We start from the raw sequence: 127,809 nt of genomic DNA, 5'->3' as shown, positions 1-127,809 counted from the left end.
AGCTGCAGCACTCATGCAAGTCCCATTCATATCAAATAGCAACCATATGTGTGGGGCCAGAGGTTACACTGCTGTGGTATATTTGATGGGATGCAGGATGATGTGCTAATCCATCAGTAAATGTCAGCATGCTGTCTGCAGTGGAAATCAAATCACATCCAGGGAGAAAACTGCTCCAAGTATGAAAGTGATTTGTGTTATTATGAGTTGCTTCTTTACAATAATTTTGATAATGGCAGTTTCTCTCTATAGGACTGAAGCATATTATTCTCTCACTTTATGAGTGGAAAGGAGTGATCCTCTTAGGGATTTGAATGTATCTGGAAGATCTTTTCATTATATACTCTTTTTAAATTCAAGCCAGATGGGTCATATCCTCCTGATTCATACTGCTGTAAGTAGGGATTTATCTCACCCACCTGGCTGACTCTTGTCAGTATCTGTCCAGTATTTTTCAACAGATTTTCAGTTTAAACTGAGCCAGGAAGACTACTCTTGCTCGTGAACTGAGCAAGATTTACACTTCAGATATCAGACTTATTCCTTCAACTCATTTGTAAAAAGCTTTCTAACCATCTTGAGCCAATCAGAATGAAAATAAAGCACAAAATATTACCCTTGTAACATATGGCTGCTGTCCTGTATTGTAGCAGTGACTGCTATATTGCAACCTGCATCCTGGTTCCCATTATAATTTCTTACTTGTTTTTGAGATTAATTTGTTACCAAATTAAACAAGCACAAGGCTATTCCTATGCTGCGTGGTAGCTTGCAGGGCACCTTTCAATGCAACTTGTCATCTAGAAGGAGCAGGACACAGAAGAAGGAGGTGCTGGTGATAGCAGAGGTCATTCAGTGACACCAAGAGATTTGGAAGGGACATTTCAACTAGAAGCAGAATCTGTATTTCCATCTGCTTCTCTCACTAAATTCAAAGTGTTTCTGAAACTCAGAAATACAGCCTTTTCAAACAGTGATAACAAGGCAAAGCTACCAGCAGAAGATGAAGTATTATACCATTAAAAAAACACACAGGTTTAACCATTAATATAATGAATGGTGAAGGGACAGCCAGCCTGCCTCTAACAGGTGATTCTGAGTTATCTGTGGAGGAAATTCTTTTTTATCTCTGCAGCTGATGAGTCATGTCACTGGGGAACAGAAAAATCTGTGTTCAGGAAAAAAAAAAAAGCATCTCTGGTTGGAAGGACTGACAAGAAGAAAAAGGAACTACAAAATCACTTTTTTTCTCCCCTCAAATGAACAATATGCCAATTAAAATACTCTTGTCATCATTCAGTTAGTTTGGGAAGAAAGTCAAAAGTCATCAATGTTGTCTTGAGATCCACTTCTTGGGTGTTCTTTCTTTTAAGACAATGTGAGCCTCCTGCACCTGGGTCAGGACAATCCTGAGCACGGGTAGAGTCTGGGTGATGAATGGATTGAGAGCAACCCTGGGAAGAAGGGCTTGAGGGTATCGGTGGATGAGAAGCTAGGCCTGCACTGGCAATGTGTTTGCAGCCCAGAAAGCTGGTCAGATCCTGGGCTGCATCACAAGGAGCGTGGCCAGCAGGTCAAGGGAGCTCTTGTAAGACCCTACCTGGAGTATTGTGTCCAGTTCTGGGGTTCTCAACAGAGAAAGGACATAGAACTGTTGGAGCAAGTCCAGAAGAGGCCATGAAGACGATCAGAGGGCTGGAGCAGCTCTGCTATGAAGACAGGCTGAGAGAGTTGGGGCTGTTCACCCCAAAGAAGAGAAGGCTCCAGGGAGACTGTAGAGCACCTTCCAGTACCTGAAGGGGCTACAGGAAAGCTGGGGAGGGACATTTTATCAGGGAGTGTAGTGATAGGACAAGGGGTAATGGATTAAAACTGGAAGAGAGTAGATTTAGATGAGATGTTAGGAAGAAATTCTTTACTGTGAGGGTGCTGAGACACTGGCACGGGCTGCCCAGGGAAGTTGGGGCTGCCCCCTCCTTGGAAGAGTTCAAGGCCAGGTTGGATGGGGCTCTAAGCAACCTGGTCTAGTGGGAGGTGTCCTTGCCCATGGCAGGGGGGTTGGAACTAGGTGATCTTTAAGGTCCCTTCCAACCCAAACCAGTCTGTGACTCTCTCATTCTGTTATTCTGTGAGCAAGAGGAAGCATGTGCATTCAGCATCTGAGAAAAATATCAGCCCTCAGGACTCCCAGCGTGTAAATACTTAAGGATATTCTTACCTTCTGTCGTGGCTGCTTCTAGGAATTTACATCAGGAACATACATGTTGGGAGCCAATGCTATACAAGTTTTTAACTGCTATTTGTGTATTTAGGACCCTTTTCAGAATGCCTGAAAGCCATGGAGTCATAGAATATAAAAAGCCAGAATTTGGAGTCCTTGCACAAGTATTATGAATCCCTTTTACCCTTTGCTTTGCAAATTCCTGTGGAGAAATATTATCTCCTATGTCTCAGACAGCTATGGCAAACACTCCTACGATTAGAAAGCCTAGCAACTCCTAACTCTTTCAGAAAAAAAAACAACCAAAAACCAACACAACCAACCTTTTCTGGTTACATATATGAAAACATCTAGAAAAATGTCCAGACTGAATGCATGGTTGAAAGAATGTCAATTTTAACATCCTCCCTTTCAGGTATTTCATAGCAACTCAGCCCTCTTGAGAAGAAAGCTTTTAATAATTCTCGTAGCCCTGTATTGTGTATTAGACATCACATGCAGTTGTGAAGAGTAAACTGAAAAATATGGAGACAAGTCAAGAGAAGTACATTTTCATTGACAGTAAATACTTAAGTTTTTCATTCAATAAAAGAACAAATCAATACTGTTGATATATCCACAGTGATGTGGCTGAAAACAGTGATTTAATTGTTGTTTGGGTTGTTGGGCTTTTTATGCTTTTCTGTACTGTGCCTTTCATCTCAGAGCTGTTTGCTGCCTGCTGTGGCAGCAGCTGTGAGTCAGGCCAGTGAGTCTTTCAGGTCTGGTGCAGGATGCTGCACACTGAGTCCTGGCTTTTTTTCCTCTGTCTTTCCCTTTCTAATGATGATTTGGCCATAGAAGCCCTTTTAATTGACATTAGAGGGGATCTTGCATTTTATATCCTGCTCTTCCAGGCTGATGGAATTGAGCTCTAAGACAGTGTTCATTGTTAGCAAGAAAGTCAGACTCTGGCATTAAAAAGTACATTTCAGGTGCTGCTTTCCGATGTGCTCCAAACTCAGCTCTAAGTTGTTTCCTAAATGTGAAGCTGCTCATGTGTGAAGACAAGGTTGAGATACAGCAAAGGCCTCTAGTAAAGATCATACCTAGATCCAGTGTTCTTCCAGATTTGGTAGCAAGGGATTTGGATGTGGACCTCTGTCTAAACTTAGTAGAAGATTTTTTCCCTGAGTGCTGTGTGAAGTCATGTGAAGTCCCTCTTGCTCTTTGACCTTCATGGACTCTGCCAGTCAAGTTCAATTTTTTTTCTGTGCAGCTGTTTTTTATCCTCTCAGTATGTAATGGCTCCATTATGTGTACAAGAGCTGGGGGAGATGTGAATATAGCACTGAAGAAGTGACAAAAGCATGATGCGTTTTCACAGAAATAATTTCTATGCAACTTCATTAAATTGGTCAGTGTCAAAATATTGGAGAGAGAATTAACTTCTTGCTAAGTTAACAAAAAATGTGTATTTTGTGCTTTGGCAATAGGAAAAAAGTGAGTCAAGATCTGATGTGTTTATCACAAGGAGAAAAAAAACAACCCTGAAAAAAATTTCACCAACAGCCCAGCAGCCTATATGAGAGACAGACAGATTTCTTCACAAATCTATCTGTTCTGTATTTGCTCATTGCAGGTAATGATTGCCTTTGGATTTGAAGAGCTCTGTGCAAATTAATTTTGTCCTGCATCTGTATATAATCCCTGACTACTGTAATACATGGAAGGAAGTGTGGTGTAGTGGTAGGGAGCAGGGAGCTGTCTTTTTACTTCACTGCTGTGGTGCTGCTTAACCCTGCATGAAGTACTTGTGCCTTTTCCTGGGCAAAAATTAGAGCTGCTCAATTTTCAGTTCACCTTTTATAAAAAAAAGAGGCTCTTCTCTAAAAATGTTGTTGATAAAACTATTATTGGTAACAATATTTGGATTTGATCCTCCCCCCCAAAAAAAAAGTTTATGCTCTATTTTCAGTAAGAAAATGCTGAACAAAAATATCCTTTTAAAATAATGTGTTATTATTATCCTTTCTCTAAGAAGGAAAAGTCTGAGCTGTTTTTTTAAAATACATCAGCCTCTGGGACATCATCTGTAACCCAGCTGTTCTCATGGTGTGACCTTCCAGTTTGGGCTCCTATACAGGTCTTTATAGTTTTGTAGCATAGTTACAGCCCAGATAAGTTCCACTCAAAGGTGCAAGATCAGTTTTAAATGCCAGTCCAAGCACTGTTGTATTCTCGTGTGTTTCAGTACTCTCATCATTGTGACCCTGGCAGGTTTTACATTTCTCAGATAAAAAGAACATTATTTACTGTCTCAAAATCTCATGAAATTTGATTAGCATTGATCCAACATCCCAAACCTACGTAGTTAGCAAACATTTTTATTAATTTCTTTCTTGAATTTGAAATTTCCTCTTTAATTTTGCCTTCTAATGTGGCCACTTAGTGATTATTGCCAGTCTGAGATCTTGTTCAGGGCTGAATGACACGTGGGTTACTGTGCAGAGTATGTGTGTCTGTTCAGCCATTTGCCCATTGCAATTTGGGAGCCACAGTCCTCCTTAGAACATGGGAGGCTGGAGAAGAGCTTCTTTACCTCTGGCTGTCTTTGCATCTGAGTTTCAAAAGTAAAAAACTTCCCTGTGGCAGAGACAGGACAAAAATAATAGATGAAGGAGTAGGTGAGTGACAGAATCCAGCTTGAATCCTGACCCAGCATGCTGACCTGGATCTCAGCCTACCTGCTGGACAACTTGGACACCAGGGCTGTGGCTCCCTGGTATGATTCTTAGTTCTTCCTGTGAGATCTTTAGCACTGTGTCTAGTTAATAACAGAATCTTTGCATCAGTCAGAGGTTTTTCTGCCTTGGAAGTAGCTGGTTTCAAGGTGATTCAGATTCAGAGGTACATTCCCCCAGCCCAAGTGAATACATTTAGTACAAGGTTCTTGTCTATCCAATGTGTTTGGTTTTTTTTCCTCTACCTTTTCACAAATGAGCTTGCTCAACAGTGCAGAAAGCAAGCTGACAATAGACCCCAAATGTCACATGATGGAAAAAATATTTATGGTATTTTTTTCTTGTGATTAGCATAGAATATGATGATGATGACGATGACTTAAATATATCTGATGGCTAATGCTTTTCATAGGACCTGAGATTTTGGATCAGTATGGACATCCATGTGGCTCAGCATCCTGCCCCCAGGATGTCTGCACAGCTGCATCTGAAATCTCATGCAAGCAGATGAGGAAAAAAACAGCTCCAGCAATGACCTCACCAAGAAAGACCTACTCTGGGTTTTGGCCTGTTGTGAGTGAATATCCTCAATATCTGTAACTGCTGAATCTCTTCCCTCAACATCAGTGCGTGGATACCAGAGTTCTGTTTATTTCCAGGGGCTCTGCACATTAGTGATTAAGGATGAAACATCTGTTGCTGTTACAACTGCTTCCATAGATTCAAAGTATCAAAGCCAAGACCAGAACCCCTGGTGTGACCCACCACACAAAGAAAGAATAAAAAGATGGTTCTGCTCCAAGCAGTTTACAATCTGTTTATCAGAGAAGAGGTGGCAGGGGGATCTGAATCAACAGATGGAGGAATGATATGGAACAGGGAGCGTGGTCAGCAGGATCAGCAGCAATTTCAGTCTCCCAGGTGCCTTTTCCCATTTGTTTGGAGACACCACTCCTGCACGTGCTGGGAACTGAGGGACTGCTGAGGTGGGGAAGATTTGTCTGCATTACTCACAGAAACAAATGGTATTTTTATAGGTGAAGCTTTATTTATCATTTTGAGCTAAACCATGTTGTTAAAAAACAAGATTTGACCTTTGCTCTCACTTTATTAGCATCCACAGTTCCAGCCTATTGTTTATGATCATTACCTGAAATTCATATTTGTTGAGCCAGCTGCTGTTTGCTTTGGCTCTTGTTTGATCTTTTTCTGTTATAGTTTCAGTGGAGGATTTATTGACTCCCCGTTTCCAGAGTGCTCAGAGAGAGGGACAGAGAGTAAGCATTTCTTGACTTAGAAAGTGGATGCAGAAAACCAGTCACCATGAAACACAGTATCCAGTGTGCTGAAAGGAACTTTTGCTGTCAGGTTTCTTTTTCTTTCTATCAAACCTTCCACTTCTGGAAGAGTGAATGCTGTGGTGAGTATAATCTGCTCAGTGAGAATGTATTAATAGGTTTTTGAGACCCCATGTGCCTATTGGTAGTGGTATCATTTTGCATTCACACCTACTTTAAGCAGAAGTGTCACAGAATCAGGTTTTAGCTACAGGGGTCCATTGTTGCCTCTAACTTAGCTCTTGCATAGCACAAACCTTCAAGTTCTTAGGAATTTCTGCATGGAGTGAGAAATTCCATTTCAGCTGTAGCAGACCTTTCAGAATAATATCTGCCCATTATTTAAAGATTTATGGTAAGATACAGCCTACACAACCCTACACATGTTGTTCCATGACTCACCTTTTCTGTCACCTTTCTATGCCTTATCTTATTTTCTAATGTGAATTTATTTAGCTTCCAGCTGGAGCTGATTCTCATTATGATTTTATTTGGTGAAGGAACAATGCAGAATCCAAATTACATTTCTCCTATAGGCTGAGAACAAGACACCTGTGAACAAAACACCTTTTAACCTTCTTTGAATAAATGGAGGAAAAAGGGATATCTTTTCCCTCTTGCTGTGAGCCATGATTTCCATGATTTATTTATATTAATTGTCTATTTTTTTTTTTTTCAATTATAGACAAGATAGGGGTCTTAAGTGCCCACATTTTGGCTCCACCATTTCACAACCTCAGAAAATATCTGTATATGTCTGTCTCATCCTATAAATACTCTGTAAAGGTACAAACCATTGCACATACATCTTTTATAACTATGAAGAATTGAGGACACTCAGCACTGCAGCTCCCATGCGTTGAATGAAATGGTTATCAGGTTGATTAAGGAGGTAATCTTCATGCTGAATCAGAATTAATTTGAAGTGTTGTGATTTCAGGAGCTGCAGAAAGCCACTCCTTTTTTATTAGAGTTCTCTTAATTGTCAGTGGAGAAATCAATCTTATCAGGAGAATCCTTGCTAGAATGTAATTGCACATTTCTGTTTCCTTTGACAGATCTGAAGAGACCTGCAGGAACTCTTTTTGCTCCAAGCAGCCCATGATTTGACTTAGGATCATAAAAGACCTTCCTCTGAGATGCAGATTTTCTGGAACATGTTAAGACAATACATTTCTCAAGTGAACAAATAGTTAATAGTGAGTAGTTTGATGTGCTGAAAATGTAGGCTTTTAGAAAAACATTAAGTAGTCAACAAAAAGAAGTGGGAAAGAAGCACTTGAAAAGCCTTTTTATTGCTTTGCCTGCACCTTGCTAATTTCTGTCCTTACAACCTGTTTCTATTTCCAGGGCACATATCTGGAAAGGGATTTCTTTAAAAAAAATCTGAGTCTGTTTTGTGAATACAGCCTCTGTCCATCATATTTGAGGTCCCATTGGTCTGGTGAGGTTCTCACTGATTGGAAAAAAGATAACATAGTCCTTATTTGTAAAAAGGGGAAAAAGGAAAACCCAGGGAACAGTCAGCCTCACCTCTGTACCTGGCAAGTTTGTGGAGCAGATCCTTTTAGGAACTTTGCCAAGGCACATAGAAAATAAGGAGGTGATTGGTGACATGGCTTCACTAAGGGCAAATCATGCCTGACCAATTTGGTGGCCTTCTATGATGGGGCTACAGAGATGGTGGATAGTTGAAAATCATCTATCTGGATTTGTGCAAGGCATTTGACACTGTTCCACACAACATCTCTCCTCTCCTCTCCTCTCCTCTCCTCTCCTCTCCTCTCCTCTCCTCTCCTCTCCTCTCCTCTCCTCTCCTCTCCTCTCCTCTCTCCTCTCTCCTCTCTCCTCTCCCCTCTCCCCTCTCCTCTCCACAGTGGTTTTGGTAGCTACTATTCTACCAGACACTGCAGACCACCCAGGTGCAGGCAGCAGTGCTCTACTGGTGCCACTACAGAAACAGCTACTTTCTTTTCTAGGAAGATAATTTTCTGTTTACTCCATCTTTAGCCTCTGGGACTGACACACAAACAAACCAGCTCCACAAAGACTAAAAGAGGCATCGTTCCAGGGTGGACTTTGGGGAGAGTCTCCTGCTGAATCAGTGGCCTGAGCTTCATGTGGCTTCAGGCTGGGTGGGGCAGAGCTGGGTTCAGAGGGAGGGAAATGGGGTCAGTCCACAGCCAAAATGGCTGGATTGTCACTCCATTGGTAGGAGACAAAATAGCTTAATTCTCTGGCAAACCCTGAAGTGAACCCTCACATTCAGGTGTTTATATCCTAGAGTATTAGTGATTTAAAAGAAAATAAAGGAAGGAAAAGGGGGAGGAAATGCAAAGGAAAGGAAAAGGCAGCTTTGTGTTTGAACCTGACCCATGAATACAAACCATCTGAATCTCGTAAAGCCCTGACATACTCAGAGGGGCAATACTGGTTAAATGTAAGAAAACTCACTCACTACTTTTGTTTAATTTCCATGGGCATTTTAATGCCCTTGATATGTTATATGGGGTCAAAATATTAATAAAATCTCAGTATCTTGCCTGCAGAAAATCACAGACAACCTAACCTGACAGGAAAAGCCCTGTGATAATTCAGCTCTGTAAAAGGAGACCTGAGATTTAAAAATCAGCCCCGAATAAAAGGACATGTGCTTCTTTTACCATTGCATTATTTTAATTTTTAATGAGGATGTTTTTTGGTATAGTAAATGTAATTACACTTAAATAAGACTACAAAAGAACAAGATGGGATCAGGTGAGGTTCTTCAGGGTGGTTGCACCAAGGGATAATTTTCAGTGTTGTGCATCTCCACAAACTTCAGTAGAACTGCAGCAGAGCTGGCCTCGAGGAAGCTGTAGATTATCTACAGACCCAGCACCCCACCATAGATCTCAACTGCAAAGGACTGAATCACCCACCTCACATCATCAAGAGCTGGGCAGAATCGCTTTTTGAACAGATGCTCCCTCTGCTTTCTTACCAAACAGAAATTTCATGCCTGGTGTGTAGCTATTTCAAGCCTAGTGTCAGGTTTGTTCTTTGTTCCCAGAGGAGAAAACGGCTCAGGTTTTATTTTGCCAAATGGGGCAAAGCTTACATAGCCAGGAGCACCAGAGTGACACACGAAAAGGCCAGAGATGACAGTTCAGCTCTGCCTGCTCCCAAACTTCTCTTGCATTGATTTTTGTGGACATCCAAAGGGAAAGATAGAAATGAGGAGCTGAAGAGGGAATTCCCTTCTAACTTTTTCTCCCACTCCTTTCAAAGCTTTCACCTGCCTCGTTCTTAGCAATGTGGTCTACATGCTTTGAGTTTCACTACTTGACAATGCTCTTCTGAATTCCTGTGAGCAATTTCAACAAGTGCCTTGAAGATGTGTGATTATTAAAATGAAAAGGCCAGGTTGGATGGGGCTTTGAGCAACCTGGTCTAGTGGGAGGTGTCCCTGCCCATGCCAGGGGTGTTGAAACTAGATGATCTTCAAGGTCCCTTCCAACCCAAACCATTCTGTGATTATATGAAAAAGTAACAGGTTATTTCTCTGCAAACTTTGCCAGGAATTGACCATCCTGCAAATTATAATTGCAAACCACCACCATGAATATTCACCTATTAAAAAAAAAAAAAAAAAAAAAGTTATGTGAATTATTTATTAGATTCTAGGCAGATTCAGAAACGATTCTGCAGCCAGCACAAATGAAACCAGTGAGTTTGTCTTCATGAGGCTACAGTCATGTAGTCGTGCAGTCATTCCATCACAGACTGAAATAACCTCAGCTTTTTCTATTTGTTCCCTGAGGCTTTTACAAAAAGATATTCAGTGTATTGGGAACCCCAAAGTTATATTTCACAGGAGTTAAAGACAACGTTCTTAAAAATGTCCTCATGATTACATCTGATCAGCTTATTTGTCTTAGGAAGTTTACAGGCTGGTTCACTGCAGGCACCTGGGTTCACTGATACACCTTGTGTTATTTTCCTGCACAACCTGGCTGCAAAGTAGGCAGAACTGAGAGAGTGCCAAAGTAAATGGGAAGGACAGAAAGAATTGGAATAAACCTCATCTGGTCTGATCTGTGATATTTTGTGTCTGACTTTCTGAGTGTTTTGTAACTGCCCTAGCAGCTGGATGGTTCAAAGCCTGTTTGGTTTTTTGGGTTTTGCTAGCTTATGAGCATCACAATAATGACTATGACTGTATTTGGGGTGGAAATGGTACTGGAGCAGAGATTTGAAGGTAGGAGCTTGACATCTTATTTCCATTGTCATCTAAAGGAGTGACCATTTCTTCCTCAACACGTACATGATGGATAGGTGAGAGGGCAGGATTGTGAGTATTTTAGAAGATTTTAAATGTACTCATATCCACATGCTTTTAAAAGAACATAGCCTGAATAAAAGCCATGTGATTTAAATTATTGCTTAATATAGGTTAACAAATCCTAGGGAAAACCATATGGTATTTGCTTTTCACTGCAACTCATCTAAAAAATGAATTTAGTTTAGCTTTTCCTTAACTGGGTAAAGGGAATAAATGGTATTAACTGCTCTTTTCTGTTGAAAGGTTTCTTTGTCCCAGAGTTGGGTAGGACACAAATGTTTGTTTTTAACTCCTTATTTTCCAGACAAAACCAGAACAATATATGAAATCTGAAAGTTAAAGTTTTGGGCACTTGGGATTTTAGTAATTTAGAATATGTTTCCTGAAGCCCTTCTGAATTTCAGATAATAAAGACTGATATAGCCAGAATTTACATAATTTACTGGAGAAAAAAACCTGTTCACAACAATGATGAAAAAAATTAATTGTTTTTACAGAAAGACACAGGAACTTTGCCAGCTTCTACATTACAGTACAGTTTTTGATATGTTTTGATGTATACTGGGAAACAGCTGAACACATACAAATCTTGCAGGTTTTAGTGAGTATTTTTAACAGGGCACAAATGTAACTTGTCAGTAGATTTGAGATAAACAAAATTACAAGAAATGTGTGTCATGACTTGCTCTGAAATACTTTTTGGTGTTTTGCAATCTTGTTAGATTTTTGGTCCTTTGTACCTCATTTATTTTTGGAGTACAAGTGATGGATTTTATCACTGCTTTATCTCTTATTTCCTTAGGAATCCTAGGGAATAGCAAACATTTCTGCCATAATGCATACCCAAAGTCAAATCCATCCATACTACCAGGAAGAAGCTAGAGAAACCAGCAGTCCCAAATGTCATAGCCCTTGGCCCCTCCAGGAATGGGCTGTCTCCACCCACTGGTCTCTGAAGCTGCTTCACTCCTAGTTCAGCTCGTTCATGGTGGCCTGCCTCACCCTCCTGCATCTGGTAGAGTCCTCTTTCTGCTTCCTGAGTTAATCCTGAGGGTGTCTAGAGTCCTGACCCAACTTAGAACACCACCAGATTTTGTCCTCAATTCCCCTGGCCATGTCCTACTACAGTCAAAGGAATCCCTGCAAGGTCACAGTGGTGCCTCTGCAGTCAGGCATGGCCATTTATTGTTAAGTGCATGAAATTGGATCTGAGGTTCCTAAGCTTTTTTGGGGGCTCAGAGGGGCATCTTTCTGTCATTTTAACTTTCTATTCCATCTTCATTTTGTGGGGTATGAATTTTGCAGTCCTGCTATGCTGGGATTTTAAATTCCCATCTACAGTCTATAGGAAGAGACTGTTAAACGCTCCTTAAATAGATGAGTCAGAGACATTTTGCTCAGTCTGACCTAAATCTGATGCTTATAACTGTGTATGCTCTGAGTACACATCAGGGTTTTCTTCTCTGCTTGTAACAAACTCATCAAATTTGTGGGGAAGTCTTTTTTTATTGTTCTCAAAGAATGAAATATTGTTTTTTCTTTCTTGGTCGCCATGGGAAAGAGCTGAGAAGTGATTTTGGAGCTGACAACTTTTTGCAAGGCTGATCTGGAATACTAATTTGAAACTCTTAAAGTCACATTAAACATCTGATCTCAGTGTTTCGGGTTCCATTATCACGGATTTCTTAAATAGAAGCAGATGGTATTTTACTGTGTGAAAGCACTGAGATTTCTTTCAGTTTTACCAAGGAGGAATACTATTCATATGAATTCTTATATCATTCCTAAAAAAAAAAAAAGCAACACAGAGAAATAAAAAACTAGCTTCATTCACAGAGCTCCTCCTACTGAGCTAACTTGTCCATCTCTGTGTCACTATTTCACCTTCCAGAACAGAATCTGGAAGCCCCTGATGCCCCATGGTTAAAACACTAGCATGTCAATAGGTTTTGTGTGATTTATATCTTTTGGTTCACCAATATTCCCCTCACCATAACATTTGAGCAGGAAATCATGACTGTTCTGAATCATCTCTATGGGCAGGGCTTAGCTAGGAAGCAAATCCCAGTTAGCAGGGTCAAACTGAAGTCCTTTCTCTTATAGTTTTAATAATAACCTGCAACTATGTGTTAGCTGAATTTTCCCATGAAAATGATGGTGGGGCTCTACCAAAATTTAAAGCTTTTCCCATATAATGAGCTGGCTGGGAAGGGGCCTAAGATCAATGTTTCTGGATTTTTCTCCTGAAAAACACTCTCCTTTATTAAACCAACACAGGTAGGACATTTCTCCCTCCCCTTCATCTTTGCTTCTGCTTTATTTATTCTTTGCCCCAGAGTTACAATTCAATAACTGTGTAATTCTGCAGGTTTGCCTCTATTTTATTTTATGAAGAAATGTTGTTATTACGGTCCAGGGTTAAAATTAAGGCTAAGAGATCAATTTATGCTATTTCCTGTCCAAAGCTGCTCTCTGAGGCAATCCAGGGCAGTTCTACATTATGGCACATCTGAGAGGTGATTCTCCTAAGGACATGATTAAAAGTAGAACTTCTTTGAGTGACAGAAGTGGATTCTCAGGGGATGATTTTATGATTTAAGCAGGCAGGACTGGTTCTGTAAACCAGGATTTGTCCTCTTTGTTCTAAATCACAATGAAAGCTGAATATATACATTTTCTTTGCTGTATGGAACAATAAGAATTTCAGGAGATCCAGACTATCACCATGACTGATACACAGCGAATCCTGGCTCTCAGTGCTTTTTGTTTCTATGAATTTTGCATAGAGGTTAAGAAAGATAATGATCTTCATAAAAGCAGCTCTCAGAGTTGCTGCATGAGGCTGGGAGTTTCAGTGTCTGGAATGTGGATGAGGTATCCACTGCCCTGGAGATTGCTTCCAGACCTGCATTTCTAAGATTAGCAAGGGCTCTGCTTTTGGTTATCCTGCATAATGGTATCATGTCAATGGGTCATGTTAGTTTAGTATAAATTGTATATGATAGCTTTGCATTTCTGCTCAAAAAAATGGACTCTTTTTCCTGGCCAAAAACCAAAGCACTGTTAAAACTTGTAAAGCATTTAAAATGCAGTTTTGTTGTGGGGAAAGCTGCAGGTTTTTACAGTTTTGGACAATGAGGAATTCCACCTGGAGCTGGACCTGGGGCAGTTCATCTTCTCCCGTGTTATCCTGCTGTGACTTGTAGATCCTGGCTTGGAGAAATAACCTTGTGTTTGGACACAATCTTAGTGAAAACAACAGTCTTGATATGGGCTCAATTATTTAAATACTTCTTAGGAGCTTTGTAGGGTTACATTTAATCCTTACTCATAGAATCGTAGAATGGTTTGAGTTGGAAGGGACCTTGAAGATCATCTACTTCCAACCCCTTGCATGGGCAGGGACACCTCCCACTAGACCAGGTTGCTCCAAGCCCCATCCAGCCTGACCTTGAACACTTGCAGGGATGGGGCTTCCACAGCTTCCCTGGGCAACTTGTGCCAGTGTCTCACCACCCTCATACGTTTCTTCCTAATATCTAACCTAAATTTCTTCTCTTCCAATTTGAAACCAATACCCCTTGTCCCCTCATTACAAGCCTTTGTAAAACATCCTTCCCCAGCTTTCCTGTAGCCCCTTCAGATACTGGAAGTTCTCCCCGGAGCCTTCCCTTCTCCAGGTTGAACAACCTCAACACTATCAACCTGTTTTCCTAGGATAGATGCTCCAGCCCTCTGATCATCTTTGAGGCCCTCCTCTGGATCTTCTCCAACAGCTCCATGTCTTACCTGTGCTGAGGGCTCCAGATCTATACACAGTGCTCCAGGTGTAGTCTCACCAGAGCAGAGCAGAGCAGAGCAGAGCAGAGCAGAGCAGAGTAGAGTAGAGTAGAGCAGAGGGGGAGAATCACCTCCCTTGATCTTCTTTTGATGCAGCCAAGAACACAGTTGACTCTCTTACTGTGACAAGTGGAAATATCCTTATCAATGTCAGTGATTTTTAATTATCTTCTGAAACTAGAACTAGTTTAGGATGACTCTGAGCAAGTGTATATCTACAGCACAGACACCTGCATTTCAACGAGCTGCCTGGTCCATTCTAGCCAGTGGAGAAAAATAGTTATCTGTTGGATGTCATTCATTCTATTTCAGAGCAGATGTCCAAAATGAGCCATGTGAATTCAAATGTGCAGCAGATGGCTCTGAAATGTTTGATAGTCTGGTTGCTCCACCTTAAAAATCAGAGAGAGCTTTAGTCTATTTTTAGCAAATCAATGTGATGGGACAAAATCCTTCAATAACTCAACAGAACAATCATCCCACAATCTTTTTTCAGTCAAAGCTGCGGTTGGTACAAAACATTCCTATTCTTAGCTCACTTAATAAATATGTGTTATAAACTCAGTGCTATGTTTGCATGGAGACCCCACAGTCTGTCCCCTCACAGCCTTGCTGAATATGACAGCAGCTGTGGTTAATGCCTATTGGGGAGAGTCCCCTTTTGATAAGCTCAGTTGCCAGCTTCACAGCAGCTCCACAGTTGCCAGCTTTGGGGACTCCTGACACCACTTTGGGATGTTTGGCACAGCAAGTTGGCTTTGTTTTAAATATTGCTTTTCCTTGGGTGACACTCTGCCAGAATGTTTCCAAACACCTGTAATGATTAAGGAAACTTTAAGGTAAGAATAAAATGAGCATCACTTGATAAGATGCAAAATAAGAAATCAGTTACTAGATTTGGAGTGACATGTCAAAAGATAAACAATAATATACCTTATGGTTTCCTCTGCACTGGTGATGGGATGTCTGAAAATTAGGTGCTGAATGTATTACAGATGGAGGAGGTCCTGGTCAGCTGGTCTGATTCAGGCTTACAGCCCATTAGCACAAAAATCCAAGCATGCTGGGTGATAAAAATTGCAGTCAGACTTTGTAGTGTCTGGGAGCTGTTTGTGCTATGTTAAATCTTCAGGATTTGGGGGGGTTTTGACCTGTTGTACTTCCACTGCCTGCAGATGACTAGCTTTTGGTTGACACTTTATTCATTAATCCCCACTCACCTCTTTTCTGGAGTTTGAGGGAGAAACAAAAAAGGGGTACCCATGAAGAGCAGACTTTTGGGAAGCTGGATCTTCTGTAGGTGCCCATGTAGGGAGCACAGCTGCAACAGGATGAAGCACCCAGTTCATCCTACAAAAGTGCCAACAAAACACCTTATTTTGCCTCAGTGTCAAGGACACATGCATATGGTTGGTTTTCTTTGTTTTCTTCCAAAAGGAGGTTGAATGCTTTCCTGTGATTTCCTGAGAAGTAAAGTACTTGGCAGTCTAATCCAGATGCATTGAATAGACAGGGAAGTGTATTTGGAAAGAAAGTATAGTTTACTTCTTTGGTATTTTTGACATAGGACTTCTTTGTGTGTCAAAAAAGGGCACCAAAACTGGTTTTATGAGGAGTGGCTGTGGGAACTGGGGTTATTTAGCCTGGAGAAAAGGATGCTGTGGGGAGACCTTCTCACTCTCTGCAACTACCTGAAAGGAGGTTGTTGTGAGGTGAGGGTTGGTCTGTTCTGCCAAGTAGAAAGGGATAGGACAAGAGGAAATGGCCTCAAGTTGTGCCGTAGATTTAGGTTGGATATTAGGAACAATTTCTTCACCAAAAGAGTTGTCAGGCACTGGAGCAGGCTGCCCAGGGAACTGGTTGAGTCCTCATCCTTGGAGGTATTTAAAAGCCATATAGATGTGGTGCTGAGAGACATGGTTTAGTGGTGGACTTGGCAGTGCTGGGTTAACGGTTTGACTTAATGAAATTAAAGGTCTTTTCCAAACGAAATGATTCTACAATTCTATGATTATTTGTGGTTTGGTTTAATAAGTTTTTGCCTTCTCTGTTTGTACTATGCTCAGAAAAGAATTAAAGACCTGTTGTCATTGGCCTCAGACATTAACGGCTTACTTACACACCAGCAGCCTGCACATTCAGCTGGCCAGCTCATTGACTGTGCTCCTGCTTGTGGAGGTGACATCAGTCTGCTCAGTCACTTATGATGCAGTGGGAAGAGGGCTGAGTCACCTCTATTATCCCTGCTGCTTAGAGCATCTTTGCCTGCAGGGTCATCTGGAGCATTTGGGAGTCAGCTGGGTTACCTCTGTTTGGCCACTTTGGTCATCAAATATATTTATAGGTATATGTTATATATTACATATAAATGCTTTCATTAAATATAAATACAAAATAAACATATATATATTTAATTAACAGCAAAGTTTAGGAGAAATATGATAGGAAATAAGAATAATCAGTCTGCAGGATTTGCCTCTGCATGTGGGAAAGTGATAGAGAAGTGATTTGTGTAGTTATGGCAGAAACAGCCAGTTGTTAGGATGGGTTAGCTGAGTATGACCTCACATCAGCTTCTTAAAAGACCTGTAGTATTTTCATTACCTTGATAAATATCAGGGGTCACTCTGAGTCTTAAAACAGAGATTGGTTGGACAAAGCTTTTGACTTCAGGCTGACATTTTACCTCACCTCCACAGTAAAGTACGTGTTTCAGAGATTAATTCGAACACACTCTTCCCTTTGCAAGGTTAATTTCGAATTTGTTCGGTCTGATTGCTTGGAGGTCTGTAGGTTTCTAATGACCTTAATGTTTGTATTTTTTAAAGCCAGAGGCACTAAAGATTCCCCTTGCCCTCACCTTCACTATTCTCAGAAATAGCTAGGGATGAATTAGTACACAGCCTCACAAGGGTTTTAAAAAAAATGAAATGCAGGTAAAACAGAGGCATAGCTCTACCACCTTTTCAGTATGGGATGGTGATGTGTTGCCTGTTTTGGTCCCATCCTGAGGTGCCTGGCCAAGCTCTGGAGTCCTGTGGAGCTTATGCCAGGACCAGGCTCCTCATGGGTCATCCTGTTGCTCTCTTTGGGCATGTCTAAGCTGTGATGATCATTCACATAACAAGGACAAGCAAAAAAATGCTCCAGCATGAGCATTTGTGGTCCTACAGGAGCTTGAATCAAGATTTGCACTCCAACTTGACTTGCAAGATACTACACATTTTTTGGCCATAATCAGCTAGCAGATAAACCCCTCCTTGTCCTGCCATAAGTCCTTATTATCTAAGCATCTTAAAGGCTGAGTAAATATTAATTTACAGAGAAAGACATTGAAATAAAGGAGTGTAAATTAACTTCCCTGAGAGAGCAGAAGCCACAGTTCATTCTGGGGAGGAAGACTCATAAAAGCATCATTCATAGCAGTGGACCTGGTGAAGTTAATGGTTGGACTCAATGATGTTAAAGGTCTTTTCCAACCTAAAGGATTCTATGATTCTGTGATTTGATATCTTGGATTTATTGAATTCCCACCCTGAGCCTTAAGCTAGAGCCTAAATAAGGTGCAAGTTTTGGGCTGATGTTCTGCAAAATAATAAATTTTACCCCAAATTAGTTGGTGGCAGTGATGTGAGCAGAAAACATGCCCCTGGAGTGCTTATTTTACCTATCAGATGCAGCTCTCTTGCTGGGACTCGTCCTCACTGTGCTGCTCTACATCTTCATAGCCAGTGAGGCTGGCACATGAGCTGAATTTCTATTCATAAAGCAGGTTTTGAAATGAACTGGAGTGCCTCACAGATTTTTTTGTTCAAAATATTTTCTTTCAAGTGAATTTGTTGGGAATGGGGCATTGGGATTGATGTTGGGGAAAACACATCTTTTGGTAAGGTAATAAGTTCAGCAACAGTTTAAAGAGAGGGAAAAATCAGACACCAACAAAAGTGGTGAAGAGGAAAGCAAATCCATGTGGGAACAATTAATAAAGCATCAAAATTACATTTACAAGTATTCTACTTAGCCTAGTTCCACTTGAGCACTAGTATGTTAATGTGGTAGGCTATTTATAGAGCAATAAATCACTTCACCCCTGAAATTGCAAATTTACTTTTGTGTATTTTGAAGGCTGTGGTGTGCTGCCAAATTGAAAGGTGCTGACAGAGCAATCAGCGTTTTGTGGAGCAAATCAAACTGAGACTTTGTGTCAAAACAACATCATCCTGAGGGAGCTGGAGAAGTAAACATGTGTAGCCAAAGATCTCTGCCAAATTCTCTAAAAGTGAATACAGCTTATCCTCCTACAGACACTGTAATACTCTTTAAACCATAGCTTACGAGACAATTCACCCCAAAACCACATATGGAGCACCCAAGGCTGAGTCTAGGGCATTTGCTGAAGGTGGGAATGGGGCTGCTGTGGTACATACATGCCTGCTCCTTCCTCCTGTGGAAAACTGTGCAAAGCCCAGCCATCCTCCAGATGGTGCATCCTTCCCCATAGATGAGTGGTCCTCCCTCTTGGAAAGGCGTGAAAGCCCCCAAGCTGAGGGCCTTCTCCTCAGCTGGGTTTGGCCCCAAAACTCCCACTTTTCCTGAGGATCAATAGAGAGATCTGGGTTTAATGGATATAAAACATGGGAGTTTCAGGAGATGAAGTCTGGAAACTCAGCAAGGCAGACAAAGAGTTTATGCAATCTTTATTTGTGAGCACACAGAGATGCCTGCAGCACCTGAACAGCTGCAGAAATTGTTTTCAGAAATTAAACATAACTGGGCTCAATGTGCTGGGTAAATACTCAGTGACTCACACAGAGCTGAACTACAGAAACCCAAACAGCAACTGTTGCAGTGTTAGAACAAAATAACTTCTCTAATACGTGATGCATGTGACACCGAGATGTGCTGATCTAGTTGCAATAGCTGACAGACAGAGAGAAGAGGAGGTCATTAAGAAAGTTTTGCATTAGTACATATGTTCTGTGGTATTTATTGCTTCCAGGGCTGGGGATGATGGAGGTGAAAGCCTTGCAGATGTGCTAAAAGCACTGTGCATTTTGAGCTTTCCCTGTTTAAGCTGCAAAACCATCTAGCACCTCATGCTCTGTGTTAACTTACGTAGATTCTTATCCACAAGAGCACTTTTGCAGGATTAGGAGTCAGGGACAACGTGCATGGCTGGAGCCTCCTTCCAGCTGAAGCCCCACAAATATAGTTGGGACTTCAGACTGACTTGTCAGGTCCACCTATCAGGGTAGATCAGGCATTTTGGTCATGACATCACCTTGGATTCACCTTGAAAAGACCTTCTTCAGCCACTCTCTATTGCAGGGTGATTGCAATTTCATACCCAGGTATGTGAGATCAGAATAAGTCTTCTCACATTATAAATTTTATCTCTGCCTTTTACTAACATGACTTTGTTACACTCTCTGACATTTAGTTGGGTGCTTTTTATTTTAAAAAATTGGAGTTTTAAAGTTTACAGAAGCTCTCCTGGGAGCAAAAAATAGATATAAATAACACTGAGTTACAGTCATTTGCTGCCATTGTGTGTGTCAACACTATGAGCAGTGTCAGCTCAATTAATTTTACTGCCAACTATAGCAACCATATGGTAATAAAATATGTCATATCTACAGCAGTTCCTGTTTATCAACCAGGTGAGACTTTCTAAGCATTTTAATGTTGGCTCAATATGGCTCCCACCAGTTTCCCTGGGAGAGCCTGGCATGGGTTTCTTTGAAGCTTTTGAAGACCAAGGTGTTGGCATTGATTCTTGGGAAGCAGAAAGGCTTTTTAGAAGACCCCTGAAAATGCACCCTTTTAATCACAAAAGCCTTCATAAAGATCAAGCTGGTCAATAGAAATTACAACCCCCTTTTCCTTCCAGGGGTAACTATCACAGAATATAGAATAGTTTGGGTTGGAAGGAACCTTTAAAGGTCATCTAGTCCGACTATCTGAAAGTCTTGTGACATTTGGATTTTTTTATTTTTCTGGAGAAGAAAGATACTTCTGGTGGGGTGGGAGGGAGACGGAGTTTCCTCCACCACACCATGAGATAGTGGCCCCTGACACTTTGGTGGTGGCTTGAGATATTGAGTGATGTGGGGACCCTTTGGGCAGAGCTACATCACTGTGTGGAGGACTCTTTGCCTTCTGCTCTTTCCCAGAGCCAAGGATGTGCATCTTCAGAGCCCTTGCTAACCTACAGTGAATATGATCAACCTCAATATTCCTGGCATCACTATAGAAATGGATATAGGATTACCCAAATAGCCTCTCTTGCCTGCAGAAAGCTATTTATTCAGTGTCCTTCACCCTGACATAGTTCACACCACCAAATCCAACACAGCCAGAGCATGTAGATTTTAGCTTTCTAGTAGTTTGCACTTAGTGCTCTATAAATAGAGCTGTGTTACTTTTCAGATTGCTCACCCAACCACCCCCAGACGGCGTGTCCTCTTTGGACGTAACCATGTCACAATGGGTCCCTGAGAGTCTTCTAATGAGGCTCAGCTTTGCACGCAGAGTCAAGAAGATCATCATTACTCACCACACTCCTGCTACCTGATAGCAGATAAATAGGTCTGCTGGGAAAAGGTGTCTGTGGATGAATGGCTAAGAAACTCTAATAGCAACAGTAAAAGGCTTTGGCTGCTGGTCCTGCTGTCTATCATCAGTTATCTTGCAAATATTTACCACTGTTGTTCCTTCTTACCCAAAACAAACATGCTGGTTTTAATGGAGTGATCACCACTTTCTATTCTATATGCACTGGAGGGGGATGAAGCAGGCAGAAATCAGCTAACCTAAACATGTTAAAATGGAACATGAGTATTTTGCCTTTAGTCTGGAAAGCAAAGAAGGAGCTGTCACATCATGTGGCTATCTCAAAAGCACAGAAATTCTTCTCTTATGGCAGAATTTCTTGTGATTCAAATTCAAGCAAGTCAGCTTAGCTCTCTGACCTCTCTTTTCCAGGTCTGTAGATTTAACTGGTGCAGGAATGCTTTGGGTCTTTCATGTCTAACCTTTGCACAGCCAATATTCAATTGTATGCATTCAAGGAGCTTTTCTAGTACCAAGCCATGAGCAAGATTTACAGGAAAATTCAACTAAAGTCACAGTGAGAGAAAGGATGAACAAAGAGATCTCAACTGGAAGGCTCCCAGAGGTTTAATAGGGATCAAAAAGATTAAGTTTGCTAGAAAAGCAAAATACAGGCACTCTGAACATCTCCAGTGTGAAGAGGCAAAAATACAGCACTCAGAAACAAAGGTACTGAAAAGGAATAAAAGGAATAAATGCTGAGTGTTAAATACAGGAGTGAGAATTCTGAAAGGGCAGTACAAGCTGATCCTGACTTTCCTGTAGCCAGAAAGCCTTTTTCCAGGGTTTTTGTGGGTGTGCAGTTACATAAGGAGGCTGCAGCTACATGATGAAGCCTGCACAGTCCAGCAACCACTGTGCCAGGTCCATTTTACTGAGCTGTAACTCTGGCTTGGATGCAAATGGAGCTGCAGACTGTAGTGCATAGACCAATCAGACATATACCACTTAATTCACACCTAAACCTGGAGGACATGAACCTTGTTAAAAAGGCTGGGCTTCATTTGACCATGTGTAGGTGTCCACATCTGAGCTACTTATGCAGTTGATGGAAAGAAAAGGCATTTAGTTCCTCATAAAACAGGTGACTAAAACATGTTTGATGAGTGCTACCATCACTTTCAGCTCTGGACACATTTGGGTACCTTTAAAACATGTATTTGACATGTTTATAACTTCTTTTTTAGGGTAGGGTGAATGGTACTCCAAAGGTACCCCAAGGTATGGGTGACAAAGTTAAGTGAGATGAATCCCATTTAGAGCATTTGGCTCTTCCATGGGCTGAAAAAAGATCTCAGAGACCCCACAGTAAATGTTACTCATTTTATAGTTACTGTGACTGCTTGGCTACTGTGACAATTTATTTCAGCATGCTTCTCCAGACTATCCTAGGATGGACTCACAATGGTCCTTGAATGACTTGAAAGTAAAACTGATGTCTAAGTAGGTCAGAGCAGAACCAGAGGCACAGGTAAAAAACATTTGTTAACTACTACTGTGTATCTCGAATTCCCAAAGAGCTTGAAGAGTTTGGGAATCGAAAAGTAAGAACATGTAATATTAAGACTATCTTGAGCTGCACTTAGCAAAGAGCCAGCAGGACACAACATCTTGAAAGAACGTTCATTTTTATCTTGCGTAAAATACACCCTCATTGAGAATGGACAGATAACCAGGTTATATGGGAAACTATACGGTTCATAAGAAAAAGGAGATGTCTGAGCAAAACACTTTGTGGTAGAGCCCACAGATGGATGTGCCAGCAAATCAAAAGAACGTGTTACCTTCTGTGGGAAAGCCAGTTACCCACCTAGGGGGATCATGTCATTTAACCATGTGGAGAGTCACCACTGCTGGAAAATGGGTCTCACCAAAGAAACTCCATTAAAATGCTTCGTTGCCTTTTCTGAAAGCTAGAGTGAAATGCAAGTGTAGGCAAGGTCTCTAAACAGAAGCAGGCAGAGTGAAAAAGGGTTAATAGTTTCATTTACCCTGTGATGTATGCCCACACAAGCTGGTGTCAGCCTGCAGGCCTGACTAATCCTGAGTGTAGTTACTAATTGCTGTCATCCAAACAGTAGCTGGCAGCCATTAGATTTTCCCTTTCACTTGGTGTCATTAACATTAGTGACATACGGCTGCTTCCCTGCCACGGCTCAGTGGCTACTGGAGCAACCTATGACCTGAGCTCTGCAAGCATGAATGTTCATTATTAGCTTTAAACACCTCACTGATGGCAAGAAGTGTTTACAGACCTGGATCCTAAATGCTTAAAAGCTGTTGGGTTTTTCTGGGCACGGCTTCTAACAACAGTACAAAGGTACTCTTTTAAGAGCATCTTTAACTTACACCAGACAAATGGAGAGGCACAATAAAACACAGGAAACCTTGGAGATGTAGCTTGAAACACTTCTCAGCGTTGTTGCTGTATAAATTATTACTTACTTTCTAGCTTTCTTCCTTTCCTTTTCTTTTGTACTTTAATGCAGTAGAGCAGGGCAATTGTTTTCAACTCAGATCGCATGATTCTTCTGAATTACTTTTCTGTCTTTTCACTCGAATCAAAATATTTGGTCAAGATTTCAGATACAGGTCTCAAACCTCCCAGGTTCTCTGACTGCTATCTGCTTTTACTAGATTTAAAAATTATTTAACTCTGCTGCCTTATATATAGGTGTTACCTCCTTTTATGTGTTACAGTACATGATGCTTCTCAGATCCTGTGCTGCTTTTCTCTCCCTCATTTGCTCATGTCTGTCTAAGCTGATTAATTTTTTAAACAGTACACTTTTTTTTTTTTTTTTTTTTTTTTTTTTTCTGCTGGCCTCATGCTTACTATGCACTGCAGAATTTTTGCCATGCTTCAGGTAAGATTTGCAGGATTTAACATCACAGGCATTTCAGATCCTGTTCAAATAGCACGACAACCAAAGTGACAACATTGCTTTTAAAGCTCAAGAAATTTCTGGACTTTGTGTCAGTTAGAAACATAAAGCAAGGAAAAAAATAATTTAAAAAGATCCCAGATCTTAGTGATTTGTCTTGCTAGGAAGTCCCACAGGACAGTAAATAATTTTTGGCCATATGTAGCAAGTACTGAAGATGAGTATCTAGCTTTTTAATTTTTTTCAATTGAGTTCTTCTCATTCTGAGTTTTAAAACTAAATAATTTAATGAAAAAAAAAGGGTGAGGGACCAGCTGACTAAGTGCATTCTGGTATGTGCTTTCCCCACCCAATCAGGGTGATCTGCTCACTAGAACTGACTGCTGCTGTTGCTGTATTAGTGGCTCCATGTCCTTCTAATGGTCCCTGAGAATCAGCAGGAGGCTGGGGGCAGTAACCCTCATGCTACAGAGAACAATTCTGCAAGTCGCTCCCACCAGGTCTGCTCCCCACCTTGAATTTTTATTAAAGGCCAACAACTGCAGCAAGAAGTGCACTTTTTTGGAAGCTGACCTTATATCCATTTTCCTTGTACAAAAGACATGCAGGATCCAGCCAACAGGGTTTTCTTCTCTATATTTTCAGGGACACTCCCTTGCTACATGCCTAGGAACAACTGCAGCTTTTTTGTGTTTTATTTTAGCAAATGTAAAGAGAACTAAGCTGCTCCAGCTGAAATCAGTGTTCCTCAAACATTGGATTTTATCTCACAGTTAAGGTAAGCAATGAATCCCTGGGGCTGACTTTGTGATCTGCCTAGTCCAGGAGCACAAAACATAAAGCAGCATCACAGTTTTTATCCTGTTCTCCATTTTTTCTGGAAAGAAAATTTAACTTCTTTGTGTAACAGTTTACAGAGGCTGCTTCATTTGGCACCTTGGAGAGGGATGGGTACCATCAGTGGAAGAAACAGTAACCCATTTTTCTTCCTCCAACTAGATCTAAAAGCAGAGCAAGGCTCGCTATGAGAACGGAGGCACATTTCAAAATTGTCTCTGTTAGCAGAGTGCCACAGAGCTCCCTCCAGACTGCTCCAGTAAGGTCCACAAATTACATAAAATGAGCAAACGAGCACATTTTTGTGCTAGCAGACAGTCCCAGCAATAGCACCAGCCAGGCATGGTGAGAGGGGTTACATGACGCAGCCAAAGATTTGACTGTACCCTTCCAGTCCTCATCTCTTTTCAAGAGATGAATAAAAGCTGAGTCAAACCTGGATCGCAGTGAGTAGGAATTGCAGTAAAATGCCAGAAAAAAAAGTCACTCGACAAATTAGAAGTAAAAAAAAAAAAAAAAAGAAAAAAAAAAAGAAAGAAAGAAAAAAAAAAGGGCTGTGTATTTGCGTTTGAAAAGGTAGATCAATAAGGACTGGAACATAATGTGCCAGCCATGAGGAGCGCTGTGTCTGTGCTGGGCTTTGCTGGTTAAGTAAGAGGAGGCAGAAAGGAGGGAAGAGACTGGAGACAGCAGGAAAGTGAGCAGGCTTGGCAGGGATGCCAGGGAGGCAGAGGCACGTCAGTGCCTGAGGCAGTAAAACACGAAATTAGGAAAGAGTAGCTGGACATTGCTGAGGAACGGGAGACAAAATCCCGACTGGAAGGCAACCACGGAGGAAGAGGTCTGCGTAATTCTAGCGATAATAATAGAGTCAGGCCACGAATAAGCTGCTGCTCTCCCATCCCAGAAAGGAGGGTCGCTCTCATAGTCGGGCGAGGAGGCGAGTGGTCCAGCGCACATTCCACCGGGGGGAACCCCACCTTAAGAGGGGACACGGCCATCCTTAGCACCGGGGGAGCAGGGAGATGGGCGCTGCCATGCACAGGGATGGGGAGCGGAGGTACCAGCTGCCAAGCGAGGGATGCCGGGGATTGCGGGCCGGCATCCCGCAGGAGGGCCAGGGCAGGGGGATTTCACCCCTCCAGCGCCGCTCCCACCCCGGAGGCCGGGGAGGTCCCACCGGGGATGCTCCCCGGTAGAGCCGGGCGGTGCCTGCGGGGCTTCATCCCGGTGCCGCTCCCACCCTTTGGGGCTGGGGAGATACAACCGGGTGGGTGCTGCCGCGCTCCCGCTCGCCACGCCGGGGCTGGACGAGCCTTGGCAACATGCGCCTGCGCTGCCTGCCTTCCTCCCTCCTCCTCCTCCCCCTCCCGGCCCCTCCTCCCGGCTCTGGCGGTGCCGGCGGGGCCGGTGGGGCCGCTGCCGTCCGTGCCAGCCCCGGGGTTATGCCCTGCGCAGGGCCAGGGGCAGCCCGACCCGCCGGCCGCGGCCGGAGCAGGGAGGTCTCCAGCAGGAGCAGGGGGTGGTGAACCACCCCTTTCCGCCCTCTTTTCCCCCCATCCCTCTGGTGAAGGGGTGCGCGGTGGCTCCGCGGCGGGGGGGCGGAGGATGAGGATGCGGCGGGCCGGAGCGGAGCGGGGATACCCGGGCAGCGCCTGGGTGTGCTGCTGGCTGCTGGGCTGGCAGGCAGCCGCCCTGCAGCTGCCACCCTGCCAAGAGGTGAGATTTTCCCATTTTCCTCTTCCTCTGGGGTTTTGCCCATCCATAGAAAAGCGGAGGAAGGGGGGGGGGGGGAGGCGGGGAGGAGGGATGCACCGGTTCGGGTGAAGGGTGGCACCCCAGGAAGGGGGCTATTTCTGGTCGTTGCGGCTCCCCAGGGGCTGTTCGTGGGACGATAGAGGGGTTCGGACCCGCGGAAAGGACCCTTGGCTGCGGTGCTGCCGGGGGCTCTGCGGGGTGGCTGAGCTCCCCCGGACCGCGCGTGGAGAGGCCCCCTCAGCCGTCGGCCGCCAAGCCCCCATCTCCCGGTTTGTCACTGCTCCCTCCCGGTGCTAGCGGAGCCCTCCCCGCCAAACGAAGGGGTCTCGGCTGACCTCGCTGCTTTTCTAAAAACCGCGTTAAATCAGTGCAAAAGGGGGAAGAGTAAAGAGGGGGTTGGTGAAGCTGTCCCGGCTCCCCCGTCTCAGCCCGGGATATATCTAGGATGAGCTGAGTGTGTGACACGGGGAGAGAAAGTTTCTCCTACTGTCAAAAACCCGAAAGAGGAGGGAGCCGGTGTCCTGGGAGCAGGATCGCTCTGCAGGGCTGTGCGGGTGCGGGAGCTGGGGCTGCCGGACTGGGATTCCCGGCCCTGAGCCGCCGCCGGGTGGCCCAGAAGGAGCCCCGATGGAGAGGACCAAGGCGGAACCTCTGCTCTAGGCTTTCCATCCTCACTTCTCCATGGAGGTAGATCCTCTGTTACTTTTTTTTTAGGAGCAATTGGGTCTTTCCTGTTTTTTAAACGGAGCTGTAAGGGTGAGGAGGCTAGGTACCGCCTTCCCAAATGGATCTCTGTCGCTCGGGAACTGCTCTAGCAAGCAGAAACCTGCAAGTGTGTTGACAGCAGTCAGTTCTCTTTCTCCAACCCCTCCGAGGATGATCCAGGAACAGAGCTTCCTCACCTGTCTTACTGCAGGTGTACTGCTTAGCAAGAAATACTTTGTGTATATCCTCAGACTGGATTGGGGATGCACTGGTGAAGGGTCCTTTTCCATGCCTGGGGGTGGTTGCAGTGTGGGACTTCCTCGGCTGGGGGTGCAGAAACCCATGTGGGTTACCCTATAGTAAAAGAGGGCATTCCTGAGCTGGGGGATATTTCCTCTTTGCCTGTTGAATCTACTTTCTGTCTTCCAAGTAGCAGAGGCTCAGAGGGAGAGCTCAGTATTGCACTAGGGGCCATGTGGGATACCCAGATTGGTGACTGTTTCTCCTAAACGTTGGTCATCCTCAGAGTGTGGGATTTATGTAGCCACCTGCTTTGAATTAGCTATCTCCCTTTTCAGCTAGTGAAGGGAAACAGGACCTTCTAGAGCTGCTCTCATCCTAAAGTCTTTGCTTAAAATGATGAACCTCTGCAGGTGGTTAAAGGTGTCAGCTGAATCTCAGCAGAGGTGCCAAAGACATAGAGCTGGTATTTTGAACATTACATGCCAGACTTTAGGTGTGCAAATTTTTTTCCTGAGCCCCACTTCTCTGGCCCTTTGCATCTGGACATGAGTGCTTTTACTTTTTTTTCAGAGGGACGGACAATGTTCTTTTAAATTTGTTTCACTTGAATACTCTTTGAGACAGAGACAACCCTCACATGGTTAAAAAGCTGTGTGTTACTTGTACTGATGGGTGTTTGCAGCCATGCAACCATATGTTCCAGGGAATATAATTACAAACATGATTGGATAGAGAGGGGGGGGGGGGGAAAAAGCTTGTGAAGAATGAGGGTAGCAGATCAGCTGATTTACAGAAGGGAAGAACAAGTTAACAGTTGTAAAACATGGCTAATAATTGACTGTGATGTGTCAGGCTCAAAACTTTGCCATTTGCCCTAATTCAGCCTAATTTGAGTGATCTGGGTACGTTGCCATTGAAATCACAACAATGCCTGTTGTGATTGACCCTGGTTTGGACAGACTGAGGCAGGGATGAAGTCACAGCCTGTTAGAGGGTGTTGCAGTCCTTTGAAGACTTGGTAAAGGTTTTATTGTTTTATACCCAAAAGGACTGAGAAGCACAAGGTTTAAAGCACCGGCAGGTTGTTCATTTTGAAATCTATAGGGAATCTTTCCTTTAGCTGCAGTGTTGGTTTTTTTCCTCCTTCCTTGACAGTTTGCTTTTCTGTTTCATCACTGTTAAGGACAATATGGATATCTGCCTGTTTGTGAGATTTCTGTGCTGGTACAGCAGTTGGAGCAGTGGGATCTCTGGCTATGCCTGAGGCTGTGTGCTGCTCTGGTAACTCAGATAGTAAAAATAATAATGTATAGCAATGTCACTTCCCAGAAACCTTTTAGTCATTGTGTTCTTTCACTGGGGACTTGAGTAGTTCAAGCACAATGGATTTAGGAAAGGTGTGTTTGTGCTGCAAAGCAAATGTGCAAACAGCTTGAATGAATGTTCCCTTGAGTTTTTTGAGAAAATTGATACAGCCAAAAGCTTCTGACATCATAGTGTTTGCTCCAGGCTGTGATGTCCATTCACATATTGAGCTTTTGCTGAGCTATGTAATGCCAGCAGCTAGTTTGAAGGTGAGTGAGATGCAGTCAGGCTCTTGGCTTGGCTGGCCAGTGTACCTCTGGGGTGCAGAAGCTGGGGAGACCCACTGCTGTGTCCTGTTCTTCTGGTGACTTGGCAGCTTGAATTAAGAAAGTGGTAGAAGAATAACTGCTTGGTGAACACTTTCTGCTTATGCCAGTGGTGAACAGGGCATTCATACACATTTTTCATGCGTTGCATAAATTATGACTTTGAGTGGAGTTGATGACACCCATATTTCTCACTGTTATTAAATGCACATTCAGTTATTATGATGCAAATGATGAGATATTTGTGCCCACCCCCCTGCTTCTGCAGAGAGCATCTTTGCTACATCTTGCTTACCAGTGTTTGGTGCTTTTTCTAAACTTTCCAACTGAATGGGTCTTCTTTGGCTTCCCTTTAGAGATTTGTCCAAATCCAAACAAATTTTGATTTTAGGACATGTTTTAACTGATACTCAATCTAAATAGGTCTTTTCTTAATTTTGTTATGTCACTCTGTTGTTTTTGCAGCCATAAAAAATATCAGAATGACTCTTCTCTCACTTCCCATTCAGGTAAATTGTTTGCAAAGAGAGACATGGGTTATCTCAGCTGCTGGCAAAAATGTTGTCTTTGTTATACCTTGTTTGGCTCTCAGTTACTATGCAGGTTGAGAGCAAGGCCATATGTTTTTGATACAGATAATAAATGGGATTCTGCCATTTCTGTAGGCAGGTAAACCAGATATTGAATTATAAAGAGACTAAGTGAACAGAAAGGGTGATGCTAAATGCCTTCTATAAGGGAAAATGTTTTTTGTATTAGTCTGCTGGAATATTTCTATGTAAGATAAAAATTATAGAAGAAATTTATTTGGACAATGAAAAAAATCTTACATAGAATCACTTGCAAGACAAAGCCAAGGAAGTGTTAAGGAGGGAGGGGAAGCATGAGCTTGAAACTGGGCCAAGTCCAGTGGATTAAGTATGTTGAAATAACATCAGTTTTCATTATGAGAAAAGGTTAAAAAATGAGATGTGTCTAACTTAAGTGTGAAGTATTTTAATTATATTAGTATATTAAATCAGGATGCTTAGTACTAAGCTAAGCAGCCTGGGAAGCAAGGTGATGTTCTGTCTTTCCGTGTAAAGGATGGAGAGGAGAGATGTGTCAGTCTTGGAAGGACATTATGTAAGTCAGTGTGCCTGTCACCACATACACATGGCAGGAGTAACAGGGATGTCTGCCAGAAGGAATCTGAGTTTCTGAAACACTCCAGTCTTGTAAGTGAACTGTGTCTGCTTGGGAAAAGGGTTGGGGTCTTTGTGGATGGCTCTGTAGACACAGCCCAAGTGCTCATGGTGAAATAAGTATGATAGAAAAAAAAGAATAAAACACATAACAGTGTTTTTGTGCCTTATCATTAGTGCTGGGGAATCGTGAATGTAAGTTGTTTAACTGGTTAATAGGCATCCAGTGATCAGAGCAGAGGGTGGTGCTGTCAAAGTAAGAAGGGAATAACTTGAGGGAGGAAGAGAAGTAAGAAAATGCATTAATGCTCAGGGTAGAGGAAATTAATGAAATGCAAATCTTTAGGACAAGGTAGAAATAAAAAGGTTTTATGTGCACTTGAAAGGCTAAGTGTTAACACTGTTAAAAGATAATACTTCTTTATTTTCATGTAACTGTAAACAGCCCCTAGGACTTCTTGATCTATGGTATTAATTTAGTCTCTCTTGGTCTTAAAATCTCTGAAGGGTTTTGCTCATTGCTTAACATTTAGGAAGGAATTCTCCTTCTAAGTAGGTTCGCTCACTGTCCCTTATTGGTACCTTTGTTTCTTTCTCTGAAGCATCTGCACTGGCTATTTTGGCAACAAAGCAGGAGCTATCTATAAGAGCTACTGGTGTGATCCAGTGCTGCATTCCCTGATTTCTAAACACCCTGAAAGATCTTAGACTCTTAGTTTATGAACAGTTCATAGTCAGCAGAAGAGGCTGTGGAAAGATTCCTAAACCATATCAATTTTATCCCCTCTTGCTACGCAGACTTATGTCTGTGGGGTGAAAAGAGAAATGTACACCTCCCATTTGCCATGGTAATGGAGGGTCATAAAGATGAGGAAAGAGGAGCAAACCCCATGATGTAAAACTCCTGACACTAAAGTCGATAGAGTGGAAACAAGTGCACAGAAGGTGAGAAGATAGATGCTGACACACAGGTACTGCAGTAGAAAGCATCTCCACCATGGCACGGAGGCCGACCAAGGTGGAAAGTGGGGAGAAGCAGAGGAGAAAGTGGGGAGCAGTCAGAATTTGAAACCTGAGAGGGAAGACAAGTGCTGATGTAAAAACTTGAAAGTCAGCCATGGTCTTAATGATACAAGAATAAGAAAAATGAGGCACAGTGGAAACTGCTAAACAGACCATACATTTGAAAGAGTAGTAGACATTAAGCCTACACAAGATTGCATTTCTTCCACCATCAAACACCACTTGATACTTCAGGATGAGTATTTATCCTCTGTAAAAGAGCCTGTTATTTTATTTTATTTATTTTATTTTTTTTATTGTCTTATTTCCCTTCCCTCCCCTCCCTTCTTCTCCCCTCTCCTCTTCATTTTCCCCCTGCTTTGTTCCTCGTAGCTTGTGTAGATTTAGAGAGGGTGGGTGAGGACAGGAGCTCTGCTGGGATTCCTGGCACATCCATGCATGGTGCCAGTGAGGGCCATCAGTGACCTGGGTGCTGAGATGGGTGTACAAAGTGATTTGGGTTGTCAGATGCCTCCTCCAGGCCACATTTCCCACCTGGTGTTGGCTGGGAAAGCTTTAGCAGCATTACTGTGCATTAGTTTATGCTGGCTGATTACCTGGGTCGTAGATGCTGGAATTGCTTGAAGGGAAAGGGAAAGCCTTGCCTGCAAGTCTGACCCCATGCCCAGTGAAACTCTTGGCAGGGCTCACACCAGCTGCAGCAACCATGGGGCAGGGTTATCTGGACTTGAGGGGCTCACACACTGGGCAAGGGGGACAGGCCAGCAGACAAGGCTTTCCCTGTGTCATATGTGCAAGTTGCTATCAATGCTGGCTGAGGGAAGTAGCAAGTACCAGTTAAGTGCTAAAACATTAAAACTAAAAAAAAAAAAGTGGAGAGCAGGTAAGGGTTGGCAACAAGAAAGGCAGCCTTGAACCCATCATGCTGAAGATAGGAAAGAAACAGTGCTCAGGAACAGGTCAGGGAATAGGTCCCATGTGTCATAGAATCCCAGAATTGTTTGGAAGGGACCTTAAATATTACCTAGTTCAACACCTCCCCTGTTTGGGCAGGGACATCTTCCACTAGACCAGGTTTCTCCAAGCCCCATCCAACCTGCCTTTGAACACTGCCAGAGAGAGGGACATCCACAGCTTCTCTGGGCAACCTGTTCCAGTGTCTCACCACCCTCACAATGAAGAATTTCTTCCTAATGTCTAACCTAAATCTCCCCTCTTCCAGCTTAAAACCACTGCCCCTTGTCCTGTCACTACACACACTGGTAGAAAGTCCCTCCTCGGATTTCTTATAGCCCCTTCAGGTACTGGAAGGCCTCTGTAAGGTCTCCCTGGAGCCTTCTCCAGGCTGAACAGCCCCAGCTCTCTCAGCCTGTCTCCCAGACATTGCCAAGATCTTTCTAGGGGCTGCTACTCCAGAGGTCCCATGCTATTATCCAGCATGTCTGTGTCTTTCCTAACTCTCACATCTACTTGAAAGACATTGTCCCTCCCACTCCCCTTGGTAATATTTGAGCTGTTAATGTCAGACCTGAAAATCTGTTTAAGGTTTGGTTGCCGGTAGTGAAAGCATTTTGATTGTCAGTTTTTTGAAAGAGAAAATCTCAGATTTTGAAGAAAAGGAATAGTTAAAGCCTCCATTTTTTACAATCTCCTTTTTATTATTTATTTTTTTACAACCTCCTTTTAAAAAAATATGAAACAAAGCAAAACCCCAACAACTTTCACTTACAAAACTGTCTTATAATGACCGTGTTTCAGAAGTGTAGTGATGCTCTCTTTCATACAGGGCTAGACAGTAATAGCTCTATTCTTGGCCCAAGGGCTCACAGATGATTTAAGATGATCCAGGAGGACACGTGCAGCTGAGCTGCCAGTTCCCCTGTGCTGGTGCTGGCAATCTTGTCACCGTGTGCTGAGTCACAGCAAATGCTGATTCAGCTGAAAACTAACCTGCTAAGAAAAAAAAAAAAAAAAGGAAACAAAAAGGAAAAGGGTGAGTGTTCAGCTGGGTGACTTGTGCTTAGTCTTTGTGGGGGTAGAAGTAGTGCAGGAGGCTTTGGGACCCACCAAGCACAAGGCTGGTCTCCTCTTGGTTTAGCTGTAGAACATGAAATGATGGTTAGATGGAGCTAGCCTGGGTTTACACTGAGACAGGAGCAAATAGATTGTATTTCCTGATGTAGAAAGAAGAAAATGAGAGGTGTGTGTGTGTTGAAGGAGTGAAAGAACTGGGTTGTTGCTCTCCATTGTGGAGGTCTCTGCTCTGGCTTCAGAGATGCAAGTGCCCTCTGTGCCAGGAAAGGGGTATTTGCTGGCTGTAAGATATGTTTTCAATGAAAAAAACCACAACGTGATTTCAGATGACAGACTATTCCCAACTAGAAAATATATTTGACAGAGAATTTTTATTGCTACAAAGAGAGGGCAAATCACTCATCCCATTTTCCCTTGCTGGTATGGCATTAACCTCTCATATTTGTTAGTGTTTTATGGTAAAGAAATGCAACACATAACAGAGGTGGTTTGTGGTGATACTTGGAGATTATTGGAAAGTACCTACAAAAAATGACAGGAGCTTTATTATTTGGTGGTGAAAATGCTGGGAAGCTCAATTTTCTTTTAGATTTCATTCTACCTTAAAGGTACAAATATTTTCCAGAGATAATCCATAGAAAAGCAGCTCAGGGTTTTTGGGATAATTTAAAAGGGTATGCCCATCCTTCTGAGTAGAGGAGCATCAGGAGAAGAGATTCATGTAAGCAGGGGGAGGTGGTCCATGACACTGGACAGATCCCTGTCCCCTAGTTACCAGGGTAGACACAGCCAAAGGAGCTTTTTTTCTGTATAATAGTTGCCAATGTGAGTTACTGATATTAATCTTATAATCCAATATGATGAAAAAACCCCTGCTTTGAGGAAAGGGTAAGCTTTCCCTCTGAGGTTGGAACTGACCTAAACATGTAATGAATATGGGCATAAAATTGAAATTCATGAGATAACCAAGTTAGAGGAAGAAGCTATGGGGAGTGCAAAACCTGAAGATGCCATTAACATAATTGCTGCTGGCTTGATATTGATAAAGTACAGTATACATCAAGTAGTAGATGAATCAGTGTCTGAATTGATCGTACTGTCCCAGAAAACTGAAATGCACTGAGGTGTCAGCTTCTAGCAGCAAACCCAAGGATAAAGGCAATTCCGATCTCAGCTGTTGACTCTTTCAGTGTTAATTTCCCACAGTGTTTCTTGTGGTGTGTGAAATCCTTCTGGTTTTGTTCTTGCTCTCTGAAGTTTCTCAAAGGAGGGTTTGCACACAGGCCAGCCATGTTTTATACACGTGTAGGGTTGGTGCTGCATCTTTGAGAGACACGTCAGAAATGGGTGACTGCTGATTTTTCCAAGGCTTTTATATCCATTGCTCCCTCCTGCTGGTAGGTCAACAATGCTGATCAAATGCTGCTTGTTTCTGGTTGGCTGCTTTTTATCTTCAGCTTTGTGGTTCCTTAAAAGCAAATGGAGAAAGAGAAAGATTTCCCAAGACAGTTCTTTTCTACTCTCTTTTGTTTGGTCTTATTTAATCCAATTTTTTAAAAAATCAGACTTCTCTTGAAAGGAAAGAAACAGAGGCCCTAACCAGACTCCTTCACAGCAGGGTTTATGCTTGCATGGAGGGAATAGGAGCTGATGTGCATGACAGGGGTGCTGGGGAGAAGCTGCTCAGTAGAATTGGAGAGGAGAAACAATTGAGCTCTTCATGCTGCACCCTTCTTGGCAGGCACCTGCCCTGCAGACCTGCTGATGAGCAGCTTGTCTTGCCTTGTGATGCAGGTCAACTGTCCTGGTTAGTAAGGTAGTGACTGTTTCCCTTAGAGCTGCTCAGGTAGCAGCTGAGCCCTGGCAAACTGTCTCCTCTTCTAGAAGACCAGGCAGGGTGACTGTCAATTAAGGCCTGTTTTTGATGCTGAATATTCACCAGGACTCTGAATAGCTGTGATGGATGATCAGATTCCCATTCACCCTAGCTAAGAGGAGCCATAATGTAAAAAAGAATCAATTCCCATATCTTTTTAATTGGAGGTATTTTTAACTGCACTTAAAGCCAACCTACTTAAATGTTTGCTGGCTTTTCTGAAGAGTCATTGCTTTTTGGTTACACCTTTTAAATAAAAAAAAAAGAACCTGGATTGTGTTATTGCCCGTTGTGATACTGTCCTGCTAGTGTTTTGAGCTGTCTTGCTAAACCAGGGAAAATTGCCTTAAAGCCTCATGATGGGGTTATGCAGCAATCACAGCTTTCATTGAAAAAAGGGGAAAAGAAAAGGTAAGTGACCTCCTCAGTATAGCAGAGAAGAGTTGGAAAATGTGAACCTTGAAAAGCAAGAATCTGGAAAGTTAAATTAACCGGAGCTAAGTTGCATAGTGTTTTCAGGTCCTGTGGCACTTAAATGAGTCATATGAGTTTGATGGACTGGAAGCAATGATGCCTCATTCAAGTTTTTGGGGGGCTGTGCTTTGAAAGCACAGTTTGGTTAACAAACTTTACCATTATTCCACTTTAGCACTTACACTGTAGATAGTCTGATGGGGAGACCCAGTGGCACCTCATTGGGCACCACAAATGCTGGAAATAAAGGCAAATGACTGGGGCAATATCCTGCTTTCATAGGCAGTCTCTAGCCTGCTAAACATGACAAGCCCAAAGACTTCTGGTGCTTGAACTGTCCAAACAACCCCCAGGTTTGTCAGTGTGCTCCCTGGCGTGGATTTGCCCATGAAAGCCAACCCAGGGTGGGACATGATAGCTGAAGCTGTGAATGAACTCCCACAGTAGTTGTCCAGTTAGACAATAAAAAGGCAGTTTAGTCATGGGGTGGCTATAGCTGAGTGCAGTTTTTTGAATACTGTAAGGCATGTAGGAAGGCACGTAGTACACTTGTAGTTCCTCAGGACAGCAGAAAATCAGTGTGAACAGAAAACTTGCCCCAGTGAGCCATGTGTAGTCCAAGCATGAGATCCTGGTGTTGTGGAAGTGGCTGAGCACTGGGTAGAATCAACATTTCATACCATGAAAAGGACTTATCCCACTTTTAACTGTACAAGTTAGGCTTCTAGTTGAGTTGTCAAGATGGAGACAATCACCCTTCAAGACTAATGTTTCCCATCCCAAAAGGGTGTTGTGATTTTTCTGCTGAATGTGCCCATTTTCTTCCATTGACTACAGCAGGACTCTGGCTTATGTCAGGTCAACTATGCTCAACTTTTAGTTCTCTGAAGTAAAAGAAAATTAATCTGGACCCATGAATGGAATTAATCTCCACTACAATTGAGTTGCATTAAGCTGTTACACGAGCTATAAGGTTGCTTTGCAGTGCTCTGTGAGCTGCAGTGGTGAAGGTGTTTTGCCAAGGCTGGGACATGGCAGTGGTGGAGCAAGGCCTCTGCAATGACCTAATTACACTGGAGAAGGGACCTAAATCTTTGCCTCTGAGCTTGCTGAATTTAAATGGAAACACAGCAGGAACTCAGCCTTGGCCCTTAGTTCTGGAGAGCTATCTGTGAATAAAGGGTTTTATTGTTTTGCTTTGTAGCAGCTTCCTACCAAAGGTGCGTTATCTCACTGCACAGTCCCTTCCTATCCAGGGAATAATTAACATCAAGCTCATGCCAGTATAAATTTCTGTCTATGATACATGCAGGATGAAACCTTACATGTGAGCTTGCATGTAATGATCAGCTTGTAATTTATTGTAACTGTTTGTCAAATGGGCTAGACCTTGTATTTGGGTTTAATTTCCTTGTGCAAAAAGGCAGGTGGCTGCTTACAATGTGCACAATTGCAGGCTGAGTTCATTACCTGGGCAGGAAAACCAGCTAAAAATGCATTTCTTTCTTCATGTCATTGACTGGATCATATCTCACGGGCGTAATCAATAGCAGGCAACAGCTCAGGAACCCTGGCTGAGCAAAACTCTCTACTCTGTCTTGTTCTGCCTTTCCTGAGGGCTGATAAGTCACTGCTGATTGATCTGGCTGATCCAGCCCCCGTGATCACCATACCCTGCCCTTTGAGGAGGGTAAATGGTGCTGCAGCCAAAGCTCTGCTGTCACACCCAGGCTCCTACTTATACATCTACCCAGCCTTGGTCCTATGTGAGAGGGAAGCTTGTAGATCCAGGCACCAGGTGGCTGCTGGAAATGCTAACAAATTTGGATTTGTAGCTGCCTAAAAAGCTGCCTTAGCCTGATGGGGAAATCTAGACTTCAGAAGAAGTATGCACTAAGCAGGGCTTGGCTAGACTCTGCTACTGGAGATAATTTTGTCTGGGATTAGAAGAGTCTATAAGATGAACAGAGGTGATGGCTGAGTTAAATCCAAGATGCGTTTTCTCCATCGTTTTTTTAGCTCAGGTTGCTTTGGGCTGCTAGCTTGTCCTTGGTTTTATTTATTAGTTATTCTTGCAGTGAAAATGGACTCTGTGGGCTTGGAGGCAACCCAAGAGGGCAATGTTGGATGAAGCTTCCTCATAAGAATCTACGGTTACATATTTTTCTTGTCAGGTTGTGATTTAAGGTCTGGCTTTGTTCAATGAACAGGGTTATTTCAGACACATAATAGAGTTAAGCACTCAAAAAGGGCATGGTCTCTCTTGACACAAGTGATTACAAGTCAGGCACAAGTTCCTGAGCTAAATCTCCCAAATGTGACCTCCCTCTGATGTTATAGATGTCATCAGTCTCTTTTTTTTTTTTTTTTTTTTTTCTTCCTGTTTTCCAAAATATTGAATGTTCATAAAAAAACATGCATCACTCCCAAAGTTCAGTATCGATGAAGATTCAGCTAAAAAAATGCAAAAATGTCTTATTTGCTATGGGTTGTTTCCCCCCCCGGTTTGAAAATATTCAGCCATCTGGTCAGCAAACAAATAGAATGCTGCATGATATTGGCAACAAAGTGTACACTGAAAAACAACTAATGTGAGAAAGAAAATGTTCACAGTCTTTCTGTAGTCTGGTGGGTTTTGGTTTTGCAATTTTTTCCCCACACAGAAAACTCCTGAGTTAAATTTGTATTTGTAAAAAGCAGAATCTGGTCATAATCTTCACAGAAGTAAATGCTTTGGTAAAGCCTAAAGTCAATAAAATATTTCTATTTTTACTTCCCTCCAAGGATTAATTAGGCTCAGTGAAAGAAGTACACCTTTCCTCATTATCAGAATCCTTACTTTGTAATCTATGTGAGGGTAACCAAGTCCTGGTTATAAACATATTTTCTGTCAGTGTGACATCTTTGGTTAAAATTCTATTGTGAGGAAATTAAGCAAGTTCTAGTGTAAATCATTTGTATTGACAGAGAAATTACTAATACCTGTTGCTGTTGTCACTCTTCTTTTGGGAACTATACATGCTGGTAGAGGAGCCTTTGTGTTGGGGTTATTCCATTCTACTTTGAAGGTTTATTTCACTGTATCTCTCTTCATCTGTACCTAAACCTCAGCATCCAAGGGAGTCAGGCTCTGAAAGGGAAAAGCTGAGCTCAGAATTGAGCCAGATTCATCCATCCCCATGGCTGGAGTGAGGAACACACCCAAAGCATGCAGACCTGGATCAACAAGTGCTGAGGAAATGAGGGTTGGGCTTTTCCCAGCTGTACCCTGCTCTGCCCTGTCCGAGCCAAATAGCCAGGGGATATTTTTTTGGGTAGTAACACCTCTTGGAAGAGAAAGGGAAATGTGGAGCAAATGCCTTTGGTAGGAAATTGTAGAGGAGGTGATAGGGCAAAAAAATTATACAAGATCAGACGAGCAAGCACCACCCAGACTTCCCTTTAATAGCAGTGTTGTTCCTTTTCTAATGTTTTTCTGCTGCCTAGAGCCATATGAAACACTCACACACCTAATGGAAACTGATAACTGACAGCAGAGGGGCAGGAGGAAAACTGCAAAATGCTCGTGCATGTGCCTAGCTTTAAGCCTATGAATAATTCCACTGAAGGTTGAAAAACGATGCCTTATTTAAGATGAAGTTCATGCTTAAATACCATGCTGGATTAAGGTCAGGGAATTCTGTGGATTGCCAAGGGTGAGTACTCTGATATAAGGGAGATATGTTATTGAATTTAAACCTTTTTCTTCCAGGAAACAAGATTTTCCATTAGGTGCAGTGTTGAAAATGCTGCATTGACTGTTGTTCTTTAAAAATACTTTAATGTTAAGTCAGTTTGATGCTGATTTCACGCTGTCTTTTGTGGGTTTTCATAAAAATACCTCTTTCATTCTATATACAGTCAGCAGACTTTTTAAGACTAACTGATGATGTCTTTTTATATGCTTTAAAAAATTTAATTGGCATAGCAGATTGGACAGGGTGCTGCTGTGGGACTCTGCTACTGGAGAGGAAATGCTATGGAATGAGCCACATTGATTCCTCAGATGGTTAAATTTGGCCATAGTTCAGGTCCTCACTGGATTAAAGTGGACAACTTGTAAAATCGTATTACCTTTATATTGCTCCACATTAACCTGCTGGGAGCCCAGTGGGGATGAGACAGGTGGTTTGGTGATAGTTTGTGATCTGAATCCTTGAAGATGTATTTTTTCCTGTGGACTCTGTAACTGCAGAAGTTAAATTTGGTTCAGAGCAGTGGCTTGGTGAGGTAGTGGCTGTATGAAAGGAGAAGCACAGGCTCTGTGATGCCCTTGCACATGCCCAAAAATGTTTATGTTGCTCTAAATGGTTCACTCAGATTGGAGGAGCCTTGTAGATAAATACACTATAATATTTATCCTAATGTTTGCTCCGTCTCATTTTTCTCAAGTACATGGAGATATTTTTCCCACTGAAATTATCAACTCAGGTCCTCATCTAAAGTAAGCTATTTTACCCTATGCAGCTGCTTTATGCCTAATGTAGTTCTAGTTTTTGGACTTTACACTGTCTCAAAAGCACCTGAAGTGAGGTTTTTGCTGTGTCCTTTATTTTGAGAATATAAAAAAGGACCAAATTTATCATCTTGTCTTGCATCTGATACAGAAAGGACATGACAAGGCATGACAAGAAGTGGGTTCACTTGGCTAGTGCTTGAGGAACTGCTGAAATTGGGCAGAGAGTTGGTGTAGGTGTTCAGAAGAAGGGCAAAAGACAGAAATAAAAAGCAAGAAGTTATTCTGGGGCATGGAAAGCTGAATACCCAAGGGAAGCCTTTGGAAAGCTTGTACCTCAGTTGAGTGGAGGCTGCCTGAGGCCGAGATCTGTTCATTGGGCATGAAGCACCAACCATATGGTTGCTGTCCATCTAAGGTCTGGAACCTCCTGCTGGCCTTGACTCCTTCACAAACAAAAGCTCAGCAGTTTTCCATGTGGCTTTAATGCATCTGTTGGGATGCTGCAGCTACCTTAGGTAATTGCCTACTTGCTTCTGGGCTATTAAACAGGTGTACCCTGAACTCTTTTTGTGCGGATTGCCTTCTTAATAGGCAACAGTCAGCAATATCTGTGCTCAAAAAAATAGTGTCTCTGCTTTTCATTTGCAAGTCTTAAGCCTTGAATAGCTGGGAATAAAACATCAAGGTTGAAAAGGAGGAGGAATGAATAAAATCCAGCATATTAAAGGTTATAATTAGAACTCTGATCAACTTCGATATTGTCAGGCCTTCTCAACTGTAATAAATGTGTAGCTCTGAATAAAAAGCCTAACCATATTTGCAGTGAAACATGAATCTTGTTCTTGGAGAATGCTTTGGCTTATTACTCAGTGTGTGTGAATTAGAGGATGCTGTGCTGAGATCCTGTGGGTGGCTTTATCTAGTGTCCATATGCACGCGGTGTTTGCATAAGAGATACTGTATAGTTGATGTTTGTGAATAACAGGCACTAAAATTTACTTTCCTGAAAACAAAGGTTGGTTTGTGTGTATGGAAGTGACCTTGTGCAAACAGTTCTCTGCTGGTGTGTTAGTGCTACTCTGTTAAGTGTGGTATAGGGCAGGCAAGGGGCACCTGTCCAGCTGGGGACCATCCATCCTGATGGCACCACAGCACACAGGCTATGCCTGAGCACCTGCCATCTCCAAGCACTTTGAGGAACATCTTCCATCACTACCCAAAGCTTTCCTTGCTGCAGGGAAGGCAGGTGAGTGTCATGATGTGGGTGGTCTTGGAAGACCCTTCAGTAGCCAGCATGGACATCACCTCTTGGCTGAAGTGAGATGTGGAAACTCCTGGTAAATGTAGCATGTTTAATCAATGTGTCCTTGTTTCCTCTGCAAGGCTGCTTCTTTGCTTTGTTTTCTGACTGCTGAACACCAAACAACAAAACATGAGGATTTAGTGAGCTTTCTCCTTTATGGCTCTGTATGCAGAAATTTATGGCAGTGGGGGAGGGAAAATGCTATCAAATCAAAAGTGTGAGGCACTACAGCTCTTTTTTTATTGATATATGAGTGGATATGGAATAGATTCGCAGTAGTTAACAAAGCAAATCCTTCAGCTGTGGTTAGGGTGCTTAAATATTGATAGTTAAAAAGCTGTAGCCCATTAATTCTGGTTTTTATGGGCCTGCATAGGATTGTGAATATTGGCATTAAACCTGACATTTTTTCCTTAAGCCTAACTTCTCTGTTAATGCTTCATCTTTCAAGCTAGTTAGCTTTGATATTGCAGATTGAAACCCTGAGAGCCTGCTTCAGGACTGGTCTTTCTGGGTTGAGGTGAAGATGTGCTCGTTACCACTGTGACCCTGTTCTCTGTCACAAACTGAAGACCTGAAGACCTCTTGTCACAAACAAAAACAAGTGAAAAAAAGCATGTTATTTTAAAACATTTACATTGAATTTTGAGATAGGGCTTCATGCTTTGGAAGAGGCAAGAAAAGGCATTAGCTTTGAAAAGGCTGGAAACGGTGGGAACTGGTAACTCCTCGAGAAGTTGATTTTTGCTGGGCAGAAGCAAAGTGAAATGAGGCCGTGGGGTGAATAGTAGCAGGGTAGTGTGGAATAATCACAGATGTGCTGCTAGAGATCACAGAATCACACGGAATCACAGAATCCTAGGGGTTGGAAGTGACCTCGAAAGATCATCTAGTCCAACCCCCCTGCCAGAGCAGGGTCACCCAGAGCACATCACACAGGAACGTGTCCAGGTGGGTTTTGAATGTCTCCAGAGAAGGAGACTCCACAACCTCTCTGGGCAGCCTGTTCCAGGTCTCTGACAGTGAGATAGTGAAAGTATCAAGGAAGAAGTTTAACCATGTATCAAGTTGTGTGTCTATTAAGCTTAGAATATTACCTGGGCATTTAACTGCTTGTATTGAGTGAGACTTATAACAAGGAAAAGGACCCCACAACATAACAAACAAACCACAAAAACAACCCTTCATGAATAACCCTCATGAATAAACTAAAATTTTCTTGTCATGAATGGTAAAAAACTATTGGAATGAAAAAAGAAGTCATTCTCCGTTTGACAAACTATTTTGCTGTAAATATAAGAATTATGAAAGCTCATCTAAAGTTTATTGCAGTTAGTAGAAAAATATCAATTCTATTGAACTGCTTAAACCTGTCCAAATGTTACTGGTGGGTGACTAAAAAACTGGATGACTCAATAACATTAGGACAATGAAGACAGATATATTTATAAACAACCTTTTCCACTAAGATTTTTCAGTTTTATCTTTAATCTGACCATTTTTTTCAGAAGATGCAGGATCTCACTGAAAAAAATATGACTTCCTGATCACCCTTGTCTGAAATCTTTTGAGAAACAGCCAAGATTGGCAGGTCAATTTGTTAGGTTTTGAGACTGAAAGGTTAAAAACCCCACAGCCCAAATCCTGAGTTTCTCGATTTGTCAGAAATGTCCTCCTGATCACTGGGAGAGCCTGGCAGTTTGGAGGGACACCTGGAATCAAAGCAGGGTTCTCCACCTTTCTGCTGACACTTGCCTTGATTTAAATCTTTATTTCTGTATTAGACCTCTAAGTCTGTGCTACAGGCCTTGCAGGAAATTTGGGTGTCATAGGAGGGAAACACTGAGGAGCAGGGAAGTCTTGAGTCCTTCTCCCAAGCTGTGGAGCCTGACTAGATGGGGGTTCCTCACCACAGCCCTTTCTTCTGAAGGCTCGACCTAGGTGTGAACATGGATGTAATGTCATGTTCAAACTTGCCCACTTTGTGGGCTCAGTTGTAACTTGCCAGTGGGAACTGTGGGTCCTTATACAGTGTGGCTCTTCAGGTTTCATTACCTCACTCAGCAGGTCCCACATCCCTTCTGCTCTTGTGAGAAAGGAACGTGATGGCTGCACTGCAGAAAGGGAAGTGATGTGATCAGAAGAATCATTAGGATTTTTTCTTTGGTTGTGGAGTTGACTTCAGCTTGTGTAAATTACCTCAAAGAACTCTCTGAGAAGAAAGGCTTGTGAATTGAGATGGAGGCACTGTTATTAAGGTGTAAAGCAAGCTTTCAAAGCAGTGTTTGAAAGGTCAGCCACTTCTGCCTGTTCAGAATTAAATGGTCAGGTTTTATCTTAAAGAAAACCCCAATCTGAATGAACATGTGCCAACAGCATGGTTTTTAAGAATCTGAGTTATTTGGCTTCTTTAATGTGTGAAATGCAGTGAGATTCATCTCTCTGAGTGGTGCTTCTCCAATGGGCAACACTGCCATCTCCAACCTGTATCCCACCCTGTCCCATACTAAGTCCACCTTCTGCATGTGCTTGTTGACCACACAAGAAGTCCCACCACGTAGATGGCTGAAATTGGATGAAGTGGATCCATTCCTCTTCTGCTGGTGTTCGTCCAGCAATGATGTTGGACAGTGGCAGAGTGAGAGAGCTGAGAAGTGGTGTCTTAGAGCTGTATGAAGGCTGTGATATGTGGGCACTGTGTGAACGCATTCAAGAGCATGCTTTGACTCCTGGAGAGCCAAAACTGGGGCTGTGTGAACAGACTTGAGGCTTGTCCCCTGGCTCTGTCCTTTCACTGGGTGGTGGTGTTGCCATGCTGTGCTGAAGGATTTAATATTTGCTTTCCAAGATCCCTTCTGTTAGGGACCTTCACTGACACACTTCTGGGGAGAAAACTGGGAAGTGAGAGGAGCTGGGCCAGAGCAAATTCATTTCCATAGAGGTTAATTTTCAAAAGGGAAGGCACTGAACTCTCCTTTGGGGTCTTTTAATATTTGTAGAGCTTTATGAGGATGAAAGGCTGTGTAAGTGCTTGGTGTTACAGTTCATAGAGACAGCAGATGAGATGCTTCTGCTACCCTGTAGTGAGCTGATGTGCTGCTGACAAGTCTATCATGACTAAAGTCTGGCTGGGGCTTACTGCATTCAGCATCTTTTGACAAAGGGTGTGGAGTTTTAAAGAGTTTTGTGGGACAGTTGTGACAAAATGATCAGACCAATTTCTTTGCTCCACACCAAAGATGATGCTGTAGCTGACCTCCAAAGCAGTTGCTATTTAAAGCTAAAACTGGTAAAATCTGGCTTTACAATCAAGTCCAATGTGGCATTTAGACTGCAAAACCCTTAGAGAAAGGTCCTCAGGATCAGGAAGATCCAGACCCTCAGTGGTTTAAGCATTATAACTGGATGAGTGTGTGTCAGAAATACACAGGGTTGGAGCTGGCAATCCTGAAAGGCAACTTCAGGTTAGCAAAGGTTAGCAAAATATTACATGTGTTCCACGGACTGGAAAGAAAAAGAATTAAATGTGTGGTGAAACACTGATAGGTGAGAATTGGGTACATGTCCTGGCAGAGGCAGGGGTTGAAGAGTAGAATGAGGTGGGGATGAGTAATGCAGCCCATTGCAGCAGCTGAACTGGTCCCTCATCCTGGAGACTGGCCGGACTGTTTCCCCCCCCCCCATTATATAAATTTATATAATGTACTAACTTATGATATATATAACAAATAAATCAAGTTACACGAATAGGCTCATGCATAGTAGGTTCATGCACTTCTCCTAACTAGGCAGCTCCTTATGTTTTCCTGCTCATAAAATTTCCTTGTATTAATGCAATGAATCTTGTTGGACACAGCCAACAACTCAGGATGGGAGCATTCTTGGCATCTTTGATTTGGCTTGATTATTGTGGATTTTTAATGATGGGACAAAATGACATCTTCAGTCCTGGGGACAGGAGGGGGAAGGCTCTTACAAAGGATTTGATGTTGGTCTGGTTTAGTTTCCCTTGAAATGGGTGGAATTCTTGCTACTGATGGGTGGACTTAGACTGGTGTCTGAAAGTCTTATCCTTGTTTTTTCATCTGTTGTTGTGACATATCCTGAAGGTTTCTGAAACTTTAGTGTGAAAGTCTGCAGCCAGGTGAGAGCCTGGGTTGGAGCCATGAAATGGGGCCTTAGAGATGGGGTTGTCTGGTGGTGATGTGACTGAGCACTGTTTCCCAATGGACTGGAGCTGCTTGCAGTCAACAGGCCAATGTACCAAGGGGTACAAGCAAAGATGGTCAATTTTTGGCCTGTAGGTCTAAACCAAGTATCTTATGGCAAGTTTGTAATTTCACAAGATGCTTGACTCCTCTTATAATATTACCATGTTATTTTTCATTTGAACAGAACCCTGAACTACTTATATCCCAGTCCTGACAGCTTTTAGGACAAATTCTGAATTCTTTCAGAGTGTATCTATAAGTCAAATAGATTTCCACTTTTGCCTTCAGAGTGAGGAAAATAAACCTGACTGGAGTTCCTAGGGAAATCCTGAATGACTGTCTTCAAAGCTTTGATTTTGGTTACATTTCATTGCATGGTTGAGTTTAGCTTCAGCCATGCAAATGTCCCCATGATTAACATTAACCTCTGTTCTGGGCCCTGATTGATGGCATCTTCTCACTGCTCTCCTACCACCTTTGTGCTGTGCCATGTTTTTTCTGTGCCTGGAGATGTGCTGTGCCCTATGTACCATTGACAGCTTTGACACATGGATTAGCAGTTTAGTGCCAGTCCTCCCTGAGGTTTGATCAGCCCCATCATCTTGTGGGAGTGATTAAGCAAAGTATGTGACGGTTTATGTGCTTGGGGGCTACATAAAGAGCTTGCTTGGATGGAAAGATGTTTGGAAAAATCTCCTGTAAAATAATCCTAATGTTTCCTGAGTCCTCCAGCTAAGGGAAGAGGCAGTAACTTTGTACCTTGCACCTCCTCATTACAGGATTAATTAGTTGTGGTTTTAAGGATATGTTGACAGTCTTGAGGGCTTAATCTCTAATTATTATGACCTTGCTGTTTTATCTCAAATGTTTCACCTGTAAAATTGGGCAGCGTTTTCCTGCCTTTGGGCAATTTCAGTGTCAAAGCTGTTATTTTCACTCAGTGTTATGGCCTGATATAATTTCTTCCTCCAATTCTACAAAAGAGGAAAATTGACATCTCAGTTTCTCAGCCTCCTACGCAGGGTAGCACAGTACTTGCTTTTTATTCCCAGAGTAGCAGAGTTCGTTAACAGTGGTAAAATCTGGTCCTGTTTTCTGTTACTGGAGAAGTAATAAAAATAAAATTTTAGAAGAAATTGTTTGCTCTTTTGTTGTTGTTTTGCCTTTAGGATTAAGTGGCATGCTGCTGAAACTGGAGGCTTACCAACGGCTCATTCTCTCTCTGTTATTGGATGTTACCCTTTGAATCAATCTCTAGGTCTTTGAGCTAATTATTTTGAGGAGATATGATGGTACCTGGGTGTCCCCTCCCTTCCCCCATGCTGGCATGGCCTATAGTGAGGGAAAGGACTTTACACAAAGTCCGGTATGAACAGTGACCCTGTCTGAGTAAGTTAAGAAGGAGCTGGAGTTACTGATAAGAGTGTTGGACTCCATAACGTGAACAGGAATTAACATTAAGGTAAATGCTTTGGATACTTCAATTCACTATGAATTCATAGTGAAATTTTAATTATGCCCTTTTGTGACAAAGCCTAAATTACTGTCTTAACAACTTTCCAATCAGTAAGGCTAAATGAAATTGTGTTAAGTAATGTTAGCAATTTACTGCTAACATTTCTTAGGAGCAAGGCTGCTCTCTCTCAGCTTCCCTGGAAGTGCACTGTGTTGTTTCCCACTTTGCTCCAGCTCCCTCTCATTCTGCTGGGAAGGTGCTTGTCCTCTGGAGCAGGAGCTGAGTCAGTGCAGTGGCCAGGCAGCTGCAGCAGAAGAAAGCTGGGGAGTGACTTTTTAGAAGGGCATGCAGTGAGGAGAGAAGGGATAATGGCTTAAAACTGGATGAGGGAAGATTTAGGTTAGACAATGAGAGGAAATTCTTCACTACGAGGGTGGTCAGACACTGGCCCAGGTTGCCCAGAGAAGCTGTGGCTGCCCCATCCCTGGAAGCGTTCAAGGTCAGGCTGGATGGGACTTGGAGCAACCTGGTCTAGTGGGAGGTGTCCCTGCCCATGCAGGGGGGTTGGAACTAGATTATCTTTAAAGTCCCTTCCAGCCCAAAGCATTCTGTGATTCTTTAATTCTATGATCATGATTTCCAGAACAGCAGAGCTGATTCAGACCATTAGGTGCCCAGGGGAACTCGAGGTCCCAGCATGCATGGGGCAAATGTGGTCTGCATCTGAATTTTCTTATATAATGGGTATATGGTTTAGGTTTTGCAGCTATTTGTTGTCTCTGACTGTGCAGGATAACAGATGGGGATGGAACCTGTATTATTGCCTGGAAGTTAAGCAGCCTGTACATAACTGTGCCTTGCTTCTGAGTTTTCCATGTCTCCAACAGTGAGACATAACACAATATGTTGCAGCCCTTAACCATTAGTATATTAGGACATTGACAAACTTAGGCATGCATGTGTACTTAAATCCTGTAATACCTGTGTCCTGTAAAAAAGAGCTTCAAAAGAGGATGGTTTGAAGCTATTAGAGACAGAAAAAATGAAGTATGAGGCCCAGTGATTGTCTCCAAGCCACACAACATCTCAAGCTGGTGTCAGACGGTGGATGAGGAGCTCTGAGCCCTATTCCCAGTGCTTGCTGTGAACACTAATTAACGTGCCTTTTCCTAATACAAAGATGAAGCCTAATGGCTGTATTGTGAAATCTCTGAGAGAGTGAAACTCAGGATGTTTCTAAGCCAGTTATCTGCAGCCCTCCCAGACATTTATTACAGAGCCACAGTCCTGAGTCACACTTCTGTACCATTATGAGTAATCAAGCTGGTGAAATGATGGAAGTGTCTCTGATCACTTAGGGCAGCTTCTTGTGTTTAGGGGAAAACATACAACTAATGTGTAGCTTAAGGTGACTGCCAAAGCTACCTACTGCCCAAAGAACAGCAATATTCATTCTTAGATGTACATTTTGAACGTACTTACTCATGACAGGAATCCTCAGGAAGAAAATTAAAACTGGATTAGATGGGATATTGGAGAAAAGTGGGTGGAAAATGAGTCAGTGAATTTTTAGTTGTTATGGTACCCAGATGTGCATGTTGTGGACAGGTCTAGTAGTTTCATTTGGATACATACTCATGAGTAATACCCTACTCCCTTCTGCTGTGCAGAAAAGAGCATCTGCACTCTCATTTATTATTTATCTCTGAGCAGTGTTTTTCATTTTATTAGAAATGTCAAGGTAGAATGATCTTTTCTGGGAATAGAAATGGCTCTTGTACTTAAAGGGTAATGTGTACTTAGAAAATGTTAATACATTTTAATTAGGGAAAATCATGTTTAGTGTGCTGCACCAAACTTCATAGAAATAATGTTTTGGAGGAGATGATCCAATTTGCAACCCGTTATTTTTGGATGACCTAAGTGGTGATTTATTGGTAATTAAAACACATTCTTTTTATATATAATATATATGTATAATGCCATCCCTGTATGTTATAAAGCTCTTTGATTGTGGATGCACATGAAATGTAATGCGTAGGAAGAGACTCACTGCTGTGTTGTGCCTATGCTTTGCCTTTCCCCATTTCACATTTGATCACTTCACAGTTTGCTATGTTGATTGTATCCATTATTAACTTAGCAGCAGCAAATTCAATTTCTGAATGGCTGTGAGGTTGAACACGTTCCTCCTGTGTCTTCTTGCATTGGTGTTGCAGAGGAAAGCAAGGGAGCATAAAAAAATGCCAGACGTTTAGTAGGGGGAGTTGAAGAGGGAAGCATGGAATGGATAAGGAGTCCTGCCAGTGGGTAAGGAGTCCCGCCAGCCCTACAGACCTCAAGAAAAAGCCCTTCAGACACTCCTGAATTAATGGAAAAGGTATCTGTCTCTTTGGGATTTGGTTTCCATTCCCTTTCTCCAGGGAGCAGGGCTCTGGGAGGGTGGATGCTCTTGATGCCAAATCTTTAGTTTCATGACACAAGCACTGGGGCAGGGCACTAAGAAAACACATGCTATTTTTTTGTTTTAAATTTCATCTGGGGACCAGATGGAAAGGGTCTAACCATTCATATTAACCTGGGCATGCCCAGACCCACTTGTGCAATATACAGGCCTCACCACATGGCTTCCCATTCTTTCCCTTGGCCAAAGGGGACTCCACAGCTGGAGGTTGTCAATCTTTGCTGGGTAACCCAGCTTCACCTTTAGTAAATCTTTTAACATTTTTTAAAATGAAGCAGCTGTAGTAAGATTAATATGCTTGAAAGTGTCAGTTGATGAGAAATGGTGTTTTTCAGCAACACTGGCTCACAGGGGTAATTTCTCTGAAGTCAGTGGGATGACTTGCTTGAGTTGAGGCCATTAGTCATTACATCTGGCTCTGCTTTTATTGTTTTATTGTTTACTGCTTTTTCTCTGCTGATCTAATTCAATGGACTTTTTGATATAGGGTTTTGCAACATGCAGCTGATAGCACTGAAAGGATGCTTTCCTACTAGCTGTGTATGCAGCAAGCCTTGGAAATTCTTCTTAAACAACAACAAAAAGCAACAAACAGACAAAACCACAAAAGAAAACCCCAAAACAAACAACAACAGCAAAAAAAGATTGACTAGATTTCAGATCCTGATCTGCTGATGATCCTGGTCATGATTTTGGTGAGACCTAAGCATGGCTGGAGTGCTCTGCTAGGTTGGCAGCTCCTGCTGCAAATGTCCAGTGTTCTGCAGTCAGTGGTACTGAGGGTAGAGCATCAGGGAATTCTATACAGCATGCCTGTGCTCCCATTGGAACTGGGAGTACTGGAGAATAGCTGAAAAAATCCAGTGGTAGTAAAGGATGTAAGGTTTTTTTGAACGTTTTATGGACGGGCTAATCCGAGCTCTTCAAAAAAAGAAATAAAAGCAGTGGTGTTATTGAAACACTGGGGATAAAAATAGATGGACTGGGAAAGGTAATCAACCAGATGAAGATATAAAGAGGCTTCTTTGAGTAATAGGGGAAAAATAGTGAACAAAAATGAGGAATTATATGTATTATATAATATAGGTGATGTTAGCTGATTATGTCGGCCAAGATATATCAAGGAAATGGAGAGAGCTTTTAGAGACTCCTAGAGAAGAGAGAAAGCTTACTTTGCAGTAACTCTGTTACTGATAATGTCTTTTGTGTTTTATGATGAAGGGATACTCACCTGTGAAATAACTTTATGGAAAATAATTAGAAAGTGGTGAAGCACTTGTAATTGGAAGGATGATTTGAATGTAGAAAATAAATATAGACATAAAAGATAAATAGATATAAAATAAATATATAATGTATATAGAGTTTGGTAACATAATGAGTAATGGAAAAATCTGAGAAATGGGAAAAAATAATGCTGTACTGTTGTTTAAAAGAAAAGCAGTCTTGGCTGTCACTGGCCCATCAACCTGGCTAAAACAGTGTAACAAATATTGGAGGAGAGAAAATCATTATCTACCAAATAGCGAAATTAAGGATTTCACTGGAACAAATGTCAGACAAATTTCATTGCTTTTCCTGATAGAGACAAACCAGTAGATGGGGGTGACTGCAGCTCATGTTATTTATGTCTGGCCTGTGATAAAGCACTTGCTATCAGATTGCACTGAAACCTGCTCATAAAACAACTTCAGCCTCTGCTTGGAATCCTGTCCCAGGGTCTGATAAGTGGCCAAGGATCTATAAACACAGCAGTGACACATCCAGACAGAGATTCATAGCAGGCTAGTAGTTCACAGAGCAAAAAAGCATTTCTACTTAACATTTCCAGTTTCAGCTACCCTCAGAAACTGTGTAGGCGGTATAAACTGGTAGGTATGGGAAAAATCTGAGGAAAACAGAATAATTCATGATATGGAGATATTTGATTGTTAAATGTGTAACTTAGTGACAGAGCATCCAAGAAATTATTTTTACAACCTCAATGGTCTTCCTTGTTTCTATGCAAGAGAAAGAGCCAAATGCAGTGAATTGACTGGAGGTGTTTTAACAGCCGAATTGAATTGCTTTAATCAGGAGACTGAGCCAAATTCGCAATGAAAATCCAATTCTTTCTTACATCCCTTTCACAAGCTGTCCCTGGACATGTATACAGCCTTTTGTCCACATGCATGTTTAATAATTTTAATTTTAAAAGTTCTGTCTTTCCTATAAAGGATCTGATACAGCAGGTACCAGGGAATGCAATTGGTAAGAGAGTCTACAGATCTTCGCCCCAATCCATCAGCCCCTTCAGATACATCCATAGTTCTGAGGTTGGGCTGGATACTAGGAGAATACTCTTTGTTTTAGGTTTCAATGGGGAATATGGAAATGTTGACACATGCTGGAGTGTTCTATAATGTGATAATGCTCTCCCAAATGACTCCGTTCCTGCATGCTAGCTAATGTCTACCAATAATAATAAAAAATTACTTTCTAATGACTTCTTAGAGAATGGAGGATTATATTATCCAGAAAAAAATGACTTCCAGTGAATAATTCAAGTGTCTGTAGTAAAAATAATCTAAAAGATGTGTTCAGTGGAAAGCAGAAACCTGGAAATAAGGAATATTTAAAGAGATCCAGGGATACAAGGTGAAAAATAAAAGACTAGATTTGTCAAGAAACATAGTGAAAAAGATCAGTTTGGTGTCAGTCTGTCTCCTGATGGCTTTTCCTGAAGAAACAATAAAAGATACAAGTGAAAAAGGGTGTAAATAAATAGCTTAGGGAAAAAATAAATTAAAATTTAAATTTTATTCACACCCAATTCAAATTAAATTTGAAAATTCAGTTAAAATTCAAATAAGTTGCAAGTGGCTGTAATGGAGAGGAGAAACACAACATCATTTTTGTTCTGCAGTTTATGGCCCCTTAAACACTGAGTTGAAGCTGAACATCCTGAAATGCTTCTAACTGGGTGACAGGGACTGATTCCTGGACTCCTGGGTCACAGAATCACAGACTCGTTGGAGTTGAGGGACCTCTAGAGATCATCTAGTCCTAAGCCCTGCTAAAGCAGGACTGCCTAGAGCACATGACTCAGGACTGCATCCAGGTGGGTTTTCAATATCTCCAGAGAAGGAGACTCCACAACCCCATGGGCAGCCTGTCCCTGGGCTCTGTTACCCTCACTGTAAAGTTTTCCCTCACGTTCAGATGGAACTTCCTGTGTTCTAGTTTAAGCTTGTTGCCCCTTGTCCTATTGCTGGGCACTATTAAAAAGAGCCTGACTGCATCCTCCTTACGCTTGCCCTTTAGTTATTTATAGATTTTAATAAGGTCTCCCCTCAGCCTTCTCTTCTCCAGGCTAGAGTCCCATCTCTCTCACTCTTTCCTCCTAAGGGAGATGCTCCAATCCCCCAGTCATCTTTGTTGCCCTCCACTGGACTCTCTCCAGCAGTTCCCTGTATGTCTTGAACTGGGGAGCCCAGAATTTAATACAGTAGTCCAAATGTGGCCTCACTAAGGCTAAATAAAGGGGGAGGGTGACCTGCCTTGACATACTGGCAACATTTGTCATAATGCATTCCAAGATACCATTGACCTTCTTGGCCACAAGGGCACGATGCTGGCTCATTGTTAACTTATTGTCTACCATGACTCCAAGATACTTCTCAGAGCTGCTTGCCAGCAGGTCAGCCCCTAACCTATACTGATGCATGGGGCTGTTCTGCCCCAGCTGCAGGACCTTACCTTTGGTCGTATTAAATCTCATTACCTTCCTCTCTGCCCTCTCTGGTTTGATCTCTGCATCTGTGATGGGAATGATGGTAGCCCTCCAAGGCCTTTTATCTTCCCTGGGGAGCAAAGTTGTGGCATAAAAAAGTATTTTCCTAGAAAGCTGGGGTGGATTTAGACTTTCTAAATCTAATAAGGGTGTCCTCAGGGACACTGCTGATGGACTGCTATCTTCTAAAAGCTCTTGCAAATGCAGGTAAGACAATTACTGAAACAATCTTTACACTGCTTTTAATTCTCTTTTTTTCCTCATAAAAGCACCTGTACGCACCGTGATGGATGCAGGGAGCCAGCAGCTTGTTGTGGTTAATATTTAGTGAGCTGCTATTTTGGTTCAGCTCTGACCTGCACCCCATGTTCTGCAGCTGAGGTTGAAAGCTTTGTCCCTTCCTGACATGCCACTCCCACCAGTGTCTGAGACCATAAAGGCTTTAATGAGTCTGCCTCTCACAATAGTTGAGGTGAAGGGCCAATTAGAGGTGGAGTTTAGGTTTTAGAATCATTAAATTCATCAGGAAAATGCACCCAGGCTCCCGTGAGGATGCTGTGTTTTGCAGCTGAAGAGTGTGTTCTACCTCTGCCTTTGTTTGCTGCCCAGAAACAGCAAGGAAAGTTAAAAAAAAAAAAAAAAAAAGGAAAAAAAATCCTGTTGGAGGAACACCAGCTCAATGTAAAATTCAGTATTGTAAGATGAGGCCAATCATAAATGTGAGCTGTCCTGTTGACTTAATGTAACCATGCTGCAATATTACCTGCCTGTGCCTAGTTTAATCTGTGAATGTATAATATGATAGCTAATACATTTATCTTTCTTTCCCATGTATTCCTTACAGTTAAAACAAACTCCTACCTCCTTTTTGGCAGCTATGACCTTGCCTTCTGCCTCCATCTTAGTTCTCATTTCTTCCTTCTTATAATTCTTCCATTTATCTCCTTTCTCTGCTAGCCTTGTGCTTTCTCCCCTGCCGTAGCACAGTCGGGTTTAGAAATGATTTTGTGAGCTGAACTTTACAGAGATAAAGAGCCAGCTCCTGCAAGTCATCTGTACATAAAAGACCAATTAACCTTCAGAATCAATCCTGAAGGAAGCTGGGGAAGATTTCTGCTATTCATAAGCCTATGGAATTTCTCCCCTCTCCCCCTCTTTTCTTTGAAATGTGCCATTGGATCAAGCTGTAAGGAAACTCCATTGATTTCAGTGGTGCAAATGAAATTGCATTTTGCTACTGAGTTTGACTCAGTAGCTTCCTTTGAAGAATGCATGTTCTGGGAATAAAAGCACTGTGACAAGTTGTAGCTTCAGTGAAGATGTAGCAGGGTGACTTTGGACCAAAGAAATGTCTTTTAATCAGGAAAGTTGTAGAATCTTTCTGATTTAACATTTTTCACTGCTTGTTCTTTGGAGCAGAAATTTAGTTTTGTGAAGTTGGATGTAAATGCACCAGGGTTCATTTAACAGACTGTTATTGTAGATAGGAATTATCAAATCAGAGCAAGGCATTTGTTTAGAGAACAAGAGCACAGGCAACAAAGACAGAGAAAGACAAATATTGGCAACCAAATTCTGTTCTGTTGGAAGGATAACTTGGTGATAATACCAAGGATTTAAATGAGAAGTGGTTTTTAGATGTGGGGTGAAACTTTTACATTTGTACTCAAGCTATGAAATACATTAAGAGGTCTCTTTGCTTTCTTAGAGCATTACATTTACAGACCATTTGCTTTTTCTTTTAATGTACAAATGTGCTATATATAGATACCCTTATTTTCAGTAAACAATCAACTCTTGTTTTAGAGAGCACTTTCACTAGTCTAAATAAGATCTCAAGTCTGACATGCTACAAGCTGGGAATTGTATTGAATTTATAATTTTCTCTCCTTTTAACTTTTAAAAGACTTTATTATAGTCATGCTAAAGGAACAGAATTCTCATTTGCTTATTGAGTCATACTTTGGAGTTTAAAAAAAAAAATGGCATTAGGGAAATCCAAGGAAGGAAACTCTCACTACTAACAGGAAACTGATAAGAAACCACAAGTGAAGCCAAGTTGGACTAGGAGCCTGGAAATTCATAGATGTTTGCAAATTGCAGTGTGGCAATCCTGAAAAGCATTTGAGTTGTCTTTGAAGCCTATAGGAAATGAGAAAATTTCTCTCTTCAGCTGAACACCAGGACAGTTTTGGGCTCTCAAGCTAGTATTGTTAGGTTTTTATTGAAAAAAATAATATGAAATGTGAATCATCCTCAACTTACACTGAAGGAGGATGGATTCAAAGTGTGCTGAAGTTTTTCCACTGCATTCAAGGGTTTCTGGAGCTACTCTGTCTCCTCCCCTTCCTCCATCTCTCACATCCTGTGCTCTCATTCCTGTAACTGTGTTGTAGCTTCTTTATGATGAAAACACAGAACTGCTCTTTTTACAGCTGGCTTTGCAACATAAGATGTTTTAAGACTAAAATACATTAAAATGATGAGGTTGTTGAGCAGTTCCAGGCTATAATAAACCTTGTCTTCAGTCTGTCCTTTTGTGTCTAGTCATGCTGTGTATTTCCAGCTGGACAAAGGAGTAAGGGTGACTGATGGACCTGAAGACTTTTATAATTTGTATAGCATAAAAATACAGTGATATCATCAAAGATCATGTTGCTATTTGCCCTTTTCACTACAGCATTTCAGAAATGATGAATGAGGATGGAGCTTTCCCCCCTCTTCACCCCTCTTGCCCTAGTTGTGTGATTCCTCTTGAAACTGGCTTCTGCCCCAGAGAGATCTCTCTTAGTGGGGTGAATTCAGGAGAGACAGGTCCCACCAATCCCTTTTTTTACACCCTCCATGGGTGTGGACACCCCTCTCCCAGACAACAACAACAACAACAACAATAATGTCTTGGAGATCATGTTCCTCTTGTCCCTTACTAATGCCATATACACAAGATCTTTGCTCCATGTTTCAGTTGGAAGGAAGTTGCTGAAGACTGTGGGAAGGAGGCTGTGGTGGGGCAAGACTTCTGGTTTCTTGGTGGGTGCTGGGTGTGCTCAGCATCTCATAGAGTTACAGATGATCTGTCCCTTTCCCTTTTGCAAGGGGAACCCTGAAGCTGGTTCCATATAGATGCTAGTGCTGGGGGCTGCTATAAATGTTTGGACAACCTTCCCCAGGCTTGTCACTTTACAGCTGATGATTATTGCAGCCATCCTGTGGTCCTCATATGTTCACATAAACTTCTGCTGACATTAGTAGCAACATGTGTTGACCAAGGGGCTCTTAAGAAATTACATTTCTGGGACGTGGGAGTGGGCACAAGCCCCTCTTCTGGTATGATGCTGTAACCTTTGTCTCTGCCCCAGGTTGCTGGGATACAGAGCACCAAAGTGACAGATACAGCCAGCAGTTAATTACTGATTTCCCCACCAGCAGACTAAGACTGCCAATTTTCAATGCAAGCTACTCTGCTCTTCTCTGTAGCTCAAGCTCTGTTGAAAGCCCATCTGAAATCTGGGCTGGGTGGTTTGTCCTGTTCCGACCTACTTTTAAAACAGTTTTGCTGTGTGGACAACCTTCCTTTTAAAAGAGACTTTTCCTTCTCTCATTTAATTTATTTGTTCACATTAGATGTATAGTTTGACAGAGCAGGGGTACTGCTGCCAGCTTTGCTTTGCTCACTTTGGCTTACTTACAACTCCAGAAATGTGGCAGATGCAGGCAAACAGAAAATAGCAAAGCATGAGCTGCTTCTCCAGCAGAGCAGAGGACTCTTCCTGCCACTGGAGAATCAGATAACACAGGTTTTACCAAACACTGTTTTTCTGTTGAGAGATGGTATGACATTTTTTTCTTACTAATTGATGGGAGTGCCAAATCCCCACTGGCAAGAGCAACCTGTGGATCAGTTCCCGGGTGTCTTTTCAGAGGTTCATCCTTTAAATGTTGCAGCTTTCTTTCATTGTGGAAGTGAAGAGTGTGGTGTATTGTATGGTTTGGTGCTGAGTGAGATATTTTTTTTTGTTGACATGCTGAAAATAGGTTGAAAGATAGTTACTGACTTAGTGAATTTGGATGGTGGCCCTTTTCTGTGTCAGCTAAAAGCTGAGCTTCCCAGGATCCAGATGTTTCCCTGCTCATCAAAAGCACTGGAAGCTCAGAAGAAGAGCACTCCAGTTCATTATGGAAGTTTAACTTCATTTTCTAAGTCAAAAGTGACAAAGAAATCTGGAAATGACAAGACTTAAAGATGCTAAGAGTTTGTCTGCCTGGATGTTAAAGTATTCTGTAACTTTTGAGTGAAAAAATGGATAATCAATATATAAAATGACTAGAGAGGACATTTGGACTATACAGGTTTTTGAAAATAGTTCAGTTAGAGAAGTTTACCAAAATGTGGTCATTTCCCCAAAAAATGTATTTTAGGGAACTGATGCTTTTCCAAACAGCATTTTTTTATCCTAGAACTCCCATCCAGTTCCTGTCTATACCTGCTGACCTTTCCAGAGCTTCAGCTGTGGTGAAAAGCCAGATGAGGTCCTTCTGGGTAAGAAGCTTGCCCCACTGTGGTCTGGAGCATCTCAGCAGCAGGAGCCCTGGGGGTGCATCATCCTGAGCCCTGCCATCTCTGGATTCCTAATTTTGGTAGGACAGGAGAGAGTTTGTGTACCCTTGATGAATTTATGGGGTAAGATGATGTTCTTTGAGGAGTGATCATTATCTCTGGTAAACACAAAACACCTCCTTTCCTGAGTTTAAAACAATTTTTTTCCTCCTATAGTTCTCCTCCTGTTCCTATTCCCAGAGTAATTTATTTTCTGCCTTTTCATGTATAGCCTAATAGCATTAATCTTACAAATGTGCAGTGTTTGTGCTGAATATAATATATTTAACAGAAAGTGATTGCCTGAGGCTAGAGATCTTAAGCAAGCATTAAACTGACCTAATTCAGCCATGATGCCTACTGGCCTGCAAAAGCCAGGGTTTTGTTGTTTGTTTGTGGTTTTTTTTTTTAAATTTATTTTCTATTTCCTGGCTGCATAAATCTTCAGAGGATCCTTAATCATGTGTTAAAGCTTGCTTGGCCTGAGGAGTTAATCCTTTCTAAGACAAGCCTTTTCTCTCTCACATGCAGGGGTATTCATGAAGGCATGGTCTAAATCCAGGAGGGTTTTCTTTAGAAACTCATGGGCGTCTGCTAAGGAAAGTACATTATTCACCTAAAGAAGAGACCACCAAAGCTGCTGTCTTTAACATTTTCCTCATACATCATAACCTTAGTTTAGACTTGTCTCTGTCTTTGCGTTGGAAAATTGAATTAATTGCTGGAAATTTGATTCTCTCTCTAAAACAGGGGACACAGACTCCCTTGCCTGATCTTCCTGCATCTACCCCCTGACCTGAGCCCCAGTGGTTAAGAATAATTATTCATTCCCTGACTTTTAGCAGGGTTTCATGTGCCAATAAATCTCTGTCTCTTTTCTGTCTGAAGTTCTGCTCATGAAAAAGAATTTTTAAGCTTATATTAATTTCCAAGAATTCACTCTGGTTCATCAGGACTTCAGGGAGAGGCAGTTTAAATGTGACTGAACGTGCTTATAAAAGAACATTTTTTTTTTCCTTGGGATGAAAGGATTATGGTTATGTGAACTCCAAAATTGAATAATGAAACCATTTGTTACAGGAAGAATTATATATGAGATCCTTCTAGGTAAAAGGACAAGCTTTGCTTGCATGCAAGTATTAGAAAATCTTTGTACTTTTAAGATTACCCAATTAGATCAGAATTTTTCCTCTCTGAGCCACCCAGTTAGGGTTGTATTAAATCCATGAGCTCCAGACACAAATAATTACATGGCAAACATCCCAATTGCATGCACAAATGTGCCATCAGCCTTTCTATAGAGAGCTTATGTAGCCCTACAGTCCTTTTTGTTACCCCAAATCCAGCTCTGTTGGCAATTTCTCCCCGTTCAACTCTGCAAACAGCTGCAGAGTTCACCTTCCCCAGTCCCACATGTGTCTCCAAGCCTTCAAACCATCCCACCCACTACGTCCAGGCACAACCCACAACTAAGTTTTGTCTGCTTTTCACAAGCATGAGGTTCAACAAGGGCAAGTGTAGGGTCCTGCACCTGGGAAGGAAGAACCCCATGCACCAATATAGGTTAGGGGTGGACCTGCTGGAAAGCTGTCCTGAGGAGAAGGACCTGGGAGTCCTGGTAGATAGTAAATGATCCATAAGCCAGCAAAGTGCCCTTGTCACCAAGAAGGCCAATGAATTCCTGGGATGCATAAGGAAGAGTGTGGCCAGTAGGTCAAGAGAGGTCATTCTTCCCCTCTTCTCTGCCCTGGCAAGGCCACATCTGGAGAATTGTGTCCAGTTCTGGGCTCCCCAGGTGAAGAGAGACAGGGAGCTACTAGAAAGAGTCCAGCGGAGGGCAACGAAGATGATTTGGGGATTGGAGCATCTACCTTATGGGGAAAGGCTGAGAGAGCTGGGACTCTTTAGCCTGGAGATGAGAATGCTGAGGGGAGACCTTATTAATGCCTGTAAGTATCTAAAGGGTGGGTGCAAGGAGAAAGGAGCCAGACTCTTTCAAAAATTCCAAGTGTCAGGATGAGGGGCAACGGGCACAAGCTGGAACACAGGAAGTTCCTTTTAAATATGAGGGAAACCTTCTTTATGGTGAGGGTGACAGAGCACTGGGACAGGCTGCTCAGGGAGGTTGTGGAGTCCCCTTCTCTGGAGATATTCAAGACCCACCTGGATGCAGTCCTGTGTCATGTGCTCTGGGTGATCCTGCTTTAGCAGGGGGGTTGGACTGGATGAACTCTAGAGGTCCCTTCTGATTCTGACAATTCTGTGATTCTGTGGAATGTCCTAAATCAGCTGGGTGGTTGGCTGTGCCTTGCAGGCTGTGGGTTTCTCACCAGTAACCCAAAGATGGGACCTTGCTTGGCAAGAGTTTCCTATGGGCAAGAAAAGACTGAAAAGCTGCTGTCTGCTTTTGTCTGCCACTTTCTAACATGATAGAACTTATGACTTAGGGAGCATAGGGTTGGAGAAGAGAAAAATAAAACTTGATTATGTGCCTGGTAGCATCACTTGCACCATTTTTTCCTTCCTTAAAAACTTTCCTGAGTGTGTAATTGCAGTGGCCCTGTGCAAATGACTGTTAGACTACTATACTACTGCTGTTTCAAAGTACAGAGGCTTGTTCTCTGTGCAGGATGGGGGAGGAGTGGCATTTAATGGTCTAGTTACACTCACCTCTGTCTACAAAATTCAGGTCCTGGCTCTTGAGAGCATTTCCCTGTTTGGGACTACTTGTGGGAGCCAGGGTGTAGGTGTGTGGCTCCTGGCAGCTGAGGGGCTGTGGGCAGGACTGAGCCCCTGGCACTTGTACATTGCCTCTGGGCAAGGGGTGATGAAGATGGGAATTGTCTGTCAGAGGCCAGTGTACCCTTATCTCCACCATGAGGTAATGATGGAGATTATCTGTGTCCTGTCTGTGAGCAGGACAAGGCCATTTCTCGCTCTGTCACGACACTATTTGGTGAGGAGGCACCTCCCACACCCAAGAGTGGTGGATTTGGTTGTGTCTCCATGGTGTGCACTGTCAGTATGTGGCTCTTCAACAGGTACATTTTTCAAAGCAATTCCCTGCTTTAAATCCAGACATAATCCTGGGAATACATGCCCTCCCTCTGCTCTACATCACCCACCATTGCTATCACACAGCCCCTTCGTCTTCAGAAGGAGGAGGTGGCCTCCTTCAGGAGGAGGACCAGACCATCCCCAGGGGTTGGTTGTGCCTCTCCATTTCCAAACCCAGCTGCATCTGCTCTCTCTGCATCTGCTCTGCTCTCTGGCCGTGGCTTTTACATGAAACAGCAGTGTTGGTTTGACAGCAAGGGGAAAACACCTTAACTCCTCCTCTGCTCTCCGCTGGCCTGACTTCTGGGTGTGCCACTGCTTGCTGATGGCCCTGCCATTCCTCATATGTGTTTTTATCTGCAAGGGTCAATTAAATCACTAATACCATCATCTGTCTGGCCAGGATGACTCCTGAGCAGTTAACATTTTGCTGTGTAATAACACAGAGGCACTTAGTTCTTTGAGGCTGTCTCCTTGAATCACTGTAATGTATTTGCAGAGCAAAAGGAATTCAGAATGAATGTAGCCCAAATCATGGCTATTGATCTAGCCCTGCTTTCTATTTGATGCTGTCTATGTTTTTAACGAGGACAGGTCAGCTGCACAGTTCACATTGCGCTGAATCATCGTTCATAATTCACCAGGTCAGTTGGTTTTTTGTTTTAATCTCCCTGTCTGGCAGGATGGGGATAATGGTGCTCCTGGGGCAGCTCAGCCCCAAAGGGATCCGTTGCTTCTGAGTTTAATTTCGTAGTGATTTACTGCAGCATCACAGAGTTGGTGTGGTTTGTTTTTGTGTGTGTGTGTGTTGTGTTTTTTTTTTAAAAAAAGGAAAAAAAAAAGAAGAAAAAGCAAAGCAAAGCACGCCCCCAGGCTGGGGCAGATGGCCTGTGCTGGTAATCCATCATCCTAATGGCTCCTGACAGAGCAGCTGTGATTCTCTGCTAGTCAGGGTTTTCCATCAGAGACAACAGTTTTCCTGGGATATGAAGCCTGGCTGTAGCAATTTGCTTCTCTTGAGCATCTCTCATCCAGAAGAACACCACAGAAGGGGGAATTCCTCTTTTGGCAAGGGAAGCAACCACATTCCTATTGAGATAACCTGCTGGCACCTGATATTTGCTCTCTGCCCTGATCTATTTTTAAAAAAATGATGTATGTTTATGTGTTTTTTTAAAACATTTCTCAACCTTTAAATTGTGGTGATGGAAAAATTTTTGTAGCAGCTGGAGGTGAAAGCCTACAAACACAAAAGAGCTTCACATGGTCACAGATCTTCATAAAAGACCAGCCTGGAGGCTACAGTGAATCAGGGAGCGATGAAGCCAGGGTTGCTAATGGAGAGTTTGATTTGCACTTTATTCCTTCTCTTTGTGAATCCCATGGATGTAAAGCTCTTCTTTTCTGCAGGAAAACCCCAGGAGCTTCACTGACTTTCTCACCCTCTGTATTGGATTTCCAGTCTGGCCTGAGGTGTCAGGCAGGTAGAAAGGCTGTAATTGAGATTTACTATGTTTGGTTCTGTGCCTGCATGTATGTGTGCAAAATACTCAGCCAGTGGTGGGGGAATCATCATTATTTCTCTCTCTCTGTGCCTAGTGGTGCATAGTTGTGTATTGATCTGCTGTAGTCAAGATGAGCAGACCAATTATGACAATCCATTATGAACACTGAATTATAGCATTAGGCTATTGTTTGGTGTGTGACAAATGTGAATAAATAGGATGGGACGTTGTGCAGAGAAAGGCACGGAGAAGGTAGCAGGCTGAAAAGGCATAGGGTGGCTTTGGCTGTCTTGGGAGTTCTGGTCCATGCCTGGAGTCTTCCTGAATGCTGCAGGAGACCCTTAAATCATGTTGATTGGGTTTATCTCTGCACTGGGGGTTGCAATGAATTGATACTGGTGGTATGTCCATCTGACACAGCAACGCTTTGGCTCCAGCTCATGTAGAACTAGAACTGCTATACAGGTTGTGTCATGGTCATATTCTGAGTCCTGGCAAAATTTTCAGTCTGCAGTATTTTAAATTAGTGAAATGAGAGAAAAATGTCCACTCTGTTGGTTCTGTTTTCTTCTTTTTTTTTTTTTTCTTTTTTTTTTTTTTTCCCTTAGAAGATGCTTTGGTGAGTGGGATTTGAAGCCTTTCACATTAAAAGGACTCTTTTGTAATGCATTTTGACAAGTGTGCTTTTAGCTGGAAAGCAAACCATCTCCTGTTGAACTGATATTTCAGAATGAAGTATCCTTTGCTTTTCAACTGAGACAACACCACAACTCAAACAGTCCTCTCTCCTTGCCTTCCTCCTTCCAGCCTGCAGAGTGAATGACTTTGCTGTCCCCAGTGGTTTCACCTTAAGACCCTGAGGTGGCAGAGACTCCTCAGAAGTGACATGTACCATCCTTTGGAGGCCATGCCTCTCTCTTTGAACCATGAAGGGAGACATTGAGACTCATTTAAATGAGTCCAGCAAACTTCCATATGCCCAGTCTGAGGCAGATTTGATACTGTTGAAGCAGGCACAGTTTGCAGAGAATAATGGAAACATAGTCATGCTTTGCCTGTGCTTAATTCTAATTTCCAGAGCCAATTAAGAATGCATTTGGTTGCCCACTGCAAGGTGAAAACATGTAATGCCCATATGGCATCTCTTCATTTCCACTTGTCCCTCCATAAAAACCGAGTCTTGCTTAAAACTTTAGTGCTTGCATAGTGCTCTGTAGGCAGTGGTGGGAAGATGCTGTGGAAACCCATGCCAGCATTAGCCTGAGAAATGTGGAGTTAACAGGATTTGGAAACCAGCTGCTTTATATGCACATTGCCTTTCACTGTGTGTGTATATATATAGTTATATTTTTACATCTAGACTACACTGACCTTGTGCTGGCTCCGTTATGCTGGCTGACACAAGATGGATGATGTTGGTGGCCTGGCATCACAGCCTGCATGCCAAGTGCCTTTGATCACACCTTCTGCCTTCAAAGGGAGAAACCTGTTTGCTCAATAAAAGCACATTTAGCAGTGCTCCCTGCCCAGTTGGCTGGAGAAGCCTATGCTCCTGATTTTATTTCACAAGCTTTCCTTGGCAAGAAGACAGGTGGATTATCAGGAAAGCTTTACAGAATGGCAAAAATGGGGCCAAATGTTCCTGTTTTGCCCCTTCTTGGAGCTCCACTGAGGTGCTGGTTGGGATTGCCATGATGGGGACTTTTGCAAGGAGATGTCCTCTCATGGTTAAAACACCACTCTTCTACCAGTCCCTCAGGCAGGATTGACTCTACAGATTTAGGTTGCTGTTAAGGAGGAGGTTGATCCAGTCTTTCGACCCTCTGGAGACCTGCATTTGATTTTCTTGTGTGCCACTGTCACAGCACTTGGGGCATGCCTCAAAGCTATCCAGGATCCCAGCTGCTGTGGCAATAGGTGTCTGGATAGAAGCAAGGCTCTTAAATATGGACCTGAATATCCTGGGCTTGAGCTCCTGTGCAGAATTAAATTGGGGATAACAGCATTGCTGTTCTATAGGAAGATGTTATGAGCATGAACATGCTAAATTTTCTGTGTCATAAGGAAGGAGATGTTAAGTAAACATTGAATTATAAGATTTTTCATAGGCTCTCATTCCACATTGCTGATCTAGAAGCTGAGAAGAGCAGTACAGAGCAGGTATTGACACCACAGGGGTTCTCACCCATTTCAAATATCTGGGTATTTGTCCATCCCACACTACCTCAGAAGTTTACATTTTCCAGTTAGAGTGGGAACACAAGCCCCTGCAGACAGATCCTGCTTCAGACAGGAATTTGCAGCAAGTGAGGTGAATGTGTGTGTTGTGAGCTGGTCAAGAGCTCAGATGCTGAACCTCCAGCATGCTCCAAAACATTCACTTAAGGGAGACTGATCTGAGCAAGTCCTGTGGTCTGTCCTCGTACACATGCCTCAGGTGATGTTCTGGCCTGAGGAGAGGCACAGGTTTGCTCTGTTTTTATAATTTTAGAGTTGATTTGAATTTTTCCTTTGGTGCGTTTTTGGGTTGATAAGTGTTAGGGTGTTAGCTACAACTCCCCCCCCATCTGAGTGGCAAAGATGTGGATCCTGACTATCTGCCACTGGTGATTATAGAATCATAGAACCATAGAATGGTTTGTGTTGGAAGGGACCTTAAAGATCATCTAGATCCAACCCCCCTGCATGGGCAGGGACACCTCCCACTAGACCAGGTTGATCAGAGCTCCATCCAGCCCAGCCTTGAACACAGGCCTCACAGGGAGCCTGAAACTTCAGTTCCATAAATTCCTCTTTAATGAGGAGTTTCTTCTGCTTTTGGCTCAGGATTACTAATACTTATTTACTTTCTTATGCAGGGAAAACACCTGATAAACTTAGAGGGAGTCATATGCAAATTGTGCAGCCTCTTATTATTTCACCTCTTTTAGATCTGCATGCAATCAAGCCCATGCAGCTCTGTCCGTGCTCTGTTCTGACAGTCGGCACCATTTTGTTTCTATTTTGAGCCTCGACTGATTGAACTTTTGTTTCCTGGATTTTGTTTCTTTTGCTCCATGCTACCTGAAGAGGAACTGAGGGAGCAAACAGCTTTCCTGAGCTTATTGTTACTGCCTGGAGCAGCTTGGCCAACCTGTGCAAGGGTGAGCAGTGATCCTGGGGGTGGCCAAGGCGACGGGGACAAGATGAGAACTCTGGTATCTGCTCTTTGCTGGAGGGATGAGACTGGTCTGGCTTGGCAGGGCCACAAGGCCAGGAAAACTCTCATTGGCATCTCCAGTGTAAAGAGGGAGGGAGGAGTTGTCACTTCCCAGGAAGAGGGTTCTCATTTGTTTTTTCTGCTCTTCCTGCTGAAGACTATCTCTGTCCAAATCTTTTACGACCTTTCCCCATGGGACTTTTGCATAGAAATAGGAAATTGAAATAATGAAAGGGGGGAAAAGGGAGCATGTGGAGCTTGTGGGGAAGTGTTGCTGCAGCTGTTTTAGCTGGAGCATTAGGTCACAGTCCTTAAACGAAAGGGAAGAGCCTTTGTTTGCTCCTCGCTTCACTCCTGGTTTACCACTGAGGTCTGAATGCCTTTCTGGTTTGACCCAAGTTCTATTTCTGCCCTCTTGTATTTCTGGGGCACCTGTATCCCTTTCAGCTCTCCAAAGACCTGCACTTGTTTCAGGCCAGGTTAAGGTGCCGGCCATTGCCTGAATTCAGCACAGCATGTGCTTCATGTGAAGTGTGATTTTTATTTTACCAGGGTCACAGTTTCACCTGCATGTAGCAGAGATGAAGTCCACACTGAAGCCCTCAGGGTGCTAGGAATGGGCAGTTGCCTTGCCCCAGTGGTGTGTTTCCCTCTAAGTGTCCATCCGGATATTTTCTACCCATCTCAACAGATCTTAGGAACTCAGATACTTGTTTCCTTACTGTTGGTAATCCCTTGTCAGGCTGATCTGAATCCTTGAGCTAACTGGAGGAAAATTTGTGCATGTGCATATTAGTTGGGATGCCACAGAGACAAGCTGCAGGAGAAAGCACAAGGCTGGGGGTAGTGCAGGGTGAGGGGATTCGTAATCAACAGTGAGGAACAGATGGCTTTGGTTGTAATACCTGTATTTATATTTAATGCTAATATTCCTCCCAAAGCACCAGCACTTCAGTGATCTGTAACACAGCATAAAAGCATCTGGGAGAGAGACAATAAGGGAAATGGGTTTGTTAGATCCTGAGAGGAAATCCAACCATGGACTTTGCTGTGGGGGTTTGGTGAGCGTAAGTGGAGAGGGCAGAAGTTAGCTACAACCCTCCTTTGAGCACTATGGGCATTACCTTGGTGTGTCCCTGCCATAGACCCCAAGAACCAGGATGGGACCTTGGAAGGGAGCAGCGTTTGTACCCAGGGCCCCGACTGCAGTGAGATGTTGCATTGTGAAAGGGACACTTTCTCAGAATTTTTTTTTTATTCCAAGCTGGGGAAAGACAAGCAGCTCCTGCTCATAGATCTCCCAGTAGTTTCTGAGCCAGCAGAGCAAAGATACCACCTTGGAGTCCTGGCAATGACAAAAACATTCCAGCATTATCAGTCCTAACTTTCTGCTGGTTAGAAGAGAGCTTACTGAGGGGAAAAAAAAAATAATAAAAAAATCAGTAAAAGTGGCTTTATCCTGGCTCAAAACAGGACAGTTGTCCTTTCCATCCATGTCCTGGCAAGGTCAATCCTATCCTGCCTGGCTCTTTATAGAGTCTCCTCACACTAGTCCATGGTGCGATTTACTGGCATGCTTGGAATTGGTTTGTGACTCATTCCATGAATGCAATTAATCACCACCAGCACACAGGTGGAAGACGAAATTCTGCAGCACCTAATTAGTTGTCATTGCTGGAAGGACTTGAAAGCAGAGACTAAAAGTTGCAGTTCTGGCTGCAGAATCAGGGCAGGTCTCATGGAGCAGCAGTGAGATATAACAAAATTTCACCTGAGACCTATGTGTTACCTTTAATGACCTTTTGTCTTTCTATTAAAAGATAAACAAGAAGTTTGAGTCTCTGTGGGTGTAAATAATTGTAGCTCTGCTGGGAACAGTGAAGCTCTACCAAATTTTATTAGCTGAGGAGCAATGGAGCCTATGGGTTAAATGATGACAGAATTATAATTATGTGAGTTTCTGTGTGTGTATACAAAAATGCACATGCAGGTGTGCACGTGCCCACACACTAGTTCAAGGTGACTGCTTTTTTATTTGTTTGTGTTTAGTGAACCTTGGAGGCCTTACCTAGACAACAGTCATAAATGAAATGTCATCAGATTGTTAACACGTCCCCAGCTTGTTAACAAAATAATTGCATGATTTGTAGCTAAAAAAGCCAATTGAAAGACTCACTGAATAAAATTCCTTCCAGTCCCCTGACATGGGCATATATTAAAAATCCATCTGATACAAAGCACGGGACAAAAATGATCGATAATAGTTTACAGTGCTCTTTATTACAACAAATCAATTGATCATATCTAGCAGGTTTTCCTTCCAGTGGAACCTCTGGGTATTGAATATGTCGTTCTCGTTTCTCTTCTGTCCTTGCTGTTGGAAACATTCCAGACAGTTTCATGCCATAATTTAAATTTATTTGTGAGCTGAGAACGTTGTGTCACTCTTGAGACAGTTAACTTTCAACTAAAAAGTTTCATGACATTGTAGGAGATACAGGGATGGGTGTTATAAAAAGTTTTCTGATGAGAAGGTGGAACTCCTTCATCCAGTCCTGAGTCCCATTTGAGAATTGTCTTGAAATGCTTTTCCTGATCCTTGAACCGCTATTATTTGACTGACCTCCTATTCTAAACCAAACATACTCCAAGGGCATTAACCAATGCTGTTTTTCACAGCCCTGGGCAGTGGAGCTCCAAAGACAGTGGTTGCAACAGTATCTCTTAAGTCTAGAGAGGAGACTTAGTGTATCAGATGATGGCAGAGATGGTTGGTGGAGAAATAGGGAGAAACATCAGCTGCTTTCTGTGCCATGCTATTTGACAGCTTATGTCCTCTTTCTAGTGGGTGTTTGGTGACTAATTCATAGAGTGACCCAGCAGGGACACAATAACAGGTTAATAACCTGCTGTTTTTACATGGTCTGTTCTGACAGAAGTGTCCTCTATGTGTTACTAAAGATCCCTAATCCTCCTGTTTGCTAAGGGATTTGAGATCCCCTGCCATTTTTACACAGTGCTATTTACTACTTCCATCTTATGTGCTTTATCTGAGATGTGTCTACAGCCCTGACTCCCACAATTCCAAATTACCCAAGTCCAGCTATGAGGGCACAATGGAGGAGGATGGGAGGGTTTAAATCCTACTTTATTTAGGAAAAAACATATATACTTTAGGGCTTCAGATAACACACTAGCATTTTTGAATTTCTTGCTGATGCCTTTCCTGCAAGTTGCTTTATGTAAGGTGAGGCAGGGGGCAAGTATTAAAACAAGAGTCAGCATTTCACCAAAGGTGCAGTTAGAACACAAAATGTATTCTCTAACTCTATATTTTTATGGCTATGAACCAGAATAGCAGATGTGCATCCCTAGAGACTTTTCATTTCCATATTCATTAAACTGTTCTGTGGTGCCTGAGAGAGACCCAAATACAGCTGTGAAAGCTGGGAGAGGAGACATCAGGATCGAGGCGGCCTTTCATTATCAGTTTAACCAAGTCTAAGTTAGTCATTGGGTCCTTAGGACCCATTAGGTCAGTTCTGTTCCCTGCTTTTCTTCCTCTCTCCATCTTTCCATGTCAGCCACTCATTGCCACTTTCTCCTCTGTCTACAGCAGTGCACACACAACATATGATGAACCCAATCAGGGAGCTGTTCTAGCTAAAAACTAGTGAACAACAAAGACTTTTTGATGGGCCATCTTCCTCTAAGCTGTAGTGCTGAGACAAGGGAAGAGGAAGAATGTGGCCTGGGGCAGACAACCTGCCCAGTGTCCCGTATCAACTTGCTAAGCCATCCCTGGAGATGCCTCCACACATAGTTTGGCTGACAATAGTATTTTTGGGGGCCTTTTTGCAGTACTGCAGATTTCAGTATTTGGTATCTTCACCATGAAATTCAATGGGATGATCTTAAAAGGTAGAAAGGTCTTTGCTTTCTCTAGAGTTTTACATGCAAGGATGGCAATACCCATTGCCTGTTATTTAATACTTAGGGTGCTGTGTACGTGGGCTGGTTGAGTGTGGCTCTTCCTGTTGTCCTTTGAAGTCAATGGTTATCTTTTATTGACTTAGCTGGGCAACAGATGAGGCCCTTGATGAAAGATAAACTGTTTTACTAAAGACTACTTGTCTCTATAGGTTGCAAAAATAAATAATCCCAGACACTTTCAAAGATGGCTGGGCCAGGGCTGCACAAAGCTTGTTTGTGGGGTGGCTGGCTGACCTGACCTCTTCAGACTGAAAATGGTCACTAGAAGGATAAATAAGATTATAATAAGAAAATCTCTCCCAGTCATTACTCGAGTGCTGCCGACAGGGATCTGGCAAAGGCTGAAGAAATATCAGAATGAATAAGTGTATCGTCTGTGCTGAAAGATGGTGGGGACTGACCCTGTCTGGTGCCCAGTGAGGCCAGTGAAATCTCCTCTGACTTCAGCCAGAGTGAGGGTGACTGAAGGCCAAGAGAAGACATTGCTCAGAGCACAGACCTGAAGTGTCATGCAGGCGATGTGCTACACAGGAATGCAGGGTCCTTCACAAACCATATAGTAAAGTGTATAGTAAATGTAGAGTATAGAGAAAGCAGTTTCTTGGAAGGAAATACCCAGCCTTTGGTGCCAGTCTGCTCTCTGAGCCTGTTGATGTGTTGAAATGGGCTGCACTTTTCAACAAGTAAACCTTTCAACCCCACGTATTTCTTTTAGCTCTTGTGCTCAGCTTCCCTGATGATGATAACCATGCGCATTAGCATCATTTTATCTATCTGGTAACTATGAGCTTCACCCTGGGAAGGTATGTAACATCCATCTCTGGGGTTTTCTAGGAGGTTAGACAAACTTTTGTCAGGAGTGGTTTAGGTATGGGGGACAAGAAGATGGACTGAATGGCTTCTGAAGTGCCCTTCTAGCCCTGCTATCTTTTACGTTAAAAGTCTGCCATAGTAATAACACATTATTTTTATGACAAGCATCTCTGGGAGGCTCAGCTCAGAGGTGGCTGCCTCTTGGTCTAGGAGCTGTTCAGAGGCTGCACCAATGCATTCAGAATTGAAATGGCAGCCCAGCATGTCACAGCTGGATGAAGAGGTACACAGAGGACTCGTCCCACCTAGCCTCAGATGCTTGCATGGAAACACAGATGTCTAAACTAGGCTAGGTAGCTTCTCCAGCTTCAGAGGGAGAAATGAGTACAGTTTATGTGCCCTGCTCTGGTCATCTGGGGTGCGCTGGCAGAACCTCCTCTCTGCTGACCATCATCCCATGCTGCAGTACGCTGACCAAAAGCAGAGGAAGTCCTTGGACCTGGTCGGTGGGGGAGCTCAATACCTTTCACATTTCCACTGGGACATAATATATTAATCTAAACACTTTTGTATCAGCAGTTTGTTTCTAAACATTGGTAAGTCTTGTCTCTGTCCTCCTGGTGACAGAGGTGCTCATGGCTCTCTGATCTTACCCCATCGTTCTACAGAGATCTGTCCACTGCAGGTCACTCCTCTCACTGACCTAGGATGTTTATTTTAACACATTTGGGTCAGACTCCTGCAAATTGTGTTTAAACAGGTTATACAAAACATTACCTAAAATGTTATTTATTCTGATTCCTTGCAAATATTGATGATCTATTTTTGCTTCATTTTGTCTTTCATTCATTAAACCTCTCCAGTTCATCTTTAATTTGCAGATGGCTTTGGCAGAGTTTCAACCTCAGCTTCTGGTGGTTGAAACCTGGTGCTTGAATTGGGCTCAAGATGCAAATAGCCCCATTTTCAGAAAGTCTGAATATATGCAGCTGCCTTGTGGGGCTCTGAGTAATGCAATTAGAGCTGGGTTTCTCACTGCCAAGAAAGCCATAAATGAATTAGGAATCCAGAAAGAGAAATGTGACAGAATAGACATGTCTTGAGGAAATTGGGGTTTTAGGAATAGGGATGGAAATAATTGAAAGCCTGATTCAAGTTTTTAGCTGAAAAGCACTAATATAAGTAGTTTCAAAGGAGAGTAGAGAGGAACATGTCCACGCTCAGGAGAAATGGAGAGCTGGGCATCAGGCCTGAATGAGTGATGTGACAGAGCCCTGCTGATGGATGGGTCTGCTGCTCACTTTTGGGCTGGGGATGATAGAAGCACAGAGGGGAAGCAGGAATATTCTTGGATGCCAGAGGATATACTAGAAATAATGAGTGCAATAAAAGAGGAGGATGGGCTAAAAGCCCAAAACCAATAAAAAATGGGAATTTGCATCTCTTTCAATGCCTGAATTAGAAGTGACTGACAGGCAGCCCTTGGAAGCACTGGAGTAGGCACAAAGTGTTGAAAACATGGTCCCTGAGTGTGGTAATGCTGCAGAGGCTGGGCATGGGGAAACACAGCCACACAGAGACTGCTGCCTGTCCTTCCACATCTGCTGTCTTTTGGGATATCGTGTCTTGGAGTGCCAGGGAAGTGAAAGTGTTGTCCTCCTTTTCAGTGTGATTAGTCTGGGGGGGGGTTCACAAGAGTGCTCAGTGGGGTTGAACTCCCTTCTTATCTCCTCCTGAATTGATTCTTTCCTTAAAGAGGCTTTTGTTTGTGTGGGGGCCTTTTTTTATTTTGATATAAATACACAGCTAATCCCTGTTGCACATGTAAATATAGATACCACATGGGCCTGTAAAGATTACGGATGCCACTTTTGGCAAGCAATATCTTTTAATAGCATTGTGTGCAGTTAATCAGGTTAAGCAAAAGTATTGGTGGAACAAGCAGGGCAAGTTTAGGAAATGAATAAGCAACAGACCTGAAAGCTACTGATTAGTAATATTGTGGTAAGGTAGAAGCTTTTTTCTTTTTTTTTTGGCTCAGTGATGTCTGTGGTTGGGAAACATGAGCAGAGCAAGCTGTTAAACTGCAAGAGACTCTTGCTATTGTATTTCATAATAGATAGGGTAAATGTTTAATGCTTCTGGGCTTCATCCATTGTTTCTGCTCAGATTAAGTGTTCAGTGCATGGAAAGGCATTAAAGTAAGTGTTGCTTTTTGTCATGGAGATAGATCAGTTCTGCAAGGGGTTGTCCTGGAGAAAGCTCTCCAGTCCATGAAGAAGTAACTGGTACTTCTCAAGTACCAGAAATGCCCTGGAATAGAAATTTGCTTTAAGATGAGAGGAGCTGTATCTGTCAACTGTTGTAGAGGACTGTGAGATAACTAGCTTAGCTGTGGAAGCCTGCACTGGGTCTGAGGACCTGGGCAAGGAGGTGAGTTCAGTGCCTCTTAGAATCAAGGTAAAGACTGTGTGAGAAGAGTTGGAGGACACATGAGGGACATGCCTTGCTGAAGTGTCACTCAGCCAGCTGTTGATGGGCTGGGAGCTGGAGAAGAGCTGCAGAGCAGGAGGTCTGAGTGCCCCCACAGAGCCAGGAGATGTCTGCAGGAGTTTTGCACAGGATACATGTGAGGGAGGCAGGCCCACAAAGTATTGATGCTTTCTGAACATAGCATGCTGGACAAATTCTGTTGGTTTTATCCCCCTCTGGCCAGAGCTGTGACCAGTTCACTGTCTCTTTGATGTCATCTGCACGCATGAGGGCATTGTTTTTGTACATGGTGTCCTTCAAAGAGAGGACACACATGTCAGAGAGTTTCTCACAACAGTTTTGTGTGGTAGTGCAGGTGTGATTTTATTAATTCTCCAAGAACAATAAAGCAAAATTCAGCAAAGGGTAAAACAAACATTCTTGCCTATTTCTGGAGGCATTTCTCAGGTCACTATTAATCTTTCATTTGGAATTTAATGCTGAGGACTATGCATCAATTCTGAGCAACTTCTTGGAACAACATTAATTTTCTATTTAAAAAAATGTTTGTTGTATTCTTTTATTTTTATTATTATTATTACTTTTTTTTAGCTTAACCCTATGTGACGTGTATTTAATTTCTGTCTGAGAGACACTTCCCTGTGGAAACCTACCCTTAGGGTCTGAATTTCAAGCCAGTTTTGCCAAAGCCTAGGAATTATGAGTAATAAAGTAGGAAATGTTATATGAAATAACAGCTGAGCTGGGGAGGGACATGTTTAGAACATTAAGGCCAAGCCCAGAAAAGTAATAAGCCAGAGTCAGACATACAGTTAAAATTAAATCAGGCCCATAGCCAAGTTATAGATACTAAAGCTGTCTGGATTATAGTGGGGAAAAAACCAAACATTGAAAGCAAAACCAGAGTAATAGCTGGCAATGGACAACATCTGGCAATGGATTTGCCATGAAATTAATTTCAGAGAACTGGTGGGTGAAGAAATTTCTTCATCAGGCAGAAGAAGAAATCCCAGCATAACTGAACGGCATCTTTCAGTGAGATGCAAAGTTGTTGCAAGCATCCCACGGTGCTGAGGAGGCTCCTCTGTCAACCTGCTATATTTGGAAGTGTAAATTGCAGAGGCAGATTAGGAGCCCTGAACCCAGTAAGCCAGCGTTGATGGGCTTCAGTGGGCTTCAGTGGGCTTCAGCAAGCGTCCAGTGCTTGCAAACACCACGTGTGTGCTGAGGGTGTCGGTGCTGCGGCCGAGGGATGGACCTGAGCTTCACTGGGTGCTGAGTACAGCATCACCACGGCTCCTAACCAGCTCAAGATGCTGGGTCATTTAGCTGAACCAGAGCTCTGTGCAGTTATAATGTTATAATTTTAGCTACTGTCCTGAGTTTTGAATCTCCACTGACAGCTGACAGTTAGATGCCATTAGAGGGGACATTTCTGCATTGCATGGTGTGTCCTTCACAGCTGCACCACTTTTGAGACCCCCTCTGCCTGCAGAGGGATTGCATGCTGGCTAGACATCCCTGAGGTGTATTTTGAGGGGGTGAGTATGAGAGTAACCAGTATTGTTGACACCAAACTTCTCTCCATAATTTTTTGACCCAATACGAAATAAAAAAGAGATGTGAAAAAAAGAGATGTGAAAAGACATCAGTTAGAATCAGTGTTTTAGTGTCCTGTTCTTTGCTTTCCAGTCTTACACATTTAATGTAACTGATAATGTTTTTCTTCTATGATGTGAACTATGAAATGGATCTATTACAGGTCTTGTATTCATATATTCTGGTTGTTTTATAGACGTATTTCATACCAAGATGATTAAGGACTGTGGTGTTTGGTTGTTTTATGCATGGTTTTGTTTTTTTTTTGTTCCTTGGAGATCATATAATAAGATGAAAGGGGGAAAATGCATATTTTAATTTAATATTATTGTAGAGTTGAGAGTGTGGTGTATTATGTTTCGTGTGTGGCTCTGGGTTTGATAATACCTTCTTATACCTTGATTTATTTTTGAGACAGATAATTTTCCTTTCTGCTGTGCTTTTAGTTATGTTTTTAAATCATAGGTTGAGCCACAAAGACATTTATTGAACCATAAAAAGAATAATTCCAGAAAAAATCAGAATATTATTTGAGCTTGGATACAAAATAGTAAAGACTTTAATGATTTTTAGGCAGGAATTTATTAATGCCTGAATATCTCTGGAGAGCTATGGTAACAGTAGGAGAAGTATTAAATTCAGCATTGTTTATTTTTCTTTAAGTAAATGAGGAGAACTGCAAGTCTTCTCCTTGTGAGTCAGCTCAATATTTGCAGGGATTAACCAATATATACAAGAGTCAGCACCAATGACCCTTATCCACTTGATTCCCCCTGTTCATGTGGGGTGATGGCACTGCAAGGGATCATAAAAAGAACAGGAAAAGATTGCCTGCAAAGTAATTCTTGTGAGCACAGAGAACCTCCTCTGAGAGTGGGGTAGCTTAGGGACTGATGTCTGCAGTCATGGTGGCACAGAACTTTAGGAAGGCAGATTTATGAAGCCTCATGAGTGGGTTTTTCCATAGTGGGAATGAGCTATGGCAGCTAAGGAGCTCTTCTTCTGGTGCTTAGGGCTGTGGACATGACCACTGCCTTCCCTCTTATCTGGCTCACGGCTTGTCCTGCCTTGGAGAAGCCAGCTAAATTGGAGGGAACGAACCAAATTTTATGAATAATAATAATAATAATAATAATAATAATAATAATAATAATAATAATAACAACAATAATAATAATAAAAAAGCTGTGTAAGCCTTGAGCCTGTGGCTAAAGTTCTGATCCCATTTTCCTCAGTCCCATGATTGTGTGTGTTATTTTTATGGGCTGTGCAGTGTTGCAACTGAGGTTCCTCTGAGGAAATGGAGAAGTGGCTGGTCTTCCTCTGTAGCCAGTGGAGAAAAACAGGCATTTCCAGGACCTGTGAAAACTTGTCTCTGCTGCAGTTGGTGTCTAAAAGTAAGCATGTGGCCACCATTTTCCCTCTGTGGACTGCAAAAGCAGCTGGAGATGGCCTTGCTCACGTGGAGATGTCTCGTGGAGCTTGGCAGTGTGTGTCATTTTAGTATAGGGCTGTTCCCTCCAAAGAAAGATATGCACCAATTCTGCCAGCTTCACCCAAGATCTCTCTTGATACAAAGCTAGTTCAAGATGAGGTGTTGCTGAAGTTTATTTAACAGTGAAATTCTGAGGCATGAATTTGGAAACAAAGCTACACAAAAAAAAAAAAAAAAGAAAAAAAGAAAAAAAAAAGAAAAAAGGAAAAGGTGCTACATGTGAGTCTAGATTGTATCTAGGATCTGAATTAATATATCTTTCCTAGCTAACACTAGGAATTTTCTTACTGATTTTCACTTAGACTGCTCAGGGCTTATCTCAGGTGACAGAGACCACGGGGCTGATCTCCCTTCACACCATCAGTCTGCCTTGAGATACTTCTCAGAGCTGACCTTGGATGGCATTTTCAGAAGTATCCCTATACTGGGTTTATCTCCCCTAATTTGTCTGGGCTTTCTCTGAAATTGATGAAGAGGAAAGGCACTCACAGAAGGTGATTCATTCCATCCATCTTAGACATTTAATCTAACATGGTATGACTTGTGCTCTGGCTGTGGTTTGCTCCACTGACCAAAGAGGAAGCCTTGTTGGCTGCTGTAGATCAGATACCGTGACGGCCAGAAGTTTGGGATCAATCCTACCCTAAGAGACTGGGAAAAACATTCTGGTGGAATCTGTGTCTCATCTCTCAAGTACTTTTGCAAATCCCACCCTCTGCCTTAACATTTGTGCTGCACAGCATCTGATGTGCTTTGTGCTTGCTGGGTGGTGATACACACTGCTCATCAAAGCAGCGAGAGTGCTGCACAGTATGTTCCACGCCAGCTACTTCCTTTCTGGTTTAATTATAACCGAGTTTGCTAATCCCAGTCTTGATTAATGAGCTTAATATGCGAATGTTATGATGAAACTGAAGCTCTTTGTAATTGCTTGCAGACAGATTACCACTTCGAGTACACAGAGTGCGACAGCAGTGGCTCCAGATGGAGGGTGGCTGTCCCGAACCCGTCGGTGGAGTGCTCTGGCCTACCTGACCCGGTGAAAGGGAAGGAATGCAGTATGTCAGCACTTTTCATTTTACTGACCACGACTAGCTGTTTGTCCTCGTATAGCTTCCTAACTCTGACCCTGATGTCCTGAGTGTCCCTGAGTTAGACCTTCCCCTCCAACCCTTCCCTTTTTCTCTTGGAGCTGTGGAGGAGGGATTGTCTTTGCATCTTGACTGTATAACTTAATACCTGCTACAAGTACCTTGTATGTTAATTCACAGACAAGCCACACATATTAGAACACCCCTTGAAGAGATGTGGTTGCTTGTCTTGAGCTGCCATACTCTTAAGTTCTGCAGCTTTCCAGTTGATTTGTGGCTCTCTTGACCAAAATGGTGACTAGGAATGGCCAAATCATATTTGCATAGTGTCCATGTTCTTGTTACCTGCATAATTTAGCTAATTCATAAGCTAAATGCATAATGGTAAATTATTTGCCTGAGTTATTTTCATGTTGAAGCTTTTGCATTTTATTTATTCAGGTATTTATTAATTTTTAACAACTCGGAGTGTTCTCATGTCACTTTGTCCTGTGTTGTTGTGGTTTTTTTTAATGTTAAAACACTTTGCATCTGGGGACATAAGTGAACTGCTGCTGTGCAAGCACATTTGAACTGTTCCCTCACTGCTCTGTGGATTCCCAAGCTGAAAGCTCTTTCCCATCACACTTCCTTGCTCTAGCAATTCTCTTCACAAAAGATCCTAGGAGTACTTTACTTTTTCAGTAACTTGTACCAGGGTGTATAAATTATTGTATCTGACAAGTGGGATGAACAATAGCAATGTCCTTTCAGTTCTAGAGCAGGAGAGGTGGGATTTTATTCACTTCTGACTCTCCTCCTGTAAAGGTTTATTGTTCATTTCTTTACAGCATGTAATAAAGACAAAAATGCCTTAAATTGCAGTGTTGACCACTGGAAGATTTCTCACTGCTTGAAAGCATCATCTGTACTGAAAATGCTGACAGATAGACAGCTCCTCACTGACTTGTCATGTTGTCTGAGCTGGTGGTTTCTGTCTCATTTGACAACACAGCAGCTGAACCAAGGATGTCTTATACTGAAAACATGAATTTCTGAAGCCTGAGAAGAAATGAAAGGTTCTGTACTTGGGGCTGCTGCAACTCATGTTCTCAGTGGATCATGTATGGAATAAGATTTGTGCTACAGACTTGGCCTGGGGTTGCATAGACTTCTCACCAGGGAGTTAAAGGCTTCTTGGGATGCCTTTCTTTTCTCATAGGCCGAGTGTTATTTTATCCTGAGATAAAAGAAAGAAGAAATACCATAGCTGTGTCATATCCTTTGAGATGAGTCTTTCCAGACTTTCTAAAAAATGTATTCAGATTCTCCTACATCTTGTAGATCCTACTGTATGCAGAGCAAACTGACACTGGGGCTTACCTTGATATTTGGTAAAGTCCTTGACTCCCTTAGGTATCTCTTTCAGTCCTTCAACCTGGAGAACTGGGGACCACAGAAGAATTACCCCAGGTAGGGCAATTTCCAGCTTTGGAGATCTGTTGCCTTCAGAAGTTATGGTTGGGATCTACTAGTACGGACATATACCTGAGCCAAGTATGTTTCTGCTCTTAAGAAAGGGTTGCAGTTTTATGGCAGTATGAGCTCTTAGTTTTGTTGTTGTTGTTGTTGTTGTTGTTGTTGTTAGGACACAGTGGCTATGGAGGAATCTGAGTGATAAAGTGGGTTTTTTTGGGAACACATCTGCCACCACTGCTGACTTCATGATTTATTTTTTGTGGTTGTTTTCATCTATTCAGAAGTACCTGGCACTTGAAAGTATCTGCTATTGATCTTTACTGCTCCCTGAAAACAGAATTGACTTGCAGGCTGTCATTCATTTAGGATCCTGAGAGTACTGTGCCAAGCTCTCCCATTCCCAAATGCTCAGCAGACATTCTCTTTAAATTGTGCCTGAACTAGGAATTCAAAAGATGGCATGAAAATATGCTAAATGTCTCCAATCATCTCTGTAAATACGTCTAGACTGTTGTCTCCAGTGGAGTGGAAAGACACTTGAGATTGCTAAAAATATATCAGCTCAGGTGCTTCACGTATCTGGAGCAATCTAGCTGTGGCACCAGAGCTCAGTTGGTATCTCAAGATGTGCTCCTTTTCAGGATGTTGTGTTTTACTGCTTTTCATTTGAAATAACCTATTTAAAGTTAGGTTGGGTATCTTTGTGCTCTGCTGCATTTTGAAGTGCACGTTAACTTGCAAAGCAGAGTTTACTGTGACCTTCTGAGAGTACCTGCCAGCACACCCTGAAGTGGCTGTAGTCTCCAAAACATGTCAAGATTCAGACCTTTTAAGTCTTAAAAAACTTAGTTTTAAAAGTTTATCTGCAGAGAAGGCAAGGTGCTTTAAGAATTACTCATGGAGTTCAGAGTAAAAAGGACTGTATTATTTTGTCTGTTTTATGACCCGGGTATTAAAAGAAGTTTTTTCATTTTTGCTTTGTCTTGCCGTGACCACAGAGCAGTGTAATGACACACCTTCTGCTACCTGATCACCCTCCTGCTACCCTCCTTTCTGCATTTCTCCTATCCAGGTGGCAGGCAGGAAGAAAGAAGGAACCTCACATGACAGGGGTTTGTGATGCTGTAGGAGGTCCTGCTACACACTGACCCCAGGTGTGGGAGGGATGGTGCAGGAGCAGCTCTGCAGCACAGCAGCTCACTTGCAATGCACTGGGACAATGTGCCCCTTTCTATATTTCACTCCCCTCTTTTTTTTTTTTTTCTTTTTGCTGATCGTCTTGCCCTGTGGGGCTGCTGCCATCCTCCCTTTCGGACTCTGCACCAGAGTGTCAGCCTGCATTTTGTCCTGGGGTGCAGTCTGGTACCTCAAGGCTGCCTCTGGACAGGCTACAGCTACACCAGGCTGCTTGACCACCTCTCTCAGGCTTGTGTTTGTTCAGAAATAAGTCTTATTTTTGCTGCTACCACATCACAGTTACAAAGAATCCTGCAAAAAAAACTCAGTAAAAGTGCAGCTAAGATCTTGGCTAGGAAAAAGGCAATGTTTATTACACCAAAAGCTACTCTGTGTGGCTCTTCTCTCTTTCTCATTTCAGATGTCCCCTCCAGGCATCTTCCCAGTATGGTTTGGCAGGTAGGGTACATACATGGATGCAAGGAGCTTTGTGCTGGGGGGGACTGTAGTGAGAGCTTCCCTCAGCAAAATCCAGACCTCTGAATCACTCTGTTGCTTCTTGACAGGTGGGAATGTGCTTAACTAATTTGGCTTCATTCATTTTTAATTACCACAGATCTCACTCATCTCCTCATGTGTCTGGTAGCAGGAAAGGAATTTAGCTGATAAGGGTCACTACCAGCAGGCAGTTCCTTGGCTTTTTAAACAGAAAATATTTATGGCAGTCAATGGGAGCAATTTGGTTCTGGGGGCCCTTCCCTGCACCCCCTTATGTCTGGCATCTCTGAAAATACTTTGCTTTGGTGTGTGGGGCTGTGCACAGTGTCTTAATGGGGCCTTGCAGTAGGAGCAAGACTTGGTATTGTGCTCCTGCTGACAATCCATTGCAGCCTGTTTTGGTAGCCACAGTCAGGCTTTTCTGCCAACCTGACCATATGCTGCATGTTTTACACTCAAATTAAAAATCTGAATTTGGAGCCTGCCTTCCTTCCATGTCTCCTTTCCTTCCTCTCCATCTCCTTCAAGTACAACCCAAATATCTGGTTCAGAGCATGCCCTTGCTGTGCCCAGGCACACTGATATGCTCCTCTCAGCAGGCTTTGTGACCAAAAGGGGCTTAAAAGGTTAACATTTTGACCTCAAATTATTTTTTAATATTAGAATCATATAGTTGTCAGAGTCGGAAGGGACCTCTGGAGCTCATCTAGTCCAATCCCCATGCTAGAGCAGGCTCACGTACAGCAGGTCACACAGGAACATGTCCAGATGGGTTTTGGGTGTCTCCAGAGGAGAGTCCACAACTTCTCTGGGCAGCCTGTTTCAGTGCTGTGTTATTCTTGCAGTAAGGAAGTTTTTCCTTATGTCTAACTTTAACTTTCTGTGCTGCAGCTTGTGCCCACTGCCTCTCGTCCTGTCTTGTTCCACAGAATATGAGTTACTTTTTGCCATCCTAAACAAGGATAGGTTGCACCTTATCTCATAAATATCTGTGAAGTTTAGTGGTGCTAAGTGCATAACAAAGAAACTAGTGAGAATAACAGAGCAATTAAAGGAGCTGAATTTGCCATGTTCAAAGGGAAAAAGTGCTGGTAGGGTCAGCATCCAAATGCCAGTACAATCAGGGAGATTTCTTAGGAAAGGAGACACAAAGACTATGGAAGAACTTGATCAAATATGGTGCTGTGGAGTTACTAATGACTCTGCTTAGTAAACTCCACCTCTAGCTGGTGCCACTGAGGTGGGAGCAACTTCTTTGACATCAGAAATGTGCCCCAGTTTTGAGGCGAGGCTTGTGAGCATGTGCCAAATGGTAAGCACATGAAAAGCTCCACTGACTTCAGAAAACAGACTGTCCCCATTTACAATGGACTTTACTGGGGCAATGGACTTCACTGAGAGCAAAATATGTCCTGATTTATTGCTGCTGAGCTGTGTTGTTCAGTTTATTCTAACTTGTGTAACCTGCTCCTAGGATACCACAGGAGGAGATATGAATGTCCCTGCTAATTGCAGTGCACTTTAGACACAATTAGGGCAAATGACCTTTTTAAGGCTTGTAGGTTTTATAACACTTTAAGGCAATTTAAGTGAACGGCAGGACTTTTAATGTTCTGCTTTTGTAACAGAAAAATTAAATGGAAGGTTTTGAGTTTGATGTTTTCTTGGTCTCTGGTAAGACTGGGTATCCCAAGCAGGTAAGAGGTGTGTCTGTTCCTAACTCCCTTGAAGTCAATGGGTATCTGCAAATGTTATACCATGCGGTGTAGGTACGTACATATCTGTGTAGGTGGACAATATAAAATGAATGTTACACCTCTGGCCAAACCTGTGTGCTTGTGTCATAACCTTCTGACATTAAGTTTGTATTTGTTCATTGCTGACTACATTGGTATTGAGGCAAGATCTGTGCAGTCTTTGTGCTAAAGAATTGGTTCTTCTGGAGTTTTACTTAGAATTTAAAAATGTGGCTGGTAAAGATTTGAACATAGCAATGATCAGTTTTAGTAGTTTCTTTCATGTTTGTCTGGTCTCACAAGTAGGCTTTGAAATTACTTGGTTTTCTTTGTTTCAACTGAAGAGAGGAAATATGGTGACATCGGTGCAGCTCTGTGGACAAGGGTTGTATGCATTCTCATTTCTTCTCATGGCTTGAAGGCACTAGATCTTGTCTTCATCAACCTTGTACTAATATTTTTTTTTAATTTTTGATGTCATTCAGACACTGCTTCTTTGGATATTCACCTTGGAAGAAACAATGAGGTCAAGCTGTTAATGGCTGCCTGGTGTTTAACCATGTCATTTAAAGCTGACATATGCACAGATATATCCTTACATAAGGTGACAGACACTGTTGGGTACCTGAGCTATAGGAAAGTACTACTTTGAGACAATGTTAGAAAAACTATTCAGAAGATCTCCCCATTCGTTCCTCCATTCTTGAGTCTGCTCACGCAAATGTAATACGCTGATCTCCTTCTTCATTTTGGCTGTCACCTCTTCTCCCCTCTCTTTTGAACAGTCTTATGGCTCCCATGAAGCTGGCTGTCAGCATGCAGGAGTCACAAATGAGAGTTTGCTCTCTCAAAACTAAGTACAAAAAAAGTACGAGTATTCCCTGGGTATGACATTCAGGGAATCTCAGAACTTCTTGGTATGATATAGATTTGGCTCTTGGCCTGTCATGTATTACTTGTTCCTCTGAGAGCATCCCTGCTAGTGCATGTTCCTAGCTTGAGTCAGGTAGGTGAGTCCTGTTGATGGCATTAAGTTTCTCACCTGGACTGAGGCTTGAAGCTACATTTTTCCATGGCTTTTCCGTGTGAATCATAGAATGTTTTCCTAATGTGTAATGTTACTGTGAGACATACCCCAGTTGTACAAGTAATTTTTTCAGACTTTTTCCTCTGTGCATTAACGTTACACTGTCTTTTTAGAGTAAGTCCAGATGTTGGCTTTTTGAAGCACAGATTCTTTTCGGTAAATAGTTAAAAAACCAAAAGAGTTTGCACTGAACCCACAAAGTTTAATTCCTGGAGAAGAGTTACTGGGAGCTGCCTGTTGATGTGTGCATTGAGACTTGATGGAGAAAGGTTGGTCTTAGTGTCTTTTGATGATTTCTTCACCCTATTTGTGTACACAGTGTAATTAAATCAGTTAAACAGAGCTTCCTCTGAGACACTGATTTCTCTTTCAACAGGAAAGTAGCTGGCAAGACCATGAGATTTGCTGTGACTTGGTAGAGGGATGAGAGGAAAGCACAGTATGTGTGTGTGTGCGTGTGTGTGTGTGCACAGAGGGGATCTCAGAGGGATATAGAAACCACTTGTACCAACCACTTTGGTTGGTAAGTAATCAAAATAATCCTGATGGAGTCCGTGAGGCCTGGAGAGCTACTCAGTCACCTTGAGGTATGATTCCTGCCATCTCCAATGCTGAGCCATTAGGCACTGGGACAGGCTGCCGAGGGCAGTGGTGGAGTCACCATTCTTGAAGATATTTAAAAGCCGTGTAGATGTGGTGCTTAGGGACATGGTTTAGTGGTGAACTTGGCAGTGCTGGATTAATGATTGGACTTGGTGATCTTAAAGCTTTTTCCCAAGCTTTTTCTTAAAGATCTTTTCCAACCAAAACTATTATATAATTCTATGATTATTGTATCCCTGTCAGCAAATGTTCTTGCTAACTTCTGGATGATGACTGCCTTCATGCACTCTATGCCACACTTTCATGAATGTATTGAGTATTCCCATTCCAAACTCACATCTTTCAGTGTCCAAATGATGACATAGAAGTGGTAATAAACCTGTCCTATGTGCCAGCCCAGCTGGGGAAAACGGTACTATTCCTGTCCAAGAGGTGAACTGGAAAAAGCCTTGCTTTATTTTGTAATTTCTTGGATAAAAGGAAAAATTGTTTATTCTTATAGAATCATAGAATGGTTTGGGCTTGAAGGGACCTTAAAGATCATCTAGTTCCAACCTCCCTGCATGGGCAGGGACACCTCCCAGTAGACCAGGTTGCTCAAAGCCCCATCCCAGCTGGCCTTGAACACCTCCAGGGAGGGGGCATCAACAACCTCCCTGGGCAACCTGTTCCAGTGTCTCACCGCCCTCACAATGAAGAATTTCTTCCTAATGTCTAACCTAAATCTCCCCTTTTCCAGCTTAGAACTACTGCCCCTTGTCCTGTCACTACACACACTGGTAAAAAGTCCCTCCCCGGCTTTCTTGTAGCCCCTTCAGGCACTGGAAGGCCTCTGTAAGGTCTTCCTGGAGCCTGCTCTTCTCCAGGCTGAACAGCCCCAGCTCTCTCAGCCTGTCTTCATAGGAGAGCTGGTCCAGCCCTTGGATTATCTTCATGGCCCTTCTCTGCACTTGCTCCAAGGGCTCCGTGTCCTTCCTGTGTTGTGGACTCCAGAACTGTACACAGTGCTCCAGGTGGAGTCTCATGAGAGCAGAGTAGAGGGGCAGAATCACCTCAATAGACCTGCTGGCCATGCTTTGCTCTTAAGAAAAGGAAGGGTCTCCTCCACAGAAGGTGCTCTTCCCCCGGTTACATCAGCTTTCAGTGTGATCACATTTCAAGACTAAACAACCTTGACAGACTTTTTTCTTAAATTAAGATTCAGTCAGGTTCCTGATAACACATTGGGATATAATGACTGAAGAAAATGAACATCAATTATTCACAGTCTATTGGAGAAGCCTCATATAAATTATTCACAGAAGACATTCTGAAACTGGCTGAGATTATAGGAAACAATAATGAAGCAATGATTTAGTCATGTCCTTTGGCTTTCCTTTTTTCTCCTCATGCCATATTTTGGTTGGTCCTTGGTTCCATGTTGCATGGACCCCAGTGTCCCAGGGTATCGCTGAACAGATGCCTCTGTGTACTTGGCCTTGGCCACATCTTCCCCTCCAGGTTTGTGGCATGTGTTTACTAAATCCAAAAGGTGTTAAGAGGGACAAGTGTGGGTTGTTGCCAACCCCATATTTCCTTTCTGAGCTACAGTCTTCACTCTGCCCATGGGAGACTGAGATAGCTCAGTCCAGACTCTGCCTGCAGGACATGGCAACTTCTCACCTGAATCCCAGGCAGTGGGGCTTTGGATGAACGACACAGGACTGGTGAGGGGAGGGATGGAAAGCCAGTGTTTGAGGTTATTTGTCTTGTATATTTTGATGGTTTAGGTAGAATTGTTCCTTTGCTACAAACTTCTAGTGTTGTTACATTCTAGCAAAATCCAGACCTGTGTTGTCTTTTAAATTGAAGTGGATTGAGAGCCAGGGAGACACAGAAGAGTGCACATGAACGTCCAGACCCCAAGCATCAGGAAGTTAAGCAGTGTGTGATTGTTAGGAACAGTTACTAGAAGAGAAATGAGCCGACTAACATTGAGTCCACCCAAACCACTGAGAGGGTCACAGCTGTACTAAAAGACAGAATGTGACCCTGGAGACTTACAGTTAAAGGGCAAATGAGGCAAGCCTGTTTATGGTCTGTTTAGTCCTCTAGGGAGCCGTTTCCATGTCTGCAAAGTGATTGTAAATGCTATTAGATCTGCAAAGTAATGTATTGCAGGCACTCCTTGGAAGTGGTTACACAGAGGGCAGTGCTCCTGCTTCAGGATGTCCCATGTCCATGGTGTGTCCCAGGAGGGAGGTAAGATGCCATCGCTCTTGGCTCACAGCGTGGCCTCCTTTTAAGAGGAGGGGGATTAATTAGATTTACTAGATTGACATCACAGGTCATTAAAATTCATCCAGTTAAGCTGATGCTGAGGCTGATAATTTTATTTGTCCTGAGCTTTTCTTCCATGCGGTTTCCAATGGGGGTACTGAAGTGCTTGAGAGAAAAAGGGTCCATCACGTGCCAAGACAGATTGTTCCAGTGATCAGTCATTCTTCCTATTAAAAATATGTGCATTATTTCCAATTCATTTTTTTCTAGGTTCAGCTTCCAGAAAGTAGTCCTTCTTACACAGTTCTCTGCTTGATTAGAGCCCAGTGGAATCCTGGAGATGCTTATATATTAATCAAGTTGACTCTCATTCTCCTTTGGATAAACAAACTAGACTAAGCACTTCAGATCTCTCACTGCAAGACATTACCTCTAATTTTAAAAGCATTTAAAGTCCTTTTGTTTTGCCTTGACCTCTTAAAAATGGGAAGTCAAAACCATCTTCAGTATTAGAACAATCCTCTTGCCTGTAATACACACATTTCATCCTACACATCTCTACCTCCACCTCTAAATATATCCACAGATCTCATTAACACCTTTTTGCATGTCTTGACAGTTGAGGCTCTTGATGAATAGTGGATCCACCCTGACCTTTGGGCTTTCTGCTCTCTGCAACATGTTTCTGCCTTCTACAGACTTTGAGTGGGCTCAGGCTTGCTAAACAGATCAGAATCACTTGTTACTTCAGGGTTTATTACTCTGTCCATCTCTCACCTGCCAATTTCTATACCCTCCCTTTTCTGTTTGCCTGCAGATCATTGATAAAAATGTGCACGACCATCACACTCAGTCCTGGGGCAGGCAGAGCTGCCCCCTTCTTACTTGCTCAGTGCTAGTTTCCCATTGACAGCCCTGGCTGAGATCCGTTACTCAGGCAGTTATTAATCCATTTAAGATGTGCTTTACTGGTATTGTGTGGTACTACCTTCTTCATCAGAATGACATGCATAACTAAGTTAACTGTATTAGAAACCCTAAGTCTATTACATCCACTCAGTCACCTTTATCAAGCAGCTTATAATCCTTTTAAAGAATGAAATGAGGTCTGTTTGACAAGACTTACACAACGGTTTTGGTGGGTATTAGTGCTTTTGTTAATTTTTTATAAAGTGAACCCAGTGTCAGCTTTATTGCATGCATGTATGAATGTGTGTGGCTGCTTGTGGCAATGTCTAACAGTACTTTATAGCATCTTTTGTGACCAGGACTGGTCACCTGTACAAACCACATTTTTTCCCCCTGTATTTATTTTAAGAAAGCTGTAGCTGTAGATCACCAGTAATGGCATTGGCTTCACTTGAGCTACTGAAGGCCTCAGTGTATCTGGCACCATGCAATATGTTGGGCTGTTTCTAATAGCCTCTGAAAATGTTCTCCCAGTTTTAAAGCCATGAAGCTTTTTAACATGTTTCACAGTTCTTTCACAGAAAGCAAAATCAAATTTGGTTTTCACAATATGTGTTGCTCTGTGTAAGTTGCTGTGTAGCACCCAAACTGATATTTCAGAGGTATAATAGGAAAGTTTGCAGTCAGAGAGGGAATTGTGATGTCCCAACACAATCAATAGTGTGGATTCTGGAAAAGATTTTCAGAACTGCCTATGTGATTTAGCAGCCTCAGTTCTGTTTTCTAAAACAGGGTAGACATGTAAGAAACTATTCAATAGAGTTGTTTTCTCTGAAAATTAAGTGTGGGCTTCGAGGTCAGAGGCAAGTGATTTTCACAAAGGCTGCCTATAAGCATGGAGACTAGAGTTCCCTCTGGAAGGTGGCAAGAGGGAGGGCTTAGTGGAAGGCAAATGAGAGCACACACCTGAAATATGTGATTTAGATTCCATAAGGTTCACATTGCACATTAACCTCCTGTTTGGTGATGTTGTCCTTCCCATTGACAGCAGCTTGCATGTGTCACCCTCACAAACACAGCAGTGCTGTGATCCTGTCAGTAATTTCTGTGGTCATTTGAAGTGGTTGCTGGTCGGCACTGGATCCGTGCTCAGCTACACTTCAGTAAGATGGAGCAGCTAGAAGCAAGATGAAGCACCAGTGCCCCGGGATGGGTCACCTGTCTGTGCTCTGTTCACCCCTGGGCAAGTGTCTCCTGGCCCATCACAGGGGGCATCTGCTCTGCAGGGTCCCTCTGGGCATGGCCACACCCTGCCTGCCTCCAGCTGAGATAGACTCCTGAGCTGGTGCTGCTTAGTTTAAAGAGGGTTTAGCTTGGATTTTGGTATCCCTTCTTACTGGAAGAAATCATGCTTTGGCAGTGCTAGGTTAATGGTTGGACTTGAGGATCTTAAAGCTTTTTGCCAACCAAAACAATTCCATGGTTCTATGGAACAGCAAGCTGTGTGACACCAGGAAAGGAGACCATCTCTGCTTCTCTTTCCTGCCCATCCCCCTCCAGCCACTCCCAACTGCCTGGAACGAGACCAAACAGCACATCTGTTCCAATGTCAAAAGTGGTTCCTGTTGCCATTAGCCATGCTCAGCCCCAAATTGAACCTGGCAAGCAGCTGGCCTGCTCAGAGCTAGTTTGCTTGCAGACATATGTATTTTGATGGGAAATGCTGTTGCCTTTGAAATATGATTCTTAGAAAAGGGAAAGAAGGCAATTCTCCATCTAAATAAGAAAAAGGTTTATCTCTCTCTGGGAAGGTGAGTGATGCTTGGCAGTGTCCTGTATAGCAGCCTGCCTTATCTCTTACACACCTTTCTTCTCTAAAATTTTCAGGTTTCAAGGAGTGAAAAGGTATTAGTTCAGTTAAAGCAACAATCTGCTCAACCTCACTGCAATAGAAGAAGAGGCTCTGCTGCCTCTTGTGTCTTCATTATGACAGCGAATCACTTGCAGTTACTGACTCCTTATTTGAAATTCACAAATCTGGAATGTGTAGTTAAGCAGCCCTCTCCAGTTCTTGCTATTTAATTTTCTTAAAAAAATATGTGGAAACTATTATAGGATTTGAATGCGTCATGAGAGAGCTTGCTTTTTCACTTCCCTTCCTAATGGCTTCTTTCTGCACCATTCAAAAGGAAAAAAAAAAAGAAGCAGGATTAATTATTAGTGCTAACACAGTGAGTCAAGACATCTTTATGCATTTAAGGGGCAACCAGTGTTTGTTTTCTCAGCATGCTACTATCACCCCAGTCAAAGATCCACATTTGCAAGGCACAGGCCCACTGGTGATCTTTTCCAAGACCACCTGGTCTACCAAGCAAGATGTTCAAGGCTTTGTAGGCAGCCCACGTGAGGGGAAATGTGGAGAGTTTTGGGTTAGGACTGCAGCTCTCAGCTGGGGTTTTTCATGTTATGTTAGAGTCAGCGTGCTGCTGTGCACTCTTCTTAGCTACCATGTAGGTGGGTGAGACAGGTCTGCTCTGGCTCTCCAGTGCTGGTGATTTTGAGTTCAAGGTATAACAAGTGGGTGAGGAAGGGCAAGAACTGTACTACAAGCCCTCATTTTCACAGATTGCTTTTGGACACAGTCTGTGGGTAGATATTTAGTTTCTAAAATCTTGTTTTGCTCATGTAGACAAGCTGCAAATCAGGAGCCCCTATCTGAGATTTCGTTTCAGTGCTGCCACATTGGTGAAAAAACAGACATTGGTGAACATCTCAATTTTATAGCCCATATTGGTAGTTCAGACCTTGTGCTCCTGGGGCTGGAACATTCCTGTTTGATTCCCTTTAGTGACAGTTAACTCTTAATAATTAAGCTGCAAAGAAGCAATGGAAATTAATTTGAATTAATTTCTCCATTAATCTCTTGGAAATTATTGTCTCCTCAGCTTTCTCCTGCGCCTCTGGTGAGTACCTAGAGATGAAGAACCAGGTGTGCAGCAAATGTGCAGAAGGGACCTACTCACTGGGCAGTGGGATCAAGTTTGACGAGTGGGATGAGCTGCCGGCAGGATTCTCCAACGTGGCGACTTTCATGGACACGGCGGTTGGCTCGGCTGAGAACAAAGCTGACAGCTGCAACAAGTAAGAAGTTCTGTCTGCAGCTGGGTTCTGCAGCCATGGGTAAACCTGAGGCAGCTCAGCAGCACAAAGCCAGCTTAATGACTTATCTAAGCTCTCCAGAGGGTAACCAGCCCTACTAATGGAAAACAGTAGCGGCTGGGCAGTGAAATTTGTAGTCATCTTCTTGCTGCTACTGTCATCTCCTCGGGCTCATCAGCAGCTAGTGAGTCTTAGACCAGCCTGGAGCTGCTTTTATTTGTAGCTGGAAAGCTCCAGGGTCAAGGTATATGCTATACTATACTATCATATAGTAAATATAGCTAAAAAGGTACTATCACAGCTTATTAGAAACCCATGGTTGTTGCTGGAGGCTGTTTCTGAGTATATTTGGAAGTATATTCAACCTATGGATACTAAACCTCCGTATTATGTACTTTTGCCATGCTTGGTTTTAATGAAAACTATATTTACATGGGAAATAAATGAAAATCCAGTAATGAAGTTATAAACTCACTGCAGTTAGCTATCTTGGGATTCTGGGTTCTTTAGTAACTAACATGGTTTTGTGTAGTAGTGTAAGAAAAGTCTCCTCAGCATCTGTGATCTCAGCTGGGGCTTGTTTTGTTTCTGTTCATCAGCTCTTCATGGACGCCTCGAGGGAATTACATAGAGTCCAACAGGGATGATTGTACAGTTTCTCTCATCTACGCTGTGCACCTGAAGAAATCTGGTTCTGTCTTCTTCGAGTACCAGTATATTGACAACAACATCTTCTTTGAATTTTTTGTAAGGCCTTTTATATGATGAATCCAACCTTATATTGTAAAAATTCAATCCAGATAAAGACCATCAGAAACAGCATTTTCTTTCCATTGCCTTCCCCATATGTCCATAGCTTGCTACTGCTGAAGAAGATTAAAAAAACCCCAAACCTTCCTTCTACCACTTATAGTGCTTTTTGGCATTTATTTCAGCTTCAATACTCACACTAAACTGATCCTATCTACCACATGCTGGGATTTTTCCATTAGAGGTGATGACTGCCCCTTAGTCCAGCCTTTTACAAGACAACTGTTGCTGGTAGATGCTTCAGTTTAGGGACATTTGACTTGAGATGCCTCTGGAGGAAGTTGAAGTTTAAAAATACTTCTTACAGGACAGGCATCCAGAACCTGATGTGTTCCAAGAAATTACTACGTGGAAACCTTAGCTGTAGTTTTAGGTCCATTTATGTCATAGCAATTAAGATGAAAAGTAAAGCAGAAGAGATAAAATGTTGATGCTTAAAAACAGCCAACACCAAAGCAGACACAATAGTTCTCCAAAGAGATTTAGGAGTAAAAATTCAGATGACTTTCAGAAGCAGTTAGACTCTGTGGACATGTCCACATTGTGAAATGGAGGGGCTAGGGGTCATTAGCTCTGAAATGGGCGCAGCCTGGCTGGGCTTGCACCACGTTATACCCAACTTACTAAACCAATCTGGTCAGCAGGGACGTGAATGGGAAGGACAGCCCTGTTCTGCCCTCGTGGACATGGTTGGGGTCCAGGAATCAGGGGATTCCAAGCACTATGCTCAGCAGTTGGGTGTAGATGCTCCATGTCACTGAGATGCTTTGAAAGGTTTCACCAATGGGTTGCTTTCCCTGGCATGTTGTACCTGCCATATGAGTCAGAAAAATACTTAATGATAGGACAACTCAGAGCAGACTGGGATTTTTCAATTATCTCCTCTGAGTAATACCTCTAATCCTGGCTGGTGAGCTTTGGTTTTAATCTGAAAAACATAGCTCATGGTATGTCATGGGAGTGCAAAGCCTTTGCTGGTGGTGGTTAATATGTCTTGAAGCTTGGAGAAGAGTGTGAAACATCCTTATCCTTAGTAAAGAAGGGAAAGGAAGGTAAAAATAACCTGCTGGAGGTACCCTCTTGCCGCTACACCAGTGCAATCTGTTGCACTTTGATAACAGATGGTGCAGGCAATGTTACTTAGCCATTTCCCGTCTTCTTCATGGAGAGAAAGCAGCAAATATCACAGAATCACAGAATTACCAAGGCTGGAAAAGACCTTTAAGATCATCAAGTCCAGCCTATGACCAACACCACCACATTGGCTAGACCATGGCATTAAGTGCCACATCCAACCTTTCCTTGAACACATCCAGGGACGGTGCCTCCACCACTTCCCTGGGCAGTCCATTCCCATGCCTAATCACCCTCTCTGTGAAGGAAGTACTTCCTAATATCCAACCTACACCTCCCCTGGAGCAGCTTGAGGCCAGGCCCTCTTGTCTTGTTGCTAGTTGCCTGGAAAAACAGCCCATTCCCCACCTGACTGCAACCTCCTTTCAGGTAGTTGAAGAGAGTGAGAAGGCCTCCCCCCCTAGTCTCCTCCAGGCTAAACAACCCCAGCTCCCTCAGCCTATCCCTATAAGACTTTCTCTCTAGTCCTTTCACCCTCCTTGTTGCTCTCCTCTGGACCTGCTCCAGCACCTCAATATCCTTCTTGAAGTGAGGGGCCCAGAGCTGGACACAGTACTCGAGCTGAGGCCTCAACAGTGCTGTGTACAGGGGGAAAATTACATCCCTACTCCTGATGGACACAGTATTTCTGCTGCCAAATGAATGTACTGGGATGATGAATCCTACCTACAGTTGCTTGACTGACTGATCTGTTCCTGCAGTGGAGCAAATATATTGTTCCTTTCAGCACTGGCTGTGAAATGGATTTTTTAAATATTACTTTTATCCATATCCCACTCATTCACTTCCTTAAATTTATCACTCCCTGTCCAAGAAGCAGTGACGGAGGCAGTCCCCCATAGATGTGTCCTAGTCATCCTCAGTATTTTAGGGAAACCAGATTTAATGTTCTTCTCAAAGTCCTTTATTTTTTTTTCTTGCGTGCCCTTGTGCTTAAATATGTTTAACAATGATACTTCAGCTCTGGGCAGTGGCATTTCAGCAGCAGTGGCTTGAAGGCTGCTGGGAAATGGTGAAGTTTTGGGGTTCTCCAGGTGCAGGTGGCTGCACTGCCAGCCTGAGGGTAAGCAAGGAGATGTCTTCAAACATGGGAAGCAAGTATGGATCCTTCTTGTTAGATACCCAGTGCTTTTGCAGCCTACCCTTCCCAGACTCTTTTTACAAATTGAAGCCCTTTACAGCTTGTGAGAAGAGACTTTATATTCTTATCTCCTTTTTGCAGATGGAAACCAAGGCACAAAAATGCTGTAGCTCAAACTGCACAAGATAGGGATTAACCTTCTACTGAGGTGCTCCTTCTCACATCTTTTCCTCAGTGCTGTTGATCTAGATGGGAATTCGGTTCCCAGATGCTTTGGAGGATGTGGGGTTATGTGGCTCATTTCATCTTGATGTGGAGCAACTTTGAGGAGGATGCTTGACCCCACGTCTTCTGAAGGTGTTGAAATAGCCTTTCTCCCTGGTGGAATAAAAGCTGAGTAAATGAACTCATGCCTCAATGGGACTTGCTATTCTTAATCTAGAGAAGACAGTTATGAGAAGCAAGCAGAGGACCACTTTGAGGCCATGCACCAAACCCTGCTGCAAGGAAAGACTGCTGTTCTGTGCTGGACCTGAGCAAGGGACAATTAACCTGATGCCTCTGCCAGGCCAGACTCTCCGTGGCATGTTGCCTCTCCCTTGATAACGTGACTCTCATCCCTAGTGAGGTCTGGTGGTGGGGAGCCAAAGACATAGCAGATATTGGCTTTGTCCCATCCACTCCTACTTCCCCTCTGACTTAGAAGCCCATGGCCTCTGGATTTTAGAGAATTAGGTCTTGGTGGGCTCCAGAGGAGGAGGAGGCACCCAAGACGAGATGCTCAGCATCTTTTTTTTTTTTCCATCTGCATCAGAGGTGGTCATTAGAGGCACTGTTAACCTACTAACAGGTTTTGAAAGTTGGGAGGGTTTTTTTGCCACAACTAAGAGAGCTGCTGTCCTAAAAATGTAGGCTGTCACAATTAGGCTGGCAGGGAGGTGCCTCTGATTGTGGTCGCTGATCTTGTGTATTTAATTAACAGATACAAAATGACCAGTGCAAAGAGATGGAGTCTACAGCAGACAAGTGGGTGAAGCTGACGGACAACGGGGAATGGGGCTCTCATTCTGTAAGTGCAAAAAACCCCTACCATGAACCTTTTTCCCAATGCTAAATATCTGTGATTTCCTCTGAGAGCAAACAAGAGCCAGATGCTGTGAATACATCTGAAGGAGCACAACTTCCCAAGTATTGTGGGTGAAGTCACCAAGATCTCTAGGGGCTGATCCCAGAGCAAATGACATAGATGCAAGACTTCAGATTGATTTCTCTGGGCTTTGAATTAAGTGCTTTATGAGGTTAAATAGATTTTATGCAAATCCACGTGCCACGGTCACTCTGCATGGTTGCAATTGAAATATTCTACAACAGTTGTTTGTTCATGAGGGTATGAGATTATTCTCCATTGTTCAACTGAGTGGTGGGAGTGTTGTGTGTACATGAAGGCAGACAGAACAGGCTGAAGAGCTGGACTGTACCCAGCTTGTGCTCCATGGTGACTTACCCAGTTGGAAAGCAAGCTGGCAGCACCAGCCAGCAGTGCTGATATGAGCATGTCCATGTTGGGAGCAGCAGCCCTTTGGCCAGCCTGTGGCCCAGCTGGCTGAGTTTGTTTGGTGCACAGACCATGTGTAGACCAACCCATTAGCTCATGCTGATGCCTGGTTTCCAGTATACCACCATACTCTAATTCCCAGAGCTGTGCTGGCAGAAACCTGCCATAGGTGACATTATGCCAGCTGAAAAAGGCTTTTTATTGGTGTAGACAGCAGCTCACTCTCTGTTCTACATGGTCTGCTGGTCCTCCTGGAGGAGAAACTGTATTCCTGAGCCAGCCTGTAAGCTCAGGTGCAAGCCCCAGGTGAATCTCCTCAGGAGCAGAAGAACTGGGGAACAGGGTAACAGTGGTGAGTGGCACAGACTGAAAGGTAGATCCAAGGCCAGGGCATTGACTGGGTGAGCTGAGAGATGTAGACAGTGTCTGCACAGGAGATGGTGGCATCTGAGTTCATCGTCCAGGATGTGCAAGTGTCTCCACTGACTTTGAAGGTTACTTGGATGCTTGGCTAAATGTAGACATGTGAGCCAGGTGAGATCACTGGTCTGGCTCTCCTTGAGGCTGTTGTCTGCCTTGCAAGTCTCGTCATGGCAGCTTCTCTGAGGCCACTTTTCCAGTTGCTGCAGACTTTGCTTTCAGTGTGCTAGTCCTGCTGCACCAGAGTTGATGTTGGGTATCTCTACACCACACAACATTATGTTTATTTCAATATGGTCCCAGTTCTGCTGTTACCTGCAGTAGTCCAGCTCTTCTCTGCCCCCATGGATAGTACACATTTGAGGAATGGGAGATACAATATGCTGTATCTCCACTTTGCTGAGTTTTTTGAATCTTTATCGTGGTGAACAAAAATCATGGCCCATCCAGGCCTGTAAAGCACTGCTGTAAATCTCATTATCCTTAACCCTTATGCTGGTAAAGTTTATCCCTCTTCTTTTGTGAAAATACAGCACCTTCAGGGCTAGTTCAACACAGGGCTGTACCCTTGCATTGGCAGTAGGCATCTAGTACTGGACTAGCAGACGTAGTGCTGCTTTGCAGGCCAGGCAGGGTCTTGGTAAACCTGCTGCTTTTAGTAAGTAGAGTGATACTGTAGTTACACAGGTGAGTTGAAGACAGCAGGCATCACCACTGCTGCTGAGAGAAGTGGTCCTGCCTTCCTTCTGCTCCACTACCCACCACCCTTCCTGTGCTAGCACAGGGGTTATGCTGAGCCATCCTGTGAAGGCAAGTAGGTCAAAGCAGTCAGAAACTGGGTTGTTTTCTGCATCTCATCTGCTGTTCAGGGTCAGAAAAGAGCAGGAGGGATGGGACTGCTGCTGGGGGCATTTGTGGTTTGTGCCTGGCTTACTGCTCATGATGCTCCAGATGCAGACAGAGCTTGATATTTAAAACCTTTAAACAAAAGCTGCTTGTGGGCCTGGAGTTTTTAACCCTGGGTCCTGCTGGGTTTCTTTATAAAAGTGTATCTCAAGGTTTTAAAAACAAACTGATTGACTAGATCTGAACATAGGGCTGGAGATAAAAGCTCCTGAGTGCCAGGGGTAGCTGGATAAAGGCAGGAACAGATTTTTCCCAGCTCTGCTTGTAGCAAGGTCAGAAGAAGCTCTCGGTGATTTTCCATAAAACTGAGGGATCGAGCAGCTTTTTTATTAAACCCACTTTGGCACTCCTCAGAGATGCCTCTACAGCATCTTCCTAGCTGTCACCCTGTTATTTCTTGACTCACTAAGCAGCTTAGGAAAAGCCAGGATTGCTGCTAGGATGCAAGAAATCTGAGTAATGAAAGTAAGAAAAAACCCAGTTTCCTGGTGAGGGGATGCCTGCTAACTGTCGTGCATATTGTTGCAGGTGACTCTGAAATCAGGTAGCAATATATTATACTGGAGAACAACAGGGATTCTCATGGGGTCCAAAGTAGTAAAACCAGTTCTGGTGAAAAACATCACAATTGAAGGTAAGTGATATTTTCCTTTTAAGTCTTATCTCACTCTTTCATCATAATGCTTGCTAAGTGCCATTTCTACAGCACCGAAGTGGCTTTTTTAGCTCTCCTGTCCCCTGTCTTCTCCTCAAAAGTGTGGAAATAGAAGGGCAAAACTTCAGACACAGGGAAAATCTGAAAAATTAGTTTAGCTGGTAAATGATGCCGTCTGCTGGAGAAGACAGGCTTAGCAAATAGAGAGAAAAAGGAGTAACGGGGTTTTTTTTTTATGTAGTCTAGAAAACCCATGCTTATTGTTAAGCCTCTCAACAGTGATAAATGGATGTACATATCATAACAGTGACATTTAAATTACTGTTTAAATAACTTAATTAATCTAGGGTGGCTCTTTTGGTCCTAAGTGTAAGCAAACTTGGAATGTCATATAAGATTCCTACACGGGACACACTTACATTGAGGAGCAAAGATTAAAGACCTAAATCAAGAGTCAGCAAAGCCAAAGTCTCTGAAGTGAGTGGTGAAAGTCTCTGATTTTTAAACTGTGCTATCCAGCTGGCTTGCTTTCCCCCATGAGGAGGTGGGCAGTAGTTGTGGAGCATACTTCTCAGTTTCAGTGCTTTACCTGTAATTTACCTTACAGGAGTTGCATATACGTCCGAGTGCTTCGCATGCAAACCTGGTACCTTCAGTGACAAACCAGGCTCATCTGGGTGCCAGGTGTGTCCAAGAAATACTTACTCTGAGAAGGGAGCTAAAGAGTGCACCAGGTGTAAAGAAGAAATATATTATGCAGGTACATAAATCAAATGGGTTAAGCAAAACCAGGAGAGTCCAAGTACATAAGGTCATAGAATCACCGAATGCGTTGGGTTGGAAGGGACCTCTGAAGGTCATCTAGTCCAACCCCCAAGCTGTTTCTGTGTGCAGATGGGAGAATGGTTTAGTTTCCAGTTGATATGAAAAGGGGAACTGAAGATGAGACTTCCCAAAAGCTGCAGAGGGCACATATATGCATAATGAGCCAGAGCTGATCTTGGGTAAGGTCATCTATGCTAACATAAAGTGCTGGAGAGCTTTATGACCTCGAAGGGAACAGCTCTGAAGGATAATAGTCGCGGTGTGCCCTCTCGTGGCAATTTGTGTTACCGTTTGGCAAGGATCTGAATTTGCTTCCTCACTGCCTTCAGACTTCTCATGTTTCTAGGAGTTTCCTTTCCTGGCCAGTCCCTGCCTCCTGTGCAGTTGGGAGATTTGGTGTTCTAGTTGCAAACCCTAGTTCCTAAAGTCCTCTTCATTCCCAGCTGTGGTTGGCTGGTCTTCATCAAATGACATGGGCAAAATCCATTCTTCATTGTCAAAAGGTCTCCAGTTTTCTTCCTTGTAGTTTTATGACAGTTTTTGAAGAGCCAGTCACTGACCACAGAACCTGCTATCACAGATTATGGCAAATGGTTGGGTACCTGTGCCTGAGCTCATGGCAGGAATTGGAATTCTGTAAAAATATCTGGGGAGAGGAAAGATTGGGCTAGTTTTGTAAGCAAGTTTTTAATGAGTTACAGTGTTTTTGTTCCTTTTTAAGTGAGAACATATTTCCATGCCTGACAAGCTACAGAAATGATTGCTTGAAGGTGAAAACTGGGGTTAGGGTCTGAGCAAGTCCCTGGTTATACTGAATCAATGAATTTCAGTGTGACAGTACAAGCATTGCTGGTATTTTCCCTGTTCCTCCTTCAGTTCAGGGGAAAGTTCATGTAGAATCCATCAATTATTTAATTTTCATTCTTGTTTTTGTATTTTTCTGCTGACTCTCTTTAGTCCCCATATTTAACCTTGCTATGATTGCTTTGATGGACCATTTGATAGTTTAACATCATGTTCCTCACCCTTTCTTTTTAGAGGAGGGATCCAGTGCATGTATAGAACGTCCTCCATGCACAAACAAAGACTTTTTCCAGATCCATACCCCATGTGATAAGGAAGGAAAAGTAAGTAGAAGACTTGATACTACTTTTAAGATCATTGAGCTTACTGTGATCTTCATTTGAAAGCAGGGTAAAACTTGTAGGAGTCTTTCCCATTTACTTTTCCAAGTTTGTTTCCAGCATTGAATCTCTCTGAGGGTTTGGCCTTGTCCTTTAGGTGATTTCTCTCCATCATTTATCCATCTGGAAGAACCTGCCTGTCGTGGGCCTGTTACTGTGCAATCCATGCACTTGTCATTAATCTGACTGGGTCACTGATGCTACCTCCATGCTCATAAAAAAGAAAAAAGGGTTGGACCACAGGCTGAAGTGCTGCCCCAGAGTAAACCCTAGTGCTTTAGTTGTTAGCAATCTTTCCTGGCATACTTTTGGCTTGTGACAACTTGCTTTGTCCCAGCAATGGCCAGGCCTGCTTCAGGTGCTGCCATGTCACAGGAGCACAACCACACTTATTGCAGGTGGCTGTATAGGTATGATGTGTATCGTGTCCCTGGGTTTTAGCATCAAAGAAGAGCCCATGATCTGTTGAAATAAAGGTATATACGTAGCTTGGGAGTATTCATGTGCAGCAGCAGAGCTTAGCGGCTAATACTGGGCTTGCCTCATGGAATGCCTCAAAACACTTTGGCTTTCTGTAGGTTGTTTCACCCAGAGGTCTTAGGTCCACTGGATCTCTCATAGAAGGACCTGCTGGTGGGGCAGCCTGGCTTTGGAGCTCTCCTCCCCTTTGTCCCAACAATTACTTAGGAATTTTTTGCAGGATTTGGAGCAGAGACTCCTATTTACTGGCATATGGAGCCCACAGAGGTGTGGACATGTGGTTAGGTCTGTTTTGTCTCATTTCTTCCCTTTCCCATCTTTCTTAGATCTGGATGGGATGCCAAACAGTCAAAATCCATAGCACCTGTAGGCTGTTGGCCTAATATTTGCTGGTAGGATGGAGTATTTTTAGTCTCCTGGTCAGCCAGTTCCAAAATGCAGCTGAGAGTTTGTCTGCTTTAATAACAAAGCAGCAGTGAGTTTAGCTCCAGAGCTGACAGGCTCTACAACCTGCTCTTGTCACTGATTCTTACTCTGTTACCTTCCTGTAATGACTCCAGGAACCAGCAGCAGTGTTCAGTGCTACACCCCTGGGTATTGCTTTGGTTGCGGCCTCCTGGGGTTTACCCTGTCACTGCTCTGTGCAGTTCAAGGCTCCCTGGCACTGAATAGACTCCCACCATGTACCCTCAAATTGCCTTTATGGGCATCAAATTGCCTTCCGATGATGGGCATCATTAGAATACACAGTGGGTCTTTCTGCAGGCACCCTTCGTCTTCCACTTCCAAGCACAGCATGTGTCATAGATGCTGGCTGGGTTTTCAGGACCTACTTTCACCACTCAGTGCTCTGCATCTCTGGAAATTGGTCCAGATTTGACCTGCTCCCCAGACATCTCTCCAAGTGATGCAGTCCAGTGAGAGGGCCTGACTCTACAGCCCATCTTCAGGTGCACAGTGGCTGTAAAGCACCAGCCCAAAGGCCTGTTGGTCCACAGCTCACTAAAATCAGCCAGGTTTTTTACTGGACATGAGACTGTTTTCTCCCTCCTGCTGTCCCCACTCCAGGTGTGGAAGGGGCCTCAGGAGACTTGGGCACTTGACTCCTATTGACTTTTCACCTATCTACTGCTTTAAAAGTCCCAGGCTGCTTGTTTCAGCTCTATTCTCAGAACCCCAGCCCCTGGCATGTCTGTGGGCCACTCTCTGACCCTTTCCTCTCTGCTCAGGTGCAGTAGGATTATTTTAGTGTGTACAGTGTGTCTGGGCTCTGGGCAAGCACACAGGTACTTTACCATTTTCTGATCCTTTTTATTTTAAATGCTGTGCACTGAAGCATTTCTGGAGCAACACTCTAGAAAATCCTTTAGGTGTTCAGAAGCAGCAAGGACAGACTGATCCGTAAGGGACAGGGAGCCAGGAGCCAAGTGTGACAGTAGGGCAGGCTGAGGCAGGTGCCACTCTGATAGCAGGAGCACCTGAGCAAAGTGAGAAGAGCAGACCCAACGACCATGACCAAATTCAGCCAAGGCTGCCAGACAAGTCGATAGTGATGAGGCAGGAGCAATGTCAAGCTGGGATGTCAAGTCAGGGTGTGGATCTACTGATCTGGCACAGACCTGGCTGCAACACAGTGCAGGCAGGGACAAAGGGCAGAGGCCTCAGCTTCATCTCAGCTCTCAGGAGCTGAGGCCTGAGCTGGCTGTGAAGCTGCTTCCAGCTTTTTTGTCAAACAGGTTCAAAGCTGGTCAGTAGCTCTTGAACAGCTCTGTGTTATCAGAGGGCTGACCTTGAGCACAAGCAACTCAATGCACAGGATGGCAGGGGCATGTGCTCGGGGCCCTGACCCAAATTCATAAGGTGAAATCTCCCCTCCCAGCCTCTGTATCCATGCTGCTGGCCTTGAGGATCCATGATTGCACTGATGGGACCAAAGGGTGGACATACCCAGAGAAGGAGCTTTGGTCAGGTTGAAGTCTTGCCAGTTGGGTTTCTCAGCTCTGGAACTTGACTATTTTTTGTCTTGAGATGTTAGACTCTTTGAAGGATAGACCCAAAGACAAAAGAAATTTGAAACCCAACATGCATGGTGCATCTCACTGAAGCCTTTTCCTGAAGTCAGGAAACTTGTGTCTTGTCAAAGAGAGGTGATACCATTGTATGTGGTAACACCAGTGATTGACTTGTGATAGTGTTCATAGACTGCTCCTTACATATTGTGGAGGGACTGGAGAGAGGCTGGAAGAGTTCCTGTGTGCTTTGGCATTTGCTCAGTAGGTGAAAAAGGCTGGAGAGAACTGAGGACTTTGCACAGAACAGGCCAGAATGGAGAAAATGAAAAACTGGTGGTGTTCTCTACTAACAGATGTCTTCCTGATAAAGGGATTTTATAATGAAGAAGTTATATTTTGGGTTACCGTGGTTAAAATGCAGAGATTGTTTATGCCAGTGTCCTCAGAAACTTTTTAATGGGAAAAAACACTAGATAAATAGGAATGAAAACCAGTACATTTTTAAGCTTCAAATTTTTCCTTTGCTCTTAAGGCCTGAAATCTTGGAATCACCTGTGATTGCAGTTATTTCTATTTCCCTTCTCTGCCCTTCCCTTTTTTTGTCTTGGATGTGCAAGTTCTGCTTTTTGCCTAAAACATTGCAAATACCTTCATTTCATTTACAAGGGGAAATCTGATTGTTGCATTTATTCCTAAAGCTTCCTAACACACCATGTGAACACAGCGTCTTCTCCTTTCAGACTCAGATAATGTACAAATGGATTGAACCCAAGATCTGCAGAGAGGATCTCCCCCATGCATTGACCTTACCTCCTTCTGGAGAGAGGAAGGATTGTCCACCCTGCAATCCTGGCTTTTACAACAATGCCTCATCTTCCTGCACTCCTTGCCCACCAGGCACATTTTCGGATGGGACACAGGGTAGGAGTCCATAAAAATGTGCTTGTGTCCCCAAACACAGTTCTCTACTTGCATGTGAATTAGTTTAATGACACATCATCATAAGCCAGAGTTCATTTTGCATAAGATACTTGGTAAATAACATTGGAGAGTGGGAGTTAGATACGTAATTTCTCTCTGAAGTCCTTTGTTATCAGGGATTGCTGCTCTAAGTTGACCTGCTGTGTTCTGGCTGCATTTCTTTGCTGATATAGACATCCCAAGGGTTATTTTAAGGGATTCTGAGAAGGGAATCAGAGCTTTTACAGTCAGTAATTCCTCCTCATCCATTCTCCTGTCCATGCCAAGTTCTTCCCTGTGAAAAACTAATTTGAAGCACTGTCAGATGAGTACCTTGGCAACATCATCTAGCCTGAACTCTGTCTTGTTGTTTCTGAGATGTGTTTGCCCAGTGGTCACCTACAGCATATTGTGGGAACTCATGTTTACTGGTATGATCAAGCCTTCAGATGAAACCATTAAACAGGAAGTGTAGCTTGGGGCATCAGTTGCAAATTACTTACCACAAGGGTGTGACAGGCAGTTTATAAAATGCTGCTCTTGTTTCCCCTCTTCTGGTCCTGATAAGTCTGTGGCTGTTTAATTATAAAGAAACAAGTGGTTTTCTTTGCTTGTTACTTGCTTCATAGAGCAAAAAAGTAATGTCTGTATTCTTTAAAACACTGTTAGAGATGAGCTTTGGCCTGTGATTTTCCTTCCCTGCCCTCTTGCCCTGTAGAGTGCAAAGCCTGCCCTGCTGGGACTGAACCAGTTCTGGGGTTTGAGTACAAGTGGTGGAACATCCTGCCAGGCAACATGAAGACATCTTGCTTTAATGTAGGCAACTCAAAGTGTGATGGGATGAACGGTGAGCCAAACTCTCTGTATTGTTACCTGCCTGTCTTCTGTGCTGATCACTGTTGTAGTGGAGCAATCATCAAAATGAGCATGCTCATTGCTGTAATAATCACAAAACGGTTTTCCCTCTTTTCTTTAATTGCACCAGGCTTGAAATTTCCTGTAAGAGTCAATGTCACAATATCACAAAAAAAGAAATAAGAAATCATATAGCAGAAGAGGGCAGGAGCTGCAGCCTATGTGAAGTTCCCTCAGCCAAGGACCTCTCCCACCACAGACTTTGGTGAATCTGAATATCCCCACTGAAAAAAAAACAACCACCCAACTATTTGATTTCTGTCAAGTTTATTCCCTTTCATGTTCTGTGATAACTGTGCCCCTTGAGGTCACATTTAATTCTTTTGGATAACTTAATCAGAGTCTGTGATCTTTCTTCATTTAACACTCAGAGTGTTCTCTCTGCACATGTGCTGAGATTGCAGCAGAGAGCAGTCACAGCTCACTGATGAAACTGGTACTCAGGATTTCTTCCACTTCCAGCCTTCTCTGAGAGATTTGCCTCAGCCTGATTCACCCTGCCAGGCTGGTGTAACACAAGCGTTGAATTATATTGAGCAGAGGGGCACTGAAGTATATGCCTAACATTTAACATGTAGATTCATTGATTCATTTAAGGCTGGGAGAGATCAGGTGGATCATCCTCTTGAATTGCACAGCACAGGTCAGGGAACTTCAAATGCTTTGCTGATTTCTAGGTGACATTTGCCTATTAAGTCAGCAGTCAATACAATTACTAAAACTTTTCATTCAAAAGCACTGTTGTACTGCTCTATAGGTTATAACAGACATCCTTAAAATGTAATAAAATACTGAATTGCTTAATAAAGTGTTGTTACATAGATTTTTTTTTTTTTTTTTTTTCCATATGACCCAGAGACCACCCATTTCTTGGTTTAATTTTTTTCTTTTTTTTGTCCCATGAAGGTTGGGAAGTGGCTGGTGATCACATCCAGAGTGGGGCAGGAGGCTCTGACAATGACTATCTTATCTTGAACCTGCACATCCCAGGATTTAAGTAAGGAACAGGATTTTTTTGTCTTTCTTTTTTTTTTTTTTTTCATCTATTTCTCATTTATCTCTGCCTCTTACACTTATTTCACATTATCCCTGGAATGAACAGTGTTTTCTTTTTTTAAGTGAAATGATATAATGAGTGAGAGACAAGGGGAAACTTGTGTTTTCTTCCAGTGTCCCCAGTCAGCCCATGGCAGCAGATGATTCTGTAAGCCCTTGGTGTTTGCTCCAGTCTGAGATGCCAGCCAGTTGGCTGGTCTGGAAACTGAGAAAAGATATTCTTATCCTTCTGTTTCTAAAGTATCCCAAAGTAACCAGTTAAATCTGCCATGGGGTCTGTACTCGTGCCTGCCCTGAAAGTGTTTTACAGAAACCCACTTTTCTTTGCTCAGTGTCTTCATCTGGCCTGCACAGCCTGTCCCCTGGAGCCAGCAGGGAGGTGCAGGCACTGCAGGAGAACAGGACTTCCCACTTCTCCTGAACCCTCACACAAAATGAATTAGCTGCTTGAGGTGCTTGCACCTCTTTGTTAAAAGAACGGGCTTGTTCTCCTAGCTTAGACCAGGTGTCAAATATAATACAGGTAAGTTGTGGCAAAATTAACCTCACCCTCTCTTTGCTGTATCTCAGCTGAGGAGGGTTTTGACTTACACCCACTGAGCCAAGCCTGATTTTTATTTTACAAGATTGGCAAGCAGCAATGAAAACAGAAGCAAGAAGCGTGTCGTGGAAAAAAGTTGAGTGTGTCACAGTTAAGTGCTTAGCAGGAGAGCACCCTGATTGCTTCTCTTTGTACCAGAATCCTGAAGGCATCTCCCACCAGTGAAGGGTAGATGCAATTACATCAGTGTTCATCACTTAATGTAATACTTATAAGAAATAAGATTCACTACCAGTACTGTCAAATTTGGGTTATAAGGAGGGAATTATACTAATAGGGGAACTTAATCATAGTCTTGCTGTGCCCAGTAGCCAGTGCAGAGCTGCTGTGCAGACCTGGCCTCTGCAGAACTGCAAGGGCATGTTTTTTGTGACAGGACTTTGATGCTTTCCCCATCGCATGAAAAGGAGTTTGAAAGATTGACTGATGCCTGTCTGGAGAGCACCTTGTAAATGTTTCATTCCTTCCATGTCAAACAGGCCTCCAACATCAGTGACAGGAGCAACTGGGTCAGAACTAGGACGGATTACTTTCATTTTTGAGACCATCTGTTCAGCAGATTGTGTGCTGTACTTTATGGCAGTAAGTGATACTTCCCTGTCCATGACTGAGGAGTGATCTTGGTATTCCATGTATCTCTTAAATACCTCTACCTAGGTGTGATTTGTTGCACTTGGTTTAGTATGACTAAAATCACATATGGCATTAGTTTAATACCTTGCAGGAAGGATCTAATGAATAACCCAGTAACATTCCTCCACCATGTGAATTTTGAACCATTCTTGGTTGTCTGTTTATTTTAAAAGAAATCACTGGACACCAAAGAGCCAACTATTCCCATTAAACCAGCTGGTAAAATTCTCTGTGTCTCTTGTGCAGCTGAGTTAGTCTCCAGAAGTTTAACAGAGTCACAAGTCAAGATGCAGGGCAGAGGGGAAAAACAACATCTGAAAATTTATACTTATGCTGTCAGTGATGTGGAGAATTGGTAGGGCAGCAAACAGACATTTGTTTGGGAAAGTGAAGGGCCATGTTTTTTACTTTCCTCATCTGCTTATCAAAAGTCCATCAGCTGAGGAAGGTATCTGGGTCTGTAATGTTTCCCTTGCCCCTGCCAATGCAAAAGGAAGGTAGTCCTTTCTTTTTTATACTTAGTTGTACTTTAAAGGAATTTCCCCATCGTATTAAGTGGAAATTGGGTGTTTTTAGTGATAACTTAAAGGACTCTGTTTTAAAGCAAAGGCATCTTTCACTAGAACATTTACACCTGATGGAGAATAAGAGACATGACCATAAATTGAACTGATTTTTCTTGTGTAAACTTTGATGCTGTCTTATTTGCCTCAGTTCTCTTTCACTGAAGACATCAACAAAGTGGGTATATCTCAAGATGGCAGAAACTACAATTTTTCCTTTGAATTTTGGCTTCTCCTCTTTGTGCTCTGGTATCCACATCCTTTATACAAAACAGAATTTCGAATCTGAAAGAACCACTGTGCTGTATCTGTTCTCAGAATGTTTATAACCTGCTAAAGAACTTTGAACTTAGTTGTTGTGTGAACTAGAGCATCTTCTACAATAGACACCCCTTCTCAGTTAAAAAATTGGCAGTGATGGAAAACAGAATAAATATGTTTGCTTTCCTTTTTAAAACACTAAATGCAATTGTAAAGTTGTTTGTATATATAAATATTAATATATATAGACACTATATACCATATAGTATATACTATATATAGACTATATATACACTATCTATATATAGTATATAGTATATACTATCTATATACACTATATATATGTATATATAAAACATTGCTGGTTAGTGTAGTATGACTATCCTTCTTGGTTTAAAAAAAAATCTATGCTCCTTTTATAGGATGTTAATCGAAAAAATACCAATGTGGTGGAATCATGGGAAAGAAGTAAAGAAAAACAATCCTACACTCACATCATCTCTAAAAATGCTTCCTTCACGTTCACCTGGGCCTTTCAGAGAATCAATGAGGGCCAAGATGTAAGTATTTCTTTACATACAGGGCTTTACAGCACAGCTTCCCTTGGACACTTACTGTCAGAGCTCTTGCCCTCCATTGAAACTCAGAGGCTTCTTGCAAAGGGGCTGTCGCCATAAAGTGTCCCTTGGGAGGCAGCTCTGGATAAATAATCTGTGTTGACAGACAGGTGAATGCATAAGTTTATTCCTGAATCAGTGCCCTGGTGCACAGTGCTGTGATTGGTGCCCACATGCAATAGTGCAATGGCACCAAGGTGCTTTCCTTGGCTCTTTTTCCAGAGCAGACAGTTCATCAATGACATGGCAAAGATCTACTCTATCACGGTGACCAATGCAGTGGATGGAGTTGCCTCTTCTTGCCAGGCCTGTGCTCTGGGCTCTGAGCAATCTGGCTCATCCTGTGTGCCCTGCCCGGCAGGACACTACATCGAGAAGGAGACCAACCAGTGCAAGGAGTGTCCAGCCAACACCTTCCTGTCCATCCACCAGGTCTATGGCAGGGAGGCCTGCATCCCCTGTGGGCCTGGCAGCAAGAGCACTGAGGTACAGAAACCAAGTGTCTCTGAGAGATGGGCAAACAGGGTTTATTGGGATATAAGCACCCTAAAGGCCAGTTTTAGTACTTTCCTGCAGGTATGTTCTTTGTGAGCACTGGAGTATAATTATAACGAATGATTCCAGTCTTTGAAATGCATCCCTAGTCTAATATCTGTTTGTAAATGTGCAATAAGAAGTTAAAATTGACACTGACAGCTCAAAAAAGGTTCATTTCAAGAAGCTGAACTGGAGACAGTATAAAGACAGGGAAAGCATATACATTGCTTCCAATAAAACCATTCCAGACTCTTGCTTAAACTCAGGAACTTCCTCAGCTACATGATGTTTCTGCGTCTTTAGAAACCTGTAACAAATTCCTCTTATATGAAGTTGCCCTTAAGCCTTTGGCAAGGAGCTGCACAGGGGCTTGAAGAACTGCTCCAATTTTTTCACATTCTGCCTTTGTCCAACTGGGTTCATAGCCTGTCCTTGTTTCTTTTGTTTCCTTTGCATGATGCAAGTGTAACTGAGGCCATGTTCTGGTCTACCTACAGGGCTTTGAGCTGGGACATTTGGATTCTAAAAGCACACACAACAAACCAAAGCAAGAAACTCTGCATTTTCTAGGCTAATGCAGCAGATGGCAGAAAGGCCAGGCTTAGGGAACAAGGGAAATAGTCCTGTCTGCACCTGCTTGTTTTATCTGGTTTTCTGCTGGTCCAAAACTGCTCTTTTAATGAATGCATTTCCTTCTCTGAAGGACCACTCTGCCTGCTTCAGTGACTGCCTGGTGTCATACATCAAGGATAACCAGAGCCTGAATTATGATTTTAGCAACCTCAGCCAGGTGGGATCCTTGATGAGTGGTCCCAGTTTCACCTCCCGAGGGACCAAGTTCTTCCACTTCTTTAACATCAGCCTTTGTGGGAATGAGGTGAGCTGAGCTGGTGTTGAGGGTCAGGGGCATTCACCAATTTGCTGCCTATGTTGATGCTCTGTGGGATCACTCTGAGGCAGGACAAGTGCTCCCCTACAACTGAGCTGTCACTAACACTAGGCAAACACTTTCCTCTGGATCTTGCTCAGCAGTGTAAGAGGACTTCTGGGCAGCCAAGTAATTTTCCAGAGGAGAGATGACAGTTCTAGGCATAAGTGATGCTCAGAAAAAACATCCTGTCACATCCTTACCTTTTCTTAGTTCTTGTGTCGTGAAGTTACTTGACTCATACTCCTGACTTTTTGTGCTTCCACCAAGGCACTCAAGTGAAGAGTTCGAGTCTTTCAGTTTCCAGCTTCTTTCCATGTATTTCCTTTCTGACTTGGCTGGAGATGTTGCTATCAGCAGAACCCCTGGTCACCCTGCTCTCTGCCATGGGCTGAGGTGCCACTGCTGACTTTGACTGCAGCCCTTTAAAGTGGTGACAAAATGTGTTTAGTTGATGAGCACAAACAGTGTCTGCCCCAGAGTCAACATTTTTCTGTCTGGGGCTTAGATTGTACCAGAGCATGTTGTCACATACATAAATTGAAATTTTGGAGCAGTACCAGTGGTGTGTATTGTCCCATGAAGGCAAACACATGTAGTTTACATTGATGTTAATCCCTGTGAAGTTCTGAAGTCTCCTTCCCACGTTTCAATGGTTTGCATGAGTAGTCACATTTCTTCCCAGTGTTTTGTATACTTTTAAGTTTAAATATGTGTCTCAGTACCACCTAGATTAGAGGTGCTTACAGATGGATCCACAACCATATGATTAATTCCTGAGTGTGTGGCATTTTGTCAGGATAAGGAGTTTGGTGATTTGTCTTTCACTGCTGCTACTCTGAGGTTCTAGTACTTCTCTCAACCTTGTGACATTAATGCAGCCTTGAAGGCTATATATCTGTTTAGAGATTTTGTGTATTTGTGTTTTAAAAAGATTTTATCTATGTTAAGTCCCAAATAAAAGGAGTTCTACAGTATGTTAGTTAAAGGCAAGGGAATTACAGTTTTCCTTTGTCAGTTGTTTTATTATGTTCTGCCAGTAAACACTGTTGTCAAGAGAAACAAAGAAGAGTGCTTTGTTTCTGATAAGACATATCAGAGGTGACGTGTTTCTGGGTCTGTACAAGGCTTTAATCAGAGCTTTCACAATGGCACAGTTTGTTGCAATTTACCCCTCTCACCTTAGAAACATCAAGTTGTTACTAAGGTACAGGAATGAAACTAATCCAGTTTGCAATCAAAAGTTTGCAATCTCTCCTTTTCTAGACTTTTTCATGTCTTATCAACAACTAACATTTTCCCCTTTTTTTTCCTGATTGTCCACAGGGAAAGAAGATGGCTATTTGCACTGACAATATCACAGATATTACTCTGAAGGACATGGTTGCAGAATCAGAAGATTTTTCCAACTTTGTGGGAGCTTTTGTCTGTCAGTCCACCATCATCCCGTCAGACAGCAAGGGTTTCCGAACAGCCCTGGCTCTGCAGTCCAACAGCCTTGCTGACAGATTCTTAGGTATATGGTTTGTCTTCTGCATGTTGTTACCATGGATGTACTCTTATGTGTTTAGGGGTGCAGAGTAAATCCTTTCCAGCTCAGCAGTGCTGCATTATCTTGGGAGAAGAGTGAAGGGGCAACTCATGACTCAGTCCCACTTTGTTCCTGAGCTATGAAGATGACATGGACTGATGCCATTGGTTTTGCTGCTGTTTCAGTACAGCTGACGGCTAGAAGAGAAGAATGAGGGCTCCCACCATTGTTTTTCCATGCCCATATTACTCACTCGTTCCCTTGCTTGGTCTTGTGGGTCCCATGGTGCATAGAATTTTAGCACAAAAATCTAGAGAATGTAATTAAAAAAGCACTGGTATTCTTTCATGTTTCCTACTCACCTCATGCAGGGCGAGACCAATCACTCTAGTAGTCACATTAGTCCAAGTGTTTCTGTCCATGCCAAGTCCCTGCTCAGACAATTTCAGAAGAAGAAGCTGTTGCTGGGACATAATTAGGTGAGGAAGGAGGAGGCTTAGAGCAGCATGGGGCTGTGCACATCATTAAGTCTTGCATTGCTCCGGCTCACAAGTTCCCAGAGTCTGAGGCCAAATTAGACAATGAAGTCATTTAGTCTGCTCACCTATCCATTACAGGCACTGAGTATTTGTACTTTCACCCTGGCACTGAGCCCAGAAACTCATGTTTGACAAAAGCATGTCTTTGGAAGAGCATTCAAGTGGACTTTTAGGACTGCCAGAAAGAAAAGCTTTGCCACAGTCACTGTTATTTTTTTCCACTAGTCAAACACTGTCTCTGCATTTTGTTTTAAAGCATATTTGTTTCCTGTTTGAATTTGCCTGGGTTCAGTTTTCAGCTCTGGCTTCTTGCTATTCTTTCTCCATTTCACACCCACATTTTCCTCCTTGGAGAAGTATTTTGTGTGCTGGAATCATCACAGTCTCCCCAGAATGGCTCTTCTGATAAACTAAGTTGACCAAGTTCTTCTAATTCTGTTACCATGTGTTTCTCTTAAGGACTTGAATAATTTCTGAGGCTCTTTCTGCATCCTCTGTAACTTGTTATTGTATTTTCTTAAAGCATGGCTATCAGGACGGAATAGTATTCCAGTATTTAATTCACTATAATGGCAATAAAAGTCACTTCCACATATGTGTTTACATGCCAGGATGGAATCCCAGAGTGCTTTCTCCAGACGTGGGATTTCACAATGGTTTCTTGGATCTGATGTTCACTCTGGACATCTTTCAGAGTTAAAGTTTCCAAGGGAAAATCTGTTCTCCTTAGAACTAGGCATATCAAGGATCAGGGGGTAATTAAGAACAGTCAGCATGGTTTTACCAAGGGTAAGTCATGTTTGACCAACCTTATAGCCTTTTATGAGGAAGTAACTAGGTGGATAGATGATGGTAGTGTGGTAGGTGTGGTTTGTCTCGATTTCAGTAAAGCATTTGACACTGTCTCACAGCATCCTTGTAGATAATCTGATAAAGTATGGGCTTGGTGATCAGGTAGTGAGGTGGATCATTAACTGGTTGAAGGGAAGAAGTCAGAGAGTTGTGGTCAATGGGACAGAATCTAGTTGGAGGTCTGTCACTAGTCGAGTCCCTCAGGGGTCAGTACTGGGACTGGTACTATTCAATATTTTCATCAATGACCTGGATGAGGGAACAGAGTGTGCCCCCAGCAAGGTTGCTGGTGACACTAAGCTGGGAGGAGTGGCTGACACACCAGAAGGCTGTGCTGCCATTCAATGAGACCTTGACAGGCTGGAGAGTTGGGCAGGGAGAAACTTAATGAAATTCAACAAGGGCAAGTCTAGAGTTTTGCATCTGGGGAAGAACAAGCCCATGTACCAGTACAGGCTGGGGGCTGACCTGCTGGAGAGCAGTGTAGGAGAAAGGGACCTGGGGGTCCTGGTGGACAGGAGGATGACCATGAGAAAGCAATGTGCCCTTGTGGCTAGGAGGGCCAATGGCATCCTGGGGTGCATTAGAAAGGGGGTGGTTAGTAGGTTCTCCTCCCCCTCTATTCTGCCTTGGAGAGGCCACATCTGGAGTATTGTGTCCAGTTCTGGGCCCCTCAGTTCCAGAAGGACAGGGAACTGCTTGAAAGAGTCCAGTGTAGAGCCACAAAGATGATGAAAGGAGTGGAACATCTCCCTTATGAGGAAAGGCTGAGGGAGCTGGGTCTCTTTAGCTTGGAGAAGAGGAGACTGAGGGGCAACCTCATCAGTGTTTACAAATATGTAAAGGGTGAGTGTCAGGATGATGGAGCCAGGCTTTTTTCAGTTATGACCAGTGATAGGACAAGGGGCAATGGATGCAAACTGGAGCATAGGAGGTTCCATGTGAATATCAGAAAAAACGTCTTTCCTGTGAGAGTGACAGAGCCCTGGAACAGGCTGCCCAGAGAGGTTGTGGAGTCTCCTTCACTGGAGACATTCAAAACCCGCCTGGACGCCTTCCTGTGTGATGTGCTCTGGGTGATCCTGCTCTGGCAGAGGGGTTGGACTAGATGATCTTTCGAGGTCCCGTCCAACCCCTAGGATTCTGTAACTGTCCTTCATCCCTTGCTGCACTTGTGTGCACTAAAATATGTTTAGTTTGATTGGGACCATCTTACCAAGAGAACCAAGTTCCTCTGTATTTTATTCCTATTCCTTTTTATCTCATCTACATGCTTTACCAACAGGGATTATATAGTTGCTTGCAGATCCTTGATGATAATCGTGCATTTTAGGACTCTAATATCAATGCCTAGAGACGTCTGGAGACATACCACATTTGATGGCAATTTCCCATGGCCAGATAATTTTATAATTGAATATAATATAATTGAATATAATTATAGCTGAATAATTTTTAATCCAGAGTATAAGCTTAATTGATATTATACTGCTAACTTTTAAATTAGAATCTCATGTGGTAATTAGTGAAATACTTGCTAAATTTTCATCTTTTTCTTTAGCAAAAAAATTCATCAGCACTAAAGGAATGAAATCAGTGTTGTTCAACAAGAGCTGTTTTCCATAAATTCATGTTGACCGTTGCTCATTATGTATCCACCCATTAATCTAAACCTATTTAACATTGCTGTTATTTTACCTCATCCTGTTATTTGGATCACCACATCCCCTCCCCATCAGCCTTCTGACATTTCCCTGTCATTAAAAGCTCTATTAAAGGCCACCCTTAGGAATGGGAGTGCTAGTTTCTAAGTGTGCATGCCAAGTAGATAACCTCTCCTGCTATTGACAGAATGAGATATTCAGTCATTGTCTTGGAAAGCAAGGAGATTTTTTTTCCTAGTACAGAGAAAAGATATCAAGCTCTTCTGCTGCCTTTTCTTCATCACAATTGTTCCATTTTGAAATGGTTGAAGCTTTTCTTTCCTATCCATAAGATGTACTTTTATTTCTAGTATTTCTAAAAAAGCTCCAAACTTACACTTTCTCTAGTGCTGCTAAACACAGTTTTTCCCCGAAGTCTTTACCATGCATCATGATTTTTCTGTAACTCATAACTTCAGGTTTTATTTGATTCTCCTTTCCTCCTCCGTTAATCTAGTGTCAATGCTTTTATCTGAAATGCTTTTTTACTACCGTTCTGATCCAAGTTGGGCTTTTAGTCAAAGAATCATTGTGACTTTTTAGCCATGTAATTAATATCTTCTGAAGAATGACTTTTTTTTTTTCACACTTGATGTTGCTTCTAGTTTTCATATTTTTAACAAGCTGCACTTTGAGCTGCCATCTCTATAATGCTGCATATTGGATGATAATATTCTCTCAATGCCTTTGTTGAATACAAGGTCCCTAGGATCTATAATCTTCCAGTCTAATGAGTAAATAATCTCTGTCCATTGTGTTGCAATCCAAACTGGAGAAAAATCCAAAGTTCCCCTCTGTTAGTTCCCCTATGTCTTTGATGAGAGGAAATGATCATCCTTGCTGATGCCATTGTACATTCTCAGAATGGAGGCCCCTCCACAATAACCTGACATCTCCCTTACAATCCAAACCATTCTATGATCTTTCTGCATACACTCCTGGTTGCTGCTGTGGCACAACTTGTTTTGCTCGCTGTGTTGATGTGATGCTCTGTAGCCATCTCTCACCTGTAAGCCCTCCTGGGGAATGTTACTGGGCACATTAATCATGTGCTTTCACAGTCCCAGGCTCTGACTTTTCCTACACTGGGTAATAGTGTCTAGTACAAACTGTTGCCTTTGTTATCTGCTATGTTTACCTAAAAAGAGTAACAAGCAGACATGGATTTTCCAGCTGTGTCAATCATCCTCTCAGATGTAATGCTAGTCAAGTCAAAGTCAACTCAATGTCCTGAGTATATACCTAGGCTGTCTAAAATGTTGAAAAAATAAGTAAAAAACTTATTTTCTTCAGTCTTCCCTCTCTTCCCACCAGTTGCTGGCTGCTACCACTTTTTCTAGCCATGTTCCACCCCACTAGAAGGATGCAGTTGGTCCCATTTGTACAGTTCTCTCTTCTTCCAAGATGTTGCAGTACAGCACCAATATTTTCTGTCTTCTTTGGTTCACGGGGTTGGAAAGATCTCTAAGAACTTTAGTTACTTGAATTTTCCTCTTTTACAGCTCTTCTCCAAAATCCATGCAGACCTGTGTAACTCCTTGTGTTCCACACTCCAGCCTGTCATTTGTTCCAAAATGTGCCATCAAGGCTTGCCTAAAACTCCATAATCCATCTGCATCTTGTCATTGCATCCTTCAGTTTTTCTCCCATCATACTGCAGATTGCTCGGGATGTTATGTGGTTATGGTGTGTTAGGGTGACACATTCAAGCATATACTTTGAGCAGTTGATTGGATCAGATATCTTCAGCAGTCTTTTCCCAACCTAGACTATTTTTATGATTCTGTAATATCCCATGATTGTCTTAATTTCATACAAAAGAGTACAATTTATTTACACTGCTGTGGTTTTATTATCTTTTTGTTTTGTTATGTCTGTATGAGGAAATCAGACCTTATGAGGAACATATCTGTAAAATTTAGTTATAATAGAAGAAAGTGTATGATGTATAGCAATGTCATTGCATGTTCTTAAGTGAGAACCATACCTTTCAGAATGAGGAAATGTGATGTAAGCCTCTCATTCTTTTTAATTTTTTAATTTTTAAACTTTTTCCTTCTCAAATTTTAGGAGCTACTGTTGAAACAACGCTGGAAAATATCAGCATCAAGACAGATATATTTCCTCCTTCTTCAGTCAAAATACCTGATGTGCATTTCTTTTACAAGTAAGTACAAAATAATGCTTACTGGTACATCATATGCCTTCATTAGTTTAAAGGGAACTAAAAACTGTGAGGGCATATCTTTAATTCACCTTTATCTTTATCACTTTCGTTGTTACCTGGCTGATATTGGTTAGCGGATTGAATAACATCTTATGAAATCACCCAACACTGTTTACTCACATCTAAATTACATGTGATCTGTAAAGAGTTATACCAGAACTTTGATTAATTCAGGTGCCACTTCCAGTGTCATGTTCTTTTCCAGAATTTCTCAAATATGGCTTTGGTATGTCCACTTCTTGTTGCAAATTTTCTTTGATGTTCACTCTTATTTACTTTGATGTTACAAAAATCAACTAATCTAGGTTAAAAAGAATTGTTCCAACCTGCAGTTACTAGTGTGCTTTTCCTATTCTTCACTTTCCTCCATAAAAATAATCCTCAGTTTGGGTAAGAATTGGTTCAAAGATCACCTCATTTGAGATGTCTTCATGCTGGTGTCTTCATGTGTACTGGGTTTGTAAGCTTGGACTCTGGAGCCCATGGGGCCGTTCAGCTTATTTTAAGGCTCATTCCTATATTTGTTCTGCTGATTGACTCTCTATGTTGTGTTGGATTTAGTGATACAATTTAATGGGCTGCAGCACTTTGGATATAAGCACTTGATGCATACATAAGCAATTAAATTGTACATCTGATTCTGCAAAATGAACCCCACACCAGTGTCCCTACTTTGAGTAAATTATGAACTTGGTTTTCAAGGTATATTATGTTGGAATAAGGTTTATTTATTAAATGGTCCTTGCCTCATGCTATTTCAGGACAGTGTGGCTCTCTGATTCCTGGGCAAGGAAGGAGTCATCATAAACTTTCCAGCAGAGTAACACACCAACAACAGCATCTATGATTCTCTTCTTTAATATTTCTATTCTGTTTTGTGGGCAGGATTATTCCTTGGTTCAACAGAATTCAAATTAGCTAGAAAAACAGAGCAGTTCCCTGAATGGCATCCCAGAGCACTTTGAGATTTGAATGAAGTGGTGAAACCTACCCTGCTTCTGTTGCTCCTTTTTTCCTTCTGGCTGACAAAGACAAAAGCACTGTGATAAAGGGTATTTCTTTAGTATTGCAGCTGCATGAATAGACAGAGACAGATGAAAGAGCAACAAGTATTTACTGTAGTGGAAACATATTAAGTTTCTCCTCATTTCACATTAGGTCTTCAACAGTCACAACCTCCTGTGAAAATGGCCGTGCAACTGTTGTGACAATGAGATGCAACCCGAATAAACCAGACCAAGGAGAGCTTTCTGTGCCCAGGTATTTTAAGTATTCATATCCTAATCATGCCTTTTCTCCTCAGGCAACCTTTAAAAAACTCATTAGTAACTTTCTACTTAACAGCAATGAGAAGTGCTGTCTCCTTGATCAGCCACCCAGGAGATCTCACTCGGTTCTCCTAGGTGAAGGACCTGTGTGCCCATCACCACCCAGCAGACCAACTACTGTGAATTTAGGCTGTGTGATGAGCAAGGTTGGAGCTCAGGCACGTTGTTCCAAACATAAAAGCAAAAGCAAATCTAATGATGTTTTCTTGTCTCCTTTATTTCAAATCCTTGTTTTGGTCTTGGACCTCCTGATTAAAGCTGCCTGGTCTGGACTTTGAGAGTTAGTTTTTCTTCCTTGATCTACAGCACTGGCTGTGAGCAAAGTGATTTTTTTTTGAAAAGGGCAACATATCCTAGTAATTAAGAAATATGTTATTGCAAAGCCTATGCAAGCCCTGACTCTGTCTAGTTCAATGTCTATTTGTATTCATTTATATCTCAACAGTCCAGTTTGTATGCTGGACCCTTTGTACCAATTTGGTCTAATTATTTAATTATGACCTTTATTTTTCTTCACTCTGATTTTTTTTTTTTTTTAGTATTTTTTTCCCAAGCACTGTTTATTCCTGCACTTGAAAACCTGCAGAGAAAGAACAATAAAATTATTCTTTTATTCTTCTGCAACACCCTGTGCTTTTTCAGATGTTCTCCTCAACTCTGATAACCCTCCTCTTTGACTGTCAAGACCCATCTCAGTCCATCTGAACTTTACTATAAATCTGCTGATTTTCCCCTTACTCATCCTCCTTCCCAAAAGTTAAGTCCCTTTCCCAAAAGCTAACAGTGTGAGAAATGTGGGATCCTCTTTGATCCCTGTCCCTCTTGGTAAACTGTGCTCACCTGAATGAAGGTAAAGGGGCAACTAATTCACAGGTGGTGGATGTGTGATTGATGTTTGAATTCCTGTGGAGATGTTTACCCCAGTTTCTTAGGGAGCTGACACATTACAAATTATGCTGGGTGACAGGCCACCATCAGCTGCTGTGTGAAAATCCTCCAGATATCCCTCTAGTGTTGCAGGTTACACAAAATGTGAGCTGGGATAACTCACCAGTAGTGAATACCTGCCTTGCTTTAAAACGTGCAAGCATGAGCAGAAACACAGCACACAACTGACATGAAATACCTTATCTCAGCTCTTGTTGACTTCTCCCCTCTTTGATTGGGTCAGAGTCAGACAGCTATTTTCAAGTACCTCATACTTTTCAAATAATACTGCATGGAACTCCTTGATCCTTCAGACATGGTGTTTGGTATCACATGAAGTTACAGTATAAGATGAAAGAGGCTGGGAAGAAAGGTCTGTCAATGCTCTTGCCATGTAAGTTGAAAAAATGTTCCATAATCCAGAGAGGGCAGTTATCAGTTATTCAAATCAGGATGAGCCAGAACAGGCTTTTAGTGCTATGGCGTTTTCAGTTCTTCAGATCAATGTGACAGATTTCCAGATGAAACAGAAAAAACCCTTTAAATCAATTTTCCTATATGGATATATTTCACATTTACTTGACCTTGCTTCTTGCATGGACTTTTGGCCAGTGCTGCTGTTAGACCTGATGTAACTGTCAGTAACCAAAGCTGCGTGACTGTCCTGCCATTACCAGTACAGCCTTCTTCTGCAGGCTGAATACAAAATAAGGCCATTAGTCTTTCTTAGACTAAAATAAGCTGTTATCTCTTAATTAACTGGTGAACATCCTTCTAGTAATTAACCATGACAGGACGAGTCCATTCCATATGGGCTGAATCACTCAGACATCATTAGAACAACGGCAGGAACCAGTTAGTAGCATTCATGAGGAGCAGCCACCCAGTGTAGTAGAAGCATGATAGAAGCACACACTGAGCTAGATCGTGCTGGTGAAACACTGGAGTAGTTCTGCTGGTCTCCAAGGCTTGCTTCTTTCTTTTCTCTTCATTGTAGGTGGGTGAGTAGTACTCACTATCAGGAATGAAATTGTTATTTTAGACCTTTGACAATCCAACATCTGTTTTCACTTGGGAAGGCATTTTAGGAACTGGGAGAAGTTCTTCCCCCAGATTTTTCAGTCTTTTGACTTGATGGATGTTTACCATTACTGATCTCCAGCAGCATGAGGATGTAAACCCCAGAGTGTTTCACAAGTGTTGACTGAGCTTTGTTCTCCTCCTAGCTCGTGCCCCGCTGGCACCTGCGATGGATGCACTTTCTACTTCATGTGGGAAAGTGCAGAAGCTTGTCCTCTCTGCACAGAGCAAGACTACCATGAGATTGAGGGAGCCTGCAAAAAAGGATTTCAGGTACAGGACCCATGTCTCAGATGGGTTAATTTGGGTATAACTTGGACTCTGTTGAAATTAAGTGTGTAAGTCAATCTTGAAGTGCAGGTAGAGTTGGTAAATCTCAGTCCAGGCTCTGAGCTGGTGGGTGCAAGCTTTATTGGTCAGGTGCAGTGTTCAGACTCAGGGATATTTGTGCCAATGGCAGTATGGTTCCTGGAGAAGATCAGGCTTGTGCCTGACCAGCTATACAGGTAATGACCTGATGTGTATTCATTCACACATGCAGGCAAGTTATTTGTGTCAGGATGGAGTGTCCAAAGGACCTCAATCCATTAATGGCCATAGACATTGAGGGCAGACTAATAAAGGATTCAGAAATTCACCCTTGCTTGCAATTTTTTGTCTACTGCCTTCTGTAGTCAAAGATTAGGAAGTCCTTTCAGGTTCAGAACTGTCCTGTTGATCAACAGTTCCAATGGAGGGTCATCATTTTCACAATCTCTGTCCAACCCATATCATGCCAGGTGAAGAGCAATATGGAAGAGGCAATAATTTGGCTATGTCTCAACCTGCAGGAACAAGCAAAGGGGGCAATTGAGTAGACAATATGACTACACCTAGAGCCTGAAAAACTGAAGTACATGTTTTGGTTTGCTTTCATTGAAGAGAACCTTTTATAACCTTTCTATCTCAAAACAACGTGTTTTCTTCAACTCTAGTTCTCTCCCTTCCTACAAGCAGCTCACTTTTTTGGTGTTTTCTGTTTAAAAGGAAACCTTGTATGTGTGGAATGAGCCAAAGCATTGCATTAAGGGGGTTCCCTTGCCAGAAAAAAGGACCAGCACTTGTGAAACAGTGGATTTTTGGCTAAAAGTTGGAGCTGGTGTTGGTGCGTTCACTGCTGTTCTGCTCATAGCCTTGACCTGCTATTTTTGGAAGAAGAACCAGAAGTAAGTACTGCAAATTTTGTTCCATATAAAAATAAGCTAAAAGCTTGATGTAGTGAACAGAAAGACATTTCATGGATCTGGCCTTATGACAGTGTTGATGAGAAATACCATATTGGATTGGTCCATTAATCAACCAAGTTGAGGTTTCTTCTGCCAACACTTGTTATCAAAAATGCTAGTGAGGAAAGTATAGAAATTCCACAGTAATTTGTTGTGACATAATTTCCCAACAGGGACTGTCTTTTTAATCCCCAAGAGTCTGAAGTTTACCTTAGGTCCTGAAGCAGTTTTATCAAGGTGTGAAGACCAAAATGGTATCTCTTCAGTCTGGTTAGTTCCTTCCAGCTGGGATAAAATAAGGCCCTTGGCCATATATTGCTTAGATCAGGACATGTCTGGTACACATCCAAAAGATCCCTGCCTCTCAGACTGAACATACTGACTGTTCCCATCTCCATCATCCTCTGCTTCCCGAATCCCATGCCATAAACTTTCAAAACATGATTTTATCTCCGTGGGATTTCATTGCCCCATAGCACATCCACCTTTACCAAATCCAGGCTGTTGAACCGTGGTCCCCACCTCTTGCTGCCTCCTTCCACACACTGTTGCACATCTCTTCCCTCCCCCATAGACTTCTTGGACAGGAGTGTGATGCAGGCTGATACAGGCTGAAGTCAGAGCTGGTGTTGCCCCAACCAGCACACAGGTTGCACTTCTTCATGCATCCTCTCCCCCTGCATGTGGTCTTTTGGGGAAACATGGCTCTTTCATAAGGATATGAAATAAGGATATAGGACCTATATCCTTATATAAGGATAGAGGACCTATATGGAGAGCAGGACCTCAATGTATTGTTTATACTATTTTGGTTACATGTTTTTAATGATTGAAAAGTATCTAATTTCCAGTAAGTGATTCAGAGATAACTATGTGCAAGGACTGCAGATAATCTAAATTACAAAAACCTTGAATATGGGAAATTTGTAAAAAAAAAAATCTACGCATGTCTGGTTTTATAACTTCAGGCTGGAGTATAAATATTCCAAATTAGTGATGACAGCAAACTCAAAAGAATGTGAGCTGCCAGCTGCTGACAGTTGTGCTATAATGGAAGGAGAAGATAATGAAGAAGAAATAGTATATTCAAATAAGCAGTCACTTCTGGGGAAGCTCAAGTCCTTGGCAACAAAGGTGAGTAGTAATTACTACTATTAATACTAAAAATAATTATTGCCTATATTTATTACTGGATACGATGAGGTTGTGGTGATGATTTGCACAGTGCTTTGAGCAGCCTCCCACACACACATCACCCAGTCCATAGCTGATCTGGGAAAATCCACAGTATGGATAATGCTAAGAAATGTTGCAGGGTATTGAGTAAATGCTCCCTTTTCTGCAGGGAGGTTTCTGTAGCATTCTTTATTGTATGGTGGGAGGAACTTCTCTTCCTGGATTCCTACCAGGCACCTCCATTGCTGAGGCAAACACAGTTATTATAGATACAGAAAATTAATATTGGGAACATAGCTACCAATCAGTTACTTGCAGGTCACCTAGGCTGGCTTCATGACTGACTAGAGAACCATAATTGAGGAGGCACCAGCCACAGCCTGCTGCCAAGTACAGCAACCTACTCCCTTTCAGCAGGAAGCAACGGCAAAGCCATTCTTTCTGAAGCACATGTGATGTGGCTTGTTGCATGTCTGAATTCATAGCACAGATGTCTTTGTTCTGTGTGCTCAATGTCTTTGAACACTTCAGAGAGGAGGAACAAAGGACCACCACGATAGATGCCACAAGCACTTTGGTCTGTATTCCAAGTGCCTTGAAATAAATGGGAAGGATAGTGTTATCTTTAAGGGAATCCATCTTGGGCATATATTAAGATCAGAATAAAGGTGGATGACATTTTCCCTTTCAAATAGTTTTGCTGGAGTGGGTTGTTTTGAAATAGTTTTCTTAAAAGATCATAAGTTTATTTTAAAAAGTCACTCTCTTGTTCCTTGTATTTCAAAATGTTGAATTTTGAGATTTTTTACTTGTGCTCCTTTTTTTGTTTCTGATTGAGTTCAATGTAATTAAAATCTGTGTGCCTCCTTTCCATTATTTCCCCCTTCTCTTTCTTCTTTTACTTTTTTTTTGCTAGACTGCTCTCCTCTTTCCATACTACCTGCCCCCCAGACCAGCCTCCTAGGAGAAGTTACCATTGAAAAACTAATATATGGAACTTCCCCTTGACCCCAGCCTGACTATTAGTCTTGCAAAATCAGTATTTTTCCTTGTGGAAAGAGTCAGAAATTCAATATTTATTTTAATTCAATATTAGTAATATTGAAAATGTAAATAAAATCAAATCACATCAGATTTGGTGGTGATGTTGCAAAAATGGAGGTTGATTACACTTTGAATCCTATAGGAATTGACTTTAAAATACTGATGTTGGTTTTTTTTTCATCCCTGAAATGTCTTGGCTGTCTGTGGCTGAGCACAATGACCAGTGCTACTGGTGAGGGTCATATTTTGCTCTACACCTGGAAGCTGCAAAAACTTTACTGACTCCATTTACAGCACCAGCCACTGGCTCAATCCTAATCAGAAGTATAGAGATGAGAGTGCGGGAGAAGTGGTGGGTTTTTTTCATTCTTTAAAATAAGCTTTAGTACTTTAGTATTCAGACCACTTTAATGTGTATTTGGACTCAAAAAGAGTTTTTTTTTTAAGTTCCTATATCCATTGTAGCAGTCTAGCTGACTATTCTCTCCTTTTTAAACAAGCCTGACAGATATTTCTAAGCTGATTCCTTTTTTTCCAGCTAGGTAATCACAGCTGGCAAACTCAGCTTCCGGTACCTCATTAGCTTAGTGAAATCTGAGCCCTGTATTCCTGCAGATAACTGGAATTTAATATATATTTCTCTAAAGCAAATGTTATAGACATCAGTTTTCCTTTATGCAAAAGATGAGGAAATTCATACCTCGCTGCAGATGCATGTAAAATATGGAAAAAAAAAATATATATGGAAGAAAACTGGGGGAGAAAAAGAGGAGAAACATAAACTGAGAGATAAAGAAAAATCTGAAACATCCTAACTATACGTTCAAGCTTCAGGCAATGGCATTTCTGTGAAGTAAAACATCTCATGAAGCTATTAGTGGTTTTGAGTACCCAAGGAATTCAGGGCTAGACTGGTAACATAGAATGAAATGACTGTTAGTTTTAATGAGAATATAGAAGTTAAAGAAATACGAAACTGCTTCAGATTGCAGGCTGTACCAGTTCCAGCTGTTGTCTCCAGCATAACAATACCAGGTCCTTCAGAACAAGAAATATATACTCTGCAGTAGGCCAGTTTAGGACATTTTTCTCCCCTGCTCTTTCTCAGATCAGCACTAGGCTATCCTCATCTGAGTGAGATGGCTTTAGTGAGATGAGGTCACGAGGTTAGTGAACATAGCTTCCAAACATATGTACATAAACTAGTATGAAAGGTAGGTGTACAAAGCAAGAACCAGCATATTCTAGTAAGTAGTTTTATTAGGGTTCTTGTATTCAGGGGTTCTGCATGGACCATTGGGTTGTTCACTCCTGCAGTAACATGTATGTCCACACTTCTCACCCTGATTGATGCCCGCTCACCATATGGCCTAGGCTGTCACCCAGCAGATGAAAACAGAATCTCAGCCCTCCAGATCTGATTTTTAAGAGGATTTGTAGACTCTTTTTGTCCTGTGGTTCTCCCAGAGGAGCTGAGATGGGAATCCAGGAGTGAGGCAGTTGTGTTCACATTCACAGACTTTGCCCCAAACATTTTATTTGCTGTAGGAAGCATATTAATAAATGATAATAGCCACAGATATGGTTACCTTGCAATTCCCCAGTTTGAACTACCTGCCCTATATATACTATGAGTACAAAATGAAAACTTTTCTTTTATCCTCTAAAGTAAGTACCATGAACAATACAAATGGCATAATTTTGTTGATTTTGTATTTTTTAACAGAATTAATAGTGTTATTAAATAATAAAGGATCAAATTGTGCACTTAATGACTGTAGTAGAAAGGGAGTCTTTGTAAAAGGCTGCTCTGGAGATATTAAGAAGTGACTGTAGTAACCATTGGAGTGAATCTGAGAAATTCCAGTTGATGGGAACCTGTCTTTTCCATTGCAGGAAAAAGAAGATAATTTTGAATCTGTTCAACTGAAATCTTCAAGATCCCAGAATATATGAAGAATTAATGCTGCCTTCAAAGAAACAAACAATTTCTATTTTTACAGGACCATATTTTAAACATATTCTGGCATACATTGTAGTGGTGATCTTGGTGAGAAATCCTTGGCCATTTAGGAGGAAAGAAGACAGGAAGCAAACCAGAAAATCAGATTGCCTTACCATGTGATTGAGTACCTTGCCAAAAAAGAAAGCAGGCACTTGGATTCCATACTGGGAATGAAATTCAACTCAGGAAGAGATATACATACTGCAAATAACATGGATTTTTTGCATTCACCTCAGCATTGCTCAGACATGCCATATGATTTATAGGTACCTTTAATTTCCTATCACTCCTCTGCATATTTGTAAGAAATTATTTTCAGAGAGGCCTGAAACCTCCTGCAGAGGTGATGTATTGTCTTTTAGTAGCATAACTGTGAGTCTCTCTTGAAATCAAAATTGTGAATGGTACGTGGAATGAGCCTCAGGTGAGTTTTGAACTTCGGAAAACTCTTGTGATTTTAATTGTTTGATGGGCTGGATGGTCTGTGTTGGCCTCTAATACAAGAGGCATGGTGTTGAACCTGCCTGTGGAACCCCTTCTGATGCCTAAGTCATGGCTGTCAGGGCTAGGGTAAAACCTGATGACGCTAAACTTGAATGTGTTAACTGCTGTTGTGTGAATTACAGGTCTGGGCCCATGAATTTATGGGCAGTAACAGGCTCAACGTCTAGAAAGAGAAGGAGAATGATACAGTGCAAGCTGTGCTTGTTCCTCTCTGTGGAAGTTTGTCCTTTCAAAAGAAGTCATTGGCAGTGTCAGTGCCCTGCCTTGGACTGCCAATAAGTCACCTTTCTCTGGCCTGCAAACCAACAAAGTCTGAACTCTGGAGGTAAAGCAAGAATCTCCACTTCTGGAAATCAGCCATCAGCTTTGTCAGTTGGGAGGCTTATACTCAGCCACCTCTGCTCCTGGACTCATGCAAGGAATGATGGCAGATGCCCAGCAAAGCTGAGTGTGGGTGACGTGCTTGTGCAGCTCAGCATCTAAATGCTTTCTGCTGTCAATGGAAGTACCTGCTTTGGAAGAAAGGCACAAAATAGTGTCTTGAAAACTGGAGGCTAGGTGAACTTTTTAATAAAATCAGCCATGTTATAAGCATGTGATCTTCATAATATCCACTGTAATAATTTCCTGGAATTCCCACTGAGGTCAAACTCAAAGAAGTCTGAAACTTAGGAAAAAAATATTTGATTAAAATTATGCAAGACTTGTAGAAAGCCAGAAGAAAATGAGGAACGGTTCTTGTATTGACCTCTGGTCAGACTCATGTTTCCATTAGAGCAAACTTATGTGAATTGTGGAATGCATCAAAACCAGAAAAGACACATGGGCAGAAATGGTCTTTTTACTGTAAGGAATGCAGCTTTTTGATTTTATATGACTGACCTAGATCTATCAATAAAAGAGGGCCCACTTTTAAATAAAATTTAAATTCAACTGAATTTTATGCACTCTAAATATTTTATTATACTGTAGATGTGGACAAAAATTTTATGAAGTTCAGATTATTTTTTTTTTTCTTTAGGGAAAATTCAGCTCAATTACTTTATCTCTCCAATCAAAGAAGAGAGGCTTTACTCTTTTGATGGGAGATACTTCAGGCATCTTAACTGAAGTGGTGTACATTTTTTGTTGTTCTTGAAAAGGCACTTCCCTTTCCCAACAAAGATTTTTATGGGGTACTGTTGAATGTATATTAAATACACATTCCTTTTTGTATATTTTGTACCATTGCACACTTATTATTGTACATTGTATTTGTTGTCATGATGTCATTTATATATGGTTGTCAAAGATGATATGCTCACGGAGTAAATGGTTATGGCTTTCGGATTTCACTTCTTGGATCTTTTCTGAAGAGGGTTTTTATGTTGTTGATTTTTATTCAACTAGTGTGCTGTAGCATCAAAGATATATATCTGATGGGCATTCATAAAATAAAGTGAAAATATATTTGACATTTTGGACTTGAGATGTTTGGTGGAACTGCAGCCTTCCCTGAATATTGCAGGTCTGCAGTGGTGGCTAGGGATTTTCACTGCCACCAAATTGCATCTGTCCTTAAATTTTTCTCTTCTCTCTCCATATATTTTCCAAGCCATAGTTACAGGTCAGTTTCCAGAACATAATTTCTTCTTTTGTCCCTCAGCCTGTATCTCTGTAACATTTAAATGCCTTAATTTGTATGAACTACATTTAATTTTAGTTAATTCTGCAGGGCGGTTGCTTAATTTCCTTCAATTTCCTTTTTATTTTCCAAATAAATCAGAATCACAGAATCTTAAGGGTTGGAAGGGACCTTGAAAGATCATCTAGTCCAACCCCTCTGCCAGAGCAGGGTCCCCCAGAGCACATCACACAGGAACGTGTCCAGGTGGGTTTTGAATGTCTCCAGTGAAGGAGACTCCACAGCCTCTCTGGGCAGCCTGTTCCAGGGCTCTGTCACTCTCACAGTAAAGAAGTTCTTCCTGATGTTTACGTGGAACCTCTTGTGTTCCAGTTTGCACCCAGTGCCTCTTGTCCTATCACTAGACATCACTGAAAAAAGCCTGGCTCCGTCCTCCTGACACTCGCCCTTAATGTATTTGTAAACACTGATGAGGTCACCCCTCAGTCTCCTCTTCTCCAAGCTAAAGAGACCCAGCTCCCTCAGCCTTTCCTCATCAGGGAGATGTTCCGCTCCCTTCATCATCTTTGTGGCTCTGTGCTGGACTCTTTCAAGCAGTTCCCTGTCCTTCTGGAACTGAGGGGCCCAGAACTGGGCACAATGTTCCAGGTGCAGCCTCACCAATGCAGAATAGAGGGGGAGGAGAACCTCTCTTGACCTACTAACCACACCCTTTCTAATACACCCTAGGATGCCATTGGCCTTCTTGGCTACAAGGGCACATTGCTGGCTCATGGTCATCCTCCTGTCCACCAGGACCCCCAGGTCCCTTTCTCCTACACTGCCCTCCAGCAGATCAGTCCCCAGCCTGTACTGTTCCATGGGGTTGTTCTTCCCCAAATGCAAGATTCTACACTTGCCCTTGTTGAATTTCATTAAGTTTCTCCCCACCCAACTCTCCAGCCTGTCAAGGTCTTGTTGAATGGCAGCACAGCCTTCTGGTGTGTCAGCCACTCCTCCCAGCTTAGTGTCACCAGCAACCTTGCTGGGGGCACACTCTGTTCCCTCATCCAGGTCATTGATGCAAATACTGAACAACACCGGTCCCAGTACTGACCCCTGAGGGACTCCACTAGTGACAGACCTCCAACTAGATTCTGCCCCATTGACCACAACTCTCTGACTTCGTTTCAGCCAGTTCATGATCCACCTCACTACCTGATCATCAAGACCATACTTCCTCAGTTTATCTATGAGGATGCTGTGGGAGACAGTGTCAAATGCTTTACTAAGATCAAGATAAATCACATCTATCACCATCTATCCACCTAGTTACTTCCTCATAGAAGGCTCTAAGGTGTGTCAAACATGACTTTCCCTTGGTAAAACCATGTTGACTGCTCTTATGACTCCCTCATCCTTGATATGCCTAGAGATAGTGCCAAGAATAAGTTGTTCCGTCACCTTTCCAGGGATGGAGGTGAGGCTGACTGGTCTATAGTTACCTGGGTCCTCCTTCTTGCCTTTCTTGTAGACTGGAGTGATATTTGCTTTCCTCCAGTCCTCAGGCACCTCTCCTGTTGCCCATGACTTACCAAAGATGATGGAGAGTGGACTAGCAATGACCTCCGCCAGGTCCCTCAGCACCCGCAGGTGTATTCCATCCAGACCCATCGATTTATGGATGTCCAGATTGCTTAACTGATCCCTAACCCAATCCTCATCTACCTTGGCAAAAAGTGCCCTTTTTCTGT

At 42.6% G+C, this 127,809-nt stretch overlaps 1 protein-coding gene across 3 annotated transcripts; it reads left to right on the top strand.

The window, feature by feature from the left end:
- Nucleotides 1-26,236: 26,236 nt before the first annotated feature.
- ELAPOR2 (endosome-lysosome associated apoptosis and autophagy regulator family member 2) lies at nucleotides 26,237-125,920 on the top strand. Of its 3 annotated transcripts, XM_051641353.1 has the most exons (22): nucleotides 26,237-26,498; nucleotides 77,100-77,220; nucleotides 89,925-90,120; nucleotides 90,738-90,885; nucleotides 94,146-94,232; nucleotides 96,573-96,678; nucleotides 97,307-97,459; nucleotides 98,563-98,651; nucleotides 101,941-102,121; nucleotides 102,879-103,007; nucleotides 103,982-104,072; nucleotides 105,212-105,314; nucleotides 106,612-106,749; nucleotides 107,029-107,292; nucleotides 108,047-108,220; nucleotides 109,598-109,787; nucleotides 114,967-115,063; nucleotides 116,282-116,383; nucleotides 118,605-118,731; nucleotides 119,485-119,663; nucleotides 120,692-120,857; nucleotides 123,840-125,920. In XM_051641353.1, the coding sequence occupies exons 1-22, from the start codon at nucleotides 26,388-26,390 to the stop codon at nucleotides 123,897-123,899; spliced, it is 3,012 nt and encodes a 1,003-aa protein (XP_051497313.1). In that variant the 5' UTR covers nucleotides 26,237-26,387; the 3' UTR covers nucleotides 123,900-125,920. The 3 variants fall into 3 exon arrangements, with proteins under 3 accessions (XP_051497313.1, XP_051497323.1, XP_051497329.1); XM_051641363.1 differs by lacking the exon at nucleotides 97,307-97,459; XM_051641369.1 differs by lacking the exon at nucleotides 77,100-77,220 and having other exon boundaries at nucleotides 26,430-26,498.
- The last annotated feature ends 1,889 nt before the right edge of the window (nucleotides 125,921-127,809 follow it).

Source organism: Apus apus, chromosome 1 (assembly GCF_020740795.1).
Source record: "Apus apus isolate bApuApu2 chromosome 1, bApuApu2.pri.cur, whole genome shotgun sequence".
Taxonomy (NCBI): domain Eukaryota; kingdom Metazoa; phylum Chordata; class Aves; order Apodiformes; family Apodidae; genus Apus; species Apus apus.
Note: the sequence above shows the minus strand (reverse complement) of the source record. Positions and strands in the feature narration are given on the sequence as shown.

What these genes read in the sequence shown, in the direction of transcription:
- ELAPOR2 (XM_051641353.1), top strand. Translation starts at nt 26,388, where the DNA reads ATGAGGATGCGGCGGGCCGGAGCGGAGCGGGGATACCCGGGCAGCGCC. An exon ending in GAATCAATGAGGGCCAAGAT is followed by an intron (nt 106,750 to 107,028) that starts GTAAGTATTTCT and finishes CTCTTTTTCCAG; the next exon opens with AGCAGACAGTTCATCAATGA. An exon ending in GGAGAGCTTTCTGTGCCCAG is followed by an intron (nt 116,384 to 118,604) that starts GTATTTTAAGTA and finishes TTCTCCTCCTAG; the next exon opens with CTCGTGCCCCGCTGGCACCT.